General features: G+C 41.1%; 3 protein-coding genes and 1 long non-coding RNA gene across 8 annotated transcripts in view; 1 reads left to right on the top strand and 3 right to left on the bottom strand.

Annotated features, from left to right (window-relative positions):
* The window catches only part of LOC106032402 (p53 apoptosis effector related to PMP-22-like), a 15,010-nt gene extending 6,866 nt beyond the window's left edge, over positions 1 to 8,144 (bottom strand). The window contains exon 1 of the mRNA XM_013175338.3: positions 7,708 to 8,144. Coding sequence (XP_013030792.1) covers positions 7,708 to 7,918 — 211 coding nt within the window. The 5' untranslated portion in view covers positions 7,919 to 8,144. The remainder of the gene's footprint in view (positions 1 to 7,707) is intronic.
* Positions 8,145 to 15,491: 7,347 nt separating this feature from the next.
* On the bottom strand, positions 15,492 to 25,956 carry PERP (p53 apoptosis effector related to PMP22). Its single transcript, XM_013175524.3, has 3 exons — positions 25,620 to 25,956; positions 18,502 to 18,645; positions 15,492 to 17,860 (listed from the first exon to the last, which is right to left on the bottom strand). The coding sequence occupies exons 1-3, from the start codon at positions 25,828 to 25,830 to the stop codon at positions 17,625 to 17,627; spliced, it is 591 nt and encodes a 196-aa protein (XP_013030978.1). The 5' UTR covers positions 25,831 to 25,956; the 3' UTR covers positions 15,492 to 17,624.
* Positions 25,957 to 47,183: 21,227 nt separating this feature from the next.
* ARFGEF3 (ARFGEF family member 3) lies at positions 47,184 to 140,840 on the top strand. Of its 5 annotated transcripts, XM_066994240.1 has the most exons (36): positions 47,184 to 47,970; positions 48,925 to 48,976; positions 65,322 to 65,403; positions 69,384 to 69,515; positions 84,285 to 84,353; positions 86,851 to 86,982; positions 87,913 to 88,035; positions 89,616 to 89,658; positions 90,674 to 90,752; positions 94,158 to 94,262; positions 96,586 to 96,910; positions 98,290 to 98,402; positions 99,109 to 100,019; positions 103,399 to 103,482; positions 104,701 to 104,867; positions 106,170 to 106,335; positions 108,228 to 108,335; positions 108,581 to 108,796; positions 109,057 to 109,167; positions 110,494 to 110,644; positions 111,120 to 111,434; positions 112,977 to 113,110; positions 114,492 to 114,637; positions 116,192 to 116,371; positions 117,099 to 117,243; positions 118,264 to 118,386; positions 118,668 to 118,765; positions 120,319 to 120,463; positions 123,504 to 123,632; positions 124,173 to 124,349; positions 124,931 to 125,045; positions 125,654 to 125,756; positions 126,392 to 126,523; positions 127,972 to 128,102; positions 131,852 to 133,076; positions 133,825 to 140,840. In XM_066994240.1, the coding sequence occupies exons 1-36, from the start codon at positions 47,886 to 47,888 to the stop codon at positions 134,014 to 134,016; spliced, it is 6,744 nt and encodes a 2,247-aa protein (XP_066850341.1). In that variant the 5' UTR covers positions 47,184 to 47,885; the 3' UTR covers positions 134,017 to 140,840. The 5 variants fall into 5 exon arrangements, with proteins under 5 accessions (XP_066850341.1, XP_066850343.1, XP_066850344.1 ...); XM_066994242.1 differs by lacking the exon at positions 87,913 to 88,035; XM_066994243.1 differs by lacking the exon at positions 86,851 to 86,982 and having other exon boundaries at positions 47,185 to 47,970.
* Positions 94,147 to 103,391, bottom strand: LOC106032523 (uncharacterized). The gene is made up of 4 exons (XR_001204904.3): positions 103,253 to 103,391; positions 98,283 to 98,435; positions 95,700 to 95,987; positions 94,147 to 94,272 (listed from the first exon to the last, which is right to left on the bottom strand). It is a non-coding gene; the product is annotated as an uncharacterized lncRNA (long non-coding RNA).
* Positions 140,841 to 144,179: the final 3,339 nt, after the last annotated feature.

Here is a 144,179-nt window from a genome sequence, read left to right as displayed (position 1 = left end):
ACCTCTTCTCTTACTGAGGAAAGCAACCCAACCTGGGAGCTATCCTGACTTGAATTTTGAGGGGAGGAGCAGTTACGTTTTGAGGGAGTGGTTCAAATTCATCTCACCAAAAGCCCAGACATGTATAAGCTTGACTTAGAAGATGGCTTCTGCAAATCCTGTATTAATGAGGGCTTCTCCTTGATGCTTACTTAGCACTAGGGAGTCAGAAGTGGCAGAGCGTGTAGAGCCATCATCAAAGGGATCACCAAGGGAGTAAGTTAGCTATTAAAAATAATGTGTGCACTGTGCCTCAGAATTAAAGGTTTGACCACGAGAGAATTAGGGAATATCCCTAGCTCGCATTATCTTCAGAAGCAGTCGCATATGCTGCAAACATTTTGGGATCAAAATTTAGTTTTGTTGTAATACTACAACATTTTTCCTCCTATTTTTTCCTATTCATTTTATGCTAAAAGAGGATGACTTAAACTTGAATGGGTGTATAGGGGTGGGCAAGGTCAGATGAATAGTACAAGTAAGGTATTGATAAATCAGTATGTATACATAAACTCAGTTAATCACACAGTGGCAAGATGTACCTGCTTCTTAACTAATCCTGAGCTAAAAATGGGTTAAAATATATAATGTGAGTTAAACAGAATAAACTTCCACGACAACACAGGCTATGAACTACGACTTGTAATTGAAACAGCAGAGTGGAACCTTTCCAAAAAGCTCCTTTTAAGTTTGATTTTCCTAGGGCCATCTGAGGCTGAAGAATACTGAATTTACATCTCATTTCCATATGCACCAAGTATTGTTCTCCTTACTCTTGACCTGCATTTTTCATGCTGTGAGCAAACTGTGTTCTGAAACCTTGCTGCAAGTAGCCTTTTGCACTAGGGAGTTTCTCTCCAATAGAGAACAGCTATAAATCTGGATCTAATTTCCTGTTAGAAGCAAAAATTTATCATTTGAAAAAAAAAAATACACATAAACAGATGGTACTTTGTGTTCATAAAATATCTTGCAAGCCTTATTTACTCTTCTTGTGAATGAAAATGACATCTTTGACAATACATCTTAAAATTCTTCAGCATTTCCTGCTTGCTGCTGGTAGGGTTGTTAATGAACAATGGGAACTACACAGAGACATCCTATTTTGGGGTACAGATTTAAGCATATTGTGAATATTCAACATAATTTGTGACATTATATTTGTTCCATTGCAGATTACTACTCCAGCAGAGCTGTTTATGAGTTGAAGTGCTGTTTAGCACCAATAGGAAGACAGAAGCCTTTGGGACCTAGTCAGAAACATCTGACACAGATGTAAACACTTCACAAACTAATTTGAGTTCCCGGGAATTTTTGATTGATGAGAGATCTTGTAATAGTGCTTGACAAAGAAACATAGCATTAAAAATTTGCTGACTCGCCATGTTCAGAGCTGCTCAGAACAATACAACCTGTCAGTGAGAAGTAATATGGAAATGTAAAAATAATAGATAATAGTATTCTGAGAGGTTTGTTTCTTTCCCTGAATAAGTGTTTTCTTGCTTAAGTAATCTGGTTGTTTAACCCTACTGTGGAATTCAAAATCAGCCTTGCGGACCTTATCACCATTTAGACTAGGGAGAGAGTACTATAGTCCTGTTGTATCAGATTACCTCAATAAGATAGAGGAAGATATGAGGTGAAGAGAAATGAGAATATAGCCACAAGTTTCCATAATTTTTCAGCAGAGGTGCCTCCTGTGTGTGTGAGTGAATGGTATGCACTCAAGGACTTCAGATCCTGAGAATTCAAAGCACTGAGGATCTTTGCAACGTCCTTGACACCAGCAGTTCATATCCTCACAGGGAGATGAGAACTCTTCACATGAATGATATTTTTCCATGCGATTTAACTGTAATTGTTGAAAGGGAGGTTGGATGATAAACAGTGGGATGCCATCTGCAATTGCTCTCTGTGGAGTTAATTGCTGAATAACATAACTATTATTTAGAAAAGAGTCTGATTAAATGAATCTGCCACTAAACATAAAAAAGGACAAACCCTAAAATTACAAGGGAAAGCATATTTGCAATTGCAGATGAGGAATGAAAATTGCCATGCTAATTAAATGCTCTGGGCTTGTATCTCTTCTCTTATACCTCTAAGGTAGCAATGGAGTCTCTCCTACAAACTGGGAAAAAAAAAAATCATTCTCTCTTGCATTAGAGTTCCTTAAATATATTGCTGTTGTGATATTTTCATTAATATAGTTTAATACATGCAATTAAGCCTGTATTTTGTAGTATTCTAAATTTCGAAGAACTATTGAATATTCTAAGTTATTAAGTAACTAATCTTGTCATCCTATTTCTCACTGGTTAGTCCTCAGTAACGTTACACTTTTGAGAGACTGATGACTTAGGAGATGATGTGCTACCCTACACACTATCATTAACACTACTGGCAATTACTGTATATAAATGTAATTGTTTCAGGTTTTGATGCAACAGGAACAGCAAAAAGGTTTTGTTTTCAGTTCACCCTGTATCAAAGGAGTCAGTGTTTTGCCTTGTAATTCAGGTAAGGCAAGGAGCATGGATCTGGCTCCATTCTGAGCTCCCACACAGCCTTCCTTGGACTCATCAGAAGCCTCCTCAGCCTTTGTTTCCAATATTTAGGGACACATTTCCAAATCTACCTGAATATCACCATCATCTGGAAAAGTTTAGGTGCAGAACATTGGCTTCAGGGAAAGCCTACAAGAATGGCCCTGTGACTTGAGCCAGGCCCTCCTTCAAAGCACAATTACACGCTTGCTCCATTTCTCTTCCTACGTGCACACACCCTCGTATGCCAAGGAGCAGTCGGGACAGGCTGCTTCTGCTCCCAGGCCCTGCTGAAGGGGACTGTCTCCCAGTCCAGCCCTTTGGAAATATCCCCGTGTTGTTCTGGTCAGGGCGCTTGCCTGAGGCAAGAGAAGGCTTTCCCATGCCAGACTGTCAGAGTGATTGGAACGTGGGGGAAGGCTAAACAATTTCATGTAGGCAGTGTGGCAGTGGGAAAATGAGGTGTCTAGTCTGCCCTGTGCCCTAGGTGTGATGAGTCACTGGTCTGGCTGGAGAAGGCAATTTTCCAGAAGGAGATGTGGAGCCAGGCCATGTACATTTGTTGTATCACTACCTGGGGAGGGAGGAGGCAAGTGGAAAGTGATTCCCATTCATGCATGCTGCCTCCATAATAATAAATGGGGCTCCATCATTGCAAAAGGTTCCCTGGAACCACAGTTCAACACAGAAAAAAAAAAAAAAAGAAAGGGGGGGGAAGAAAATTTACTCACCAATGGGGTTCTTAGGAGACTAAAGTAGAATATTTATTTTCCTGACAGGCTATTGCCTTTTGCAGCATTCCCTTTGTTTACTTATGCTTTGACAAACTCATCTGCTGTCATTCTTGAACTAATGTTTTTTTCCATTATAATCATACTACACTAGCCATCCTATCCTGTAGTATTGAACTAACATTCACCGTCCAAAATAATACTGGAATGGGATAGAACATAGTAACCCACTACATGGGAAGACAAGATGGAGAAATGTGTCCTCTCCAGATGGCAAAATCATTCATCCCTCCACTAATCTCCACAGGCAATGCACTCTCTGGACATCCTAGGAAAAGGCTGGATTTGACTACTATGATGTGAAAATAACTGATGATCTGGATTCCGTCATGTGAAAATGCCTTTTCCTGACTTTTTTTTCCCAAGATTTCTGTTTGCACCATGCAAATGGCCCAACAACTTCAACCTAGATTTAAAGGCTTAAGCTTACAGTTATTTTGATGGCAGCATCTGCACATGGAAGGGCTGCAGGGCCAGGTGGAACATAAGCTGGTACAAGTACCCCTGAGTTATTCATCTTATTGTGTATTGAAACTAATCAAATAAAATCAGGTATTCCTCCCAGCGAAGAATACACATTTAAACATCTTCAGAGCCTGCAATGGAATAAATCACACACTGAAAAATTGTCTCAGGTCTGAGACACACCTTGTTCAGGAGAGGTTATACAGCCAAAAAATCCAGAAAAACAAAGGAGTACCATGCCAGCTTCTTGAAGGGATTTAACCTCTGTGTTTTCATTGCAAGCTCAGCCATGTCCCCGCTAGATACTTTCCATACTGTGCTCATTATCCACCTCTTAAGTATTTGTCTCTGTCTTTGTAATGGTTCAGTCACGCTATGAGCTTGAAACCTGTACTTGTTCCAAATAGCAGAAAATTGTAGAGCTACAGTTTGCATTTCTCAGTCCCTCATCTTAAACTCCATTCATTTCTAATGTGTCTTAAGGCGCTATATATTTTTCCCTATAAAGTTCTATTTGTTTGAGCTAGATGTGCTTGAAAAAATTAAGACTTTTGGTAACGTCTGTATTAGTGTCATATGGTTAAAACTGAAGATCTGAACTCTTGGAGAAGTTAATAGAGTACATAAACTCCTCACATTCTCACTTTCCATGGTCTTCATACACTTCCAAAAGACCAGCAGAGATGCTAGGTGAATTACAAACATTGCAGGTGGAGAACGTGATCTGAATTTGCAGACTATATTGAACAACTTGCAAGATCTTTATAGTTGGATCTATTTATAATAGGATGAAGATGTCTGAAATGGATTAAGACATCTACACTGTCCAAGCCACGTTGAGCATATTCACTGGCAGCCGCTGGGGTAGATGTACATATTACATGTGTCAGTGAAACCAGCCCCAAAGACTGAATTTCAGAACCTACCCAGCCTGGGGAGCTGAGAATAAAGCCCAGAGGAAAGGAAATAGGAACTGTGGAATAGAAGGGGGGAAGAAAGAATTAATCTATGGAAAAATGTAAAATGTTTCTGTCCTTTCTATTTATACCATGTCTTTTGTCTCTGCACCCAGGAAGGCATGTAATTACACTCTGTTCATCAAGCATGGTTTATAGCTTGGCACAAGACACTGAATGCTTGTTTTCTGTGACCTTGCTGGAGCTGTATGGATAAACATAATCCCAAAATTATTAAAAACCTATGTTCCAGCACTGGGGCAGGTAAAATCAGACTGAATGCAAGACTTGGATGCTTGCAATTGAGATGCTGTCACAGGGCTTGCCTTTTGGGTGGAAATCAAGATACCAGCATCAGGCACCTGCACCCTGCATGAGGAAAGACAGGAGCCCCAAAAGAGACATCCCAAGGCCACACCTACTGAGCAAGAATGGAATGACAGAAGTACAGAGGACAGGGCTGGATCTGAACACATCCCATCTCTGGATTCATGGTACCTGAAGGAAATCTGACTAGAAAGCACCTCCATCTCCTCAGGGCTGAGAGCTGAAACCAGTCCTCAGACAGACTGCTCATTTGCTCTTCCAAAAAAAACAGGCTGCAATCCCTCCTTCCTCTTCTGTGTTTCATACAAAATGGTGTTTCCTGCTGCCTCCATTGCTGGCCACCTCTAGGTAACACCTGAACTGTCAGCAGGCTTGCCTGGAAAGGGAGGGACCTGGGTCCAGATCAGGCTGGGGGCTCAGCCTGCATCTTCCTGTAATAGGTCCTGGTTCTGGTCCTGGTCCCCAGGCAGTGGGTAGGAAAATCACAAAACCAGAAGGACAAAGAGCAAGGAGGACCACAGCTCTGCTGCACAGTGCTGCAGACACCTTGCTTGCATTACGGGACAGTGGGTATCTCATCCACAGGGCTGGAAAAGAGCAGGAGAGTGACATGACTTTGCACCCCTGTAATGGCCCAGATTTACACTGCTATGGATTAATCTTGCAAAGGCAAAAGTCTGGCAGCAAAATCCACCGTCACTTGGCTTATGCACATATTTGTTACATTCTGCTTTTACATATTGTCCCATTGACTAAATGACTATTGTCTCAGACATATCCTCCTTTTCCATATGGGAATTTTGTCCAGGAGATTTGCTCAGGCATTCTGTGTATTTAGTAAATTTGCGGAATTTAATTGTTAGATATAAGCCCACTGAGAGAGTACTGTAGTCATGCAGCATGCGAACAGCATTTCTAATGCTTTCAACGGTGTCAGATGACTCTCCAATGCATGTTCTGAAGAATATGTATGTACTAATGCCAACATGCTAGAAATGTGGCACTTACTGAGGATGTAATTGAAGGTAACACCATATGTTGTGGGATAGTCCAAATAGAGGAGGATGACCTCCCTGGTTTGTCTGTAGATCCTTCCCAGTGGGAAAGTGCGCATACAACTGCAGGATTTAAGCATGTAAGAGAGAGGCAGGGTAAGGAAGGAAGTGAAATGCCAATCAAGCACGGAGGACCTGGAAGCATTTGTATCATCAAGAGAAACATGGTGAAACCTCTGAAAATTTTCTATCCAGGTAAAACTGGCATTCATGACACAGACGGTGCCTAACTGGAGATCAGGAGGAGGGCTCACTTTTCATTGAAACTCAGGACTGGGAAGCCCTTTGCTAACTCTAACCAAGGAAGGCCAGGCCTTTCTCACCTCCCCTCTACCCACAGCATGCACACATACTTGCAGCTGAGCATCACGACCTCTCTCCTGCCCTCCAAAGCCACGTGTTAGAGGCAGCAAGTTGGCTTGATCTGTGCCCAGCCAATTATCTGACACCGGAGCTCTGAGAGCAGGACTGGGCGTGTGGCTGAATGGAGCTGGCCTTGTCTCACAGCCCTGCACTCACATGGGCCTGCTACAGTTAACTCTTTACAGATGAATTTTGAGCACAGGAGGTAGAATTTGACCTTAGATGACAAAAGTTTCAGGAATAATTTTGAAAAGCTGTAATAAATGACCTCTGAGACTGCTTCTGCAAGCACGCCTTTTCAACTATTCTGAACATTAGAGAAAACGTTCTGTAAAATTTGAGTGAGCATCAGCATAAATCACAAGAAAGCTTGAACCTTCTGGCTCAGGCTAACAGTCCATCACTCCCAATAACTCTCTTCACACTGTGGCCCATACCAGATATACAGAAAAAATCTAAGAAACAGCACACATTTACAGTGATCCTTCTCTTGGCCTACTCTCCCTGACTCCGTGGTTTAAACCTCTTCAAGCTGCGTCAGCTTGTTCAATAGCATACTTTAAGCAAAATTCAACACAAACATAAATGCTTTCTTCTCTTAAAGTTTTCCTTCATAATCACACGAAGACTCCTTCACACGACTCACCTACTGGAGCAGCATTCTGCAGTCTGACACTCCCTGGGGATATCTTTGTATCTCACATTTTTACCTCCCCACTTCTTAGTGGCACTGAGGGTTGGCTTATCACACTCATTCCAGGCTTACCCCCACAACTTGCTGCTTGGACACTTGATCAACAGCAGCTTTTAAGTTCTGGAAAGCTGTGATTAGTGAGAAAAGGTTACCAGCTTCTTCTAAAAGAGGTAAAAAAGTCTTAAATGCTGTGATATTTTCTGCACTGGTGCATTATCACTTGTGGCTTTTTCTTGGTACTATGCAAGCCATTTCCTAAAGCACCCAGGTTTCTTTTTGCACAGGGTTGAGGACATCTTCATCCTGTTACTCAAAAACTTTGATGTATTTCGGTGTCGGTCCCTATCTCCCATAGCTTCTTATATGAAGGTCAGATATACGGAGACGCAGTGAGGAGAGCTGAGGGAAGAAGAGCTCGGAGAGGTGACCCACTGCTTCAGAGCCCTCCCCATCGCCCTTGCCGATGCTTACCGTAACCCATGAGGGACTCGCACCTCCATTCCCCACCCTCGAAAGCCCTCCTGCAGCTCTCCCATAGCGACGCTTGGTGCACGTAGGGCATGGTCTGCGACTCCAGCCAGCCCCTGCCCGCCAGCGCGATGATGCCGAAGATGACGCCGATGCCCAGGAGCAGGGGTAGGATCCATCTGCACCGCGTGTAGTCGAGGCCGTACTTCACCATTGTGCAGGGCCGCAGGAGGCTGGCGGGGCGAGGAGAGATGTCTCTGCTACCAACCCAGCTGAGCTAAGTGAGCACCCGTACCTGCCAGCCGGTCTGCAGGTGTCTGAGAAAAGCTTTTTAATCGGGACACACACGGGAGGGAGGGAAGGAGGGAGAGAGGAAGCTCCTCCTAAATTCAAATGAGTAAGAGCCTCCGGAGCAATAACCAGTCTGGCTGGGGAGAGGCTGCCAGGCTGGGTTTGTCAGTGGGATCCTCTCTGCTCTGCTGACTCGGTAACAAAGAGGGTGATGTTTACCCTCGGCATTTAACGCTTTCCTTCCTGCCACTCCCCAGCGAAAGGAGCAATTCACAGCCGTGCTTGCCGCTTCGCGTCTCCCCTGGGATTTGCATTGGGGCAGGTAAATGCAGGAGGCAGCGCGGGCAGCTGTTTGCTTCGGAGGGTGGTGGATGCTTCTGAAACTTGCCACCTGCAGGTTGAAAGATGCCTTTCTTGGACTCCGTTTAAAAAGGAAATGATACCCTATCTTTGGCAATCAAAGGAAAAAAAATGATCTAGCTGCTATTAAGCTAACACATAGCTGCAGGAAAAAAAAAAAAAGAGTTTATCATTAAAAAGATAGTATAGTCAGGTTATAGCCTCTGTGAGAGAACAAAAACTAGGCTTTGGTTTGACTGTGCCTTGTGAAGTCTCCCTACATGTGGATCTGGCTGTGCATACACAGCTCAGGGCCTGCCACAGCCTGCTTGCGATGTGCTGCGAGCATGATGCAGAAGAGACAAACCACGGCCTCCTGGCTGCGGGTTGATCTGTCAGCCAGCTCGAAAACAAACCAGCCATGCTCGTAGGGCTCTCCCTTTGAACTAACGTGTGCCTCAACCTGGTATTTCAGTTGTCTGTATGACTGGAATCAGCTGCACCACTTGCAGATTGAAGTTGTTTTCTGTGAAACATTGTGAAGCCCACAGGATGCTAAGCATCCAAAAACCACTATGGTGGATTTTGTCTTCCAGGTCTGCATCCAAGCCTGGACCTGATGTACTCACAGAGACTTGCAACTTTACTACAGTTTTCATGGTGAAATATGACACCTATACTGAATGGCAAACTCTGCAGTATTTTGCCAAATTAATATTCATAAACCCATAATATAACTCATATAAAACAAATTCATGATTTACATTGAATTAATACACTGTACAGGAGTGTGCACCAAGAGGTCTTGAGCTTATGTAGACCCAAACTGGAACATCCACACCAGCGAGCTGCAGCACAGTGAAGAGGCATTAGCTCCATCATGAGAGCAATTTGTACGGGTTAATGTGACACCGTGCCTTACCTCTAAGCGGAGATTACTTGTTAGCCTGGTGGTAGATTAGCAGTGGTGTGGCTGCTTGGCCCCTCACTCTCCAGCTGGTGCAATTCTGGCTAGCTGAAGCCTTCTGGCAGCAACTCTCCTGTAGTATGGTCATGGCCAATTTTCTTGAGGTAGTGAGAGGTTCATCAACAGTACTCAACAGACCTCTGCTAGAGCAGGACACGTCTTTACAGACTCGGCCTTGGAATTTGAGCATCACTTAGAGCAAAGCCAACCAACAACATATCTCAGCTGCTGTTTTGGGGATAGAAATAAGAAGCAACCTCAAGAAAAATGAAAACATATCTTGTAAAGGACACTTTAGGGAGCCCTGGTAGGTCACATTTGTACTAGCCACAGATTCAGTTATCTTTAACCTAAATATAATGCTTAAAAGGCTAATTATCAATTCTAACACACTGTAATATATCTTTCTTTTACACACGGAATTCTTATATTTACATTAAAACAAATATTACTTGAAGCTCACCCTTGTTGCAATATGCTGATACCTGCAACCTTCCCACATCTGTTTACCCACATTCTTTCTGTTGCCACAGCTGAGGTAAAAATGATCACAAAATCTCCAAAAGACTGAGACAAAAGAGGTTTGGATTTGGATATCAGGTAGCTTTTAAACAATGACCTCAAAAACACTGATGCATGTGGCAGTAGACTGTAGCCCTCACTCAGCTGTCTATATCTAGTCTCTTGTCAGTTCTCAGTCCTTCAAGAACAGATACAGTTCTCTAAACACTTGGTCTTTTTGTTCTCAGAGAAAACCAAATCAAAGCAATTTTGTAGATGAAATCCACTATGAAGTCAAGCACTGTCAGGTGTTTGAGAGCCGGTGTTTGCTGAAGAATAAAATTATCTTCCCTTTCTCATGGAATGCTCATCCCTGTTTTAGGTAGCCATATATGACTGAAGAATTTGTCATCAGTTTTTGTCATAACTCACCTTTGAATGAATGCATACTGTCACAAATGTTAGCATTTGCAGGATGACACCACGGAACACATTTATCACACTGAAAGAAAGATGAGTAGTGTTCAGTCACGGCAGGTGTTTCTGTATCTTGCTCATCTTTGTTATCCTGAAGTAACTTCAAATGACAAGCAATCCTGACTCTCAATACAAGGGTAATTTGTGGTATCTGGGGATAGCAGAGAGGAAGATGTATTCAAAGCTGACAAAACGAAGTATCGCGTGTAATTCTGATACTCCCTGTGGCAAACAGGGAAAAATGACTGAAAACTTCTGTTACAAAGTCTGCAACCTGAAGTGATGACATACCCACAACGGGCTTTGTATTTTGCAGTGTATGAGCTGTGTGAAAGCAACTGGTTCTTCTGCTTTTCCCCATGTCTGTAGATAGCCCCTCTCAGAGTAAACACCAGCATCATCTGTTGAAAACGAAGATACACTATCAATGTTAAACCATTTAGACTTTAGTGCACTTACTGCATCTCAAAATATTCCTAATGAATTTTCATTGCTACTTGAAGTAATCAGTAATCAGTAGGATGTTGATAAAACAAACGATTTTAAGACATTAGAGCTAAAAACATCAATCTGCCCCTTTCAGCCAAGACACAAATAGTTTTCTGTTGAAGGAGAAGGTAACAAATGATTGGCAGCACATTTTCATCCACCTTTAGTCTGCTGACCCTCTCATGTGAACTGTATGTATGACTGCAGATTGACATGGATTGACCAACTGCAGTGCACGTTCATGAGTTTTGCAAAAAGAGCATTTTCACTCCATGATGTTCACACTTATGAAAAAGAAGCCTCCAGAGTTGTTGGTTTTTTTTTAAACTTTGCTAAAATTATTTTATGATACATTCTCTTACATCTGAGAAGTCGCTCTGAGCAACTGAGAAACATTTTCTGCATGAACTATTATAAATCTTATGACAATTATTGCCATTATTATTGATCCATTTACAAACATGAGTCTTTTTTTTTTTTCCCTGATAATGCCAGTCAGCTGTTTCCCTTCAGAGACAGGTGCATCTTGCCTTGCAAGTGCAGTTATTGTTATAACCAGAACCTATATAGTGATTTAACTTACGCTTAGTCTAAAGAGAACCTTGTGGTCCTCTTTCTACCCTGCACCTTGTGTGCACCAAGGCAACAGACACAGAGCCTGTTATCAATATGACTGATATTTCATCCATCATAAGCACATGCAGAAAAATACCTTTAGATGTGAAAATGTTCACAAGGTAATTCAAGATGCAATTCCTTCACATTAACCAGAAGAATACTGAAAATGCCTTTTGAACAGCACTTGACTTTATTTCATGGTAAAATAAGAACACCCACATAAAATAAAAAAAAAAAAAAAAAAAGAACCCAGCTGAGATCGTATAGTTTTGAAGGTGCTGCCTGAAGGCTAGCACTTGTTGTTTATGTACACAGGGCTCAACCTGGAAGAAGAAGAAGGTTGGGGAAGTTACTGAGCCTCCAGCAAGGAGAGGTTCACATCCACTCTCTCGACGGCCCTTCCGGGGGAAGAGGCCGCAGGTTGCTCCTCTCCCAGGTTTTTGCCTCACTGAGCCAAGCCCCTGAAGCCTGGGGAGTGGGTTTTTCCTTTCCCACATGCCGGGCATTTCAAAGGATGCTCCTGCGGTGGCTGGACACAGGAGCCATTAGGTGGTGCCTGTGGTGGCCGCGCAGCAGCTGGTGGTGGGTCCTGCTGCCACACGTCTGGGAAAGTCCCTCCTCGCTCCCACAGGCAGCACAGGAAGGCTCTGAAGAGGCTTGAGACCTCCACCGGCTGCTGAGCTTGGAGGAAAACCTCCACAGGGTTTTGTTAAGACTTTCAGCAAGGGTCGCGTAAGACTAGCGTGCTGTCTGACCTCCCAAGCCTGCCCCACACATGGCGCTCACTGACTTGTCAGTAAAACAGGCCTCCCTCAACATGGCAGATGTACAAGCTTAAAAGACTCTTCCTTCCCTTAGTGAGGCTGTATGTGCAAAAACAGAGATTATCATAATAGCAGGTTTTAACTGCAGAGTAGTGAACATGAGGCTGCACCCACGTTTGTTATTTATGTGGGCAGTTCAAGGCTGCCTGAGGAAAACACAAAAGGAAAATCTCCATGTGCCTGACTGTGGATTTTGTTTTCAGCTAATTTTTGTTAAAGGACACGGTTTCTTCAGGGTGAGCTCTTTGCTGGAACAGAGTTTAATCCACAGTTACTTCTTACCGATGCTCTGCAGAAGTTTGATCAATTCAGCCTACCAACCACACAAGCGGCCGAAGCCAAGGGTGTGCTGTAAAAGAGCCACAGTCGGGTCCTGAGGATTTGTGACCATCTGGGGGATCTGCAGCTTCCTAGCGTGGCTGTCAGGAGCACCAGCTCTTTTACAATGATGATTTTATTTAAGCTAAATGCTTTGGGGCCCACAGCTTCCCTGTGGCATAGCGAGGGGCAGTAAATGCTTGTCCCAGCACAGTAGATCTTAACAGCGACTCCTTGTAAAACATGCAGGTCAGCTGCCTCAGGAGAGGGGTAAAAACAGCCTTACGCAGGCAATTCCCAGGTGCTACACCCTTATTACTTACAATTCTCTGTCAAAGAAACCGCTTCATTTACTGTGCCTTATGGGTCAGCTGGGAACAGCACCAGCTACTTCTGTAAGTACTGAGATTTACAGATAAGGCATGCATACCAAGCATACCTGTGAGAGTTTCAGCCATGAATTTTCACTTTGAAATTGTCCAGACAAAAGTAAAATGACATGAAAAAATGACTGTTTCAGTTTTAGGTATTTGATCTGCAATGGATTTGGGAAGTAGGCTGAAAAGAAAGCAGTGCTCTCATACCAACATTTCCAAATTTTCATGCTGTCTTGATACAAAATGCAGTTATGGTTATCCTGAGTTTTGCTTTGCAAGTTGTAGTGACTTTCTATAGGAGATCAGGGCAAAGGAAAAGACATACCTCGCACTGCTGAGGGATTTTGCACTTCAGCTGCTCCAAATGTAGCCAAGCGCAGCCCTTTGGGCTCACAGTTCTTCATGTGAGCACATGCCTTGAACCCCTCTGAGCCCTCTCTGCTGTCCCTGTCTCATGGATCCCTGATTTCCAATGTGCGCCTTCGATGCTCTGCAATTTTCAAGACATTTCCATATTCTTGAAGAGTGCTGTGGAAAGTGGTATGTGTTGGCCACATTGCCTTAAATAAATAAAAAGCAGGAGTCATAGCAATCCTTATGGTAGATATTATCCAATCCTGCAGAGACATACCCATGAGGAATATAATTCACAGAAAAGTTCATATTCATTATTTATATCACATAATGCATATTGCTTATCATACATTATAATTTATTTATACTATTTGCATTTTTATTATTTATATCATAAAACTTTAGACACACCTACATGTTTTGCACTACAGTGTTTATTACAAATTCAGCCTTATTAAATTTAGGTATTCAAAAATCATCATCATAAAAAAATTTATCTTTGGACTATTCTGACAACTCCCAAGTCATTTAAATATAATTGTGTACAGGCAAAATTTGAAGGCATTGGCTTTTTGCCTGGAATTTCTGGATGTCGAGCTCCATAGCTGGAGCAGCTTGGCCCACACCTTTGCGTGCCAGCAAACCCCAGACAAATGCTGCTTGCTGCACTGGTGCAGACCTGAAGAGGGGATGCCTTGGACCTATCTTGGAAATACGCTGCACATGCACAGCAAAATTAATACATCTTTGGTCCATCAGATGTACACAGATCACTGCTGCACCTGTGCCGTCTCACCTCCTGGCACTGCAAATCCCATTTTTTCAGACTGCTGTTCCTTATTGCCAGTACCCTCCACTGCTCTGCATTGTGGCACCAGTACTCAGCTCTTTTGCCTGTTGCGAATATCCTAAAGCACACACACAAAAAGTTATCTCAAATTATCTGGACTACACTCTATTGACTTATTTATGTATTCTGGGTCCAAAAGTCCCTAGATGCAGGAAGTAAAGGCCTTATGAGTATTTCTTAGGAATTCTGCCTCATGAAGGAATTGTCTAAAAAGTGAGTCACTGAAAACGAAATCTCTGTGGGGTGTGGCAACTGTTTCCCATGTCCATGAGGTTTAATCATTCCAGCCACCCCACTCAAGTGAGTTAGCCTTATCTGGCACCCAGTCACATGAGCTGAGTGCTCTTTGCTGCCCTGAGCAGAGAGCCACGTGTGCTCAGCTTCTCTGAGCATCTCACTCTGCACCAGGGCTGGGCTTCAGCCTGTGTACAGCCTGAAGCTCGGTGGGGTTTTTCAGTTTTACAGGATTAGGCTGTAGCTGAATAAAGACTGTTAGGGGAGCAGGAGTACAAATGTTTTTCATGTTAAAAAACGGGCATCACAGCATCACACAAACCCTCCAATGGTTTTCAGAGCATTTGGGAAAATCTAAGTGAACAATATTTTCCCTAATTATGTATTCAAAGAAAACACACAACAAGAAAAAAGCAAACAAGTAGCCAGAATCCAGGGTGGTAAGTGTGTTTTAAAACTGAGACATTTAAGAAAAAGGGCAGCTAAAGAGATTGGGAAAATGGTGAACCTGTCTTTCCAGAAATGAGAACCTCCAGACTGGTTTGATGTAGTGGTGGCCAACACCGGATTTGCTGCCTGGATAAAGTCAGAAAGAGTTGTTCAAAATAAAGAATATCAGTAGCATAGGACTATTTACAGGCCATACATAACATGAGGTTAAAAATGAGAAAGTTTTTAATCACTGGAGAAGTGCAGCCTTCCTCTGAAAATGCCAGGTGAGTGGCAGTGAGATGAAATGCTTCATCTTTGTCTCCCTACTGAAGGTGCTTGATCAGTATAGGGAAGTTATTTGGCAGTTTTGGTTACAAAGAACACGTTTCCCACATCTGAGACCTCCTGTAGACCACAATGTACTTAAAATGTTTGGGGTTCCTCCTGAAGTCGTGATGCGTTTAGGAGGTTTTGGCTTAGCCAAAAGTTTGCTGTGCCTGGTGCTTCTGATCAAAGCAGGCAGATGTGTTTTGCAGTGTATACTCAGTCTTATTTGACTGGAAAACGCAGTTGGTGCCTCCTGGATAGATGAGGTCTTTGACTCCCTTTTATTAACCCAACAGTTCATAGATACTGATACTCACATTAAGAGAGGAAAAGAATGGCTATTTTCTTGAGTTTATGAATCGAATCCATGAAACACAAATGACACCAAGTTTCTACAACTATCAATTAAAACATTTTAATTAAGCCACCACATTTGAAAGGAGTGCCACATACATTAGTATCACTTGAGAGTAATTAATGACTATTTGCAACAGCTTTCTCCCAGACATCTTAATTGTGTAACATGCTGCTTATGCTTCCATCTACCCAGTATATTCAGAACCAAGTTTATTTTACATTTGTGCTTTTTTGACAAGTCATGACAGTGCTTATAAAAAACATACAAAAGACTTAAGTTATGCTAAACCCTATTACCATACCATCCTCCCTTTCATTAGGAAGGGTGTTCATTTTCTTATGTCTTTTCTCCTTCTCAGCTTTAGCTGTGCAAGGATTTTCCAGACTTGAGATTCTCTTCTGTATTTTGAATTCGCTAGAAACTTACTGACATTACTCATAATACAGATACGTCTACACAGTATACCCCCCCCACCAGTACTGTACAGAAAAAAAGTGTGTTCTTAAAGACACATTTGTCACAAGTTGCCTTCTTCAGCAAGAATCACAAGCACAGTTGATTGTATATGCCATGACTGACTGAGCTTGTAACACTGTTCTGAAGTCTGCAGATGTCTGTACTCTGTAAAATTATAAAATACAGGCCTGCAAGGGGTGTTAAGACATCACCCAGCCTTTCCAAAGCAGGAACACATATAAAATGCAGAACTGCCAAATTAGAAAAGGTGTTACAAAACAGAATGGTATACAACATATAATACAAGATATATTGGGCATTGAAAAAGCTTAGATCTACATATCTTTGGTTTTACAGGATACTGATTAATGCATTGTAGCTCTATTTTGTACACGTGCATGAATACATATACCCACGCATTTGCCATCTCCTGAGTACTGGGTTCATGATAAGGGGAAAGCAGTCTTTCTTCCCCAGCTGAAGAAAGCCCTGACAAAGATTATAGACCTTAACTAAATACGCTGTAAGCTGCTCTGGTCCATGACAGACACAGACACAGCTTTGTCTCACTGGAAAGCAGTCGCCAGCTCCAGAAAGACAAGCTGGGAGCCCAGCAGGTTACGCCCTGAGACATGTGTCCGTATGAAGTTGGCATGTATATATTGTTCACAGACTGCTTTCCTATTTATACCTGTTATCTCCAGTGACTCACAAAACTTTCCCAAGCTTACCAATCCCTGGAGTACCTACAGTGTGTTTTAGAAACTTTTGGAGGTTTTCAACACCTTATGCTGAGGTTTCCCTCCAAAGCATGTCTGATAATTAAAATACTGCAGTTTTTAACGGGCAGACATAAAGAACAGTGTGTGTGTTTCTACTGAAAAGCATTTTCTAAATCAGCATCTGTCAAATACCATGTAAAAATGTACACATTTCAACATTTGAATATTTATTGGTTCTGTGACAATTAATATTTAATTCTATGTGTCTCCATCACAAGTACTGCAGTGGCCACAAAAACACCAATAAGTGTTACACTAGCCACCATTACACACACTAGCTCCATGCTTTAGAGGAAATCTCCATCCAACTGCAACAGATGGAGGAAAAAAAATAATTTTATTTTCCCCTTAGTTCATATAGTCAATAGTCAAAATAGTCCAGTAACAGGAATGAGAAGAGATTCTTAGGCAGCATGTGACTGTAATAGATTCAGTAAAGTTCCTTCCTTGGGACTGACTTTGGTGGAAGAAAAACCATTCTTTAGACGGACTGCATTTTTTTTCCTAGTTTTATTTAAGAAAATTTTGTTAGAGATGAAAACATAAAAAAAATAATATTTTGCAGGTCTCCCTTGTGGGTTGTTTAAAATCTCTCTCCCTCCTTTCTGAACTTGAAACCCTATGTCTTTATTCACAAGCAAATGTTTGAATAAAATAAGGGTGACTCAATTAGTTAGGAGGGAAAGGAGCAAGTAAACCACCTAAACAGAATTGACATGAGAATACATAAATAATACTTTAGGTAAAAGCTATTTGCTTAGAGATGCCAATGTTTTTACTATTTTTTTTTTTTTTACCAGTGCTAGTAAGAAATACTCTGAAGAAATAAGGTGGGTTTTTTTTCAGTCTCTTATAATCGCACCAAAATTCACAGCAGAGGTGCTCTTCTGTTGCTTTGACAGTTGATTGTAGTTGGAGTTAACCTTTCAATTTAAGTATGGTGCTCTCTCTGGGGAGGAGTAGTAATAGGTCGGCTTGATGTTTCCCAGGACTTCATCTTCCCAGTTGGGGAGGCAGCAGAAAAAGAAAGCGCAACCTATCACAACAACAGTGCTGGCCCAACCAAAACCGTAGGCCCAGCTGAACATATTATCTCCTATCAGTGGAATTTCTTCTGTGAATTTCACTGGGTAGATGACCAAGCCTATGATCTGGAATGCAGCTAAGGAGAGAAAGAAAAGAAAACCAAGAGTAAATGACAATGAATGTTGTTACTTTCCCCACTAAACAACGGTACCTGGAGATAACCGCATTGCCCTCCCAGGTATGTGAGGATTAGCTTCAGTCCTGCGATCACACCTGCATTCTTGCAGAGGTGCCTGACCTCTGGTCGAGGCAGGTCCCCACCTACCTGGCAGCGGCAGCTACAGCTGACATTGCCACCTTGCTGAGGCACTCACCTGCACGCCCAGACCAGCCCTGTCCTACTGCCAGGCACCCTGGTCCTCGTGGAGCCAGTTACCTCCCATTTGTACCACAGCCTCCCAGCTCCTCCTCTCCCCAGGAAGGTGGGAAGCACCTGGCGTTCTCAGCACTGAAGTCTTCGCGTGTGACATGCAGGGTCAAAGCTGGGTTTTGCTCCCGTGCACTAATTTTGGGAAAGTGTTAATCGAGAAAGGCTGCTGGAGCTTCCCTAACCATTGTCCTCTCAGCATAAGTCGAACTTCCCTTTTTTTTCCCAAGAAAATGAATCATAAACCAGACAAAGGCATCTTATTTCATGAGGACGGCACCATCTAGCATGTTTTCCTGCTGCTGCCCATTTTACACCTAGGACAGCCTTGTCTTTGCACCCAGACTTACCGACAACAAAGAGCAAGCCTCCAATTCCCCGCACAAAGTTGAAACGGAGTATTTCCACTGAGAACGCGATGACTGCGAGGGCGAAGCAGATGACCAGGATCACAAAGCCAACGAGGTACGTGGCAGCTGCTGCTCTCCCCCATCCTAGAAAAGAAAAGAAGAAAGGTGTCACACATAGCAGTGCACTGAACTGTAGGTCACTGCAGGTCTTCTGTTTCCTTTAGTCATTTCTTTGTTGAAGTGCTTTACCGTTAAGAAGCATGCCCTATGCCAAAGCAATCCGGGATTTCTCCAAAGCACACAGCTGCAGAGCAGCAAGGCACTGTCGCTGGACAAGCAGTGCTGAACTCCCTGCCCACTAATTTGTCCTGCTTAAAAGGGGGATCTAGTATAGCATGATAACGGAGATAACATCTCCAAATTCAGTATCTGTAAGAGACCCACAGCCATCTGAGCAGATAGGGCACACAACCTCTGAGAATGTAGTTTATCATTATCAGCCCTGTTTGACATACAAATTTACAAAACCACTTCCACACACGGGGCAGTATGAGAGGGGACAGGAGGGTACAACCACAAGCACAGCCACAACTGCTGGGAAGTAAAAATGCTGACAGCACACACCTTCCTGTCTGCTTGTTTCCGACAGGAATAATGTATGTGAAGTAAAATTAGCACGACCAAAAAGAAATAGATTTGGGATAGCCAAGCTGAGAGAAGACAAAGAGGAAGAGAATACTTTTGAAGATAAGTATCTATTCACAGCCCAAAATATTTAGAAAAAGCTAAAACCTGTGGGTGGAGAAGAAATAGCAGAGTCAAAGGTAAAGTGGAAGACTCATTACTCTGAGTCATTACTTCAAGGTTTGGTGGGACCGGACACCACACGGATGCCCAGGTTCAACAACGGGATCAGGCAGCTGCGGGCTGGGGAGGCTCAGAGGGGGAGCGAGGGGCCTGACCCCAGCCGAGTTCACAGCTCACCTGCAACACACCATCACGGCAAGGGGGAGAAAACTTCCAGCAAACCACCAGTAATTCCCATTTCACAGTGACACAGGCTTCTGAAAAGGCACCCGTTGCAGCCAGACCTCATTCTCTTTAAAAACTAGACAGAAGTTTGGGTGAGTCCAATGCAAACAACAGCAAAAGTGTTTCTGCCTGGAGGCAGGATACCTACCCACATGGCCTAAAGAACCAAGTACCTCCGGTGCTTTGGTTTCAGTGAGCTGTCATCACAGCTCACTTTCTGTGTCTGCATAGCACGGGTTTCGACGTGCACGCTTTCAGATATAGGCAGGGCCAGATCCCGAGCTCCCTCTAACGTAGGTTTAAAGGGAGCAGTGAGATCTGGGCCAGAATATTTTCCAAAAAAAAAAATAAAATCTTTCTTGTCCCAGCACAGCTGGAGTGACAAAAACAAGGAGACACCTTGTTTTTAACATAACCTCTGTCAAACAAGCCCTTGTTTGTGTAAAATCTAAGAAAAAGACAGTGAGACCGCAAACATTTTCCTGAGGAGTCAAAATCCTCTACCTTTACCCGTGTGCTCTACTGTTACATAAAAAGAAAAAGATAAAAGTAATTTGAGACAGAGAATGCAACACCACCACCACCTGAAGGCAGTCAGGTTGGCACAGAGAGGGCAAAGAAAAGGCTATTGTGAGAAACAAGACTCAAGACAGTGAAATGTTTTTAAACCAGCTCTCCTCAGCCTCCACACCTCCTGCAGGCAGCTCTGCGTGATTCATGCCCCTTGCCTAGCAGAGCGCTGCAGGGGCAGGAGGGAAGGAGTACACCCCACTGGCGCTTGGAGATTACAGCTATGTCACCGGTCCGATACCATCTTTTCCTTCAAAATCTTCCCTGACGTACCTAATGCAGGTATTGGGCATTGTCTCCACAGCAGGATTTATTTAGGGATAAAGAATATAAAAGGGCATTTAGCCATTACACACAGCCAGCCCAGGAAAAGTGATTCAGACTGAACAAACTAGGAATGCTATTTATCAATATCTGCCCTATTAAGGGAAAAAAAATAAAAACAAACAAAAACAGTGACAACAGCAAGAAACGCTTTCAGTTATCAAAGTACCTTCCCCTACAGTGCATTACATCCGCTAGCACAGTGCTGGAAGCCAAGCCTGGCATCTGGCCTGATATAGGATAGGTTGCAAACTCAAACACACCAGCAGACTAGACACCTTGAAGTCTGCTGCAACACAAACAAGACCGAAAGAGATACAGGCTGGAAAGTCCTCAGTGCTATCTCTGCTATTTCCAGACCCTACGTGCTTAGTTTACAAGGATAATGAGCTTTTTGATACAGCTCAGCCTTGGCTCCAGTCACGGTGAATTATTAGCTCGTCTCTGGCAATATGAGTGACAGCACATGTAGCGGTAGGAGATATCCAGTCAGGAAGATTGATATCAAACCCAGCTTCTGTACGTCTTCAGAAACGGGGCAGTAGTAGGCACCACCACTATGAAATTCACCACTTTTTTTCTGCTCACATGCAACAAAGCGTAGTGTTGGTGAGCCTGCATCTTCCCTTCTCCTGCTGGATTATCTTCTCCAGCAGCAGTTATCAGCGGCATGATGTTGACAAGAGCTGATAAGACCGAGACATTGGTGCTGGCCGCGGTGATGGATGGGATCTGCTCTCGGCAGGACTAGATAACAGCTATCGAACGGCCAGCCTGCCACATTAGCACTGGTGGGAAAAACAGCAAGAGCAGCCAAGTGTAGCTATGCACAGTGTAAGAGAAATCTCCCTAAATTAACCTCATCATCCCCGCACCTATTAAGACAGGCCCTCCTGGCTCCACAGGCACCCTGCCTCTGCCCACCAGTTCCTCCGCCTGCGGCTCCGGGCTGTCGGGGGGAGAGGTGTGTATTTTGTCTCCCACTGTTTTTGCTGGCCTAAGGGCTGCGGAGGTCTGCTTGCAGTCTGAGAAAGACGGATCAGCCCCAACGTCCAGCTGGTTTGTGCTCAGAAGAGCCTTGTAATCACGAGAGATTTTGCCAGAATTTATGTTTTCCATTGAAATAGAAAGTCCCTTCATTTGGCAGAGAGACGATTTCTTACTCAACCCAGACATAAATATGACATGTGTTTATGAAATCAAACAATAATGCCAAAGTAATTTGGGGCTGCATAAATAGGAGGACAGAAGAATGGGATAACAGGAGAGTGGCACGGTTTGAGGCGTTACCATTCCCCAGGTCAGCTTTGCCTCAAAGAAGAGTTGAGTTCTTCGCATCTAATGGGCAGAAATGTATTATCAATTAGGTGGTGTTTACAGAACATTAAAAAACTGTACAGGAGCTGAAGGGCTATAATTATTGGGAAGGGTTAAGAGTTTTATTATTCAGCTTGATCAATGGTGACTATGCAAAAGAACTAAGCTGCAAATGTTAGCATGTGAATAACTAGGAGGGATCAGAATTATTTGAAGTTAATGGTGAGCATCAGTAATAGGATGAAATAAAGGAAAAAAAATAAAAAATAAAACAAGAGCCTTAGTGTTAGCTGTACTTCCTGATTTTATATGGCTGGGCCTCAGCCTCAACAGGGAAGAGATGGAAGCTCTGCAGGGTAGGACATTTACATCTACATTTCCCTGTAGAAACAAATAAAAGGACTGAGAAAATAGTCTAGCAGGAAGATGAACCAGTACAGATTTGAAGTAACAAGCCCTTCTCATCTTTGTTCACTTATTTACAAAACCAAAAGCTAGTTTGTCAGCTTGTGAATAGCTAGAATATTAGGGTGGAAGCTTTTACTATGACATGCTTAGAAGAGATGCAGTTTTACATTGTAGTTATAACAGTTTTCTGTATATAAATCACAGTGACAATTTTTGTTTGGCGTTGAGAGCTCATAGCATGGAATGCCCAGAAAATATGCTTTAGTTGACAAAACAACACTGGACTGCGAGAATGACAGCACTGAGAGTAATATTTTCTTGCTCACATAATGTGCGAATTTCCATGACGACATGAGCAGTGAAGGAAAGGTATGTGCACACCCATCGTGAGCACAGGGCAGCCCAGAACTGCAGGCTTGCCAGGAGAGCTGGCTGGGAGTTAACACTAGGGATCCCAGCTCTCCCTTGTTTTTAGCAGTCCAGAAAAAGCAATTGTTATGCTACTGAACTTAAATAAAAGCCTGGTTTCAGCCATTTGACTCCAGCTGGAAGTCAGGAGAGGCAAAATCCTGTATGATTCCAGCTTTTAATGCCTCCCTGTTGCTTACAGTAGAGATGAGCCTGTCCTGCTCGCTGGGATCTTTCACCGGGGAGTCTCAGGACGCGTCTTCTGGGTGTAGCCAGGCACGCCGACTGCTATCTCTCTTCTATTAGCATTCTCTGAGTGCCTTCACCCAGCTGATACTCTAAGTTTGTTTGTCTAGAACACATCCTGGCAACATAAATCAGACAGAACCGTGCCTGAAAAGAGGTGAGGGTGCAATGAGTGTACCCATAACGTTCCTTTTTTACCTGGCCCCTCAGCCACGTTTGGCACATGCTTGCTGTTTCACCAATAATCTGCGGTATCAAAGTCCAGTCCTCTGGCAGCAGGGGCACAGTGGCAGGGAAACATGATTCACAGAGGCTGGGCTCCTAAGTCCCACCTTTTTTTTTTTTTTTTCTTTTTTTTTTTTTCCCCTTTCAGCACTTGTTAAGGCTCCAGATGAATGCTTCAATTTTTCTAAGTTGGCTATTGCGTACTTAATGAATACCAACCAGCTGTTAGTAATGTGAAAGAGCTCACCACCTCGGGATCACCTTAACTGCACACATACACACCCATCTTTTATAGCGACAATTCAAGCCAAAGTCACTGGGAACAGGCGTTTAGGACTGGGAGGACGTTTACACCCACAATTACTGTTCCTAACCTTACAGGCTCATCACTGTAAAGACGCAGGCAAACACCCTCTCCAAGTATCCACGCTGCCAACAATCCTCGTCATATCTGATGGCTTACTGATATGTTTCAAACACACAGTCAACAGTTTTATCCTGCCATGGTCCAAACTAAGTCATCTTGAGTCATATTATGTGCAGTGCAGCAGCCACGCATTGCAACATATTGATAAATACACAGATGCTGCCAGGCAGGTACTTCCCAGATGCAAACCAGTATAGAGCTTGAATCAAAATCCCTTCCCCACCTCCCTACCAAATGATACTTCACTCTTCTTTTTCCCTTTCCACTTCTTCCCTCTTATGTGGACTGTAAACATGCATTAAGAAGCAATTCAGTTTAGGAGACATTCCTATTTGCAAAACTTTGTTTGTCTGTTCCTGCCCCCTTTTCCCCATTTAAAACAAGTGACCGAACTGCTTTTTCTCTTTCTCTTCTTAGCATACATGCCACAGCTCAATTAAGAAAATGTCTAATGCAGTTTTCTACTAATGGAGATTCACTCTGAAGTCTTCTTCTCATAAGGAGAGGTGCAGGATAGTTAGAGTACAGTAGTTATCATATGCAAAACACAAGTTATGCATCTCAATTAATTTGCTTTTATTTTCCTGCAGCAGTGCTGTAAACGCCTGCTAGGCATTTTTTCCTTTGTAAATGCCCTCACCTACTTTGAGCCTAATTGCATTAGCATAGAAAAAAGGAAACAAAATAAATCAAACCTGAACTCATATGTTACATCCTGTCTCCAGATGTAAATAGTATTTGAGAAGACAGTGGCATTGATTTCCTCAAAATTACAGAAGAGGCAAAGTCAAATTGGTCTAAATAAGCCAAGGATTTAAATAAGCTTTGGTTTAAGATTAACTAAGCAAAGTCAAGGATACTATTCTCCTGCTAACTAGAGAAAACTGCAGAAAGTCACTTTGCCCCCAAATGCTCGGGACTGAAGCGAAGCACACACCCATCGGCACTCGGGGACGCGAGAGGCAGGGTCACTGCTGGAGAAAGCAAACCTCAGCAGCTCCTCTGCATTAGCAGTTCTTCTCCGTGCAATGCAAATTTCAGCCACATTCCCGCACTAGCTTTTCTGCTCTGGGTAGTGGGGCAGATGGGTATTTTCATCGCACCAGCCAGATTTCTTTCACCTTCAGTTAAACCCACAGCCATCACCTGGCCTTAAAACGAAGCCAGTGCTTTTGCAAAACATTCAGGACTTAGCAGAGGCATGAGTGTCCCAGTGGCAGCCTTCTGTGCACGGGTGGCAGGGGATCTGTGCCGGGAAGCCTCCCTGCCTGCACTCGCGCAGGCTGCAACGCTCCCTTCCAGCTCTCCAGCTGCAGTCCCCAAGGTACCCTAGTCCAGGATCTTAAGGCGGGTCTGCTTATGGTTCCAGAAATATTTTGTTTGAGAGAAAAGCAGACGTAATCAGACCACAGCTAGGAAAAAAAAAAGGAAAGAAAGTCCCCAAGAAACAGAAACTGTATGTGGTAAGAATGTGCGATGTCAGATAGAAAAGCGGCTAAGCAAGTTAAAACGGAGGCACAATTATTCCCTGATTTAGGTCCCAGTGCAATACAGAGGCATATACAGGAAACAGTATTTTTTCTGTCTGCAAAGCCACGCTGGGCCATTATAAGCTGCAGGTCGGGAGGCATCCCTCAGCTAGGCAGGGTTAAGGTCCTCTCTCCGGAGGCCCGGGGAAGGCACCTTTGCTGCTGCCCAGGTGCCCTGCATAAACACTTCTTCCCTTTCCGTTCGATCAGCGAGGCCGAGAGGGAGCTGGTTACTGCAGGGCGAGGCTGCTGGCACTGCAGGCTGCAAATAACTGATAGAAAGTGAACCCGTGGCCAGTTGGCTCCCTTACTTTGATTATGAAAGAACTTTTTTTTTTTTAATTAAAAAAAAAAAGGCTCCTTACTGACAGAAAAGCCTGCTCTGAAGCAGTCTGAGGACCTGTGTTTCTTTGCTCGTTTAAGCCCTGAGACAGTGCTGGTACCGGTTCTGCCCAGAAAACCCCATCCCAGCAAGCAGCTGCACCAGCAAAGAAGCGTCGGGACCGCTGTTTTTCCGACCACCTGCCGAACCAACTCTTTTTGCAGCCAAAGCTCCCCCAGGGTGCAGCCACCGGAGCCCGGCTGCCGGGGTCCCACGCAGGGGAGGGCGGACTCGCGGGCCCCCCGCTTACCATAGTCCATGAGGGATTCACAGCTCCAGTTGATGTCCTGCTCGCCCCGCGTGCAGCTCTCCCACAGCGACGCTTGGTGCACGTAGGGCTCCGACTCCGACTCCAGCCAGCCCCTGCCCGCCAGCGCGATGATGCCCATGATGATGGCCAGGCCCAGCAGCAGGGGCAGGAGCCACCGGCACCTCCAGCAGGCGAGGGTGCACACCACCATCCTGCCTGGCTGTCGGGGGCACCTGGAGAGCCCGAGCTTCGCCGGTAGGGCAGGGTGGGGTGTCGTAGGGACGCTCCTCTGAGAAGAGAGACTGCCGGTCTGTCCGTCTGAGCTGGGTTTTAATGCGCGCCGGGGGAGGAGGGAGTCCCACCCACATTCCTGTGACTAAGCGTGGCGGCGGCAACCTGTGGAGCTGGAGGAATGGAGAGGAGAGGAGAAGAGAGGAGAGCACGGGGCTGGGTCCTGCTCCTCACCCTGCCCCTGCTCCCTCGGTGCAGCCTGGAACAAACCACCGTCCACTTACGCTGCCCGTCCCGTGCTTAACTCCTTGCTAGCTGCTCCCCTCCCGTGTCCAGCCTCACTTTTCGGTCGTGGTCACTGGCACAGTCTTGTGTCCTGCTGGCCTTTCGCCCGGGCATGGGGAAAGCCAAGACTCTCGTGAGACACTTGAGCCACTTGGATGGACACCTCGGATGGCTCTAGAGTCAGGGCACATCAATGTGCTTGATAAGCTGGAGTCCTAAAACGCGTAGTGCTGCATTTTGCTAGGGGCATGTTCAAAACCAGATTCTGCTTTTCAGGTTCCCAGTCTATGTAAGCCTTGTTTTGACTTTTGTTTTGACTACTGTCGGTGTTACATGGTGGATCACTTACCTTATACCTGACCTCTGCGCGATACCCCTACATTACACCCAACAGACCCTCCCAAGAGTTTGTCTGTCTGTCTTTCTCACCACCTCTGCAGGTGTCTTCTTGGTAGCTGTAAATAGCCACAGCAAAAACTTCAGGTTCTTGCTGTATTTCACAAGCCCTGCCCTCTCTCCAGGTAGTTAAATTCATTTTTCTCCTCTCTGCTCACCGGATGAAGACAGATAATCATTACCTAAAGTTAATAATACTAATAGTGTTAGCCACTTCAGGTACTGAACACTTACAATATGTTGCTTAACAATTAAAGTAGTCAATTCCTTGCCCGGTTTTTGGACAATTTGAATGCAAATGAGAAGAAGAAAGGAAGGTGTTATTTGAGAATGGGAACATGACATTATTGACAAGGAAACAGCTCATCGTAGCTAACACTTGTCTGGCATTAAACTTAGCATTAAACAAACACCTGGTTCCTAATGGCCGTCTAACAAGTGCTTGATTGCAATTGTGCTTTGACTTTCAACAAGCACAGCGCACAGACACAGTCCAGGAGTGGTACTCAAGACCCCTGTGCCCTATGCCCTTATATTTCCCCATCCTATATCTGGCAATGCACCCCAGAGGTGACCAAAATGAAGGTTTCCACACCACATGACATAAATGCAGACTCAATATTTTGGTCATGGGAGAAACACTTCTCCACAGTAATATCTACACACATCTCATCATGTTACCCCATTGCCCAGCACCAATGCAAACTCTTGCCATATGAGCAGACGTGTGCCAAACACGGGATTCAGGATGCATGTGTTTTTGGCACATAACTCACATACATTTGGTTGAGTAGTAGAGCAGCTTCAAGGCTTCAGCAAAGAGGTCAGTAGGACAGCAAATATTTGAGGTCTGAAGGGCTGAAAAAGATTACTGGGTAGGGTGGATTATATGGGTTTCAAGGAAGATGCAGAGCTCTAAGGTCGTATTGCAGTGCATCGCATGAAATTTTGTCACAGCCGTGTCAAACATGCTCAAACTGTGACCCATGTCAATTCCTCAGAAAATACTCAGAGGACTTGTCTTGTGGGGAGGGATGGTGAACCTCATATGAGTATTGATTTCTGGCATATGCCAGGGAGTGGACTGTGATGCTGGAAACAAAACAAGATGATATCACCATAGGGAAGCTGCAAAAATCTCAAGCAGGTTACCTCAAACCATAAGAAGTTTCACCAACCCTCTCAGCATTCTCTTCAAAGTTCCTACCAGAAAAATCAAAAAAGAAGCTATGCATACCTAAAAGGTATGTACTTGTATGTACTTGTTAAAACAAAGTGAGAGAAAAATCAGACAGTGAGAAGTATTAATTCTGTCACTGACAATTAAAGTATATAATTTATATTTAAAAGTAGCTTCCAAGATTATTTCCATATTTTTTGCACAGCATGTGACTTTCCAAAGTGTACAAATAAAAGGGTGTAGCTATGAGCTATTGTTTTACTGAGAACTGACTGAAAAAGGGTATTTTTGAGTTGATGGTTTTAAGAATTTCCATTTCTGAATACTGTTGAGGGACCACTTACCCCTTCACTGTCTCAAGGACTTTTACTGTCAAGTTCATATTGTCTGGCAAAAAAATGAAGGGCTAGTTTTAAGATCTAATCTGTCTTTGAGTCATCTATCTGGAAAATGTAATGGCCTGCTTGTACCTGCATACTAACTTGAACTGTGACAAGGTATCAATTTACTGTTTAATACACATACATACACACATAAATAAACAGATGCATATATGCATACATATACACATGAAGGTTGATTAACATGCACATATGTATATATGTATATATAATGTGTGCATTTGTGTACATATATATGCACAAAAACACTTCTGTTCTTTTGTACTTTTGTCACCTTTGTACTTTTTGTTCGTAACTCCTCTTTGACCCTTCAGTTCCTACCACTGTTTCCATACAATACCAATTCAAATCATAACTACCTGTGTATTGTTCTTGAAGCCTTGATTACCACAACTTGGTCCTTCTCAAATCCAGCTGAATCATTGGCAGCACACAGCAACCAAAACAGTCTTCCTCATCCGTTCCTGACATCCACGCTCACTGTTCATTCCAAATAGAGCTGTAAATAAATTTTGCTTAATCTACCAGCATGCATAATTCTTCAACACATAATGTTTGCATAGAGGAGAAAGGCAGAACTAGCTTTTAATTTTTTTTGTAACTATAGCAGAACTTTATTTGTTCAGTGCTGAGAGGTGATTTTCCAGCAGCTCACTATCAGCAGCACTCAGAAGCAGGTACAGAAGTTTGTTTTTTTTTTAGTACAAAAAATAAGAGCTGTTCTCTACAGTTGGAAGAGAAGCAAGGTTAAATTTCATCCATTTTGTGAGAAATAGAGCAGGAATGCACTGCTCAGGAAAATACCCGCGTTGCTACAAGGTCAGAAGTTAGAGAGTTTCCCCAGTTCAGAAACGCACATGGAGCTGGTTGCCAGGTTTATTAGCAGCATTAACTGGTTCCCCAAGACAGCGTATGCCTCTGCAGCGGTGTCCGGAGGCTCATGATGAGACTCCTACTGGGGTGCTGAGGGCAGCCTGGCCCTGCTGTCATGTCACACTGAGCCCACCAAGCCCTCCTCTGACATCAGCAGCCACCATGGCCTGTCCTGCAGCTGCCCGGTGACCCTATAAGAACGGAAATGCAATCAATGTTCCCTTTTGATTGCAAATATCTGGCTTTTTCACTGGAGACCAGAGTATAGTCCTCTTACCCTCTTACCTGTGCTTCATGTCTTCCCTTCTAGTGGCAGTGCCCTACGTATGCCACTAAAGCCTGCAGTTAAGCACAGCACTGAACATTTACAGAGCGGGAATAGCTTAAGGTGAAAATTCCCCTTACACCCCTTTGCATTTTTGGGTACTACTGATGGAAGTGTCGCTCTGTGTGAGGAAGCATAACCACCAGGCTCTACTGATGACATACAAGGAACAGAAAAGCCAACTACCAAATCCATCTGAAGCCGAAAGACAGCATATGAAAGATTTCTTTTTGTGTTTACCAAGGGCCTACAGCACAGTCAGCAAAGTTATCCGCATTCGGTTCCAATGTTACTTCGATTTAGTAGTGAGAAAATCTAGCAAATTAATAAAGCCTTGCCTCCTGCAGCAAAATAAGCAGCTCCAGCAGCATATGTAGTTTTTGTCACCTCCAGCTTGTGTAGCCAGCATAAGCGCAGAGACCAGATGGTTGTAGTCAGTTCGATGGTGCTGCAAAGATACATGCATGAAAAGCACATAGTACTATGATCACGGGGAAAAGATGCCCAATACATATCAAAACAAACTGAAGGTTTGCTTTACTAAATGACTAGAAATAACTGATTCTATCTGGGCACTCTAGATCAAGCTCCTCTGTCAAATATATGTTACCTTCAGCTACAAAGGCAGCTACATGTTATATAGTTATTCTGAAAATCTAAATCCTTGTCTCATTTTTTTATTTTTTATTTTTAGCATGGAAAACAGGATTCATAAGCCTGTTTCACAGCCACTATCCTTACATTTAGTCATTTATTATGCAAGTCATCAGATAATTTCATAATCTTTGGGACTATATAGCAATATTTTTCTCTGCAGCATAACAAGGGATGTGCCCCTCTAGTAGATGGTGCTGTGCACAGAGTAAATCATTTACCACTGCTGGCAATCATTTACCAAGCTATCAAAGAAAACCAGGCAGAGCTGAGCGAAGGTCAGAGATCAGCTCCAGTCCAGGTGGGTTCTCATGGGTATGGCTTTTAAGTGGGGCAGTGGGAATCTGGTTCCCAAGGGTGCATTTGGGGAGGACATGATGGGTGGCACAGCGCTGAGGTCACTGCTCTGCCCCACATTGCAGCTGTGGGGCACAGCAGGGTCCCTTCAGGGCTGAGGTTCCCTTCCTTTTCCCATTTTATCTGAAGACAGTTTTTCTAGCCTGTTTACCTCTCAGCTAAAGCCTTTAGGAAAAAAGTAATGTCCGCAGACTGAATACCTGTTGTAAATACAATTATTTTATAATTCATGGGTGTTGTCCTTCTCCAGCGTCTTATGCTCACTTTCCTCAATGTTCAAGTGCCCTAATTCTACTTAATCTTTCTTCAGGCATCACAGTGGTAAGACCTCTATTTAGACACTAATTAGCATCACCAAAACAAGGTAGTCATTCAACCCATAAAACAGGATAGGGATATGAGGTAGTGTAACCCATACCAACCGCTCCAGCAGTATTTCCAAATCAAATTTCTCCTTCCTTATCTGTGCTGAGACGTTTCCATTACCTGAATTTAAAAGAAAGCAATTTTTCTGAACAGATTTTGTCAGTAGCTCTTGGTTGAATTCAGCTTACATTAGAAACTCATCTGGGGCTGGCGCTACTGAAATAAACTGGCTCTGTGCAATTGATGTGCCACTGAAACTGCTTCAAATGCCTTGTGAAAATACCAGGTTGGATGAGCAGCACAAGAACATCAGCATGGCCCACAGAGGCTGACTAACTCATTCCAGCACGAGACATCTTAGGTGACTCCATCTGCCTGGGAAGACCTAAAATCATATAAATACAAGGACAGCAAAGAGCCCTCCTCTTTCTGCACACGCTGTGCCTCTAGTTGCCATGCAGATGGTCAGTAAGATGCGCGTGAGGTCACTGACTCAGCAACTCAATTTTTCTGTGCTTATGCTCTCCAGAAGAGCATAACCTCTGTGTTAGAGTTGCCCTGGATGAAATTCTGCCTCTATTAAAGGAAATGACAGAATCCCTGGTGGCTGGGATTCTACCCCAGAGCTCTCTAGAGGCCTCAGGTTCACTTGGATCATGTCCACACAATATCCAAGGTCTACGGACTTGTCACTGCAACTTTTCCTCCTTTACCTCATCCTCTCATTTGTATTTGCAAAACATAAAAAAGAGGAAAGCATAAAATAAAGAACTGTATCATCTTTGACCTGCATGCTAATTTAGGTTTTGTCTATAAGTCCTTTTCCAAGGCTGCAAACTGATCATCTTTGTGCATGATGCTAAAGTGTGGCAATGACATCCTAGGAATTGCCCAGCTGACACTGAAACTGTTGCTTCAGAAATGGGAACTTGGTCCAGCATGAGAAAATCATTTTCCAGAGTTTCTAATATTTCTTTTTGAATCCCCCTTCAACGAAAACCCATGGTTCAACGAATTCTTATATGTGAGGGTTTGCAGGTTTTCATTGATTTTAGGTTTGTTTGTTTGTTTGTTTTTAACATTTCCTATTTATTCACGGAGGTCCAGGGAAGGCTTATCATTCTTGGAGAGCAGCATGCTCATATTTGTTCTGAATTATGTATTCACTTCAACTAAGCTGAGAGAAGACTTGTTTTGGAAAATGTCATATCTGTGCAATATCAAACACAAACGTGGAAACGCAAATATTGCAACTCAGCCTGCTCTATAGGGACACCCTCAGGTTTCTGTGTCATTCTGAGAGCTGGCTTCAGATCTGGAACTGTGTCTAAGTGAGACCTGGGCTTCCTCCTGCGGTTCCCGTGCTAATGTTAAGAGGTGCACATCTCCTTGCTACCTGGCGGCTGCACGGCACGAAGCCTGGGGGAATCGGGGTTCGTGCTTCAGGCGCCTGCAGGAGTCGGGGTTCGTGCTTCAGGGATGGCTGTTACCACCAGAGGGCAGGAAACACCTCCAAAACCTGGGGACTGGGGGCCGGGAGGGCCGTCCTGAGGCGTCCCTGACCAAATGCCTAACCCACCCCCCCGGGGCCTCCCAGGCAGCCTTCATCTTTTTTGCTCTTTTTAGCCTCAGCACAGGCAGCTCTTGTAAACTGCTGTCCTGGTTCCCAGCAGCAGCAGCAGCAGCAGCAGGAGCTTTTGGGATAAATTTAATCTCCATGTGCATATCCAGAACCAGACAGGGTACATTTCATTGCACAGCTCCACATTACAGACCCTGTTTAGCTTTTATAAATGACTCATCCAATAGCTCAGTCCACTGAGGCCTGATTTCTAAGAGACAGTCTGGTCTTTAAGTACATGCTCAAATGAGGGATCACAAAACCAAATTAGCAGCACATGTGGACGTGGCACTGGATTCACTCGTCATGCATGAACATCAAGATTTTGAGTCATTATTTGCAGGGGCAAGTCAGGGGTGCTGTCTTTTACGCACTCTCTCCCAAGCTTTGTTGCATCAGGAAATGCCTCTGTTCCTTCCTGGCATTGACCCATTTTGCTATTCTATTATGCAAAACAATGCTTATAAATAATGCTGTTTTTCTCTCCCATAGCACTGGACAGATAGCAGAAATCTCTATTCGTTCAGCTCCAAAACCTTGTTCAATTCAGCTTAATCACACTTACAGGATCTACTTTCCCGTGCAGAAACAGCACTGTACCTCTGATTTGAAAAGCATCTCTTTCTTGAACTTCTTACTGTGATAGAAGTATCTGAGTGCAGGAAGATGAATGAGGGCATTGCAGAAGATAGTATCTGTAAATATCTAAAAGAATGGGAGGAAAAATAATTTTTAAAATACACAGATATGCAGAGTTAGCACAACCATGCATGAGCAAGAGTGAAAGTGTTAAGAGCAGTAGGAGAAGGCTGGGAGGTGGGGAGATGAGGGAGAAAGGGGAAATACCATGCCAAGGGGAAAGTTTCCATCTTGACAAGTGTGCTGCAGGGAAGTGTTTCTTTAGCTCATGAAGTGAGCTCATTTCTCTCAAGTGTTGGTGAGCGTATTCTGTAAACACTTTTACTTTTTGAAGTACTAAACACTGAGCTGGAACTATCAGTTTTGAGTAGAAAAGAGTGGAGATGAGGGATTTAGCTTAAACATTGTCATCAATAATAAGCAAGCACTGACGATGTATGCTTACACAGGAAGAGAGGAATGGTAGACAGGGGAAAAACATCCTCATCTTTCTGCTTCTCTCTTTTTAGTTTATACATCATACAGTAGATAGCAATTAAATTGAAATATAACCTGCAGTACACGGTGATCAGTTGGAAAAGTGAGACCACAAGAGATTTCAAGTGATCACACAGTAACAGATGGGGTAATAAAACCCAGGACAATAAGGGATATTTGCGGAACAAATGAAAGATCAACTTCCCTTCTGCTGCAGGAGCAAGAAAATAGGCAAGTGTTAAAGAACAATCTAAAAGGCAAATTGATGAGGGGAGGAACATATGGCTGAGATGTAAAGTGTTAAATACACACAGAGGAAAATGTTTGTTTTTAAACCGTCATTGCAGAATGCTTGTTTCTAGCTTTTGCATGCTTTTACTTGCCATCATTTGTGAAGAAACAATTCCTTGGATGTCTGTAGTACAAAGCATGAAGGAATTAGGTCCAAAATGTAGGTTCAGCAAAAGCCTAAAGAAAAGCACAATAGGCAGAGGAGAGAGGGAAAGAGGCTTTATTACAGCTGATCTGAATAAAAAATGCAACCGAGATCTTTTCTTCCCACACACTGTTGTAAAGGGGCTAGTGCCATTTATAGAAAGTGAATGCAATTAGAAACCAGAGGGGAATTGTCTTGTCTCAGCACTGGTACTATACTTTTCAGTGGAGTCCAAACAGCGAGGTCCAATGAATTCCATGATTCATACGAGTAGCTTAGCTAGCAAGGTCCACAGAGCTCAGTGGGATTGTCCTGCTTGTAAAAGATAGAGCTGGCAGTTATCTGCCAGCTGCAAGCATTACAGAGGGTGACAGGGCTGTGGCTTGAACATGGGCACTGCCCACCCATGAAACAGCCTAAGCAGCAGATGTATGGGCCTCAGAGCTGGATCTAGTCTTGTGCAATTCTTTGCAAGATCAAAAGTACAGTTGAACAGAATTGAGGTGAAAACTCTGAATTTAAAAGCAACAACTTCTTTTCTATATTCCTATGTCTGTTTTAAACAAGTAGTTATTTCTCTTTATGTTATATTTCCCCATTCTTATGGTAGCATGGAAAAGACATATATATGAAAATTAAATGAAGATATATCGCTACCTACAGCCCCTTTTGAATATATCACAGTGAATCTTGTCATTCATGGTAGTATAAGACTGACAATGTGAAGACAACAACACTGATGCTTATCACCTGGGCTAGGCTGCAAAGTGCTGTGATTCGTGTTCTTGGCAGAGCTTTTTTTCTGGGTTGTGACTCATGCAGAGCCCTACTTTTCCAGTACTCCGCAACCTACTGTGACAAACCAGAGATTTACAGGTAAATAAATAAATAAACACCTCTTATTGTGAACCAGAATTCAACAAAGAAATTAATTTAAGGTACCAGTACATCTCTTCCATGCAGGTACATCTGGATCCTGAATCCAACATCACATCTGTGCCATGACCTGAAGCCTTGACCCCTCCTGCTCTGGTCTCAGTCAAAGTTCTCCTTTTTCAGGCCTCCTTCTCATTTATGGTTGTCTACCTCTAGTGATAGGCCAGTGAAGAATGGAGGTCTCTGGGGACTCTGCAGCCAGGGAAGAGTAGGCAGAAAGGTTAGGAGGAAGAGATGAAAAGGCCAGATGATGCATGCAGTAGGGTAATGCAGAGGCAAGTCTGGGCAGTGGGTGAGAGCTTGCTGACAGCCGCTCTATCACTGCACCCTGTTTAAGATCTTTCCAATGATATGGGAAGGGTTTAGGGTTTGTTTATAAGGGTTTCACTTTTCTCTTTTTAAAGGGTGGGCACGTGTGTGCCTCAGCACAGTTAAAAATAACCAAATGGAAATTACAAGAGTGGGTGGAAAAGTATCTGAGATCAGGTGAGACTACTCTTCACCTTACCTGCAGCAGCAAAGCTGAGCCTGCAGAGCCTTCAGCAGCTGAAAACTTACCATCTGGTTAACTTTGACAAAGTGAATTGATATAGGAGGCATCCACACCTCCGGACAGGAGTGTGAGCCATGCACGTGTACCTGTTTTGTCTGCACTGCACACTGTTTTTTTTGTCAGCTTAATGAAGGAGCAAAATCTTGACATAATTCTAAACTCTTGACAATGAAAGTAGGGACTGCCTTTATCAGGTGCACAGAAAAAGGACCTCAGTGCCTGTTTCAGATAGCTAGGCTCAGACAGAAGTTAAACACTAATAATAACAGGGGTGTTCCTGTATGACACTTAAGGATGCAACCAGTTTGACAACCAAGCGACTTAATCTTTTATGAAGATGCTTTTATTTGGGAGCCCATTAAACAGCTGCCATAAATTCATCCTTTTGTTTGAACTGATGCATTAACACCTCAAAACATAACAACAACATTCCATTTTCTTGAGTTTTAGAGTGTTAGGCTTTTGTGTTCATCTTTCTGAAACTCTCAGTGGTTTCCTCTCCTCTATTAATGTTTTGGTGATTTTTTTTTTTTTTTTGGAGGGGGAAGGTGGAGGGGGGCGTTTTTTGTGTGCTACTACTGCAACAGTGAAGCTCTTCCCTCAGGCTGGTTTTATTTTGCGGACATATGAAACGTTTGGGATCAGATTACATACTGGCAAGTAGGACAATGGCATTGCCATAATGAGCGGGAGGCTAATTTATAGGCTTTGCAGATGTGAATGCATTAGCATGCAAATCATGAGCAGCCCCTGCCTATAAATAAAAGAACTTACCTTTACCAAGAGATGGCTGTCCCAAAAATATAATGAGTACTATAAATTACAGACAGGTCAGATTTCAGCTTCCTTTGTGTTCTCGTACGTGTTTCTCCAAGGGAGCTTTTAAAGACAAAATGTGTAGCACAGTGCACGGCACAGGCAGTTATAATCTTTGCTGTCCAGTGCTATTATTACCTTTTGCCAATGGCCACTCCTCCATTTGTAAGAAAGAGAGCTATTCAGACTTGTCAGCAACTTTGAATAATATGTTATTACATGGTAGTGCTCTGAAAAGGAAGGATGAACTGTGGGTGATGCACTGAACTGTGGCTCAGGAGGTTTTCTGCCTGCAGCTCTGCTTCAGACACAGCTCTTCGTCAGACTTTCTGTGTGGCTTCAGGCAAGTCATTTCAGCAGTTTATGCCATCGTTTCTTTAGGGAAGAAAAAAGCAAAATTAAAATGTGGTTAACCTGTGTTTTCTGTTTAGATCGTGTTTTGGGGCAAAGCCTGTCTTTACTGTCTATCTGTAAAGGGTTGTTTATGCTGGCACATTCTGGGCATTTCTGGTAGCAGAAATAACAAATCTCCATCATCTCTAGGTCTTAGTTACAATTTCATAAGATAATTAGGAATTACCTCAGATCCTATGGGAGTAAAAATCTGTTTTTTTTTCTTGGTTATTTGTTTGTTTGTCTGGTGTGCTGGTTTGTTTTGGAACTTGATGAGAAGGACTTAATGAGATTACAGTTCCTTATGTCATTGGCTCTGTCAAGTCTCGAACACATGCACTTCTGATGTCTCTGTGATAGCTTCCTGCCACTCCATACTTTCAAAAACATTTTTAACAACAAAAGAGCAAAAGAAGAAAAACAGGAATTTCTACAAGTTTTGTCAGAATGCAATGCCCTGTGGAGGAGAGAATCCCAAATTAACACCTTCCTCCCTTAAATGAGAAACTCTACAGGGAACTCAAAGAGAACTGCAGAATCATTAAGTTCTATTCATTTCTTCCTAAAGTCACAATTTTTGAAGTTCATTCCAGTCAAACAAAAATCCTCCTGAAAGTGAAATAAACTCCTGATGGAGAGAAGGCTCACTGACAGCTTTGCTTATTTTATGGGTATATTACAGCAAGCTGAGCCTTTGCCATCTGCTCTGCCCCAATCGTAAATGCAAAAAGAAAAAAAAGGGGAAAAAAAAACACACAAAAACAAATCACAAGAGCATCAAAGAGATAAATGTGATTTAACTGCCTGTATATGCTCCTCTAACAATGCAGCTTGCACTGAAGATGTTCTTCCTCATGATTTGGAAACAAATCATGAGGAAAACAGTTCACACATGACACTGTAAATTTCTTGCTGAGCTGAAGTTTTCTTGAAGCAAACCTGACTCCACAAGAGGGTTCAACTGTGCTTATATGAAATTATGTGAGCTTTATGTAAAGACTGTCCTTAAATATCTTTTATATTGGTTGCAGCTCAGGCAGTAAGACACAATGGAGTGTGAATTATTTAAGGGATAATGCCCATGTTGGAGGAATGCATGAGGCAATAAATGGCTTTTGTAGGTAACTGAACACCACAGCAAGGCTGCGAGTTATCTGAGAAGCACAGAAGGCATTTGTTGAAAATATGTCCCAGTGCCATGTTCAACAAGGAAAAAGTTAAACAAATACAATTGTGGCTTTCTGGCCTTATGAGGATTTGGGAAATTTATTCAGCTGGCTTGTTAGTGAACAACCATCAGAAAGCACTGAGCACTGAGGTGAACAGATTAATGGAGCAAATAATTAGGAGTGGAAAAAAATAACTGATGAGTTTCAGCACATGCAGATGTCAATGAAGATGTATCATCCATGGGAATCTTACATTTTGCACTCTGAGATAAATCCATATAATGACATGCAGCTTTGTCACATGGTTGTTACGGAATTAGATTTTACACAACTTTAGTGTAGCAGCAATTTAGGATTTATTTTTTACTTTTATTGTAAATAACAAGGCTAGATTGTATGATTTTTAACAGCACTTAAACAGCATTTAATCATCAGCCAATTTAACACAACAATTTTAACGGGATTTGCTACAATAGAAACAGTGATTTAGTTAAAGGTTTGAGAATGGCAAGGTTCACACGAGACTTACTGCAGGGTCTGGGGGGGGGGGGGGGGGGGGCACTCTAAATCCAGTTGCATTCTTCCAAAATACCCCCTAAGGTGAAGAGGTGAACTACTCACCCGCCTTCCTTGTCAGCATTTGTCCACAGATAAGTTTGTTCCCCAAGGGCTCACCCCCGGGGGTGCACCTGAGGGGGTGCCGTGAGCGGCATCCCAGCTCACGGGGAGATATAAGTGACTGACTTGTAGTCAAACTCAGATTCCTTACCACATAGTTCTTGGACTCTGGTGTGATCCATCATTTTCCCATGAGGGATTTCAATGTGTACCTGCTTTAAGGCAGTGCATCTCTTTGTTCATGGCCATGGCTTTACCAGTCCAAGGAACAGTCACATCGAGGCATACTATGGCTCATGAGCCTAAGTAAGACTTGTGTCAAGAGCTGGAGTAGAGCGCACCTGCCACTTTGCTATTCTTGCTGCTTTGTCAAGCACAAATAAAAAGATATGAATCATCCATACAGCATAATCTGAATCACTGTAATGCCCACTTAAGGGTTTTCCGTCAAGAAATGAAATTATGATCTAATGTGTTGCACTCATCTGTGGAATGCAGATTCCTGCAGAACTAGATGTATATTGCTTGTAATGGGGAAAGATCATTAATAAAAAGATTAACAAGCAATATATCTATGCATTGAATTTCTCTTTGAGTTAATTTTGTTAATAAAACAGAAAGCATCAAGGCATTTGTTTTTCTCTTTGGATTATGAAACTAGGGGCTTTAAAATGTGGTATGCATATGCTGCAGCTTAAAAAAAATGCAAGCCTACCTCTTCTGCTTGTGTAACTCTACTGGACCATCTTCTGTGACTTTGAAGGCCCTGTGTCAGCCACAGCATCCGAGGGATTGATTGCCTATGATACAGTTCTGGGATATGCATTGAATTTCTGTCTCACAGCTACATTTTGATCAATGATGAGGCACATGCAGAATACATACGGACGGTCTTGCAAATAACATACGGTGGTTAACCTCTATTTAAAGCAACAGTCTTTGAGAATGAAGGCCGAGAATATAGTAATTACTGTTGTCCTCCTCAGAAGATAGAGTGTATGTACATACACTGCAGCATCCAGCAACTGCATGAAATATGTGAGGTATGTTAACTCAGGTTATTGGGGAGGATTGTAATAACTACAGGATTCACTCCCACTACTGATGAGAGCTGCTGTAATGGTGGTTGGCCTTTGCTGCAGGAAGAGATCTTGATTCACTGGCCAACAACAGCAAATTAGTTAATAACATTTTGTACAAGGCTAAACTGAAACAAATGGAACCTGGGAAATCAATTAAAAATAAATAAGAGAGAGAGAATTATTTATATTTCATATGTATTGCCTTTATATATGCCTAAGCAACATGCCTAAATCCTCTTATTCCTCTTATTATCTGCATTGCTATTTGTTAGTGAGTCAATAATGCTCTGCTCTTCTGCACCATAAAAAGTAACTCACCCTTGACATGGGCAACTATTGGACTAATCTGTTCCTGAAAGAAGAAATCATTCAACACTTGGTATTCAAGAAGATAATGTTTCCATCTTCTACACAGATCGGAAAAGCCACAGTATATGAAATGAACGATATTGCTATTCCTAACGACATGTTGTGGCTGTATGAAATAAAGATTGTATCTGTAATATATACGCATGTATGAAGTTGGCTGGCATTGTAGGTGGGACTATCTGAAGGTTACCTGGCAACTGCCAGAATACAATCTCATTCTCACTTGCTTTGCCAAACACTAACCGGGGCTGAAATCTCCCATCTGGATGGGAGCAGGAGTGACTGCTTTATACTTCGAACAGATTAGTTTCACTGTTTCCAGATGAAAGAAAGAAGATAACGTTTTGCCAGTGTTAATACAATCTGATAACGTTTCTATGAGAAAATGTGCTGTCGCTGTTTGCTGGCATGAAGAATTAAAATAAAATGTACAAGTGGCTTGTGTATCAGTTATGCTTTTTGCTGCATTTTGGAAAACTTGTCCAAATCTTGCCAAATTTCAGAAAATCAGTCCACACGTTTTATTGGCTGAAATCTCTGAAGAGTCTTTTCATAGTTATGTGCTAATACTCTACACTGTAAGGGACTAAACACCTATTTTCTTGTATTTGTAAATCTGCACACCTGCAGGCTATGTGTGACACAGGAGAGCAAGTAAACTTGCTTATCTTGTACCATAATAGTGTCCAAGTAATGGAGCAATGCACAAGGTAGACATAAATTGGTTGCCTTGTCCTAATAGGAGAGTACTGAAGTTATTCTAACTGAATTCAGAATAGAACTGTTCTGCACACGTGAATATGTCACCTAAATTTAAAGATCTATGAAGGTAGGTCTTTGTAGCAAAAGATAGATGAAAAAGAAAGGAGGACAGAGTCATCGTCACCTATTCTTTAACTGTCAGCAAACCATGGTGTTATTAATTCAGAACATCATTAATTCAAGCCAAATCTCAAGTATTGTTCACGTCCAAACATTCATTGGTGTTTAAATTTTACACAGGAGAACTTCTGGGTTAAGATTGCAAAAATAAAGGGCTATGACAGGAAAACAAACAAACAAACAAACAAACAAGAAAATCTTTTTTCATATCAAGACTTTAAATCAGACAGTTCTGCTGGCTACAATTGTAGCAATATAATATCAGGGAGAAGAGGTCCTATCGTACCGCTGAAATCAGTGAAGCTTACATCAGTGATGATTACAACAGTTCTGGAAGCAAGGCTTCTTCTAGGTGTGTTTAAGACCAAGCCAACTAAATACATTCAGACTATATCCCTATAAACAGTCATCAGGCTTTAGAGGACCATCATTCTAATAATCTCCCAAACATTTTTGTCTGTTTTTCTTTCTGCTTACCCTCACGTGTACCATAGATAGCAAGAAACCCAGTTTGACTACTAGAAACTGGATGAATCTGTAGCCTTATTTGATCCCTATTTCCCCAATGTTTTTTTCATTACAGACTGAGTATATTTGAGATAGAAGCTTCTGAAATCCAAACACAGAAACACAGAACTCTGCAATGCCATTCTTGGAAATGTTTTTTTTTTTTTTTTTTTTCAAATAGATATTGGAAAACGCTGTATCTTTCTGCTAGATTTTCCATTTAACCTATTAGGAATTTCCAAAAGCATTTAAAAATACACACTTGGATACTAGTGCTCTCCCTCAGTCCTAAAAGGCTGTGTGCTTGTGTGCCTATTGGTGTAATAAGAGCTTTTGTCTGTCAATAGCCACTTTGCATTGGATTTTCAGATCATGACTTCAAGGCAATTACTGTTTACTCTTAGCAAGCTGAAAGCTGAATGCTATATTGCCTCAACTACAATTCCAGAAAGGATATGCCAATAGCAATCTGAGCATTGACTTCGTATTGGTTAACAGTAGTAGTGAAATACAAAAGGGCATCACTCAATGTGCAAGTTCATTGGCCAGTTTATAGTGGATGCTTTATTGCTGCTCTTATTGAATGTTCAAGACAAACTTCCAAGCATATGGCTATACCACAGGTCTACTTACAGGTCACCTTTACTGCTAATATGCAGATTTAAGTGTCAAATTCAGGAATTCAGTTCTGTGCCCAGTCACATGGCAGAAATAGATGTTTAAGCAATTGATAGTCTGACGCATGTTGGAAATATTGAACACGCTCTGCTTTGAGATAACAAGTAGTGTCTGCAGGGGTAAGAGCATATGGGGAATAACAGATCCTCTGGAAGAACTTTTGGAGTCCAAGGCTTACCTTCCTTGAAATAAGTTTCTACATGTTATTGTGAAGAAAAAAAAAATATACTAAACTGGAGCTAAAGTATGTTCAGGAGCTAACTTGCTCATTTTCGCTTTTAAATATTCTAAGTTGGTCTGCAAAGTTGGCCAAATAAGCACCATCGACTCCCAGAGTCAAACTACACCGGTGAGCACTCTGATGGTAGCACAGAGAAGAAAACGGAAAATTTTCTCAAATTTAATCTTCGTATGTGAATAATATATGAATGCATAAAACAAAGACTCTGATTTGAATTTTATCACTGTCGCACTGTGAAACTGGCAACATTCCCCTGAAACCAGAAAATTCATTTTAAACTGATCTGTCTGTGACAGAACAGAATCTGCAAACCAACACTATTAAATAAACTTCTATTTAACCTGTCTCTTTGTAATTCTGTTTACTTTTCACTATACTTAACAAATTTAGAGATCTGTCTCAGAGGAGCCATGCATTAAAATTTGAAATACTGATATGAAAATCTACTTATCTATTAAAAAAAACAACAACATTAAGTTGAATGCTAAAACAATCTGAGCCTTTCTGGGTATATTTCTAGCACTTCAACACATTTATTTATATGCTTAACACCTAGCAGAGTATGTAAATCACAATCCATTTCCTGGCCAGTGGAGAGATGCACTTAGGTCTCGCTGACCTTTCTCAACTTTGCTTCACAAGCATCTGACAGATGTAGATGCCATGATGTCCTTGTTTTCTCATAACAAGAGTCATGCTTTCATCAAAGGCCACAACAGTATATGGCGCCAAATATGTTTAATGCATTTGTAACTTTGAATGACCTACGTTTCATATGGCAATATGACAAATTATCAGTTCAGTCTCTTTCTAGACACAGCTTAAGACAGTTGTTTTTGAACATTTTGGATGTTCTAAATATATGATGGCCAGATGGTACAATCCCTGCTTTTGCATTCAGCCCATGAATGTACAGCACTTACACTTTTTTAGCTCTCTTTCCATAGATTAAGACTATGGGAATCCTCTGGATTAAAGTGAGAAAAATGGGAGTCCTATGAAGTTTAGCTTTTGGCCAACTTGGAACTCCTGTGATATTAACTCCATAGTTATTTCTAATTTTCTTTCCCCTTGAAGCTTTTTCAGTAGAGTCTGACCAAAGAAAGAGAGTTTTATAGTTCGAATCTTCATGCTGTTTCCTACATATTCACTCTTTCTTCCAAACTCTCTCATTTCAGGGTAGAACAGAACTGGAAATGGTACAGAGAAGAGCAATTAGTACGACCAAAGACCATACAGGAAAAAAGATTAAATAAAATAGTGCACTGTGGGTTGGAATAAAAACAGCTGAACAGCTGAGGAAATACATGCTCAGTGAATAAGGAATTGTAAGTGGTGTGGAGAAAGTGAATAGGGAATGCTTATAAAAAAAAAATGTACAAAAACAATTTCTTTTGTTTATGTGCAACTCAGCTATGCAACTTGCTGCCACGGGATGTCTGTAAAGGTCAAAAGCATGAAAAAGGTTCAAAAGGATTAGACACGTTCACAGAAGAAAAATCTGTCAGGTATTACCAAATAGATAAAGAGAAAAGCCCTGTCTCAGGAAGTGCCCAGTCTGCAAATTAATAGAAACTGAGAGAATTTATCAGAGGATACCAGAGGAAAGGGCAGCTCCTTCTACCCTCTCTAAGAATCCCTAACTAACTTCTGTCAGCAATGAGCTCCTGGGTAAAAAGGACCTTGATCTGACCCAGAATGGCTGTTTTGCGTTCTTGATACCCTCGTTGATTGCCTTTGCAATTCTATGGGGAGATGAGAAGATTATGGTAGATTGAAGGTAGTTAAGGGGATTTTTGCTTTTAATTTGTCTTTGCAGAAAGTATGTCTCAGCAGAGCCAGAGAGTCTAGTCTCATATTTCTCTCCTGACATGGATCTCAAGACTTTACTTTTGCTTCAAGTGTTCTTTACAGAATAAACAATGTAAGGTTACGTTGAACAGACATTGCTGAATATATTCTAGCTTTATTCACAGCTCCCAGCCTGGAGGGGTTTTCTCCTTAACTCTGTAATCCCCGCTCTCAGCAGCTCCCTTTGCCACTGCACTTTGCAGTGTTTTGCCTTTGTTTAGCAAGGTCATGCTGCGGAGGGTGCAGAAAGCAGCACCTGACAAGGAACAACCTCACTGAGCATTCAGCTAGCCTCTGGTAACTCACTGTGTAATCAAGCAAAAAATGACAGATGCCACCCTATCATCAATGACGTGGTTAAAGTCTATATAACCAAGACTAAAAGCAAACCCCAACAAAGGTCTTGTTTGCCAAAGTCTTACTGCCTTTCAGGAGAGGGAAGGAAGGGTACCTTCCACTGTTATCAGGTGTCACAAAGGTGCGGGTGAGCCCATGTTCCAGCTACGCCCATTTTACTACAAGTTTTTGAGCAATTTGTCCAGTGTAAGTGGAGCCACATGTACAGAGCTTCCTGAGGAAAACTGAGCCAGAGATCTTTTGCAAGTCTGGTCGCTCCGGTCAATGGAGGGGAGGGAGAGGCAGCACCTCTGGGAGAGGAGTAATTCTGAGAAATCTGGCTCTGTACCCTTTTTGAGCCATAGAGCTGGGTGTTGTTTTGTTTTGTTTGTTTGTTTTTGTTTTGTTTTGTTTGTTTGTTTTTTTTTGTTTGTTTTTGTGTCATTGGAGAGTATTTATTTGCATTTTCTACCTAGACTGGATTTTTTAGGAACACAGCCCACCTCTTTCATCCACACTGCCCAATGCCTGTAATGTACAATGAGATCCTGACCAAGCACATTGTTAAAATGGCTAAAGCACAGGTATTATGTGATTATCTCAGTCTAACATGCTTTTTTTCTCTGGCTTTTCAACTGTACATTTGGTCCTTTTTTAGGATCTCAAAGACTACAGTGACAGGGCAGGTTGGTGCATGGATGTTACAGCCATATGCTGTAGGGATTGAAACCAGCATCACATAGCCTTCCTTGGCTACTGGAAGCAGCAGAGCTGTAGTAGCACGGAGACAAGCATATGCTGCTCCTTAGCTCTGATTACAAGCCTATATGGAGAATTGCGCTAATACAACTCTAACACTTCAGGTATGTTGAGTAGCATCGTGTTGCTTACACACTTCCAAGCTGTATTCAGTCACAGATATATCCTGGGATATAATCTGCATTCACGTAATGCAAAAGATCGGTAGCACTGCCAAGTGAGAGTCCCGGAAACGGCCTGAATGCCTGCCTCTGCGAGTCAGTGGTATACAAGCACTGCATCCTGCAGATATGAGATCTGCATAGATCCTTCTGACTTCCAGTTGGACAAGGCTTGAGCTGTGCAAGGGGCTAGAGGTGAGTACTACGTAGCTTCTTCCACTGTAGAAGGTTGCTGGCTTTTGACAGCCAAGCCATGGCAAGGAGAACTTATGAGCTACAAGTGTGACCATGCTTCATTCTCCCTGCCCTGTACCTGGACTTCCAGATTTTGTGACATTCTAGGCCACTTGCCTTGGAGGGGAGCCCTAAACATATAATATGTGACCTCTCTGTGTAAAGTGAGTTCAGTGACTGGCTTCTAGCAGGACATGTTACTGTGTATTTATGTGCTTACTGTAGACAACGGAGACTGATGATCTGTTCGTGGAGATGGAAGGCCTTATATGATAAGTGTCAGCAAACAGACTCATGGTATTCTGAAATGCATTTCCTTGGGAAGATTCATCATGGCTAACTTGTTTTTCCATCTGCATTATCTTATAGGCATATCTTAAGAGGCTCTAGAGAGCCTGAACATGACCTTTGGTTCTCTCACTCTGCTGACAACATCTGGGAAAAAAGTGTTTAGCAGCACGATGGATTTTTTATTTATTTATTTATTTTTTAGCAGCATGGAATTCATTTTACATGATTGGACAGTGAGTGATGAAATAAATGCAAGCTTTGATTCAGTGACATCAGCATCTATGAAAACACTGTAGCTCTGGTAAGGATTTCTGCTGCAAAGGGTTTCCTGTAGAGACCACAATGAAATTAACTAGTGAGTTTGTTGTATGCATCTGGAAAATGATCTAAAATTCCAGACAAATTCAGTTTCATCAGTGGCTTCCTGAAAATAAGCAATTAGCTATTTATAATGAATAGACACATATTTATCTATCAGTATTCTATGGGTCTAAATGATCTGTGGTATGTCATTTCTACATTAAAAATATCTCAAACACCATCACAGTCCTTTTTGGCTTTTTTGCCCCTGAGGAAAAATATCAAAGATCTACAAAGACTCCCATGACTCCCATGCTCGCTCCACTAAGCACGTCACAGGATAAAGAGGACACATAGGTGGGGAAGAATTCACCACCACTTCATCAGATCCGTGACCTAGCGCATCATGGTATGCCGACGACCCTGGCCACCGGCTATTTTCAGTAGCTATTGCCAGTTGCTCATTCCAATGAAGGTGGTGAAGCATGGTCAGATATAAGAAACTCTGCGAAGCTACTTCCAGTTGCTTAGAGGCTGATTTTACCCTGGAATCTGAAGCATAAAGGTCTTTCTGTCAGAGCATGTTTATTTTTTTTTTTAATCCTTAGTATTGTAACTCTAGACATTCCCTATCCATCCACAGACCTCTCTGGCATCATTTTAAATCCTTTTCTTCAGACACAACTTTTACACTTTGGCTTTAAAATGCAGCTATGGATTATGTGTTCATTATACTTCCAAACACAAGCAGGATCAACCCTTGTAAGACTTTGGATAAGGGACAGCCTCTGAAAGCCCGATATCCTATGGGAAATGCCACGGCTGATTCACCGGGAGCCAATATTCTGTCTGGTAATTCACAATTGGTACTCTTCCAATTAGCAGTAGGAGACATAACCGCTAATACAGCCAGCTGCTACCTGCACTGCCTTTCTTATCTGCTGTCTTTTGCTCTTCCTATCCTGTACCTTTTGAGAGATAACACATACCCTGCAACAAGACAACGGCACCAAAGCAGTAACTGAACGTTAAGTGATGTAGTCACACAAAGAGCAGGCTGTGTTTCCTAGGGATAAGGCAGGGAAACAAGAAACTGGAAAGGGAAGGAGTTCTGCCGGGTAGGAAGCATCCAGGGCCATGAGGAGGAGGAGGAAGGCTGGAGCTAGCTCGCTGGGGGCACACACTCCTCAGGGCACAGGTGAAGGCGAGCGGGTTGTGTTGACCCTGAACACACTGCAGCTGGGAAGCAAAGCACAGACCGTGCCGTTTACTCGAGCCCAGAGGCAGGAGAGCCCCATCGCGGCCGGCGCCTGGGGGAAACGGGCTCCGGGCCCTGCAAGCCCAGGCCGTGCTCGGGCGGAGCGGCGATGGAGGGGCCGCCCGGCCCTCAGCCCTGCGAGCCCGGCTTGGGGCACCGAGCCCTGCGGGCAGGGGCTGGCTGTCGCCATGGCAGCCGGCCAGGCCGCAGCCTCCCCGCCACGCTCCATCCCCCCCGGGCGGCGGCACCGTGCCCGGCTTCGCCCCCCGGCCGCTGCCGGCCTCTGCCTCCCGGAGCCGGCCCCAGGCTCGGCCCCAGCCCGGCTGCGCCACAGGGTGGAGGAGGAGGAGGAGGAGGAGGAGGAGGGACTCCGTCGCGGCACCGACTGACGTGTCCCCGTTATGGAGCCCGCCGTGATTCATCAGCGGCGGCGGGGCGGCAGCGGGGAGCCGCGCACCGGCCCCGCGTAGGCACGGCTGCGGTGGGGGCAGCCCCAGCGCCGCACCGCCTTCATCTTCCTCCTCCTCCTCCTCCTCCTCACCGCCCGCTCCCGTGCCCCCGCGGCTAGGCGAGGAGCCCCGGGGAGGCAAGATGGAAGAAATCCTGCGAAAGCTGCAGAAGGAGGCGTCGGGGAGCAAGCACCGGGCCATCAAGGAGAGCTGCACCTGGGCCATCGGTACGGGGCGGGTGTCGTGGGGCAGGGCAGGTGTCGTGGGGCCGGGGCAGGTGCTTGCTGCGGGGCCGGGGGCAGGAGAGCTCCCCGCACAGGGTGCGGAGCCCCGGGCGGCTCCGGGCTGGGCTTTGCCGGGGGTCTGCGAGGCCGGCGGGGGCGTCGCCTGCCCAAAGCTCTCTCCTCCCCCAGCCCCCTTTCCGAAATCACCGCAGGTAAAACCCTAGGACCGACTTTTTTTTTTTTTTTTAACTGCCGGCTTGTGTTCCGGCAGCTTTTTGAAAAGCTGATTTTTTTTTTTTTTTTATTTTGACTGGATTCAATGAGCTCTTCTATTCTTGCTGTGTAACGGGATTAATAATCACCGATACGAGTTCTTCCAGGGGAATACAGGCTTAGGTAAATTTCAGTGTCGGTTGCTTGTGACTTGAGGTGCTTTTGGCCCTAACTGCTTGGAGCTTTAGTCAGCAAGACCCTTAACTTACATCAGCATGACCATGATACATAACACTGCTTTAGTTTTCAAGAGATGGCAATTTTTATTTTTTATCTGTACGTGGTTATAGCAGAGTTTGTGAAAGCTCATACCTGTTGCTGTCTCATTGCTGGCCCTTCAGTTGGATGTTCTGCAGATTGCTCCACGGATTTGCGTGTTATCCTTGCACAGCAGCCATGCTAACATCCTCTGTGCTGTTCTAGTTTTAGCAGATGTGCTGCTGCTGGAGTGCTGATACGTGAAAGGGAATTCACTGAGGAAAAGATGGTACTTGGTGCCTTCTCATTGGGTGCCTGGTGTCCTCATAGTCACGTAAATCTTGCAGGCGGCTGTGACTATTGTTCTGTTGGTTGCAGTAGGTATGAACCTGAGGATTATTGGTTCAGAAATCGTAGCTGGATGTACGACTGTGGTTGAACTCAAAGTCTCTTTTGAAGGTCTTATTGTTTTCTTTGATTACACAGAAACCTTGGATTCTCCTGATGCTGCTGTCAAGATACCTCCATATCAGCTAAGGTAAGAACATGTAATGTTGAGAACGGTGGAGCAGTGAGTATTTGTAAAATTGAAGTCAAAATTTGAATCACAAACTAAGCAATTAGAAAAGGTCTGAATCTGCGTGTTTTCCTTAGTTTATATATACACATTTCTAGGTTAGTTGTAATGAATAATTTGTAGATGTGTCCTTGGCTTCCATTCATGAATAAACTGTAAGGAAAAGTATTAAAATGGGTAGCAGTATCTATAATGCTGATACTTGGTTAGAAAGGAGGGCTGTTCTATGGTCCGATACTGTTTGCCTTCTAAATTACAGTCTTTAGTGGGACGATGCGTCTCAATCTTTTCAGCATATATATTTTCTTTTAATTCTAGATCAATTCTTGTTTACTGAAAATAAGTATTCTAGAAAGAGAAAGGTAATATATAGCTAGGACAATGGGTAGGAACTTCAATACATTTCCTACGACTGCTTCTTCCTCTAGCCTGCTAGGTTATCTTGAGTAAGTCTTGTCCCTTCCTCGTCTTCATTTGGCCACCTATAAAGTGGTGGAGGAGGCACTGCCCCCATTTGTAAAGCTACTTAAGATCTCATCTTAGCAATTGATTGCTGTGGAGAAAGTACATAGACAAAATCATTCACTGTCCCTCCCAGCAGACTCAATAGGAAGCATCAACAGAAACTAGCAAGTTCAATGCTCAAAACAGGAGGATGCTACTTCACACAGTTTATAGTTAAGATGTGAAATGCTTAATCTTCTCTCGTTAGAGAATGTCGTGGATGCTAAAGGTTGCATTAGTTTGAAAAACACCTCAGCAAATCTGTGGAGGAAGTTGATTGAGGTCTGTTATATGCAAAAGTACCCCTTCCTATTCAGAAGTATCTTGGCAAGAGATAATTGAGCTTGTAAGAGAATATGTAGGAGTGTTGCTATGAATTTGCGCTGTCCTGTAGTCTTTCTGGATAATCACTACTAGCTGCTGACAAAAGTGATGCTTTTAACCACAATATTACTCTCCTGGGAGTATTTTTACCACCTCATTTCTCTCCATTGCTCTTGGTGTAGCTTTGTGCAAGGAAAATTACAGAATTGGAGAGGTAGTTATTTCCAGACCAGTCACCAAATAGGGAAGGAATAAGAGCAATTCTCTTGCAGCTCTGCATGACTGCCAGCTACAGTGTCCACAAGGGGCCTGGTGTCAATAGGGAATGGATGAAGCTCAGGTCTGACATGACCAGTCCCAGATCCGTGCATTTCTGACACAGGTTGAACAGCTGAGAGCAGTTGGATCAGTAATTCCCAGTAGCTCCATTAGAATTAGATTGTTTGCTTTGCGCTGTGATTGGAGAAAACTTAGCTCTTTATCTTTTCATTTATCAGCCTTTATACTTAATACAGGGTATGGCCTTTTTGTATATAAGTACTATTCTCATTCCGTAAGGCTTTTAACTAGCTGTTACCACATTTCTTCCTTTTTCACTACCTCTTTACAGATGCATCTTCCTTTTCTTCTTCTTCTTCCAATGTTTTTAATGTTGTATTTGTTTAGTTGGCTTTTTTTCCACTGTAAATCCTATTTATTTTTTACATAAAGCTAATACTTCGGCAAGTGTAGCTGTGAAGTAAGTGTGTGTGTGGTGGGGGGTGGGTTTTGTTCCTTACAAAATAAAGGGTATGTTAGAAAATTTGAGTAAAAGCTTTGGTAATGGGATCTTTATGATGTAGGCACTGCCACACAACCTCAGACAGTGCCTGAGGAAATACTAACTTCCCCTGTACTCTGAGTTTATTCTTCATTGTCTAACAAACTGCTGTTAAGGTCCAAATGAGCACTCTGGGCTGCCTCTTGGGTTGGAATTTGCCTACATGATGTACCAGTGAAAATATGGTGAAAGCTCATCTTTGCTTGGTATTTGTTAAAGAACAGCGCCGTGACAGCTTGGTCTGTAACACTGCAAAAGGATAGCCTTGAAAATAGGACAAAGACAAAGACCAGAAATACAGCCAAGATAGGTGTAGCATGGAGAGATCTCGACCATGCACCTTGCCGTATTTCATCTTGATCGGTGGCAGATTGCATCATCTGTTTAAACACACATCAGCCTTTGGCTGCTTACCCGCTTTGAATCTGCCATTCACACCTTTTCTGCTGTAACTGGGAGTAGTAGCAGAGCCTGGGATGTAGCCTGGAGTATTCTGTGGTACCAGGGTTAGAGTGAAGGTATGTATCATTTTTCCATCAAGTGACCCTAGCTTACAACTTGGGTCTGAAGTCTGTAGTTGCAACATACTGAAAGTATTGAAGTATTAAAGTTCAGGAGAAGAATAAGTATTTGTGAGGTCTCTTCCAAGAATAGCAGCTAAATGAATGTTTTGAGTACTGTATGTGAAGAGAGACTATTCCGACTTGTTTAGTAGGAAATTTTGGTGTGTCCTTAGAATATACCAAATACAAAGAAAATATGTCAGTATTTTCCTACATTATATTTTGCCAATAATCACAATCTGGGGCACATCTTTACTGCATAAGAATGTGGGACAGAGATTCATTAGCTGTCATGTCCAGTTGAGGTGGATGCTGGCTCGCTTCCAGAAATAGCAAATCTGGTAAGTACCTCAGTCAGTTTCTCTTTCTTCACAAGGCAGCATCTGGCTTCTGCTAGCAAGTTGTGCTGGTGTTTGTGCATTTTAACGGAATCACCATGTTGTTACTTAAATCCTTTTCCTTCTAGAACTGAATAATGATGTCTGCTCACAAAAAAGAGAAGGTGCAAACTATTTTCTCTGCCTAACGCCCCCCCCCCCCTTTCCTCCTTAAAATATAAAAGGACATTTGTGGCTTTTGAAACCACAGTTTTAGACGAGTAGTGGTCTTTCATTGTGTTTTAAGACAGTGGTTCCAGTGTGAGAATGGGAGTACAAAGTGTTTCTGCATTTCCTCAGACTGACTAAGTGAGTTCAGGTATTTCACATGTATTAAATAAGCTACATGCTTATCTTCACTACAGTGTTGGGGTAGACTTTCTTTGTCCCGGCTTGCTCTCATCCGTAGATTCCTCTCTTGTTTTCAGCCCCTATTACTGAGCATAGGGCAGGCTATGCTCAGTTTTTTCCTGAAGTCCATGCAATTAGTTAGCAGGCTTAGCTGTAGCATTTGTATGGGAACTGTTTCCAGCATTTGTCTGGTAGTGGTTTAGACAGCACATACCTGCTATGGTTTGGAAGCGCCTGGGATACTTTTTCCCCAGGGGAATGTGGTTATTGGACGTTCAGCCTGGAATGTCATTTTTTAATTAGTTTAATGGTGATCTATTGGGCATATCTTCGGAGAGCTAAATGAGAATATTTTGCTGTTCAGCTTCCTTTGATGTTAATTGGACTTGTGAATCCAAATCCCAGTTAATGACCTTGAATATTAATTCTAGTGAGAGGCATTATTTAAATGACTCACTTCCTAAAGAGTTACAAATCTCCAACAAATACAGACTTCCCCACAGAGTCCCATCAGCTCTGCCTTGAGGTACAAATGTGTGTGTGCTTCTTTAGTACTTTAACCTGTATTGAGCAAGGGTGTGAAATAGTAAAGACAATTAGAGTGGACTGGGATGAAAATGACCTTAAGTTAGTTCAAGATTTTCCCATAGATGCCCTCTGAATTTTTGAGAAGGAAGAGTCGTAACCCACCTGGGCTGTTGTTGCCTGAGCAGAATGATCTTTATGTTTCTGATGAACAGGTGTTGTGAAAATTAAATATGTACTAAGTGCTTGAGGAGACTGGATGGATAATATAAATAATGAATTAGTTAAAAGGAATTGACGTGCTGATGTTTTAATTGGTGAATTGATCAAATGGATGATAGCTTAAGAAAGAGCTTAATGTCATCTGTCAACCAGCAATTATTTGCTACTAAGTTGGGCCACGTTCATTTCAGTATTTTTCAAATGCCAAGTTCTGTCCTAAGGCAAGCCACCTACGCTGCGGTGGTCTCTCTTCTTGGCTAATTCCTGGCGAGTTTCTCCATTGTGATTTTAGAGGCTAAAATATGTTCCATAAAAGATAACTGAACAGACACAAGAAATGAGCGTTGAAAAAGAATCTTTGATCAAAGCAGATTATCATTCATGAGGAAATAATACGTATACACACACCAGAATAAAATAAGAGTCTAGACGTTGCTTAACAGTCACATACCACTTTGGAAAAAAAAAATTAGTTAAGCAAGGGTTTTTTAGAATGCTTTATATAATTGTCTGTATAAAACTTAGTGGCTTTCAGTCAGCGTGGACTTGATGCTGCAAAGAGGAGGTTGGTTGGGACTTGTGAGGGAGCCTGTGGTTTGATGGCTAGTTTAGCTGTTGTGTGTTGGTGTTACTATCCCCACTGGAACCTGGAATCTTGTATACAGAATTTGTTGCCACATCCCTGCTGTAGTTTGTTTGGAAAAACTTTTAGACTATCAAAAGACTGCCTCATAATTCTAGGACATTTTTGCGTTTTCCAGGTCTTCCTGTTATTCTGTTGTTACTGTGGTGGTTTTTTTTTTTTTTTTTTTTGGTTCTGACCAAACTAGTGGCAAAACACACATTTTGGCCTTTAGTCAGTAGAGCAGAAACATTGCAGACTTGAGTTTGGTCTGTTGTCTTTTTCCTCCTGGAGAAATGTGACTGAACGCAGAAGATGCATAGGCAAGATTCTCAATAGTATATGTTGCTGTCGATGCCAGCTTAAAGTTTCCCCTATGGACTTCAAAGTAATGGCTGAGACATGTTGAGTAAAGTGTTTTGGCACAGTAACTAATGTTGTTTGCATTCCTTCTTCACAGAACCGGAAAGGCCTTCCAAATGCTTATTTATCTCTTCAGCATATCTGTACACTGAACATTTCTGTACCTAAAAGTTTCAGGAAGTAATTGAAATTAAATGGAGAAACAGGCTCAAGCCTTCAAGACCCCAGTTCTGCGTGCCTAATCAGAGAGATACAGAACCTGGACAGATCCTGGCTTTTGGAGGTGCTGAGCGTTTGTGAGTCTGTTTCTCAGAAGCAGTTCCTAATATTCACTGCTGCAAAAGCTTGCACCCCTCTGGTATTTCACATTGGCGTCTCAAAACTAGCCAGTGTTTCTGGGGATTAGAGCAGGAGAAAATCAGAATTTTGTGGTGAGCAAGGTTCTCTATCATAACCAGCTGATGTCCAGTTCTGTGTCTTGTGTTTATGTCCAAGTGCTGTTCATCTTGGTGCTAGTTTTTGAGGGCTGTTTGTGAGCTTTGGGAAACCAATGCAATGGAGAGCAGTCAGGAACAGAAGTAAACCTTAAATTTAGCTGACCTCTGAAATAGTTACACTCCTTACCTTTTTTCTGTAGTCATGAGAATTTGGGGGGGTGCAATTGGAAGTTCTACTCTGCCATTTATTTTTGTGTCTCTAGCTTTGTATCTGATAGCTTGCAAAGTAGCCTGGCTTACAAATTCTTAAATAAAACAACATATACATTTTAGTTTTCATGTGCTTAACAAATAATAAAAACTGTAAATGTGGTATAATCATGACTGAACATCGTATACCTGGGAAACTTCCATCCACTTAGCTCTGCAGATAGTGTGTCCATTTAAAGATTTTTGAGACTTGGGATGCATTTTTTGGCTTCTCCATTGTGAAGAAATATTTGTGATTTCATTTCGTTCTTTTCTCATCCAATTTATTTTGTTCATAGTTTCTTTTAGTTTCTTTCTACTGTGAGAGAGTGGTAGGGGAGCTGATTAGTCTTTATAATTATTTTTGAGTTTGATCTAAAAATTATTTTTAATACATTATAAAAGGCTATATCATCCAGCACTCCTAACTTTGTTTTCCTAACTATAGGATAAATTTTAACTAATGTGTGTGCTGTTTGAAACTTCTTACTGTAGAGTTATTAAGCAAACCTAAAATGGGTGGAGAATAGCGAACAGAGAAATTTACTACTCCTCTTGCACTTATCCATTGAGAACAATGTTGCTAAAAGATAAAAAGTTTGCATGTGTTTATTATGGGAATAGAAAAATAGAGGGGGGAAATCTATAAATATACACAGACATGTCACCTCTGACTTGGTAAGTATATCATCTGTAGTCTCATGCAGTTGGTAGGGAAGTGTAATTGTCTGCTGATTCTTCTGTTCTATTATCCATTCAGTGCTGGCCGTCTAGTAGGGTCCACTGTCTTTCTGATAATGGTTTTGTGAATCAAGAAGCAGATTATATGTGTTTTATTTGTATATAAGCCAAAAGCTGAAATTTGTGATGTCCTGTTAACATTTGTAGTTTAATGTCAAGAATGTGTCCACAACATCACTTGAGACTGTAACTGATTAACTGTGTGCCATGTGCTAACAACACAGACGTGCATCTTTCTGTGCATATTTAAAAAAACAATAGAATCTTCATTTTTTTCGAGTACTATGCTAGCACACTAGTTGATAAAACATCAAAATTCTGACTTCATTGCGTGCTTGTCTTAAATCTTGCTTGTACAAAGACAGGCTGCAGGAGTTAGGGTTGTTCAGCCTGGAGAAGAGAAGGTTTTGGGGAGACCTTACAGCGGCCTTCCAGTGCCTAAAGGGAGCCTGCAGGAAAGCTGGGGAGGAACTCTGTCAGGGGTTGCGGTGACAGGACAAGGGGAGATGGCTTTAAACTGAAAAGAGGTAGATTAGATTAGATAAAAGGAAGAAATTCTTTACTCAGAGGGTGGTGAGGCCCTGGCACAGGCTGCCCAGAGAAGCTGTGGATGCCCCATCCCTGGAGGTGTTCAAGCCCAGGCTGGATGGGGCTTTGGGCAACCTGCTCTGGTGGGAGGTGTCCCTGCCCATGGCAGGGGGTTGGAACTGGATGGGCTTTAAGGTCCCTTCCAACCCGAACCACTCTGTGATTCTGTGATAATGACGATGGGGAGGAAAAAGTAACAGATGTTAAATGAACAACTGAACTAGTATTTGTTTACATATTTTTCTTGAAAGTGCATAACTTTTTTCATTTTTCCGTCTGGTATTGCTGTGGAATCTCTTAAAATCTATAGACAGCAGTAGACTAAATCTCCTATTGCTTGGTTTGGGGGTGTTTTATGAGCGTAGCAGGTGACCTGATGAGAAGAATGGAGTGGGGAGGGAGTAATGACTTTCTGAGTTGTATTTTTTTTCGGGGGGGACGTTTTGGACAAACCTCTCTGTGCTACCCTTTCTCTTTATTAAAACACTGCTTCCTGCTCTTGGTGCCACAGCCACCTGGCATTAATTGTTCCCGGGCTTTCCTCCTGAACCTGACTGCTGGATGTGTGACTCATGCTGCTCAGCCATTGCAGAGCCACCGGCTGGCATTCAGCAAGCGCATGATGAGCTGCCTGGGAGGCATCTGGCCAAGAGGAGGTTTTAGAGGCAGTATGGTTTGCTGAGCTGTATCTCCTCTGTTGTCAGTCTACGTGCTGGATCTAGACCTCTGGGGGCATTTAAAATTTGGTGTATTTGAATGGTGTATGCGCTCTGAGCTCGATTTTAAAAGTTGTATTCGTAGTTCTAGTGTGTGTGGAGGGCGTGACTAAGTGTTGAGAAAGGCAGTGCAGTGCTGTCTGATACTGTATTTGGATCAATCTGCATGTTTATTCTGAGATAAGTAACTGGCCCAATTTCTTGTCTGATGGGCAGGTATCTTTGTCTCAACAGAACTTTGCATCTGTTCTGGGATCACAAAAGAAAACAGTGCTGGAGAAGAAGGGGGTGTACGGGGTCAGTTTCTGTTACGCTTGTCTGATTTCTTGCTGTCAAGACGAGGTTTTGGAAATGCTAGAAGGCCTCTTCATCTAGGAATCCCTAAAAACCTGTCAGCCAGGCTTATGGCTCTTGAAGGTGTCAAAGGAAGTTTAGTATTGTCATGGGGATAAAAGTGCATGGTTTTTGAAACATTGTTTCTGTTACTCTTATTTGGGGCCGGGGGGAGGTTTTAGAGGATGGTGGCTATTGTTTCATAGGATAACTTCCTGCGCTTCCTGACAGCCTTTGTTACAGTGAACCTTAATATTTACCACCGCGTCAGCTCTTTGTGCCTTTTACAGATTTTTCTGAAAGTCCGTTCTAGATTTGTGACAAAAGCATGCAGTTACTGTGTGATTTACGTAACTTGTTCAGTATAGGAATAGCACCAATAAAGGACTAGAGCAGTCAGGTTTGAACACTTGTCCGATTTCTAACAACTGGAATATTGCCCTCAGGGTCTAAGGATGATAATGGGATAGCAGTGTGTTTTAAACTTCTGATCGCTTTTAATACTTGAAAAGGCAAAGAAAGTGAGAAAATCGGGAAGCTGTTGATAATTGCCTTAGAGAATGAAGCATGGCTGGGGGTGAGGATCCAGGGGATGGAAGAAAAGTGGCTCTGAAACTGTGTGAACTGTTTTCCTTAAAAATGAGGCTCAACTCTGCTGTGGTCTTTGTTGTGCTGTGCAAGTCATGACTCTTATTTGTTTAGAAAATGAAGGGGTGAGTGGGAATAATAAAGGTCTGTTCTCACAGTTTTTATTTACCTTCCATAAAAGGCAACAAAGCAGCAGGAAACACGCTACCTTTGGTTTCTTTGAATGCTTGTTTGTTTAAGGAATTGAGCGTGCTAAGGTGCGGTGAGTATAAAATACACAATGTGTTGCAAATGTGATGGCATTTTTAACAACTATCCCTTAGGTCTGTCAAGATTTGAGATTGCACTGCTGTGAAAGTTGAATGAGATTACAGGTTGCAGCATTAACCTTCAAAACATACCTAGTAACAAACAGAAATATACTTCCTCCTATTTTTCATCAAACTTTTGAAACTAAGTCGTCCAGCCGTAGTGGAGAAAATAAGGTCATTAACAGGATGTCTAAGCTGCTCTATCTCTGTTTCTTTTCTCTGTCACTCCTATCATACCCGTCCCAGCATTGTAAATTTCTGTTGGACGTTTAACTCTTATGAAATGCTTTATTTGTTGTTTTCAGGTACTGAAATTTTGAAACAAACATTTTCAGTGGAAAACCCTCAGCTTCCCTTCCAGGCTCACCAAATGTGAGGAAGAGAGATTTCGTGGAATAGCTTGATAAGCTTTCAGAATTGCAGGCTCAGCTAGTCCAGTGTGTGCTCTGCTTAAGGCTGAGAGGTATATGCTAAGGATGGACACTGTGATCCTCACCTCATCTTTATGCTGTGCTTCACATGATAATAAATAAAATCAATGAAAGGATAAGGATTGTTCTATCATGAAGACCTTGTGGGGTTTACATGTGTCATCAAATTTCTCAAGAGCAGAATTATTAAGTGGCTGTCATACCTCATGCACAAAGGGCAAAAATCTACTGGGATGGATATTTTAGGGAGAGTGATGATAATGTATCACAGCTACAGCTTTGGAGACTGGAAGCATCCTGATTAGCATTTTAGCCTTGTCCACTTTAATATTGTGTATAATCATTTGTTGTCTCCCTTCTCTCAGGCAAAGGTACACAGCATGCTTATGTTTTCTTATGTTTTTTTTTTTTCTCTTGACAACAGTATCGGGCTACTATCTGGGAACTTTGTGTTGAAATGAAGATGTTATTAGTGAGTGTGGCAAGGAAGCAAACGACCTGAAAAGCACTCCAGTTGAGTGACGGTTCTGAGCTATTTAATTGTTATAGTTGGTTTGAATTCTGTTGTGTCAGCTGCCTTAGGCTAGATTGAAGATTAAATTGGTTACATTTGCCTTTCCCATGAAGTATATAGACCTATACTTCTGCTATTAAGGCGAATGCATTTCTCTTGGAAAGTAAGTAGATAATAAAAATTAACCTTTTTAATACCAAGAGACATTAAATTACAATCTCATTCAATATTTCAATATTTATTTGAATAATTGTTAAAGTTCTAGCTATCAAACCATATGAAGTTAAATTTAGGTGTCATTCCCCTCTTCCTTTCTTGTGTGTCATAAGGTTTCCTCTGATGCACAACTCATGCTTCCCTCCGGAGACAAGTTCAGTTTTATTGTAGGGTGAAGATAATACTCTGTGCCTTGGTTTGTAAAGTAAAAACACTGAAGGGAAGAGGGAATACATGAAGTAAAAAGGAAGGAAATACTGAGCTGGAGGAAAGACCCGGCGGGAACTTTGAGAAAGCTGATGTCAGCAGTTGAGGTGAGGGAGAATCAGGGACGGATAGAAGAGGAGAGCTAAACCTCATGCCATGTGACAAGAACCCTTTTCATAAGAAGTGTGCAGAAGAGTTTTGTACTGTGTAGGCAGAGAAAGAATGGCATAAAAAAAAGAAGCTGCAAGCGGTGAGGAAGAAAAACGAGAATGCTTTCAGCAAGAAATTACAAACTCATTAGTAAAAGTGGAATCTCACCGGGTTATGTAGGGGAGTCCTCTTTGTAGGGAAAGCATGCTCACAGGTGACTCTGCTTGTCTGAGTAAGTGGAGTAAAATCCTGGCCCTGTCAAAGCAAGTCAGAATTTATATCAACTAGTGCAACAGCAGTGTCTCAACATTTTTTTTTTAGGACCTGTACATTTCAACACCACTTGTTCTTATGCATTGCTGTAATGCTGATGTCTCGCAGTGCATGTTTGTCATGAAGGTTTTTTTTTTTTGTTCTGCTTTCTTCCCCTTTTCCTCCCTGAAAAGGAGGGTTCTCACCAGAAGGCTTTGGTTTTAGAGCAATAGAATAAAAGACAGAGTTCTGTAAATGCTATCAAAAATCTTGTATTTGCAATGACATGTCAGTTGTAGTCATCTGGTCTGATTTGCTGCACTGAGGTTTGAGAACTTCCCTTGTGCTTGTACACTGCAAGCTCCAAACTTCTGTCTTAAGCTTGACTGTAATAGTCTTCGTAAGTGGGACGTTCATATGTCTTCTGTAGATAAAATTAACCACTTATCTTGAACATGAGCAATGACTGAAAATCTGCTTTCTTCATGAAGAGTCGTTGCTTGAAAAAAGTAGTATTTATTTTCCACTTCTCTAGAGTTTAAGTGCTTCCATTTTGATCTATAAAGTTGTTTGTGAAATCTTTTGTTTTCCTGTGATGGCTTGAAGAAAGTTGACAAGAATTACGGGTGTTTCTATTTCTATATGCATACGTGTTCATATTGACCCTGCTGGAATCTGTTTCACACAAATTAAATCCATACCTTTCATGTGGGGACAATATTTGCCTGCGTTTAGTGTACTTAATGGTAACAGCTGGGAGTATGTCCAGAATTTTGAGAATTTATTTTTACCGTTTATTTTCTCGTGGTGGGCCAAATTTTCTGCTTGAGTAAGTGAGGTTAATGGAGTTGCATGCTGTGATAGTTTGTTCCTTTTAAGCAGCCAGGATTGAGGAGCCCTTCTCCACTGTCAGTGCTGCTCTGACTGAAAAATGTCAGGCTCTGGCTACAACTGTGTTGCTGCCTAACAAACAGCTTATCAGAAAAATGGCAACAACAGTGAATCAAGTCATTACCTGTTCTTTGGCTGGGCTGTGAATTATACCATGGAAAGCAAATTGCATGCTGATAACTAAGGTAATCAGCCCCGAGGTTCAGAATTTTTCTTCTCCGATACAATCTTCAGGGCAAAGATAATGCAGAGAGATGTCTTATTTTAATCTCCTTTTAATCCATTTCCCAACAACTAACGCGGTTTAAATGAAAGGAGATAACTTCTGTGGTGGTGACAAGTACTTGGTTTGTAGTGCCCCTGAGTCAGTGTGGTGGAGGTGACGGTGGGCCCTCAGGCTGCACGTCAGGCGCTAACAAGAAAGAGTTAAGTGTGTCGTTTCCTGTCATTGTTACGATTTTCATCATGAGATTGAATAAACGAGCCATTATTCTCTTCTCATTTTCCACTACAATGAGGATAGAAAGATTTTTATGATCTCTTATTTAAAACAGTTTTCTGTCTTGCTCTGCCCTTTGTGGCAGTGTGTTTTGACTGGCCTGTTGGATCATCCCTTGTGACAGACCTGCAGGGAAAGAGGCAGGCTGATGAGCCGTGGCAAACTCAGACTATTAGAAAGGTTGTTTTTACTCAGAGTGCTGAACATAAATGCTTTTTACGTTCTCATGACTCATTCTGCAGTTTATGAAGCTGACAGTGGCAGGGTGGGGTGGCTCAGGAGGGACAACCTGTGCTCCTGAAGATACTGCTCCTGGGTACGTGCTTGGTTCTGTCACTGACATTTTTGCTTGACCCTGGGCAGGCCACTTGGGATTCAGTCCACACACCATGGAGGTCTAGTGGCAAGGCTCCAGCTGGCCTCATTAGGAGCTGAGTTTTTATACGTAGTGCTCTCTACTGACTCTGTTTTGCATGAAACAAGGTCCACACTTACCATGCTTATTTCCACACATGATGTTTTTTTAAAGTGAGCTCTTCTGAGAGCACTGCTGCATGGACATTCGCAAACAATGTTTTCCAGTATGTGGTGTAGATTTCAGCATAATATACTACTTACATCTGAGCGCACCTTTTCTTCACTGTCAGTCTTTCTTTACACAATCTAAACTTCCCTGCAGCTTCCATTTTCATTGCTTTGTTTCATGTATCTATGACTAGGGTACCATATCCTGAAGATTTTGGTGGCTTCCTCTTCTCCAAGTCAAAGGTGTCCCTTTCTGTTCATGCCCCTTCAGTGCTGTACCTGACTTGTCTCATTCAGGTTTAAGCTGGTATTTGTGCCAATATCTATAAGGGAACGTGTGAACACCTGCATGTATCAATAGGTGTTCCAGTGTGAAACTGGTTTCTCTACAGTAACTTAAACAGAAAACATACATGTTTTAAAGTATGTCAGTGTGCACTAGCTTATTCTGAGAACTTCACATAAAATGTCGTATATGTGTAGCACCATGCAAGCTGAATGAGTTGTCACTTGATAGTATAGAACTGCATATGTGGGAGTAAGCAATGTGATCCCATGGTAGGGGACCATGGGACCATTCAGAACTGGCTGCAGTCATAAAATGGCTGCAAGACATAAGGGAAACCTCAGTCCCTTTCTTAATTGCATTTTGAGACCAAATTATGGTTGACGTTGTCACTTGTGCAACTTTATTGAACCCAGTATTTAATGGTAGACCGTAGTAAGGACCATCTATGTTAGTTTACATCATCTACTGTTCTAACTGAGGATTGTCTGCCTTGACCCTCTGTGTTCTCATACCAGCAGATGATGAGTTTAAATGGCAGGTCAAACCAAAGTGTGGAAGATGCTCAAGCTAATCAAAGGTTGTGAGGTATCTCTGCAGGTGTTTTATAGCTGTAGCATGGAAATGCTAAAGATTTAATAGGCTGAATGTATAACAAGAACAGGAAGTGACACGATGGCAATTCATTTTCTCTGAAAATACAATGTGAACAAAGGCTGCAGCAACCTTAATTAGATTTTCAGTTAAAACATTTTTAGCAAGGATGAGAAGTTCAGCTAATTGAATCTGTTCTAATTTCCATCCTCCTGTTTGTCATTTTTTGCTCTTCATTTTGGGAGGTATCTCAAGAAACAGCTCTCATTGTTCTCTGCTGATTACAGTATGTGACGACAGATGGCAGGCACCATGCTGATGTGCAGGGTAGCTACACATAAGCCATAGGAGCTCCCACCTGTCTTCATTATAATGAAACTAAACTAGATCCAGTCCAGTGATTTACGACTACCTTCCCTTTCTCCTCTACTCTGTCCGCTTTAATATGAGAATGTTGTTTATTAGTAATGCCTCAAATCTTTATATGTTGCTGCAATGAACTGTAGAAAGTCTAAAAGAACCGTGTTCTTCCCTCAAGAGGTGCAGGTCTAAATAACTATCAGTTTTTAGCATCCCTACAGTTAGTTCTATACATTATTGTGACTTTTTTTTCTTTTCTTTTTTTTTCCACGTGTTTCTGGCTGTCTGAATGCCAGTTAATGCACAGGGACATTGTTTTGGCACCTGTTGATCTACTAATTTCAAATATGAGTTCACCCACACAGAATGATATTGACAACAGGTTTTAAAAGAGATCATAAGTCAAAGTGACAATGTAAAGGTAAGCACTTAAATGTGCTTTGTGTGTTAGAGATGTACTGCTGTGGCACCTCTCTAAACCAGTAAGTCTTCTCACAGTTTACCTGCACATTACACGTGTTCCCAGGTTTTGGCAAAGCTGGCAGTAGTTGTAGCTGTGCTCAATTCTGTCCTGGCTAAAGAATTGCTGTCTGAACCATGGAGTAGATGTTTTGGCAGTTTCTGTAGATCTAGATGTTTGAACACTCTGAGGACGTATATCCCAGATATTGAATAATTTTAGGTGTTTTGGATGTGAAACTCGCAGGTTTTAAGAGTCCTTCTAGCTAAATCGATTCCAGAAGCATTCAGGAAAGGATCTTCTGAGAAAATTGGGCTTTGTGCCTGCCTATTTCTCAGAATATCCTGAGTGAAGCAAATGACGAGTTTTTTGTGGGAAGCCTATTTTGAGATATACATGTGGTCTACTGGAAGGTCTTTAGAAATCTGTGTTAATTTAAAGTTATTTAAAAAGCTGCTTTTGGTGTTAAGCCAAATGACCTTTTACAAATTCCTGTAACCTGTGAAGAAGGTACAAACGCAAAAGACCTTCAGATTCTCCAGAGATCTTTTGATCCAGAGATCAAATACAGAACCTTACTAGATTGCTTAACTGAGCCATGCCTGTGACAGTAGTCCTTAATTTATCATTAAGACCTGTGACACTAGTCTTTAATTTATCATTAACGAAGAGGAGCTGCATTTCAAAGAATAATCAGCAGTTTTGTGCCCCTTAATGAGAGCTTGTGATTTGAGTGCCTTTTTGGGACAGATGGAGGGAGAGAAAGGAACATCAACTGAACCCATAGAAAAAAAGAGTTGATTTTCGTAGTGGACATTAAGTCCCTGCTGCAAAAGGTATCTAATGAATGAGTTGCAAGGTAGGTTCCCTGAAGCTGAAAGGGCCAGTGTTTGGTAGTCCCAGCTTTAATTTTTAAAAAAAGGCAAATTCATGTTGTAGACCTTCAGTTTTGGAGGGAGGCTGGTATGTTATGGACAGATTGTTGCAAAGCGTGATTTTAGGCAGTTTTGACAATTGCCTGAAACTGCAGCAATTACTACTGCTCTAACCTAGGGCTTCTCCTTAGCTAGTTATGAAGGGAGGATTTGCAAAAGGAACAAAAAATTATGCACCCTGGTGTAATGAATGTGTTTTCATTTGTATCAGAACCTGATCCGTAAGAATACCAAGAGAATTTTATTTTTATATACTTTTTGGCAAATAATCATCATTCGGTCAACTGAAACTAAGTGAAATCAGGTCCAAGGTGGCTCACAGTAAATAATAGAAAAAGAGGGAAAACTCTTCAGTTTGGTATTTTAGAGATTAAACATCTTTGACTCTGCTTTGAGAAGACCAATGGCTTTAGGTTTGAATGCAGTGAGACTTTAACACGAGAGAATGCTCCAAATGGAACAAATCGGAGCTTTTTAGTTTCCAGTTAAATAAAAAAAGTAACTATTTGTTGTCTTTTCCTTCTTGCCTTCCACCCACTTGTCTCCATGGGTGGGACATTCATGCAGGTGATCCCAAAGAAGGTTGGAGAGCTGAGGCTCTCAAGGGCTGACACAGAATGCTTTGCCATAAGCAGGCATGTCTATACAAATGCAAAACTGGACTCTAGGTACAGATAAGTGCCTCTTATGATACGTGACCTAATAAAGTGTTGCAAACCTTCAGGGAGACTGGTCAGACATGGGCTAAGCATCTCTGATTAGGAATGAATTTCCTGCCAACTAGCAAGATTTTCTTAAAAATGCTTGTGGCTGCTAAGGGTTCTCCAGGTGCTGCAGACCCTTTCTGATTCATAACAAGGAGTAAAGAGAGAAGTCACAGCCCCAGGCACTGTTGGTTTGGTCACCAAATAAAAAAAGTTGTGTGTGAGAGCACTGGGCCAAAAGCAGAAAGTGGAATATAAAACTATTTTTCTGTCAGTCTGAATATTAAACAGAAGTCAAGGGACTGAAGCATAATGCTTACAACTCTGAGCTGAAGAACCACCAGTGATCTGTGAATTTCCTCTTTACGCTCTACACATTTGTGTATGCACACAGAGGGCTAACAGTTGGGAAGCATTTTGTGAAATTTCAGTTTAAAAGGCCATTTTTAACAGAACGTGAAGACATATGTCAGCTTTCCTGAGAGGGGAAAAGTGCCTCACAGAGTTGTTGTGAAACTGTCCTTGTTTACTGCATCCAAGTGTTATCTTATTGAAAGTGATACAGCCTTTCTGGAACCATAGTTCTTTTGAATACCAATTTTTAGTTCCATTGTTACCTCTCACATCTATTTATTTATTTTACTTCAGGGAGAAGTGTCTCCTTCCTCTCCAACTGGCTCTGGAATCGAAGAGTGTGAAGCTGGCCCAGCAGGCTCTAGCAGGGATGCAGGTACGGATTTGGGGGGAGAAGGGGATAGTAGGAAAGGTAGCAGGTGCCAAGGAAATCTAGGCTTTTCTTTTGAAAAATACTACTGAAAATATGTCTGTCTCCTGGTGGATGTAACAATGATGTTCATGTTTCTGTAACGGAGTTCAGAGTTTAGGGTGCAAGTAAAGGCTGTAGATTATGTGGAAGTTAAAATGTTCTGGAGATAAGTGGGAGTTCCTGGCTTTCAACATTGAGGTAGAGGTGTAGTCTTCCTTGTGTGGCCCTGTGCTACTCTCAGTAAGCCTTACCACTGCTTAATTTCTTAAAAACTAAACTGAGTCAAGTGATGAAGAGGTCCAGGTGCTGCATTTCTTCGGAATGTTCAGTCAAGATAAAATTTATTATACTTTTACTCTGTCTTGCTGCATGCACGTATGCTTGGGTTTTGAACTAGAATTGCAAGGTTTTGGATTTACAGCATGTTGTCTTTAGTATGTGTTAATGCCTATCTAGAAGTGTAAGAGTAATCCAGACAACAAGACAGTTCTTCATCTGCATCATGATATGTGAAGACTTATGAAGAGTTGAAAAACAACAACAAAGATAAACTTGATGCTGTGGGGTTATTAAAAGTAGGATAAAAGACAAATGAGATGAAGTACAACTTGCATTCAGCAAAAGTAGGTCACGGGATCACAGAACAGTTGAAGTTGCAAGGGCCTTCTGGAGGTCACTTGGTCCTATCCTGCTGTTCATGCAAGACCACCTGGAGACAGATGCCTGGCACCATGTCCAGGTGACTTTTGAAGATCTCCAAGGAGGGAGGCTCCAGAACCTCTCTGGGCAACTTGTGCCAATACTCCATCACCCACGCAGTGAGAAAGTGTTTCATGATGTTTAGATGGAAACTTCTGTTGGTGCCCACTGCCTCTTGTCCTGCCACTGAGCACCACTGAAAAGAGCCCATCTCTGTTCTTTTTGCACCTTTTTTTCTTTTTATTCAGGTATTTGTATACTCTGATAAGATCCCTCTGAGCCTTCTCTAGGCTGAAGAGGCCCTGCTTTCTCAGCCTTTCCTTGTAGGAAAGATGCTTCTGTCCCTTAATCATCTTTGTGGCCCTTCACTGTTTTCTCTCCAGTAGCTCCATATTTCTCATACCAAATTAAATGTCTTCTCCTTTGTATAGAAAAACATAATATTTTCCTTGTACACTGACTTATATCTTGTTAGGCTGGATGCTGATAAAACAGTTCATATACTACTGTGTGGAAACTCTTTTAAAGTGTTGTGGGTTAACCCCAGTAAGCAGCTAAGCCCCTCACAGCTGCTCACTTGCTGCCCCACAGCAGGATGGGATAGAGCACTGAAAGAGCAAAAGTAAGAATATCTGTGGTTGAGATAGAGACAGTTTAATAGGTAAAGCAAAGCTGCACACACGAGCAAAGCAAAATAATTCATTTACTACTTGTCATTAGCAGGCAGATGTTCAGCCATTTTTTAGTAAAGCAGGGCTCCATCACATCTAAACGTTACTTAGGAAGATAAACACCATCTCTCCCCCCCGTCCCATTACTCCTATTTTTTCCTTCCAGCTTTTATTGCTGAGCACAGTGCCATAATGGTAGGGAATATTCCTTTCTTCAGCTGGGGCCAGCTGTCCTGGCTGTGTCCCCTCCCAGCTTCTTGTGCATCCCCAGCCTATTCACTGGCAAGGCAGCATGAGAAACAGAAAAGACCTTGATGCTGTGCAGGCTGTGTTCAGCAATAGCTAAAACGTCAGTGTGTTATCAGTACTGTTTTGGTCACAAATCCAAAACACAGCACCATGTGGGCTACAGTGAATAAAATTAACTTTATCACAGCCACAACCAGTATAAGTGCAGAAAACATAAAATAGGAATGAACCAGTGAAATGTGCTAGAGACTTGAAGCTGGGAAGGAGCCTCAGGACAAAAGTGGTGCAAAATGTACAGGGTAAAGTGGACTGCTCTATGTCTGGTCTGGGACAGAGCAAGGTTTTGTTCTGGGAACTAAGTCGAGGTAGTTTTGTGCTGCAATAGAAGCTTCTAAGAAGGCTGGTTCTGGAAAAAGACTTGAGTGGGTACGTCTATTGCAGGATGCCTGCCACCAATGGGAGGTACCTGTGAGGGTGGTTCTGGGCTATATGGAAGATGTGTTTCCAGTAGAACTCTGAGGAAATAGTGCCACTGGCCATGTCCTCGTGATGTTTTACCAAATCACACAATGGCTGAGGTTGGAAGGGACCTCTGAAGATCACCTAGTCCAACCCCCTGCCGAGCAGGATCACCTAGAGCACATTGTGCAGGATGGCATGCGGGCTGGTTTTGAATATCTCCAGAGAAGAAGACTCCACAGCCTCTCTGGGCAACCTGTCCCAGTGCTCTGTCACCCTCACAGTAAAGAATTTGCCCCCTTGTCTTGAGTCGGAACCCCCTGTGCTTCAGTTACATGGTTCTGATTTAATTCTCCCTTCTTATGAAGGTTGCACTGAAAATAGTTTGGAGAAAAACTGTTAAAATATTTGAGAGAGCGCCAGTGTTGCTTGAGAATTCTAACAGAGCCTGGTTTGTCCAGGTTCAGTGAACAAAAGCAGAGGTTTTAAAACAAAAAGCAAAGCACAACAAACAAAAAACAAGAACAAACAAAAACAACAAAGGAAAAATACACAAAACAATAAAAAGAAGCAAAAACACAAAAAAGAAAAAACAATAAAAACAAAAACATAAAAAGCAAAACAAAAAACAACATCCAGTAAAAACAAAAAAGAAACAAAAATTAAAGTAGGAAAAAAATAAAAAGTATACAAAAACAAAAAAAAACACAATAAAAACACAAAAAAACAAGAACAATATCAAAAATACTTGGAAAAAAAAACAAACCAAGCACAAAAGAAAAAACAAAAAGTAAAACAAAAAATGAACTTTAGGGAAAGCATCAAGAGAAAATAGTGTTCTATTCTGGCAGCTGATAACTGGGGAAAGCTTATGGTCATGAACTGGCTGTGAATAAATTGAGGCTGCAATATTAGAGGAAGTCGTTTGGTGTTTTTTTAGAAACGTGTTGGTCCTTATGAGAGAAGTGTGAAATAACTGAAATCTTCTTGAAATTGGATGTGGTTAGCTCCGGGATGTGAGAACAGAACATGAAGAGCTGTTAAGCTTTAAGTCCTGCTTTCAAGCATGAAAATAGGCTTCCACAGGAACCTAGTGACAGTCTCTTAGATTGCACAAATATTTTCACGCTGATTCCTCTTGTTAACCCTCAGCCTCACATATACCCAGGTGCTGGGAGACACTGGCTCTGGTACTGGCCTTTTTGAGGCAAAGGCTATCTGATCGGTCTGAAGTTCACTCAATCTGTATTGAATCCACTCCTGGGTACCCTCCCACATATTCGTGGTCCTTGTGCTGTTTACTTGCTAGCAGTGTTCTTCCTTTTGAGGACTTGATGGCATCCACGGTTAGTCAGATTTTGAGTAACACAAAACACATCTTTTCAGTGATCAGAAACGCCACCTCCACCATGCTTTTGTTCTGTGCCTAGCAGGATTTTAGACACCTGAATCTTTGTCTCCTGCCAGGCAGGGTATCTGCTAGCGCTAGTCTGAGGCCAGGAGACGAGCCTGAGTGTTTTGTTTTGTTTTTCTTAAATTAATTTAGAGGGGATGGGAGGCATTACTTGGAGAGGTTTGTGATCTCTTGCATCAGTTACTGATACCATTTTTCTTCTGGACACACAAGAGGTGGAGTGGGGAAAGGAAATGCTGGAATGGCAGCTGATTCGAAAGATGTTTACTCAGGGCATGGATTTCTTAGGTTTTGCTGTGCTTTCTTATTTGATGATACTGGATAACTGTTAAATTTGTACATAAAACCTAGGCACTGTAGTACCAAACGTTAATAGTTTTAGGTGTAGTAGTTTGCAGCAGAATTAAAGGCATTCTGTCTTCAATCTCTGCATTGCCATTTTCTCTCTGCAGAAGCTGCTGTCTGATGAGAGGTTTGTATCTGTGGAAACGGACTCAGATGAGAAACAGTTGCTTAATCAGATGCTGAATGCCGTCAAAGTGACTCCTTCACTCAACGAAGACCTACAGGTTGAAGTGATGAAGGTTAGTGTTTCACACACGTCAGTGCTTGCAGCAGATAAGCTGTATGACTGAATGCTGGGCTTAGCAAACAAATTAGCTGTTGCCTTGGAAATCTTCACCTTAGGACAGTATTTGATTCCTTTCTTCCTGTTGGCAGATGTCAGTTGTTTTCATTTCTACTTGGTTTATGATTCCCTGTGTAAAACAGGAGATAGATTGTGTTAAGAGTCAGTAGCGGTCCCAGTTTTAGCAAACTGAAACAGGACAAGCAATTCACACTATGGTATTTCACATGTAGATGACTTGCAGATATGGAAGTTGGTGTTTGGCATTGGTGCTCATGAGTTGGGCTGTACAGCCTTGTAATTTTGGATCATGTAGATAGGTGCTTCCTAGCTTGTGAGCTATGTGTTCCCTTTGTAAGATGCTAAGGAGGGTGCATGATTTGGCTAGGCACCAAAATGTTCCTGGACTAATGCATAAGACAGCTTATTGTTTTGAATGCTCAGTGAAAACTTTCATTTCTAGAAATGCTTTAGCATTCTCCTGGCTCGTGTTAGGAAGCCCACGTGCCAGGAGGTATTCTTTTGGAAAGGCGATGCTGTGAATTTTCCTTGCCATGTCATTGGGTTGGGATATGACTTGATAATATTGCCACAAAAATTTGTACTGCAGGGTTTGTTGTGCTGTAGCTGATCACTGGTGGAAACCCCTCCAGAGCAAACCTAATGGTCTTTTTTTGGATGTTTGCTATACCTGCTATTGATTGATATGCTTGGGCCTACTTATTTGTCTGTCCTTTACTTCTGAGTGCGTAGATTAGGTGTCTTATTTCTTTTCTACATATGTCATCCTTGTCCTAATGAATTCATGTTATTCACTGTTGAATGGCTCTGTACTAGCTGTATGCTGCCAATGAGGCCAACTGCCTGATTTCTGCATGTGCATTGTGCCAGAACATGCCGAAGGTTGAGCCTAGCAATAGAGAAAAGGGATGAGCATTTTTCTGAACTGTTCCCTGTTCTATGGAAGCTGGATTTTGCCCATATACAGGCTTAACTTGAGGCACTCACGTCTGCAGCCCTGACCCAGCATGCCTTTTTCTGCCTCGTCTTTGCAGTGGGAAAGGTGAAGGGTTAAGAAGTAGCACTTGTGAACTGCCAGGCTCTCTTGGTACAGAGTATTTTTTGCAAGTCAATTTTTTTTAAGCTTTAAGCATTGCAGATTCAGAATCTTCAGGTCCACTGTTTTTTTGAAAACTGATACGTATTTGTGATGCCTTGACCCCACACTGAGAACAATATGAATGCTATGTTTTTCCACAGTTACCAGTGAATATCTTGTAAAGTTGTCCTAATACATAATAAAAAAAAAAAAAGTGCATTTAAAAATAACAACAAAAATCAACATGGTTAGTTCAGGTTTACTGCAGAAGAGAAAGGGGGACATGGTCTTCATTCCACCGAGTGGAAATATCGATGTATAAATCCTTTCCTAAAGTCCTGTCTAAAAGAATGGCAAAAATAGGTGTATGGTAAAAATCAGGCCACATCTTTACAGCCTGAGAACAGCGTAAGACTTGTATTTTGATTTAGTTACTTAAAGAGTACCAGAGGGACAAAACCTGTAAGCAGGGCAGTTAAAATTCTAGAGGCATTGCATCTGAGACTTGCCTAAAAGCCAAATTAAGCTAGAGATCTTTCTACATTGTAACCCGAAGGTTACAGATGCAGTTGCAACACTTGAAAATGTTGTAGATAACCTAGGTCTGGCTGAGTGGTGGTAAAGCCTTCAGGGGGCTTCAAGCAGCTGGTCTCAGCAATGCATTTTTATCCCTAAATCTGTGCTAAATTGTGTCCTGAAGGCAGCATATGATTGCACATTAGACTGGGTTATTCCATCCAGAGGAGCTTTAAATACATTTTTATGCATTGCAGATATTAGACACTCCTGAATGTGAGGTGTGTGTGAAAGTGGGTCAGCAGTGATACTGGCCTGGTTCTTTGTGGCTTGCTGCACAGTTGCACAGGTATTGAGAATGTAAGCATCAAGGATTTCACAAAAACATTTGGTTACACAAAACAGATGCAAAAATGGAGGTGCAAGAGCGCAGCACTGTAAGTTGCTGGCACTTAAGCTCCTAAATCACTTAAATGCTTTTTTTGAAAATCCTATCCAAAAAATTCCTGTTGTTCCCAGCAAGTATCCACTAAAAATTTGCGCTTCACAGATTATCCAAAGCAAATGCTTTGAATATTTATTTTAATGTTTCTTTGAAATCCATCTGCTTTGCAGATGTGCACGTGAAGGGATCTGATTAGCTCGGGAAGCATTCTGTAAAGCTTTTTACATTCAGGTGACTGCATATTTGGATTGGTAGTAAAAGGAGGAACACAAGAGAGAGGCACAAGTGCAGTTAGCTGCCTTGATAGATATGCTTTTGGAAACTGGCAAAAGTTGCAGAGGGGCAGCATTAGACACACATGCAATAGAACAACTGTAACAGTTGCTGTAAATGAATGGAAAGGAGTGCTAGCTGGACATCTCCTGGCACTGAGGAAACCGAGCAGTTGGGGCCACTGTTGTAAAGGTGGAACAGCACTCACTGATTTATGGCTAGGTACCAAATCCTCCTAATTTTTAAGAGTGATTGACATAGCGTGATCCACAGTTTCCCAGACTGGAGGATCACAAAACCAGCACTCTGACAGTGTTCAGGCTTGAGGGCAGGGGTTGGGGACTGTGCTGGAATACATCCTGGACAGCCAGAGATTTATACTGCCCAAATGCAGCTGTCAAGATAAACTCAAAGCCTTCATCTCTTACAATGCCTCTCTATGATAGGTGATGTACCTTCATCCTTTCAATAAAGTGTTTAAAAGTGGAATTTTACTTACTGTAATAAGCAAATATTAAATTAAACTCCAGGTTAGAGATTGTTGGCAGTATCATCAATTCTTCTAAATACCAGTTGTGAACTGCACCTTTCCCTTACATGTTTCATTCAGACTGATTATGTGGGGAAAATTTCCAGAGTAGAAGTGATACTCTGAAGTCCTTGCTTATTTTTCTGCAGGACACTCTTAATATTACTAAGCACTGGGTAATCCTTACGTGAACAATAGTTTTGTGCCCAAAAGAAGGCAGTGGTCTTTTTTATGAGGAAGGGGAAATGGCTACAATTTCTCCTTGGCATGAGTGTTTGCACCTACAACAAACACAGATATACAAACTGCATTGGATTTCCCACATGCTAACAAAAGCCATCTGTGGCGTATGAGACTTGACTGCTATTTAACTGCTGAGCCTAGTATGTCTTTAGAGTATCTCAATGATTATGCTGTCTGTGTATTCTCAGTATCTCTAATACATTTTGACAGAGATTTATAAGTATTTTCACACTGTGAAGTAAACAGGGGTTATTTAAGTGCTTTAAATCACATTAAAAGGGTGCTGAGAAATCAAGGATTCCAGAAAGTGTGACCAGAGGGAGCAATGGATCTGACACAAGGCCGCCTTAGCATTCACCTTGCTGTTGCCATAATACTTCACTATCGCACTGAAAAGTCGTCTCATATACGTAGTGCCAGTTTGTGCTTCTAATATGCTCAGCTGGCTGGGTGAAGGGAATGGAAAATAACACAATCCTACAGTACCTTGTTGTTGATTTTCCTGAAATCCATCAATAGCTTGATTGCAGTTTAAAATGGAATAATCTGAATATTTTTACTTGCATATTTACATTGCATTATTCATGTTAGTTGGGAAGGGAGAGATATATTGATCACTAATCAAATTCTGTGTTTTATCAGTGATGCACCAAAGTGACTCACTGCTCTATTTATATATGCTTATAGGTTTACAGAAAAAAAATAAGGGCTGGGGGGAGTAACTCAGTTTTACTTTAGACCAACAATATGGCCCAGAAAAGTTGACCAAACTCAGTCAAGATCCTGCATCTGCGTTACAGGAGAGAAGTTGAAGAATTAAGAGTTAGGAAGAATTTTGTTGTGTGACACGGGACTGCATTATAACTGCAAGAAATGCCAGGATGTATTACGTGTTGTGGATTAGGGACATTTTGTTGACCTTGGCTCTAAACAAACAAGCAAACAGATAGTCTGCAGCAGAAAGGGGTACTGGGCAAGTTCTTGACCGAAGGTAAATATCATGGGTTTAGGTTTGGTTGTGGGATGTGGATCCTGATTTCTTTCTCGTTTAGATTTTTTTTTTTTTTTTAATTCTGGCTTCAGAATTTAGAATGGCTGAAGTAATTCTCCTTCATGTAATTAGACCTTTGTTTGCAAGAACATATACAGTGTTGACAAAAGTACTATCAGATGTGGCCAGATCAGCAGTGGAAAAAGAAATTAAAGCATACTTGAGCCTTTATATTTTCCCTTTGACTTCTGGTAATTTTTCAGCTGGAAGAACTGGAGTTCAGGTTTGTACATAACTCTGGTGCCAAAGCAAGCGAACCCAGTGTGAAGGAAGAGGCTAGGGTGGAAAGAATCCAAAGCCACAATGGCTTTTTTCCTCTTTTCACTAAAGTTATAGTGACTTTCATTTATAATTTGACAACCTTCTTAACAAGACAGCACCTCCTTCTATCTATTTATCCGTCTGTGATAGCTTTTTTCTGAAGTAAAAAAAAGAGGGGAAAAAACATTTAATGAATAATTGCTAATTAGTAGACGAGTCATCACCCAGAAATAAGCTCTCCAGATAAGCTGGATACACTGTAATGTGGTGGGCATTGACAGCAAACAAGCACTTTTAAAAAAAGAAAGGCGTGATTGAGCTTTTACAATTCTGAGAAGATTAATTTATTTCTGGCTACTGTGCTTGTGATGTTTTTTGAAACAGACTTGTGGATTTTTGGAACCAAAATCTGTTCTTCCAAAGTGGCTTGAGAGAAGACTCTTCTAATCCCTATATTTACCTGTTACGGTGAACAGCAATTTCATTTAGAAAAGGTTAGTTTATTCCCAGTGACTCCAACTTTCATTTGTTAGTGGATTAGGTGTACTGTACGCTGATGAGCGTAACTTCTCTGGTTTGATTTTGTAGGCTTTCAGTGAACAGTCAGTCAAAACTCTTTTTAAGCTTTGAATGAGGTTTAATAATCCTTGCTAAATCTGCTGTGTTACGGCAATCTTTTTGCTTCTTCTTCACTGATTCATTAATACAGCATTTGGGAACTCTCCAGTCATAACACTAGACAGCTCTTTTTGTGATTTTCAGTTCTTGGTTTTGGCTATATTCAGAAATGAAATTTAAATTAGAGTTCTGTGATAAAAATTAGCTTCTATAAGGACAGGCAGAATGGAACAAATAACTCTGCCTCTGAAATGCTTTTTTTAGGTTAAGTATTTGTAGTTGTTCTTTCCAAGATTACTACCATAATGTTCTAAAAGATGATGGGTGATTATCCAAGTAAAAAGAGCTAACTCCTCATCTTTTCTTTATTTTTTTTTATCCACTAATAACTTATCTTTATTGGATGGGCTGCAATTACAGTCAAATTATTTAGGACTTAAGAAGACCCCTATTTAAGACACACTGAGAATAGCCAAAAGTTTGGGGAAGATTTTTGTTTGCACTTACTTTTTTTTAACAATCATAGCTGACCTGTTTTACATTCTTCACAACCACGTCATTATAAGTTCAGGGAGACCGTCCTGATCTAATGCAAATATTGGACTAAGCTGGGTTGTGTTGAAGCAACCAAGAAAAACTTACTGTTAACTTTTTCAGAAAAGTTGGCAGGAACTTTTTTGCTGTTGAACCAAGAAGCCTCAATTTTCTTTTTTCTTTTTATTTTTTTCTGAGACTTGGAGGGTTTGCTAGAAGGTGGGGGGGCTGTTTGATTATTGTTTTTATTTTCTTGTTGTGGCCCTCTGATAGAGAACAAATTATAGTATGTATTTGAAAAGTATGTCTAAACTGATCTGAAATGTTGAAAGAACACAACTGTAAAATCCCAGCCTCTCTGATTATATTTTACACCTTTTTCTTGGATACTGGTAAATGAGCTGATCAACATAATGAACTTTCACAAATATGCACATCTTCCCATTGTTTTAAGGTTAATGTTTATGAAATATCTTTCCACATGCAACTTGAATAAGCTTAATAGAATATTATTTGCAACTGTTTTGCTTGACCTGTAAAATCAAATGGAAAATGAAATTGGACTGAAAAAACTTGGATTTAAAAATGCATATATATATAAACTATATTCTCTGTACTGCCTCTTTGGGACATGGCATATATAATGGTTGTATGTAGGAGTAAAAAGTGTGATTCCACTGCCCATTATTTACTGGTGCAACAGTAAAGCTGTGACTTCTAAATGGAGGTGGAAGAGAGGAGCTTGGAGAGTGTCATTATCTGAATAGGAATCAGCAGCCCAATTACTTATACTTGGTGTTAATCAACATGTTTTAACATAGAATTTTGTAGTAACTGATCACTTTTTCTTCTCAGTATCTATGCACTGCATTATTGCAAACATTTTTTCAACATCAGTTGCAACAAAAATTGCATTGTAGTCTTTATGAGCAGAGAAGGACCTGTTTCAAATAAAGAAAAAAAAGAAAAAGCAACATTTAATTTTATTTGCATGCTTTAATGCAGAACTGGCTTTATGCATTTTATTAATGCATACTAATAAGAAAAAATAGTAAAGAATGTGCTGAAAATTTGTAGATGAAAGTTTCACTTGAATGTGTTCATCAGTTCTTGTAGCAATGCTGCCTGATATGAGCAATAGGCAGTAACTGATTTTTGTCCAGTCCCTAATTCAGAGGTATACTAGCAATCTGCACTGTCAAAGAGGGAAGTCTGTAAAAACTTGGATAATGTCACACAAATAAGATTCTCATTTAAGATCAGTCCTACCTAGCAAAGCTAGGATTTTTAGTGTCTCCCCTGTTCAGCCTTTTCATTGTGTTAATTGTAATGTAGACCAGTTACAAATCCAGACTCTCTTGGGTTTGCCTTTTTTTTTTTCCTGGTTCCTTTCTTAATTCACTTTATTCTTTTGCTTAATTTTACATAACCAGGTTAATTCCAGTAGATTGAGTGACCTACCTTGTGTGTTTCAAGATAAGCTCGTCCTTTCCTGAATTAATTAGGGCTGTGGTAAATGCCTTGTACTTATAATTAAGATTGTGATATGCCTATAAAATCATAAAGAACTCCCCTGGTTTTTAGGTTCCTGGTCATCATAGCAGAATCCAAAGTCTTGAATTAAATACCTGAGTTTTCTCCATAACAGGTACAAAAGAAGGAAAGTGTAACAGGGCAGGATTTCTGTCTTTGGCCTTCTATGGTGATTCCTCCTTCAGTCTCTAGCATGGGTAAGACAGAAGGGTTCTTTACTGCAGATCAGCTCAGCAATATGTTTTTTCCCAAGTTACCTAACAAATGACTGGTCTGTGAGGGACAAAAAAATTAAAATAAAAAAATAAAAAAAAATCCTGTTATACACGGATCAAATGCTATATTACAGTATACATGCTCAGAAGCAGAGTTAATACTGCATAGATTTTGCTGTTCATACGAGTTTTTTTGTTATTCTGGAGTGCTTCTGACTGGCATTCTTTGTTGCAGAAGTGCTGATTTTGAAGAAAAACTGTCTCAAAAAAAGAGAAATAAAGGAACTTCAGCAGTTTTATCACAGAGCTGTTCCGTGCAGTGAAGCATATGCAAGCAATGAATCACTGAGTCATACCTGCAGATTTTCCTGTGCCACATGGAAAATAGGCAGGTCTCTAGTTCTGCAAAGTGTCATTTAACACCTGTCCAGTGTGGAGGGGAAGTACAAGTTCTTACAGACTTTTAGTCTTTGTTTACGTCTGTATAGCAAGAACTTACCTGTTACGGAGGTAAACCACACAGGCATTGTCTGATGACAAAGCCCAATATAGAAATCCTTTAACTTTCATATACTGACATTTAATCTTTGCCCCGCAGCCAGGCTTTACTGCTTACTGAAGGTTACAGTACAAGCTGGCCACGTAACAGGGCCATGGAAGGGTCTCTTGCTGTAGCTTTGACTTGCAGTTGTCCACATACTGTAAATGCGCCACAGACCACGTGCACCCAGCTCAGGCTCCCTCTGCTCATGAGCCTACCATGAAATAGAGGCTCCTGGATGAGGGCTGCTGCCACCACAGCATGCCTGGTGCTGGGGGCAGCTGCAGAAGGAACTCGTGTCCCTGTAAGCTGTTGTGACACTGCCAGCCAGCTCTGGGTCATCTTCCCTATGGCTCTTCGCTCGTACAGGGACTTCGGGTGGTAGTGGCTGGTGTTGCAACCACAAAAACAGCTTACCTGGGTTTTTATTATCTTTCCTGGATGCAGGTCAGGAGATGGTCTTGGACAGGGTGAAGTGCTCTGGCAGGCTGGACAACCTGTGGAACACCACTTCTTAGGTTGTCTGCAGGCCATCTTGTCAAAAAATCTAGCGACTTGAAAACAGTAAGCTTATATGGGCTGCCCTAAAGTATGTTGCCATACGGAAGGTTCCCTTGATGTACATGTAGCTGAGAGTAAAGAAGTTCTCATCCCACTTCCCTGTCCAAAAAGATTTACTCAGTGGTAAAATCTTCTAGTCAAGGAATACACTAATTCTTGTTTCCTTCACAGCTTGGGGTTTACTTAGACCAGTATGTTGACTTCATTTCTAGTCATTTTGGTAGTGGATGCATGTAACTTCATTTTTACTTGGGATCTAAGTTCAAAGGGAAGGGATTGCAGCTGAGAGGCAGGGGCTTTAATATATTTCTTTTTGTTTTCTTTTTTTTTTTCCCGGAAACATTTAGGGCAATCAGTGTAATTTGCCAAGTGGTTGAATGAACTAACTTGATACAGAAAGAAAAGGTTCACCATGTGTGAAGAAAAAAATAGCAAAATTACTGCCATGAATGTATGCAGTATGTGTTAGTTGGTGGTCACTTATTTCCTTCTTTTCTCAGCCTTTTCCCTCTCTTACAATTTCTGTTCAATTATACAGTTGTCTTTTTTATACCAACATAATTTACCAGCATAGCACAGAAACAATTTTTAAAAACGTGCACCTTACATACAGTAATTTTACATACAGTAATCTTACACTTATCTGTATGTAAAATGATTGCCTTAAAAATGTTTATTTTTATATAGTCATTGAGTAGATCAGTGCTTTGAGGGTTAGTGTGTGGTTTTGTGTTTTTTTTTTTTTTTTTGGTTTAAGATGCCCCCCCTTAATATTTCCTTTCTATAATTTTATTTCTTTTGGGTTTTGCTACTTTCCTACTTAATTGCTTTTTTCATGGTGATAGTCTTTCTCTCCCTTCCACACTTTCCCCTCTCCCCTTTTCTGTTTTTTTCTCTCTTACGTAATACTACCCATTCCTATCTAAAGGAGGTTCCTAACACCATGAGCAGACCAAAAAGCACTTATTTCATGATTGATCTACTTGAATCTCCCTTTAAAATCTCATTCTTAATGAGCGAATAAGCATTAGAATTTCCATGATTTTTAAACTTTTAAAGCTTTGTCATTTTTAATTTTTCAGTTGTATTTCTTCTTTTTCAGTTTTGTTTTGCTCAGTTTAACTATCTTCTAGTTTATAAAGTAATGCGATATACCTAAATAAGTTGTAATCTGCAATTTGTAGCAGTGCTAGTCAGCCTTTTTTTTAATCTTCTTTGCTCTTAAGTGTTATAAATCTAAAGATAAAAGTCACAGAGCTGTTAAGAAAACCTGTTAACTATCTATTAAGCAATTGCTTTAAATCACTTCTTTCCCTCTTACAACTGTACTACATAAGCAGAAGTTTCACTTGGTTTCATACCACCATAAATAGTGCTCAGCAGTAGTTCTGTTTTAGTCTAGTGAACTAATGGGCATGGTCTTCTGGGAGCATTCAGAATGTCATCATTGATAATTTGTGAGGTTCTTCTGTACCAGATACAATCCTTTTGTTTGAAGCCCTGGTGCATTCATAATGCTGAGCACCATTTGCTGGTGATAGCAAGACCTTTTATGGGTTGACTGATTCATGGGAGATGCTGTCTCCTTTCTCTGCATAATTAAAATATTGCTGTGTTGTGTGTGGGGATACATGATGACACAATGTACATAAGTTCGTTAATGCTTTTACGTTCTTTGGCCTTTTAGGAAAATAAGGGCAAAAGAAATGGACATGACCAGATTACTAATTATTCTGCCAAATACGAGGACACCTCTTGCTTAAACTATTCTGCAGAAATACGGAATGACTGCCTTAAGTGTTGAATTATTAAATGAGAAGAAGACTACTCCTGCCTTGTCTTCTGTGTTTTCCCTCTTTCGAGGGCAGCTGGGAGAAGGTTTTGAGAATCACTCAAGTGTACATTGCATGCAAGCTTACTAGACTGCAAGTAAAACAAGTCAGGAAATGGTTCTTTTATGAATTCTATAAAGGGATTAGAGGTGGCTGCAAAATGCAGCATTCTCAGGACTAAAGTGGCTGCATTCCTCCCAGCTAGGAGGAAAACAGATGTTTAGAGGATTTTGCTAATTGAACTTTGAATGCTGGAACAGAAGAAGGATGACAGTGGTGTATTGATGCTGGACTTGGGCACTTAAATGCAGTGAATCACTGAAGCATCCTTAGGTGATGGTAGATTATAGTTGCTTTCAAGTTTTATACCTTTTCTCTTGTTCTCCATGTTGGGGGACACTGCTTGCTTTCTTTCAGACCTTGTTGATTTCATGTGACTCCACAGTAAGCTCTTCAATATGAGAATTGCCTTTTACTACAAATAGGTACTAAGCACCTAGGGAACATGGCTGGCACCACTTAGCCCTCTTATAACCTAAAAATGTTCCCTCTTTAAAAAAAAGTCCTCTTAAAGTATGGGATAGACATTGTGATGTAAGTTTAATTCCACTGCAGTTCAAATACTGTACAGTTGTTTTTATGTCCAATGACTTTAGTATATGATCAGAAACAAGAAACACTTTTTTATTTCCTTTCTTACCTATTGTGAAAACTGCAGGGAGGCAGGGAGTTGGAACTGTATTTCTTGTTCCATGACAGGCAAAGCTTCAACAGTAATTAAAATGAATGCTTTCATTATGGATAAGCCTTTTATAGAAATCTGATCTCATCTGGGCACTTGCAAGATAATACAAGCCAATTAAAACATCCTGGAGGTTGTGTGACTTTGAAATTATCTCTACAGTTATCCGAGTTCCTTCCAAAAAAAAAAAAAAAGTATGGACTCTAAAATGCAACACACAGCACTGATTTTCAATTTTGTTTTGTACTGAAGGTGCTAAGGGAAAAAAACTACAAATCAGTTCCTTTCTACTACTAGTGACTGTGAAAACAAAATGCCATTGCACAAGAAAGTTTCTCTGTTTTTTCTATTTTTTTTTTTTAAATGCAGACTGCTTGAGGTAGTATTCTGAGTAGTTAAGCAGCCTATGGGATTGCATTGGGTTTATGTGGTTTTGGTAGTGGGGTGATGCAGGGTGGCCTCTGCGTGAAGAGACCAGAAGCTGCCCCCATGTTGGATAGGGCCAGTTCCAGCTGTGAGAGAGAGGAGTGAGAAAATGTGAGAGAACCAGCCCTGCAGCCCCCCAGGTCAGTGGAGCAGGAGGGCAGGAGGTGCTCCAGGCAGGCAGCAGCAGTTCCCCTGCAGCCTGTGGAGAGGCCCCTGGTGGAGCAGGCTGTCCCCCTGCAGCCCATGGGTCCCACACGGAGCAGATCTCCACGCTGCAGCCCGTGGAGGAGCCCCCGGTGGAGCAGGTGGATGTGGCCTGGAGGAGGCTGCGGCCCATGGAGAGGCCCCGCAGGAGCAGGCCCCGGGCCGGAGCTGCAGCCTGTGGAAGGACTGCAGGATCCGTTCAGGAAGGACGGCATCCTGTAGGAGATACCCCACGTGGAGCAGGGGCAGAGTGGAGCGGTGGAGATAAAGCATCAGGGTCTGACCGCAGCCCCCATTCCCCCTTCCCCTGCCGCCCTTGATGAGGGGGGGAAATAGAAGAGTTGAGAGTGAAGTTGAGCCTGGGAAGAAGATGAGGGTGGAAGGGAAGGTGTTTAGAGTTTTGTTTCTATTTCTCACTATCCTACTTTGTTATTAATTGGCAATAAATGAAATTAATCTTTACCAAGTTGACTCTGTTCTGTCAGTGCCAATAACCAGTGAGCAATCTCCCTGTCCTTATCCTGACCCATGAGTTTTTCATCATGTTTTCCCTCCATCTGGAGGGGGAGAGCCATGTGGGGGGCACCTGGCGGCTAGCCAACATTAACCCACCGCAGGGATTTACTGTCTGGAGAATTAGTGTCCTTAGTGGAACTGAATGACTTGGGGTTGTTTGTTTGTTTAATCCCATCTTTCATCCAGTGATCTTGAAGAGAAGACTGCTTGTCTTCCTGTTCTGTTCCACAGAAATGGGAAGACGCATGAGTTAAGTGTCTGGAACGTTGCCAAGACTATAAATGAGCCCTGCGGCAGTCCTGATGAAAATCATAGCCGAGAGCAGTCTTACGCATGGTGAAAGACCATCCTCCAGATCTTAGAAATGATTTGTAAGGGAAGATGGTAACAAGTGGAGTAAGCCCAGAGTATGCAAAAAGTCTGACTGCTAACTTCGTAAGTTTCTGTGGTTCAAGAACTGTGAAAAAACTTGGCTCAGAAACTTTGTTTTGCTCTAAAGCTAAACGCTAAATATCTAAAAATGAGATTATATCCCCAGGACTATTGTACTTCAGAAGAATAACATGTCTTTTTGCGTTCTCATTACCTCTAGTGTTTGTCCAAATTAATAGCTTCTGTCTGTGAAGGACTGGGTGAGAATCAGGGCAAGATGGCATATATAGACAATATAGAATTGCCATTACATATGGTTTTCTTGGAACCCTTCTTATACTAGTTCCATCTTCCATAAGAATAGGATCAAACTCCTGATAGGTATTTTCTTGATTAAAACGAAGCAAACAACAAAAAAATCATGACAGTGTGACAACCTGAAGTGAAATACAGCTCTGCTGAAAAAATAAAAATAAAAAAAATTAGAGATGCAGTGCATTTCAGTGCATAGAAACTTTTCATAGTGACTGTCAAAATCCAAAGGAGGTTATTTATGTCCTTCTGCAGAAAAATGACGTACTCATCCATGGACAGGTTCTTTTGTCCCTACCTGTAAGAGCAAAACTTCTCGTGTACAGAGTTCAAATTCCCCTGAAGTTATTAAATACATGTTTACTAGTAGTGGATTTTCTCCCCTGTGGTACAAAATAACTGCACAGAGGAGAATTCTCCCAAACAGATGAAGTGGGAATGATGGGGGTTCAAGGGCTGCGGCTTGCTTAAGCAGTGCTACAGTAAGGATTTGTCTGCTTTTTCTGTTGTTCTTTATGAAGGCTGTGAGACGACTGTAGAGATCCTTACTTCCTAGAGAGATGTTATAGCTTGGAAATGAGAGGTGAATCTAGTCTGCTATTTCAAGTTGTTACTTTACAGTTTTCTACTGTTCCATCATAATGTGGAAACTGTGCAATACGATGAAAGGTCAGAAAAATGATGCTCAAGGGCAATAATCTTCCCAAATTTGTCCCTTTGGTTCCTTTTTTTGTTTGTGTAATTTGTAAGATTTGATCAGATGTGCTGTGGCAAAGTTATTTGTTTTGCATGCTATGCTAAGGAGATTACCCCAGGATGTCACGTATAGCTGTCAAGGAATCGAACCATAAAATAAAAACCTAGTTCCACTGAGAAGCGTGTAATAAATGAGAGAAATGATTAAGAGTCAGCAATGCTAACTTATCTGATGCCCTGAGTTTCCTTTGAAGCAGAGAACAGTAGTACTTAGGGACTAAGGAAGTTCTAGGGACCAATATATTACTGTTAGTGTGATTGATATTTTCCTGGTACACTTATCCTAAGAAATTCTGTCTGGTTCAGCTTTTTCAAGCAAAGCATAAATTCCGACACTGAGAGAATTTTAGATGTTGAAGGAGAGAGGACGGTAGATCAGACTGTCAGGACATCACCAGACTCTGAAGGCATCACACCACAGTACCTGTCACCACATTGCCCCACTCACCCACCACACTGCTCCCTGGTAGATCACACCACATTTCCACTCCTCTTCAAGGGAAGGTGCAGGGCTTTTAGTTCTTACTCCTGCTGAGTTCAAGACAGGACAAGCTTTCCCTCATAAATCGGGGCTTATGAGTTGTGTTTTAGCTGCTCATTATCAAGTGACTACGATCCATTTACTGGAAATATCCTAGGCTTGGAAATCCTTTCCATGTCAAGCAGTAATTAATGGCCATTTTCACAGAATACATGTGTATCTGTGTCACCTGGGTGATAATTTGTATTTTATGCATTTTTCCTCTCTCATTTGTCATACTAATAGAAATAAATGGAAGGGCTGGTTATAAATCATGCAAAGCTTGTGGATAAAATATAAACAGATTCTGGCAATCAACTCTGGCGTTCAAGGCCAGAGATGATCACAGAACTGTCTTACCTTCATTGGTCAGATGTAGGAAACAGTGAAAAATAATCCATTGGGTTACACCTCTGGGGCCAACAGTTGCAGCTTTTCAGAAAGAAAAAACTAAGCACCTTGGTTGTGCCAACTCATTTATCCCAGTAACATGTGATGCTAAAAGTTTCTGATATCTGCTGTGAGAATGGAAGGAATTGTGGCTAAAAGCACATAGGTGAGGAAAGGAGGCAATTGCAAATGAAATTTAAATTTTTGTTTCCCTCCTCTCTCTCTTTTGATTCAAGGTCCTGCTCTGTATAACATATACCTCCACATTTGAGCTGAATGGGAGCTCAGTGTTGAAGATTGCTGAGGTAAGTGCCTCTGTCATACCAGTGTTGGTGTCACTTAGTGTTTCCCCACTAGCTATTGTGTGTCTTCCATGTGTATCCTGAAACTGAAGTAGTCCAAATCATAATTGCCATCTTAAGGACTGATATTACCTTATGTCTGGTATGAAGAAATAGCTGCAAAATGGACATAGCTGATGGGCTTGCATGAGAAGGCACACTTTTGGAAACTGACCGACAGTTGTATACTACAGCACTGCATGTTCAGTATTCCTTATGTTTATTTTGATTTGCATTTTGCAATAGAAAAAATTTTCTTGAGTTCTCTATAACAGCACTGTGCTGGTGCAACTCTAAAACTACTGAATCTTCATCAAGAGAGGTGCATAGGCTATAAAGTGCTTTGTCAGCACAAATGCTTCAATATGCCTTGTTAGCCTTGTGTTTGTCTTTTTCCTAATGCTTCCAGGTAAAGAATTCATTACCACTCTAGATATATGGTGGTGTCCTGGTGGTACTAGTCATTCTTCTCCTTTTTTTTTTTTTCCCATTAGTTTTTAGTCTGAATTAAGTTATAAGGTAGCTTTGGTTGTAGAAAAATAAACGTGCAGATCTATTAAGTGAGCATTTCTGCATAATATATTTTTAGTACAGTGTGTAGCAAGCCACTGGACTGTTTATTCAGGTTAGAGAAAATGCACAGGAACACTTAATCCTCCTGCACAGCACACATATATGCAGAATGTGTTCTAAAATTATATTGTTAATGTGGTGTAGGGCAGAGCTAATGCCCGTGGAGCAATGTAAGGGTTATATACGTGTCCTTGTGGTCTTCATGTACCATTTCCTTACTCCCAACATATGTGTTAACTGTTCTTTTTTAAAAAAAAGCTCATCAGTCCCTAGCATTGCCATATTTCATCCTTGACTATGGCTAGGGACCCCTTATTCTTTAAAATACTTCTTTGGAAACTCCAGGTGGAATTAATGTATGTAAACACTTAGAGATGTGTTCCTCCTCTTTTTTTTGGGGGGGGGGGGGGGGGGGGGGGGGAGATTTTTTACTTTAAAAAGGAAAATAAAATTCTAATGTGCAACTGGATGAACTGAGCTGAACTGGTATGTAGAACCAGCTACAACTTCTTAAGTTTTACTAAACCCTCTTTTCATTAATGCACCACACCAAAAAAATACAGATAGTTTCCCCTCCTGCAGTTTTTCTCAGCAAACTTTCTAACATGCAGAGCAAAAACTGATGAATTCAGCTTAACACATCTCTGTCGTAGGTAAAGAGCTCTAGGTTAGACAAAATACATGCTGGGAAAAACATTTAATGGCTCTAAACCCTTCAGATTTCAGCCTTTAAGAGTAGTGACTGAGTTTACGGAAAAATGATCCATTAGTCATGCTCCATGTGCTATAAGCTATATCAAAAAACATATTTTCTGTTCTCTCTGTAAATTTGAATAACAATAGGCTTGCTATTCGTTTAAAGTATCCTGAAAATATTTTTCCATAGATTGGAATTAAACCCTGCTGTTGTTGGTAGTTGCACTTCACTTCCCAGAAGGCTAGTCAGGCTCTTAAAAACCCTTGCTAGTATAGTGGTATAAGTTAGCACAATGGTAGTTTCTTTTTTCTTTTAAAATGAGCAGGATCCCTGATGGGGGCTGATGAGATCAGCCACTGAAACAAACAGAACTTTTATTTCCTTCAGGGAATTATAATAAACTGTAGTGCAGTCACATACGTTTTCATTCAGTGTGTTTGGAGGTACAGCTGTTTTCCCCACACTCCTTGAGAAAATACTGTCTCAGTGAATGCCTAGCTCTTTCTAATTAGCAAATCCCACCAAGCACATATATGCTTCCTTGGGTTCCTCCCAGTCAGGTTTTAGGTAAGATAAAGGCTTTAACTGTTGGACTCAATACTGCTTTCTATCTGAATTCTGCAAGGTGTAAGCAGTAGGAAACAGAAAATGATTTCAGAGTTCAGCATTTGCTTAACCTCAGTATTTATTGTTCTGGCTCGCTCTAATGGAAAGGTGGCAGAAAGGAGCTCAATGCTCCAGTGCCCCTGCTGTTTGGCATTTCTTTCCAAGTCCCTTACTTCTCCTCGCCTGCCCTCTGTAGCAAAGTGGGAGCCACTGCAGAATTGGAAAGGTGCTGCCTGCACATGGAACTGAACTCTCTCTGGGGACTCCCTGTGAAAAGCAAGTCTCAATTCATATATATAAAATATCGGCACCTCAAATCTTACTGAATACTATCAGTCTCAAATTAATGAAGCAACAAGAAGAGTACTGTGTTATGTGGCTGAAGTATTAATAGTACTGAAAACGGACTAGATCTTTCTGTGTGCAACTTCTCATGCTTGCCTGGACCCCTGCAAGAAAGTTTAGTCGTGTTCTGACTGTTGTTTGGTTTTATGTGTGTATTTGTTGCTCCCATCTACCATTTGTAAGTTTGCTTTGTTTGACTCTGTTGTTTCATTGGCTAACCCCTCTGTGTTTTGCTCGTAGTTGTGCTTTGCATGCCATAGAGCTGGAAGTCCCCGAATGCATGAAATGATCAAAATGTCCATTGCATACCTCCTTGGGGCCCTGAGCTCTCGAATTTTTACTGGTGCTTCTTCATCAATGGCTTTTCAAAAGGTACCTTGCCCAGCCGTTTTAGAACAGAGGCCTTCTGTAAGATCAGAGCTCAGCTGAACAGTACTGTTGCTCATCAGCAGGCATGGGAAGGGGAGGGAAGAAGAAGATATCAACCACGCTCTTTCCAGAAAGTCAGCCTATCGTTGAGAATGGTATTTCATCAATTAACTCAAGAACTCTTGAAAAAGAGTTAGAGCTCCAGAGAATAGTCGTGCCACTGTTGCCAGCAGCTCAGCAGCACTGCGTGGTTTGGCCTCTGCAAAGGATTCTATGGGTTTAACGGGCTTTAGGACTTTTTGACCACTGGAGTTCAGGAGATAACTGAAAACATTTGGTCCAGGTAGTAGGAAAGCCCTTCAAAGGCTTTCAGATGCAAATACACACGCTTTAGTAAATAATACTGCACACATATATGTGCGTACATATATGCTGCAGTGTTTACTAATTAATTATAGAAAAATGTGGCAAGTAGGTATATGACAATAGCCACAACTTTTAAGAATTGGAGGGTATTTATGTTATAGATACAGGCTTGCAGAGTGGTAGTTACAAATAAGTATCTAGAAACGAACAATCAAACTAGCATTTAAATAATTATTTAAAGAATTATTTACAGTACAGTGCAAGTGCCAAACTCACTTGGGTTTGACAGAAGGAGATTTTGCCAATTCTGCCCTACCATTCCTGCAGCTGTGAGACTCCCTAACTGATGAACTGCATGCTGCTTCTCAATGCTTTTTACTCAGTTATCCATATGGCTGAAAAGTTTTTGTGTGCTAATAAAGAGTAATATGGAATAATATGGAATAATAAGGAATAATAGGGAAGGCTGACTATCTGCATGCAAGAGACCTTGGTATCTTCTTAAAAAGTGTGTTACTGGTAAGTTACAGTTCATATCTATGTATTGCTGTCTTGTTTCCTCATCAGGTTTGCATTGAGACATATGTATCTAGCTGTCACCAGCGGAGCATAAACACCGCTGTGCGGGCAACCCTCAGCCAAATGTTGAGTGACTTGACTTTACAATTGCGACAAAAGCAAGAAAATATGGTGAGCCTTCTGGCATGAACAAATGGTTCCATCTCCATGACTGCGTACATTTTTGTTTCTCGGAGTGCAGTGTATTGTACTGGCTTATTGTGCCTTATGGATTTTATTTGAAACTTCCACAACTAAGCCCATTTGAAAGCTTTTCTGGGCTCTGACTCGGCACCTGCATCAGAGCAGTCTATCAGAAACGCAACTCTCGCATTGTCAGCCCTGCTTGGCTGATCTTTGTTCTCCTTCCATTAAACAAAAGAGGCTTTGTTCTGATGTCAGACTACCTTGACCTTTTTCCGTCCCATTTTTTAATTTTGTTTGCTTGTTTTCTTGAGGTTTGTTGAAATCCTTTTTGCCAGAATATTTTGTATGACAAATATTTACATAGTTCAAACCAATTCTCAACTGTTGAAAGGGTAATGGAGTTTTTTATTGTTATTCTTTTTTATTGAAGATAATTCAAAGGAATACTTTGTCTGCACGGTTGTTACCAAAAAGTTCTATTTATTGGATTATTAAAATCCATGAGAGCTGTTTGAATGAAATCCCTGCACATCATCAGTAAAACTGTAAATGTTCTGAGCACGTGAAATGGCATCGGCTTCTTACATTTGTTCATGTGTCTTTGTGTATAATCAAAAAGGTTCTGTTTGTAAAGGCCAATTTCTGTTTCACAGAATCATAGAATATCCCGAGTTGGAAGGGACCCATAAGGATCATTGAGTCCAACTCTTGGCACCACACAGGGTTTTATTGTTTATGCTTATTAGGAAGCTTTAAGGACTGTATTTGTACAGATTATTTTCCTTACACCTGTTTTGGCTAAAGGTGACCACTTCTATTTTACATTGCTAGACTAGACTATTTTTATCCTGATGAGCACCTGCAGAATGGAATTCATAGATTTACTTAAACTTATCCTTTCTCTATGCTAAGTAGGTTCATTTTACTAGACAAAACTTTTAGAAAAAAAAGAAAACGGTAGTTTTGAAATTTCAGTTTGGGTTTGAAAATTGAATTTTGTTAGTTTTGTTCTTAACTTCAGAGTAAATGAAAGTATGTGATAGCTGCATTTAGTCCCTTGCAGTGTGTTGTTGATGTTTGAGAGACGAATTTGGCTTGAACCTTTTGTGCATTGATAAGATGAGTCCTGTACCACAGCTGAACCAAATGATGTAAGAGGTTGTTTCTATTTCCGGATTGCCATTAATCGTGTTGGCACTGTAATGTCAGTGATGAAGGTGTGATAAACGCTCCAATACTTAAATTACTTTGATTTCTAAGCACTGTGTGAAATCTAGACCATACTTTCCTCTCAGTTGTTTTCAATGGTACCTAAATGTCTACTTATTGCTGTGTACTCCTAATAAATCCCTTAAGGACTTAGAGATCCTAGTTTAGCTAAATGAGATGTGAGTTTCTTAAATCTAAATGTTTAAACAGATCTTTAGGTACTTTTGAAAACACTATGCAAAAGCTTCACTTAAAAAAAACAGGTAGAGGGCATGGGTTTGTTAAGAAAGCACTGTTTTTACAGTGCTTTTTCTATTACGTGCACTGATTATATGACATTTGTCTTTCCTCAACAGACAATTGAAAACAATGATGCCCTGCAGAAATTCAAGAGTCAAGGTATCTACCACTTTTTTAGTGATTCCTTCCAATTCAGCTTTTTTAATCCTCTCTTTACTTTCATCAGAACACTGCTGTTGATATCACAGAATTTCTTCTTAAGGATTTCTTACCTTCTCCATAGCTTCACGTTGTCTGTGTTACCTGGGATAAGAACTGAGACAGCCGTGTTACCTCCTGATACTTCAGTTGTGTCTTCACTTCAACCGTGTTAACATCATTGTACTCAATATAGTAATAAATGATTGCTTCAAGGCACTAACTTCCATAATTAAGGTGTTTCAGTGCTCTGGAGAAAGATTTATTAAGTGGATTCCTAAATTGAAGCAGATTCTTAGAGTAGGGTGTAGAATCTGGAAATGACTGTGTTACTGTATTTCAGGCCCTAGATAGGGTTTTTGTAATGGCAGCTTCTGAAAGCGCATCACTAGCAAAGGTGTGTTCGCACTTGCCAAACAATTATTTTATAACAGAATTTTTTCTTTTACTCCCATTCTGGCTTAACATCCACCATTTTCCTTGATTGTTTAAAATATTCCCTGCTTTTCATCTTCTCTGAGGGATTTCTGCGGGAGAACTTGTGTGGATGGAGGCTAAAATCTTGGAAGTGCACAACTATCCTCTGTGTAGCAGAGACAAACTGCGTGGAGAGATGCAGATATTTTTAGCTGCCACACAGAAGTACTGGAGCAAGTCCTTTATTATTATTTATATATTATTTTTATTTTTTTTTATTATTTATTATTGCTTATTTTATTATCTTAATTGGATTTCAGCTAACCTTCTGTAAATGCATGTAAGCAATCAATGCTCTCTCTGGATGTAAGACTACTGGTTTCTCATTGTACAGAGATCATTTTCCAGTCTAGGACTTTTCCTGCTGTATCTCATCTAAATTTTGACAGCCCTGCTCATTATTTAGAAGCTCCAACCAACTTTGAAAGTCCATGCAGTGAATTGAGGTTGCAGTCCAGCTACACATATGTAATGCCTCTGATCTTTGTCCTTTTTGGAGGTACTTCAGCTGAGTCTCTTTGTGATGATGTTGTATCTGTCCTCACTGTGCTCTGTGAGAAGCTCCAGGCTGTCATAAAGTGAGTTCTTTCAGTTTATAATTTGAATTTGTTACTTGGAGAGTTTCACTGATACATGTGATTATCCTGTTGTAGTTCTGGGATTACGGAGCAAAACCGTGATTAAATGAAGTGTTTGTTAGAAGAAGTATTGTTCATCATGCATTAATTTAATCCTCACTTGAGATGAGATACTAATTTGCTTTCTTTGTGCTTTAAAGAGCCTCCAGTAAATCTACTCTCTAAGTAACTTCTATACAGTAGTGAAATGCTTGTCAAAGGAGAAGTCTTCTTTTCCGGCTAGCTGGGTGTCATGAAAACAATCATTGTAGAGAGAACAATTAAAAGAGACTTGGAAAAACATAATAGCAGTTATTAATATGCAGAATGAATTAATATGTCCTTCTTGGAAAGGCAGCATTTATCAGATTGAAATAATTTGCATTACCAAAAGCATTCCTTACATTTAGAAATCTCATACACTCTACCTAAAAATGCATGAGCCTAACTTTTAAAATGTGATTATTATGTGCAGGAATAGGATGTTACATTGCATTAAAATACTAGAGTCTCTTGTTGGTAAATACTTACTGATGCATTAAGAATTACTTCCTGTGGCATTCTAGCATTGCTTGACTAAATGTCTGTTAAGAAATGAGCCAGAAAAAGAAAGCATTAAGTGATATAGGAGAGAGAAAAACAACCAAAAGCAGTGCAACCATACGAAAACTATTTAAAGAATGTAAATATAGCAAACTAGATTTTTTTTTTTTTTTGCAAATTTAAGGGGAAAAACAAGTTCATACTTGACAGCATTGTTTCTATGTCAGTAAAATAAAACTAACTTGCTGCTGCTGCCAGTTGCAAAGAATATTATCTGAATGCTAGTGAAAAAAGTGATCTGAAACTATTTTACATTTAGCACCACGCTGTCTCCTTGGTTGGACCACCAGGCTCTGTATGTCTCTGAAAGCAGCCTGTGAGGAACTCAGGGAAAGGAGAAAAATAAAGAATAAGCATATGCTGATGCATCCTTTTATTTCTTATTTTATTTTTTACCTTTTTCAGGAGAATTTTGGCTTAGGAACTACTTGAGCTGAAGTCTGTACAAACATGTTTGTGTGCTATTCTTCTCTAGACTTTTCTCCCATAAGCATTTTTTTGCTTAATTACACCATAATTACAGCATGATTTGAAAGGGACAAGTGCCTCACTTAGCACTGTTTAATTGGTATCAGCATTTAGCACTATTTAATTGGTATCAGCATTTGGGAAAGCGAAAGCATGTTTCTGAATCTTCCAAAGGAACTTTCTTTTAAGTTGTGTGCATGGTTACAGGGCAATAAAATGAAACCTTCAAAAGTGTGTAGCTAAAAATAATGGCAAAAACAGCTGAAAGATTCATCCTTTGTATCAAACTGTAATTTTGCCCATAAGTTAAGCTGTAAACATCTATAATCTGGTAAGTATTGTCCACCAAATGATAATAACTTTGAATTACTGTATGTGCAATAACAAAACTAAACTGACTGACAGGATATGTCAAAATCACCAGAAGTCTTTTAAAAAGTTACCTGCAATCCCCCCTCCTCGTAAAACTGTACTAAATTAGAACTGATTTAGACATGTTGTTGGTAAAGCACAATAAGAAATTTATAGGACTTACAAAAACTCACTCATCCATGATTTATTTCATGCTTGTACCTAGACTGTTAGCATCTCTATGAGTAGAGTACAGTGAAGGATTCTGACCAAATCTGAGGGAAATAAATTTAATGAGGCTTGTTAAAGAACTAACTTCATGAATGAAAAGTCTTTATTTCTTTCAAGGCCAATTTTGGTACCTCCTTCAAAAGACCTTGCTGGCAGCAGCTAATACTCCTTTCTAACCTCCAGGTCAGTGAAGTGAGGTTTTGGTACACCATCCAGCCTGTTCTAGTTTCTTAGTCTGAAGATTATTTTAATTCTCTCTTCTAAATTTCAAGCTTATTAAAAATTTATTTTGTGGGAGGCACAGTATGAGTGATGAGAAATTGTTCAGGGAGCTGAAATTTGTCGCAGGACCACTGGTGATCCCGGTGACTCTGGAATTTGTGGCAGCAGTGATGTAAACCTATTAGCTACACTGAGTTGTGCAGGAGTGCAATATTAATTTCTTACCACAACATTTTGGTAGTAAGAGGGATCAAAGCAATCAGGAACGTAGGATGCCCTGTGCATGCTCATGCAAGTATAAATTGAAAGATGTTGATAATATGCATTAAGACATACTGTAAAAAAAGCTGTCAGGAAAGAAGGCAGTTGTAACTGAAAGACATGCATCTGTGCTGATAGGTATGGACTGTTATGAAGAAAAGGCTATCACCTCAAGAAAAGATACCAGCCAGCAGTTTTAAGCCCTCCATAGCACAGAGTTAGAAATCTAGCTTCAACTTCAGGATTCATTATTTGTGATATGGAATGTGAAATGTACGCTGTTCTGCTTGGATGAAAAATCATCGAGGTAAACAGAAGGTGTTGAGGCAGACAGTGACAGAAAGCAGACATTTCTCATTCCTTAATTTCATTTAAGATAAATCCATTCTTTACAGCTTTCTTAACCTACTGTCGTGCATCATAAAATACATTTCTCCAGCTCTCATCTTGGACCAAAAAAGCATGGAGAGAAGCATTTCTTTTTAGAAATGGAAATCAGAATGTGAGTGCAATTGGCATGGGGAGCTACCTTCATATGGCAGACCTCAGCTTTGTTTGTCTCCTGAATCCTGCAGCTAATTCTGAGAATAGGTACAAGTACATTGCACATTGCAAGCACGTTGATTCCAAGTGACCACAGAATCTTTCACACTCTTCCTATTGAGGCTCACTTTGTGTTTAATTTATACAGAGTAACTGACAAGGCCCTGAAAGGTGGCCATGTGATCATATAACTTTCTGTCTATGGATATTGACTTGTGACCATTATTGGTTGTCATCAAGAAAACAGAAAAAATAACCAGAAGAGAGCAGCCTAAACACCTTTCAAATTACCTGAAGAAGCTGTCTAATATTCCAACATCTTCTGGTTGTCTCCTTTTCCTCTGTTTAAGGGTTCCTTCTACCTCAAGTTTTCAGATTGAATTTGAAAAATTATTGTGATTTTTCTCATCTTCTGTCACATAGATTTCTTGTTATTCACTCTGAAATTTGATGATTTAAATCTATTTTCTTTACATTATGTACAAAAAGTAATAGATTGCTGCACATGATCAGTACAAAATAAACAGGGTGATAAAGGTGATCACACCATTCTAAGTCCATAGGAAAAAGCAAAATAAATCACTGCTATAAATTGTGGTGTAATTTTCAAGTGAACTAATGTAGTTACTTTAAATTAAATAATCTTTGTTTCAATGTGACATGAATGTCATATTTTCTCTTTGCCAGTGACAATCGACAACTTCAGCTTCTTTATTTGGAGTGCATCCTCTCCATGTTAAATAGCTCTTCTCCAAGCATGCACCAGCACAAAGGATTCACTGATCTCATATGGTGAGTAGATCTGAAGAGTAATACAAATACTCAGTTTATAAGTATAAAAGGGCCTTTTCCCAACACCATCCATGCAAACAAACCTGTAATAAATCACCAAATGTGAGCAGAGCTCTCTGTTGACCTACTATCAGTTCATTCTGTGCCTCATACAAGATTTCGTAGGACCTCAAGGTCAGCTAGCACATTAAATCCAGTAGTGAACCGTCACTGTCATGAAATCTAACATATTCACACAGAACAGAAAATCTCATACACTTTCTGCAATAGTTTGGGAGTCATGTGGCATTAAATGCACAATTATTCTGCTTAGTAGGATGAGGTGCTATAGAGATCCTGGTCCTGTGTGATAATAAAGGAAGGTAAGCAGAATCACTGTCAGATGGTGTGCTGGAGAACAAAAATACTAGTGACCTGTATTGTATAAGGGCTCAGGTAAAATGGTCTTTATGGTACTTCCACTTTATCAAGAAATCCTCTTTAGTATGCTTCACCAGAAAGACTTGATGTCTTTAATGTTTACTTCTACCTGTAGATTGTTTGGTGCCATCACCTCAGAGTGCCTGAAATTATCCTTGTCTTTTTGTTTGCAACAGTGCTTTTTTATAGCTTGTAGATAATTAAGTCATAACAATAAAGCCAGAATGTAAAGCCCATATCAAGTCCATGTCCATCCTCTGATCTTGCAGGTGACTGTTAGAAAAAGGTGTATGGGACTGCTAATGGCAAATGTGTTTCTTGTACTTCTACCCTGTTATTTTGAAACTGAATTGGGCTCTGGCCCAATTTTAAAGATGTAATGTATAGGAGCACTTACAGCTGTCGCAGAAAAAAATCAGATAACCTGATTCTTAGTGGCTGCAGGTCTGGGAGGTCTTCCAGGCTGATAACACTTGGCAACGTTGCATGGGGACCCTGTCCTGAAGCCTCTGGGAGCTCCAATGTAATAGCAGCATTCTCTCTTCCATGGCAAGCCCATTTCAGAAGATTCTCCTCATGAATTTCACCCAACATTTGTTTATGCTTATGTGACTGTTTGTGGGGCCATCCCAAAAACACTTCCTGTTTTGTTTTAAATTTGTTATTTTACACTACGGTTTACACTACAAATCTACAGGTATTTGTATTCGTATATGCTTATCATGAGGACAAGCCATGAGGGTCAGGACTTTTTAAGCAATCTGTTCTTATGCCTGCTCTGAGACAGGCACCTTTCTTAAGGAGTGTATTAATATATTTTGGAATGTACCTAATTGGGTACATTTTAAAGAAATGGATTAAGCAGATATTCCATAAGACATGGGATATCAGATGCCTGATTGAATACTGGTTTTCTTACTGTGACTTCAGGAGGCTAAGCTGTTTTAGCAAGCACTTTAAGAGAAGCAATGAAAGTTCTGGGCAGCATGAAAATCTTGGGAAATAAGATGTGCGTACCTATGAAGATGTGTCTCTCTTTATGGTGAAGCATTACTTGTCATCGAGTGCCTGCTGTAGGTGCCAGCTGAACAACCTCTGAGGCATGTGGGGGAAAATTGGGTTTGGGATTGCATTCTCATACAGCACTTGGATTTTTAAATTAGGGCATTAAAGTAAAATGGCGAGTGCATGAGGGCAAAGCTGAAATAACAGCTAGTTGAGCAAAGTGCTGAGTAGATTTTGGCTCTGGTTCCACCGTGTTGGTGAGGAGAAATGATCTGCTGGTGTGGAATCACTTGAGTGCTCCTGCAGAAAGACAATTTAAGGAAGGGTGATGTGGTTAGTGGCATGTGAGGAGTTACAGTGCACGCTTTGAGTTTCTGTAGAGGGCTTTCATTATGTTCCCAAAGGCCATCAAAACAGAGGCTCACAACTAAGGGTGCTTACTAAAATACTTGCCATGTTCAGGTCAGTTATGGAACGTAAAGCCTTCTAGTTAACAGAGGTTGTGTTTCATTTGGTCAGTTTTGTTTTTTTTTAAGTTCCCAATTGGACAGAAGAAAATACACTTGGCAGCAGCAATCAAGCGTTCCTACCTTGAAGTAGGTTGCAGCCAATTAAAGAGGCAGGTATGCTATCCTGTGAAGGACAGCATGGTGCAGTTATGACCTTGCAAAATCGGTATCGTGTTTATAAAGCACCCAAAAGTATTTCCATACATACTAGTATGCTGATGCTTGGGAGATTAAAAGAGCCTGGCACAGTTTGTTATTCAGTCTAACCACTGCTGTTGACTGATCATTAAAACAAGAGTGTGTATCTCATTTAACTGTGGGTTATTTTCAGTCTGTTCCTGTGAGGTTTTTTTACAGTTACCATCTGCTGCTTTTTCTCTTTTTCTCAGGAAGCAGCTGTGTCCAGCCTTAGTAGTAATCCTGGGAAACCCGATCCACGACAAAACCATCACCTCTGCCCACAGCAGCATCTGTCTTGAGGCAGATTCGCCTTCCTCAGGGGTCTCTGATCACGGCCGGGGTTCGGGCTGTTCATCCACAGCCCCTGCCCTTAGCGGGCCTGTTGCACGGACCATCTACTACATTGCAGCCGAACTGGTTCGGCTGGTGGGGTCGGTGGAATCCATGAAGCCCGTGCTGCAGTCTCTGTATCACCGCATACTGCTTTACCCGCCGCCTCAGCACCGAGTAGAAGCCATCAAAATCATGAAAGAGGTAGGATAATCGCAGGTGCAAATCCAGGCAAATAGAGCAAAATTTTTAAATGGTAAACGTTGCTGAGATGTGCATACCTGTCCATTCCATACTTTACACTAGGGATGTTGAAATTGCCCTTTCCGAGCACAGCTCTTACGTCAAAGCCACTCTGACAAATATTTTTAGTTTTACAAGTCATAATAGCTATATTTGTCTCCATAATGCAAGCTGCTATGGCAACTCTGTCAGTGTTCATGCTGTGGTACTGCATGGAGGAGGTCTTTATCACTGAGTCATGACTGCTCTTTTGGATGAGATACAGTGTAGTGATCCTCTTCTCAACTTCTTTGGCATCTTTCCCCACTCTCTGTTCCCTCTAGAAGGAGACACTCATCCTCACAGTATAGTATTCTGGACATTAAGTTGAACACATGCTTTGATTATGTGTCAGGTTTTTGAAATGCTGTTTCTTTGAGCTGTATTACAATAGCTGGAATGTCTCAAGTGGCCATGCCAAGACCAGTCCTTCCTGGCCTGTCACCCAATATCTGTGACAGCATGTGTGAGACCTCTTTGAGCAGCAGCTGAAATCCTGGGCTTTTCCATTTCACATGAGCAGCATTTTTCTCGTGCTGTGGAATGCAAAGCAGCTTACATAATTTGATGAACAGCAGTCTTTTTTAGATTTTTGCTGTAGCTGTGCATAGATAAGCTGTTATGCATCTGAAGATCTCTCCTAACACCACACAGCCACCCACTGGGTTGCTGTCTGAACTCACAGTCATTCTGGCAGTTGCTTTCCTCTAATTTTAAACAATAGCAACATGACAATCTGCATTACATTTTCAGGAAGTTTTAGGAAAATATTAGCTAATGTTTTTCTCTGCAGGATATGTTGTCTCTTTCTGCTCGTTAATGTGCTCCTTCCCTGTATGTCCTGGTTGGCATTAACAGGACTTGCCACCCAGCAGGGTTGGGTCAGAAGGAATCAATTCATGTATTTTTGCATGACTACCATTTTGTAACTGGGTGACTGAAGAGCAAGGCTCTCTTCAGTATATAATATAAAATAATGCAAGATACTTGCTCTGTATTTAGGCATAGAGAATGTCTTGTGTGCAGTTCAGTTGAAACATATTCAGTCAAAAATGTAAAGCGCTGGAGAACATTTTGTGTGTGATTCATGTTGCATATGCTGTTTATCTCTATCTGTATTTCTCCTTTTAAAAAGAGGAAGGATACCATTAATACATAGAACATTAGTGTGCTGTTTTCTTTTGCTGAGAGAATTTACTGTACTGCTACTTCAGGTTCCAGGACTTGACAGAATTATGACTCATTATATTTAAAAAATGCTTAAATCACCTTCTAGTAACTTCTGCTTTATTACCTTTCAGATACTTGGCAGTCCTCGGAGGCTTTGTGATTTGGCAGGGCCCTGCTCTTCTGAGTCAGAATCCAGGAAGAGGTCTATTTCTAAAAGGAAGTCCCATCTGGATCTTCTCAAGCTGTATGCTTTGTTTCCTCTTTTAGCCTCTTCTCTCTTAAACGTGTGCACACATGACAGTTAAACAGTTGTACCTTCTGAAGCATATCCAAAAATTAGCCAGGGTTAAATAAGCTGTGAAAATACGAGATGAGTAAAAGCTTTCACTGGTTTGAAGTGAGTCTGGGCCTGTTTGTAAAGCCATAGGCAACCACCTTGGGGAGTTTACCAGAATACCCTGTAATAAATTGCTTAACAGCTGGAAACTCTTGGTTTTGGGAACTAACCTTTCAATGCTTATTTGGAAGTACTGAGGTCAAAAAAGTTGATCCAAATTTAAATGTCAGATTGGGCAAAAAGCATTCTCAGTCCTTTTAAAAAATATATCTTGTCAATAAGATCATTTTCAAGACACAGGTGGCTTTATATTTAGCTTCAATTGGGTGGTTTTTTTTTCCAGTGTAAGGTCTTGTCTGTAAGGGAAAATACGCTGTGCATGCTGGTACAAATGTACAGTAACTATTTGTTTGGTTGTCAGTCCCTTTACAGAATGGCCATGTCCACCTGGGAGATGTAATTATTTGTGTAGTACTAGTTATCTTCCTCAAAAGTAGACTTACAGGATAATTTAAATTCTTTTTTTTTTTTGAGGGATGATGTTGGATGACTGCAATGAGCTCGCTATATATGCTGCATCTCTTAGAAAATCTGGTCTCTGTTTTAATTGTAGTATCATGGATGGGATGACAGAAGCATGCATCAAGGGTGGTATTGAAGCATGTTATGCTTCAGTGTCGTGTGTATTTGCCTTGCTCGGAGCATTGGATGAGCTAAGCCAAGGCAGGGGCCTTAGTGAGGAGCAGGTCCATCTGCTCCTACGGCGCCAAGAAGAACTGAAGGATGGGACTGAGACGAGCAGGGACTCCATGGAGATCAATGATGCTGACTTTCGGTGGCAAAGGCGCATCCTGTCCTCAGAAAATCCTGCCTGGGAATCAGGAAATGAGAAGAGTCCTGATATTAGCATTAGTGTTACCACAGACACTGGTCAGACCACTTTGGAAGGGGATATGGGACAGACAACTCCAGAGGATAATCCAGAAAGTCAAAAAAACTCGCTGTCATCTCCAGCTGGACATGAAAGCAAAGAGATTCATTATAGAGAACCAGAGTCAGAAACCATTGACCAGCCAGATGTTGTTCAGAGAAGCCACACCATAGTCTACCCAGATATAACTAACTTCTTATCAGTGGACTGCAAGACCCGGTCCTATGGATCCAGATACAGTGAAAGTAACTTCAGTGTTGATGACCAAGATCTTTCTAGGACTGAGTTTGATTCATGTGATCAGTATTCCATGGCAGCAGAGAAGGACTCTGGCCGGTCGGATGTTTCAGACATAGGCTCTGACAATTGCTCCCTGGCCGATGAGGAGCAGACACCACGGGACTGTCCAGGTCACAAGTCCTTACGCAGTGCTGCTCTCTCTCTGAAATTGCTGAAAAACCAGGAAGCAGACCAGCACAGTGCACGGCTGTTCATCCAGTCACTTGAAGCTCTTCTTCCTCGGCTTATAGCTCTCCCCAGCATAGAGGAGGTAGACGGAGCACTGCAGAGCTTCTCTTCAACTTTCTGCTCAGGTTTGCAAGCAAATATTTACTGTCTAACCAATATGCACACTGTAACATCACTGTACACAGATTCTCTTGTAGGAGTTCATCTTCAGAGAACATATTCAGAATAACGTGGTTTGTGCTCTACAAAGCACATTGCTCTACAACAGCATATTTCATTTAGGGCGAAGCAAATTGAATATGCAGATGATGATTCAAAGGGAGGTCAATCCACTCTTAGAAGACTCTGGATTATGTCCTCGGTTGAAAAATCAAATTTTCTGTAGTGAGATACCTCTTCACAGATCGTGAAGATCTTTTGACAAAATTTGCATGTGCTGTCATTAGGGAGAGGCTGGGGTTGCCCCTTGGCGTGAAAACTGGGGGTACGGGGAGGACCATCACCCATTTTGAAAGGGGTTCAAGTAGCTTAATATATTACTTTATTATTGTTAGTAAGCCCAAGCCGTGCAAAGAAGATGATAAGAATCCCACAACAGTAAGCTATTGAAAGAGTAAGAGAAGAGGAACAACTCCTCTTTTTCTCTCTTATTTTATGCTGCTATCTATGACAGAAAATCTGAAGCTCAAAGCCCAGTCCCAGTGAAAAATAGTTAAAGATCTTACCTTTCAAGAGATGAAATAATTGCTCTTCTTTCAGGGTTAGATTCTTTGGGATCTTAACTTGGTCAATCAAACAAAAAAGGGCTATGCAAAGGCAAGTTTGTTGTGTTGATAGTATATTTGAGATGTGTACAAATATACATATTTTCAGAAAGGTTTCTTTTTCCCGACAGTGGCCAAGGTGGAAATGTTCATTAAAATGTATTTCTCTGTTTCTTAATTCACCACAACTGCCTTTTCCATCACTCCTCTCCTAATCATTGCTTCATTCATTTGTGCTCTCACACACATTACTGATAGAGTCAGAAGGGATGCCTTCCATCATCATACAGCATAATTTAGATACGAAGCTGGGTGAATGTGTTGATAACACCACACAAATAAGCTGATATTCCTGATTTTCTGTTTAAGTGCTGACCAAATAAGCCCTAAGTCAGGAAGGCAGTAAATGGCATTTGTAAGAAACACAGTAGCCTTTTTATATCACAGAAAGGAGGTGTCTTAAAAGGGACTTTAATATTAATTACATTCTTAATTGAGGTGTTCAGAAGCATCCTTCCTGTCACAAAGAATTTATTTTTCCTGTAAAATAGTGAGGTTGTAGCAAAAGATGAGGACTAGAACTCTTGCTTTAACTTTTGTTTGCCTGATAGCTCCTGTATAAATGAGTATACAACTTATTTTCTCTTAACCTTTTGTCTGTCAAATCCCTTTAGAAGATTTTAAGGTGTTGGAAGAGGTAGACCTAGCAGATTTCCAGATCTTAAGGCTAAATGCAACTTCTGTTACCATTCAGTATGACTAATACAGTAAGAAAGATAGAAGTATATTACTCAATTTCTGCATTAAGTCCATAATTTCTGGTTTCTCTCTTAAAACGATACCTAGTCATGGACTTAGGCTGTTGAGTTGAGGAAAGCCCTCAGCATTCCTAAGAAAACCAGCAATGTGGCTAATCCTGTATTTAAAAATGTGCACCCCGTTTCTAGTCTGACTTGGTGAAGTAATGGACAAGGAATCACAGACAAATACAATAACAAGTTACTGCTGGTTTTACAGATATGTGATGTATCTCAGTATTTTCCCTCTGTAAGAGGGATACTTTTGAACTCTTACAAGATCTGTGCAGTTTGTGTTTCAGCCAGAAACCTGGCATAAGACCCAGTCTAGCTGAAACGGTCCTTTTAAGCAAAAGTTCATCAGTATTCCTTCAGGGAGTACTTACCTCAGGGCTTCCTCATTAGCACCAAAATTGAATATAAATGATGAATATAAAGAAACTGTTCCTACTCCTTTTATGGACAATGTCTATTCATGTATAATTCCCGAAGAACGCATTAGGAAATACGAGTAGCAGTTAAGATCCAAGTTGAGAAAAAGAGACAGGTGCAGTTCTGGGACCATATAGGACAGGAAAAAGTATTTTTATGTTTCTGAGTCCTTACTTAGCTGCTTTGATTCATTCATCAGTTTTTCTTACGCTGGAGGGGGAAATACATTAGTACACAATCTAGTAGTCTTTTCTACAAGCTAGGTGCTTAAACAGTATTGTAACGTTGTATTTTCATAGGTCGGAAACACAGTGAAAGGAGGTAGGAATTTGAGGCATTGGCACAGGAACATAAGCATGGAAGAAGTGAAGTAAGCTAAAGAGAGTTAAAAGGGAGATTTGCAAGTCAGTTGGTTAAAAGCCTTTTTCAGCTGGTTATGATCTTTCGTTAGAAAGCTCCCCCCTTACTTGTTACTAGATAAAAACCAATGCTAAAAAAAAAAAATAATCCCTTAGTTACACTGGAGTGTGATGTCTATCTAAAAACACTGAAATATCTAAAAATTCTCAATACTGTGTTGACTTGCACAAAATATTGTTTGTATTTTATGTGGACTCCCTTTGACCTTGCCAATGTAAATGAGCTGTCTCCTTTAAGACAGTGTGCTAACCTCACTGTTTGCTATGGCTGGCAGATTTTTATAATTAAACTTGATGATCAATATTACCTTAATTCAGACATAACTATTCCCATGAATTGCCGTATCAAGGAATTACTTCTAATAATTGTGTGCCATTTTGTTAATAATCATAGCAAACATTTAGCATCTTGTTTCAGTTTTGATTCCCCAGCTTTTAGTGGCAAGGTTTTTATGTTAAGCATCGATGCAAGTTTGCCCATCAGCTGATCCTCTCCCTTTGAGAGCTGAGCTTCTGTAAAATGTAACTGGTTGTTCTCCAATATTTCAGAGGGAGTTAGGGGTCTTACCTTTTACAAACGCTTCTGGGTGCTCAAAGGTATACCTAAGTGGTACTAGCCACTTTTATGTGCAACTGTACACAGGTGGGCTTTTTTAAGCGATTGGCCCACATTTTCTTATATATACCTCTCTACCTTGATTTTTTTTTTTTTTTACTGTAGCTGATTCTAGTCCTTGAGGTACTTGTTTAAGAGATATCAGACATCAAAACAGCATAGTCTACCTACATCTGTATCATGATCCTCCACCCAGCAATGTGTTAAAAAGCATCTTTAACTTGAGTGGTGGGGTCAGTGGAGCTACTCATAGGCCTCCTTTGAAGCACCAGGTCATGATTTTGGGACTAGGCAAAGATTCTCCGTTAACATTCACCACAAGAAACTTACCGCAAACGCACGGAGGTCCGTGTGGATATAGTGTGTGGCCAGCCCTCTCACCCCTCTTCCACAAAGGTTGCTCCCTTGAAAGAGTTGTTCATTTTTTGGACCCACCCTGGAACAGTTACTCTCTCTCTAAATCCGCCCTCAAACAGTTATTCACCTTATCCACGCCCCCAAAGTGACGTCAGTGGAAAGTCCGAGAAGGCAGCAGCACAGAGCTTTCAAACCCTCACGAGGCAAGAAAAACATTTGCTTCTTTTCTGTGTGTGGATTATTTTTTATTTTTTTTTCTTAATGTTAATGGTTTGTTGTATTTTGTCTAAGAACAGGCATGAGCTTTGTGGTGGGAGGAGTATGTTCACAGTAAACCACTTCAGCAGCTACCAAATGACACAGCTTTGCTTCATCATGTAACTAACCTTGGAAGCTGGTTTTTTTTGTTTGTTTTTCATTTCAAATTTTCCTCTAGGATAAAGCTTACTCCTTAATTTTCCCTAATTGATGTCATATGAATGGATTTCACAGTTGTTGTGAAAACCATGAAATACTGTGGTTCATGGAGGGAGGGAGTCAAATATTTCTGGATTTTTCATGTCTCAAACGACAGATCACAGGGATTTGATTAAGTATCTCTCATACTCCATTTATTTTTTTCTACCAGTAGGTCAGCTAACTCCGAGGAAAATGTATGTGCTGCCTGTTCCACCTGGGAAGGAGGCATTGAACCACTGGGCCTGGTTGTAGGGGTGTAGTTTCATACAAATAGTGTTTTCAGGAGTACTGAGCACTTTCAGATGGCTTTTGGGTCTGACAAAGCTGCAAGTGCTCAGCTGTCTAGAAAGCAGGTCTTGTATGAGCTAAGCAGGGCTTGGAGTTGTAACAAGTCCCAGCCAGCTTGACCCCAAATATTTGTCCACGTACCTCTAGGCCATGAAAAGGATGATGATTACAGCCTGATCCTGCAAGGTACTGAGCACTCCAGTCCCCATCCAACAACTCATTTATCTGGTACCGATTTACTGGGAAGTTAAAGGAGCTTTGTCCCTCATTAGCACCATTTGGTGCAATGGATGCTCAGTTTCCTATAAGTATACAGGCTTTGCCTCTTTCCCTTCCCAGCTCACCTTTCTGGTTAGCTTTGTAGATATATCCTGCCCTTTGCTTTGTACCTGGCAGTCATCCTGATGACTGCTCGTGTCTTTCAAATTAAGCTTGTTGCTGCTTTGCTGGACTGTGACTGGAGTGTTCAGTTTCCCTTGCAGCACTGCATTCTAGATGGACTATTTAGTTTTCTACTCCCTACTCTAGTTCGTTTAATAGAGTCACTTCTACTGATGATTCATTAACTATTCTAGCAATCTGTTGCTGCTGAAATGCTAGGGTTAGTTTCTGATTTATTTTTTTCCAGGCAAAATCTCTGTTAAATGTGAGAGCTCACATGGTGTTTTTGTTAGGTATGATGCACTCACCAGGATTTGAGGGAAACACAAATTTCAGCTTCCAGACTCTGATGAATGCAGACAGCCTCTACATGGTCTCACATTACACTCTGCTGCTTAACCTAAAATTGGCCAACTCGGATTACTACAGGAAGAAGCCTACCCAAGCCCCCGTGTTGCTGGTGAGTTATGGAATACAGGAAAACTGTTTTGAAAAAACTGTTTTGTTTCCTTTCACATAAAGCAGCCCACATATAAATGTTCTTCATGCTGCTTGCTAAGTGGAGAAATAATAATTGCAAATGAAGCATTCTCCAAGCTACTTATGAATCTTGCATGATAAATGTCATGCCTCTGAATTACACAGCTTCTCTGAAATTCAGGGGGAATGAATGCTGCTTACTGATGATCATTACAGTAACAGTCATTTTGATGGATAGTGCATCTGCAGAACAAATCTTCATTACCATCGTGTAATGAAGCAAGTATTGTTAGTGAACACTGTCAAGGGACATACCTTAATCTTGCAACTCCTTTTGAGCATAATGACAAATTTCTTGCTTAATACTAGCTTTGTATTTACATAGATGAAGACATGAGAAGTTTGAGTGAGATAATTAGTTTAGGTTTTAGTCATATAACTGATGATTTTTGTGACACCTGGGATTCCTCAGGTTTTGTTGTTGTTGTTTTGTTTTAAATTGTTTTGAAGGCTACAGGCATTCTAAAACTTGAATCTATGCTTCTCAACTCAGCTGTCGAAGGTGAGTAATTCCAGAGTTTTCCTAGAAATAAAAAAAAATAATGGAAATCCAAAACCAAGGAACAAGCATATATGGAACAAGCCAAAACATTCTGTCAAAAAGTACCGTTCCTGCTGAATTTCCCACGTAAGATAATTTATTTTCTAGGAAATACTAAAAACAACTGGTTTTGACCATCATCATCAGTTCTGGTATGCTTTTCAGCAGCTGCAAGAGCAAATCAGTAACTCAAAACTTCCTTTAGGGCCAGTCCTGTGCAAAACACACCTAAGTATTGTTGAAAATAGTTCAGATGTATCTAATTGGGCCCGAGTTTATCTGTGGTGAATGTTCAATGCAAAAGAGCCTGATTGCTGGACAGGCAACATTAGGTGCCACAATTTCATTTTTATTGGAGTTGAGATTCTATCCCCACCTTGTGGAAAAAGTGAAAGACCAGCACGTGCCATTGTCATGGTGCAAGAGCTGTCACTACGATTTGTATCTTGCATGAAGTGCAATAGGAGAAATCTCCTCGTGTATGTTGTTGTACAATGAGAATCATGTTCATGTCATTCTTGCCATAGAGACACATTGTGATCCTTGGTTTATTCTTATTTTTTGTATAATTTCATTTCTACTCCTGCATTATGTTATGCACAGGAATGGATCTAGAACCAGAAGTGCTCATGCTATAGGACTTACCATTGTCTTACATCTGGCTTTTATGGTTGTCTACAGAAAGAGTTCATGAAGCAGGTCCAGTCCAGTGGAGTGTTGATGGTGTTTTCCCAGGCCTGGGTTGAAGAGCTGTACCACCAGGTACTAGAAAGGAACATGCTGGGGGAAGCTGGATACTGGGGAAGCCCCGAAGAGCACAGCCTTCCACTTATCACCATGCTGACTGGTCAGTATTTTGTTTTGATATCAGGGAATAACTTCCAAACGTGTGTCTAAAGCTACAATAACACACTGCTTCACTCCATTGCATACAGAACAGTGTGTAATCATTCAACGTGTGGTGTTTCACTAAAGTACAAGTAAAGAAAGAATCAGACTCAGCTGTGGCAGATACTAAGTGCATGTTATGTATCAGGCAGAAAGCTTTTGGAGCCTGGGTTTAAAAACAAACAAAACCCCTGAAACTTAGTAGTAGTCTTGATTCTCTGTGGCCAGTGTCATCAAAAGCTGAATAGACTGGAATGTCCTGTTGTCTTGGCTTGTATGATACCATCTGTGTGACGGCAGTGTCCCGAAGTCAGTTATTATCAGGATCCAAATGAGCTCTTTATTGCCTGCGGAGGAATGTTTGCTAATTGAGATGAATAATCAAGATATAGCCAAAAAAATGGTTCTGTTATTTTCTCAGAAAGGTGGCTGCCTGATACTTCAAGAGGTACAGATAGACTTCAGGCATTTTTTCAGGAAGAAATATGCTTCTTTACATACTTTTGGATCCAGTAACCTACTGATACTGCTAAAAACCTATCTGTAAAATAATACACTTTGCTAGCATACTGTTGTTTTTTTGTTTTTTTTTTTTATTTTTTTTTTTTAAATAACTTGTTTGTTTGTTTGTTTGTTTAAATAACTAAAAGTATAATGGAGACAGGAAGGGTAGATTTGTTCACTGAACCAAAGTTCTTTTAATTCTTTCAGCTTTAGCTATGGTAGACTTGGTACCTGTTAATGACAAACAATAAAGATGCTGTTTTCTTGATGTCGTAGCAAAGCCATTTCAGTATGCCTGTGGTGCAATACAAATACAAGTAGTGGAGTCTGATCCTGGAAGCCTTCCAAAGATTGGGCTCCCCTTGGTTCTGATTTGTGCTATGCCAGGGGTATGCCAAATGGCAGTAGTAAGAAGCTGAAGACCCACAGCACCTCTAACAAGTGCTGAAAAACAATCCTTAGCTTCATTTGAGGAGAAAAATTAAATAGTATCTGCTGAAACACAGCAAGATGTCTGTGATACTGTACTGATATAAAATGCACTGTTTCAATGTATGTACTGTATGATTATGATGAGGTAATTAAAACATTGTATGCAGGGAGAACACTGGCTTCATTAACAAAGAGCAACGCCATCAAAGAACAATGCTCTGAAAGGTTTTTGCTTATCATTTTGAGCTCAGAGTTGCCTTTAAATATTGAGTTGAGTGATAAATAGTCAGTTGGGAAGCTGAAGAAAACACTTCAGAAAAATAATATCTGTGAATTGTGTGGAGAAGAGAGAGAGAGGGATTTCTAGAAAGCAAATCAATGTGATGCCCCTAATATTAAATTCTATGTTACAAAGATAATCTTGTTGTGTTGGAGAAAGGGTTGTGTTTCTTTTGAGATTGAGCCCACATAAGTCTACTAAAAATCCCATTTAGGATATAGGATCCCAGTGTGTCTAGGAACACACAGTAAAAGGATTTAGCAAGACTTGAAATGAAATACTCTGAAATACAGAGATCTAAGGGCGAAGGAGGTTCTAAACTGTAAGAAATACCATGTAATCTTTACTAAGAGTTATGTTGACTGTGTAACTCTGGGGGGCTTTTGTTGAGTGGGTTATTTCCCTTCTCCAAGAAAAGGTGGGTTATTCTGGGCAAAGCATAATGTGCCACTGCTTATGTTTATAGCAAGGCTTCATAAGGCTGCCAGAAAAGAGGAACTAAAAGACATACCTGAGAAATCTGGAGCACTAGAACCTACTTGAACAAGGAATCAGTAAGAGATGCTTTATCTATGTCATCTGTGTGTTGCATGTTGCATAGTAATCTTTTTTTTTTTTTTTAAATGTTCTGGCAGACATCGATGGCTTGGGAAGCAGTGCAATTGGTGGCCAATTGATGGCATCTGCTTCAGCTCAATCTCCTCTTTCCCAAAACCGGAAGACAGATGATTCTGTTGTTGCAGGTATTGAACCTGTACTGTAAGTACAAGTGTATCTGCCGACGGTGCATTGTTTTATACCATAAATTTATAAAAATTGGGTTTTAAAGGAGCAATTTAAGGGCTGAGGGAAGTTTGTCAGTACATCCTACACAAGAATCAGATAGACAGTCCAGTATGCAGAGAACAACTATGACTTTTTTTTAACCACTGATGCTGTTAAGTCATTTTCCAGTAGTAGTAATGCAGTAATGCATTTCTCACTCCAGGAGTTGCTTTTGCCCGATACCTCTTAATCGGCTGTTGGAAGAACATGATTGACACCTTGTCCACACCGCTAACTGGTCGCATGGCAGGCAGCTCCAAGGGGCTGGCATTCATCTTGGGAGCAGAAGGAGCCAAGGAGCAGAACCAAAAGGAGAAGGACTCCATCTGTGTGAGCCTGGATGGACTGAGGAGGGCAGCCCGGCTGAGCTGTGCTCTAGGTACTCCTGCATGTGGGTTGTCATGGCAGGCTTATCAATTGGGATGATAACTTTCCTTGAATGAATTTGGGAGAGAGAAAAGCAGCATCCTGTTCTTGTCGAGGATGATCGAGGAACCTGGACTGCAGAACTCCCCTTGGAGCCCCTCTGACCTACAGCATAGACATGTCCATCCATCTTTCCCTTGACACAAACTGTTGCTTGGATTGCATGGGGATGGGGAGAAAATGCTGGTTCAACATTGTGTTGTTGCTTTACAGGTGTTGCTGCTAACTGTGCATCTGCTCTTGCTCAAATGGCTGCTGCCTCCTGTGTCCAAGAAGAGAAAGAGGAGAAAGAAATCCAAGAGCCCAGTGATGCCATAGCTCAAGGTAACAATGTGATTAAGTGATTCACCTTATCTCATATTGCCTGCAGATGAGGTACTTTGCTATACACAGAAGCACAACGGAAAGAGATGTCAGTATTGTGCATTACTCACTTGCAAGCATGCAGGATGTAAGTCTAGAGGCTTCAATACATGTCCTGCTGTCCTGAGTTCTTAACGTTATGTCATGCTGATTGGTATATATAGAGAACTGAAATTAGTAAAACAACAGATAAGGCTAAGTGCATTTTGAAACCTGCACTTTCTAAAAATTGTGATACTGGTACAACCAGAGGGCATCAGAGAAACAGTAGTGTGATAATAGAAGCTGAGCTTGCGTCCTGCTCCCTGACTTGTCTGTACATCCTGCTTGCTTTTGTCATCATCAAATATTTAAAATTTTTCAAATCATGTTAAATGAAGCTGGAATGGAAAAAAAAAAAGTAAGATAAAACAACTAAAAAGTTCTGCATCCCTATAACAGTGGAAGTCAGTAAAGTCAATTGTTGTCTCTGATGCCTGGTGGAAAACGAGATAACATCTGATTTCTAATGGAAAAAAAAACATAACAAAACATAGTGTTGCATAAATGTCCCTTCTTGGTACTTTAATTTGGTGACTCAGTAGAGAAACCAAAACTGAATAGGCCTGAGCACAATCTGTGTTTGGATCACTCTGCTTGATATAACTGAAGCGAGTTGGCCAGGCCGCATTGAGGCAAAGAGGAGGCAGCAGTGGTGGCCAGAGGCCAACAGATCTGTTTTATGAAAGCTTAAAAAGCTTCACAATTTGTTTCAATTCCAATGCAACATGAAAATTTCAGAGATTCTCATGAAAAAGAATGAGGTCCAAATGCTTGGTAGTTCAGATAAGGATTAATTTTGCTTTGACAGAATATCTATTACCAAAAGCTCTTTGATGAGAATTTCATATGGAAATAGATGTAAAATCTGTAAACCTTTTTTTCTGTGGCAAAGAAGATTTTGGTAATAATAAATAAAAATCCAGCCAGCTCCAAACAGAAACATGTAATGTTGCTGGCAATGCTGCATCTGTTCTGTGGGCAACAAGATGTGAATTTGGGGGTGGAGGAGTGTTAATCTCAGACTGATTTTTCATGCTCATAAAATCAATCCAAATGGAATTTTCATTTTAAAACTGCCCTATGTTTATGAAGAAGAAATGGGGTGCTGTGGTTTGTTTTTTTTTTCTGAAATCCCCATTCTTTTGTAACTTTCAGACTGCATACATTTACCTCCACTGTATGTGCAAACAAATGTTTGTTGAAAAGCTGGATAAGGTAATGTTCTTTTTATTTTTCATGCTGCAGTGAAACAGAAAGTGGAGCAGAAACTGGAGCAGATGGGGAAAGTGCAGGGAGTCTGCCTACACACTGCTCATGTTTTGTGTATGGATGCAGTCCTTAACGTGGGCCTGGAGATGGGAAGCCATAATCAGGACTGCTGGCCTCATGTGTTCAGGTACTCAGCAGCTTTCCCAAAAGAAACAGAATTTATACCATGTTGCCTGAAAGTACCAGACTGAGACAAAAGACTTTACGTACTCTGGGAGTCTTCTGTATAACCAGTATCAGAGTGAATTAACTGCTGGTATCTGTAAGAGAAAAGACTTCTTTTCACTGCTGTTTAGAGATGAAATCAGTGCTTAGAAACTTCAAATCAATGTTTAGAAATTCCAGCATTACCAGAAAATTGTTGCAGACCCAGGAACCTAAAAGGCCTTTCAGGCTCCTCAGCTAAGCTGTTTGCTGTCAAGGCACATGGGAGGCCAAAGGATGTAAGAAGACAAGTTATCTATGATGTGGCTGAGAGTTTTACTTACACTGTCCTTCTGGAGTACAGATCCAGGCATTTCTTCAGCCCTCTGATTCTAGGGAGATGAGAGTTGCTGTTCTAGGGTGTTTATCCATATTTTCCTTCTCCTGTTTGTTCTCAGGGTGTGTGAGTACATCAGCACGCTGGAGCACACCCACTTCAGCGATGGTGCTTCGCAGCCCTCCCTTACCATCACCCAGTCACAGCAAGCACCTGGAGGCCTGCAACCAGACTCGGAGCTGGGGGAGTCTCCCCAGGAACTGACGCCTGAGCAAGAGACCACCCTCAGCAGCAATCCTGTTATTCAGCCGGTTTCCATCCAGGAGCTTATCAAGGAGAGCAGTAAGGGCAGAGCTTTCGACTTCCGTGGAGGCAGCCTGCTATGTGGGACCAGTGCTGCCAAGGCTGTTCTCACACTCTCCACGCAAGCTGATAGGTAAAAGCACGACTAGAGTCTCTGTTCACAGAACAGGACCAAAATGGACCTTTCTGTGGTGCAGTGGGACCTGATTTTTATGGCTGCTGCAGCTACTTGCTTCAGTTGAGTTTCACAAGAGAGCTACGTGTGTGTCACTACCAGCAGTTCCTAAAATACCTGCCTTTCTGCACCTCTGCTGTACCTGCCCTGCTTTGTGGAAGCACTGGGCTGAGTATGTCTGTGCACACACAACAGTGAATATGCCAAGTAAATCACATGCATCCTGGGAGTGGAAGATTTATTGCTTGCATGCAAATTCATCTATTGTCTTTGCTCCTTAAAGCAGACAAAAATGTAGTTGTCAAGACCAGTGTCAGTCAGAAAAGAGCTGCTGCTGTCAGGACAATGTGGACAGCTTGTCAGCCTGCCCCAAGGTGCTGGAGGAGGGAAAGCCACCATGCATGCTCACAGACTGGCTAGGTTAAATGTCCCTACAGCACAGTCTGCAGACTGATGTGTCACAGACTTTTATTTTGCTCTTTCTGCCATTCATTTAGCAGCCAAGGATACAGTTGCAAACTTCCTGGTTTTGCATGTTTCTAATACCCTTTTTTTTTCAGCTGTCTAGCTGACACTTTGTACTATTGATCTCTCCCCACAGGAGGGATTTATTTGTAAATTCAGAGTAAAAATTGATGCATACGGATATACTTGTGGGAGTTCGATTCTGTGCATGGACAGTACCTTTTATTCACTAAGCTCACGATTCCAGCCTTGTTCCAAGGATTAGATAACAGCAGTACTGTAATTTTAAGGACACAGGTTTGTTCCTTTAGTGCAGACGTCGTTAGGACTTAATCCTCAGTTTCCCGGGACAATAGAAAGTTCTTCTGAAAAGCAGTAGCAGGAATTCGTAGTTGAGTCAACTTCTGGCTGTACCATGTGAATTTGTTTGTGATCTCTGTGGAAACCTACCTCCTATCTAAGCAAAATTTTACAGCTTTAAGGGTACATATTTTAAATCTTAAATCGTAAGAGCTCATTGCAGCTGAAAATAACAACTGTTTATATTCCTAAATAGCAATTCAGATACAGCCACTTTAGGTGTAATACTTAAATTAATTTGTTTTCATGTAAGGGGCTTTTCAGATGGAACAAACTGCTGCAACTCTAAAGTCACTGAAGCCATGATGTTAACTGTGAGGACTGAGCATATTCTCAATTTTTTGAATCACTGTTCGCGAACTGCTTATGGCATTAAGATAAAGTAATGGGGAACTGGTGATTCTTTGAAAAAGTGGCTTTTTGTTTTAGTGCTGCAGTTGAATATTGGAAAGGTTCTGGTTGGTCCTACAGCACTCTGCTTCCCACGCTCCAATTAATATTTCTGTATCAAAGTCTTTCTGTAGCACTATATAAATGAAGAAACCCTTTATAAACCAATGTTTTGCCAGAGGCAACACACTGAAGCTATTGACACATAAGGGTTTTCCTCTTATATGCACATTTAAGTCTCTGTATCATGAATTTTTCAATTGGTTTCTGTTCTTTTTGTCACAGGCTCTTTGAAGATGCTGTTGACAAGTTAAACTTGATGGCACTGGCAGGCTTTCTTTACCAGCTCAAGAAGGCTTCTCAGGCCCAGCTTTTCCATTCAGTCACAGATACAGTTGATTACTCCCTAGCAATGCCAGGTAAATTGCCTAAAGATCCCTTTCAGCATTCTGTGTTTCATGTACAACTGTACTGCTTGCAGGATTTGCTTTGTATTCTTACAGTTTTGATTTTTCCAAGTGAAATTTCAAAGTATAAATAAAACAGTATTTAATAAGATTTCTCTGTAGGAATCTTTAGGTTGAGAATTAAGAGGTTGAGAATTTTTTCTGGACAGGGACTACATCCGTACTTGCTGTGAAAGACTTCAGAGGACGTTCATTTGGTGATTGGACTTTGGGGTGTTAATTATCTACCAATATTTAATCACAGCTCCAGATCCAACCTGATCTGGTAAGGAAGGTTCTGAAGGTGAATGTAGAGCTAAGACAGTGGCTTTAGCGTAGGCATTTGACACTTGGGATAACCTCAGATGTGTTCATAAAGTAAGTGATAGCAAACAAAGCACACAACTGAAAAAAGTGATGAATTGTCTTGCTTGCTCTTCCCCAGAAAAGTGCAGCATATACCATACAGTACAAAGCCTGTAAAATGTTGTCTGTTCTGTGGCAGACATGGATTTTATCTTGTGTATGTCTCCAATTTAATTGTTTTCCCCTCTCCCTGAGGTACTATTTGTCATTATCTCAATATGAAACATAATTGTTCATTTTTTGTTCTGTCTTGTCTCCAGGCCTCAACGATGATCAGTTTCTTTAATAAACAGTGACTGTGTTATCTTATACGTAGCAGTAAATCAACAGTAGTTATTAATAATGCTATTAAAATAAGATAGAGCAATTAATTGTACATATATCTTTGTATTAAAAGTGTTGTGCCCATATTTTAATGAGACAATGAATTATGTTTCCAAATGTTGTAAGAGGAAAGGAAAATGAATCCTTTTCAATACAAAATAAAGAGTATTAGTGGCTCATGAGCAGATGATCATTTTCTCAAATTCTCTGCTTCACATCCTTTGCTTGGTGAGAAATACAAAAGACAAGCTAAAGCTAAATAATTTGCAGTTTATGTTGTTTCCTGTAGATGTCACCAAAGGTTTTTGCAACTACTGTTTTGGTTCTCCGTATCAGTTGTTTAACTCCTTGCTAAATATGTCTGCACTTAGCTGTATTGGTTATCATGACTGAATTATAATGCAATATTAGCTTCCCATGTATTTGCGTCTTAAAAGTGCTTCCCAAAAAATCGATCACTTAAATAAAAATGAAGTGGTTTTAGTATGTTGTTCTTAAAGCTTGCATCAATTTCTTGTTCTTTTACCTACACAGGCATAGCTAGGATTTCTTCCTAGCTGAGTACTATTAATTTCTAAACAGATTTAAAATCCTCTTTAGACATCCAGAGATAGAGGAGCAGCTGTTTGTTAGCTTCCATTTATTTGCTTTTACTTCCTTGTAGGTGAAGTAAAATCTACCCAGGACAGGAGAAGCGCACTTCACTTGTTCCGTCTTGGTGACGCCATGCTCAGAATCGTAAGGAGCAAATCCCGCCCGTTGCTCCACCTCATGCGTTGCTGGAGCCTGGTGGCACCTCACCTGGTGGAGGTAGGAGTGGGGGAGAAAACGGGAATGGGTGCAGTGGGTGCAAAGCTGAAATAGCTGGAGAAAGCTCAATAGCTCTTAACATGTAAATTAACCCTCAACATTATGCCAAGTTTGGTCTCAGTCCTGTTGCAGTGTTGTATATACTGTGTCATCTCTTGTGATACTGCTGCTGAGGATTGTACTTCTAAATAAATAACTGAAATGGACAGGTCCAGGGACAATGCATTGGATTTTCGTGATGTGATACTTCTTGTTTGTCTGTGGTGAATAAAATGAAACCACTCTAAGAGGTTACAAGCAAGTTCTCCATCTATTTTCTAAGTCAAGGCCTGCATCCTAACAAGTCTGTCTATAAAAGGATGCACAAAAAGCCCACATAAAGCCAGCACAACTGAGAAGATGGCTAAATTTTTCCCTTTCCTCTTCTTCCTTGTAAACTCTGGTCAGTGGCGTGCCAGTAGCAGCCACATAATGCATTTCAGTTACAAGAAATGACCTTTCTTCAACCAAACTTTCTGTCTTATTTGGTGAAATGCTGATGTATTGACTTCTCAGAGCATTTTGCTTTGTATCATTGATATTAATAAATGTGCAGTACTTGCTTGGTATTAGTGACGTACATGGTGTTATGTGCCTAGGTGTGTTAAGAGTTTAAGATGAGCAATTCAGTAAATTGCCATGGCACTTAATTTACTCAATAAAATGTGTGGAGTATCTTACAACAGAGTTCAGACTTTGGGGAGTCTCAGTGCAATACCTCTAAGTGAAGCAGAAATTGCAGAGAATAATTTCATTGTATGCTTTAACAGCCCTTTATCTTGAAAACTTAACACTTGTCTTTGGATGCCAGCTTGAGACCACTTTAAATGCTCTCCATGCTTTCAGCACTTTTAAGCCTTTCAAGATCCCAAGCCAGTTTAGACTCCTCAAATCATTTCCGTGTTTTTAGATAGCAGGGATGGTCAATCTTTGTGGCTGACTTCAGTGAAGATGAGGGCATTACTGGGAAGGAGCAACATCAGGGAAAGGACAGAATTCAGTATAACCTGCATGGTGGGTCAAAATAGAGCAACTTTATGTCCAGATTCACTGGTGCTTAGTTTTTTAATAGCCCTTCCAAAGTGAGCAGGTTCTCATCACTTTTAATTTTCATAAATAACCAAATAAAAAGTGGCATTTGATCATGCATATTTCAAGTATGGTGTGTATATGCAGAAGCTACTTTTTTGAAGGGAAAAAATGGTCACGTAGTAGAAACAAAAGACAGCACTTAACATGAGTTCTGTTCTGTGGGTTTTATTGTTTATTTTTAGCCTCTGTGCTTTTTGAATTTTCATCAAACCTTCAGGCACCTGTAGGACTCCAAGCAGCTCAGATTCTCAGTCATCTGTTTCCGTAGCAGTCCTTTTTCATTGCAGTGCGGGCACCAGTTACATCAGTGGTGAAGCCATCTTCAGGGCTCAGCAACATGAAATGCTTGCCTCCCTTAAAGTTGTCTCACTAAAAGCAAATTTTTTGTTAGAGCGAAGTCTTATACTCATGTTCTCCCTGCAGGCTGCCTGTCATAAGGAGAGACACGTGTCTCGGAAGGCTGTCTCCTTCATCCATGACATCCTCACTGAAGTGCTGACAGACTGGAGTGAACCTTCTCATTTTCACTTTAACGAGTCGCTTTTCCGCCCCTTTGAGCGTATCATGCAGCTAGAGCTGTGTGATGAGGATGTTCAGGACCAGGCAAGTCAGCCCTGATTAGGGTGTCTGCATCTAACCTACTGTGCCCATAAGAAGAATGGTCTCCATAGCACACTTGGTCCATGGGATTTTTTCCCAAATTCCTTTTAAATGGTGTCCCCTAATTATCTTAAAGGAATCAGAAGGTCTCTGCTGACCTGTGCTAGCACTACGGTAGAGTACAGATATCTTTCTGTACTGGAAAAGAGCCCTGACACGTTGCTCTGGTTCTGCGTAACCTACTGTTTGTTGTTGTTGTGTTTTTTTTTGCCTTGTTTTGTTTTGTTTTCTGTAAAGCAGTTGCTGAATGGTGTATATGAGGCTCTGTTCTTCATTTTGGTCTTCCCTCAGAAACAGACCCAAAGGTGATACTCGAACCTACCAAAGTATTTCTTTTCCTGAGATTCTAGCATAACAGGTATTAGAGCAGTACCTTCAATGACTGGTTAAATACAGTTGCAGAAGCACTGTGTTTTCAGAACTCTACACCTGGTCACTTGCCTGTTTTTTTCTTAGACCAGTTCTTCAGTAGAAGTACACCTGCCTTTAAAGCAACTAAATAAGTTTTTCTATTATATACCTAAGAAAATAGCCTAGATTTTGAAATCTAGATAAAACAGAGTGAATTAGAGATGGGTTTAAAGCCATCCTTATTCCTTCTGCAGGTCCAGCTATGTATCAGTTCTGTTTTTTGGTTTTATTCTTTCAACCTTTCCCCCACTGTCTGCAGGTGGTCACCTCTATAGGCGAGTTGGTGGAAATGTGTTCTACCCAGATCCAGTCAGGATGGAGACCCCTGTTCAGTGCCCTGGAAACAGTTCACAGCGGCAATAAGTCAGAGGTTAAAGAGTACCTTGTAGGAGAATACTCTATGGGTAAGGACTTGTATGTGCTTTTATTTCACTGTTTTGTTCCTTGGGGACATAGTAAATAACTCGGTATGTATTAAATGCCCTACCAGAACAGATGTTCTAAAACAGTACAGCTCACGATGTAGCAGTGGTGCTGTAATACTCTAGGACAGTAGTGAAGTATCTGGTTTGTTAGTTGGGCTGGGAGGGAAGGCAGAGGTAATGTTGTTTTTATCTCTTAGATTCTGGCAGATGAGTAGAATGAGGAAGACATGCTTCAAACCTATTAGAATATTTTTGAGCAAAACAGTAGTGCAGGAGTACTAAGCATGGCTAGGCCCTAATTGCTCCCCTGCTTGGGCATATAGCCACCATTTCTCATGTGGGCTGTTTTTCTTACTATGACATGATGCTCTTACACATCAAGGTCAGTTAGTGTGATAGTCCAGGCAGGTGCTTGTCCAAGGATTGGACAAGGTTCTTGTCCACAGGGATTCAAATTACTTGTGTAGAAGTGTACAGCAAACTCTAGTACTATTGTGTGGTACGATTTGTCTCCTAAATTTTGTCTTTCAGATCGGTTATGATCAATGGCAAAATGCAAGTGTATATAGCTTCTGAAGATTGATAAACTACTTAGGAAAAACAAGGCTATTTTGTATCAAAATAGTCAGAATAGTTTTCCCTGTGAGTGCTGTCATCTTGACAGTTATTGAGGACTGAATCACAAACCTCCACCAAACAGAAGTGTTAGCTACTCACCTGAGTTTGAGAGCTTAAACCTTTCCTTACTATTTGTGCAGTGGTAAGCTGATGCTTTTCATGGATAAGACAAAGAAGGGAGTTTGTATTACTTTCTACATAGGGTTACACAATTGGCCTCAGGAGCAAGGGAAGAAAGCATATTAGGTTTTACTTCTAGAGCATTTCTGTCTCTGCCCAGAATAGAAGAGATTCTACAGATTCAATTAAATTGTTGAGAAACTGTTGGAACATCACTTTTATGGGGGATGGGGATAAGGTCTCATCTTGTTATTTCCACAGGGAAACGCCAGGCCCCAGTGTTTGATGTCTTTGAAGCATTTCTAAACACAGACAGCATCCAGGTCTTTGCTAATGCCGCCACCAGTTATATTATGTGCCTTATGAAGTTTGTGAAAGGACTGGGTAAATATTCTTATTTTCCTTTTATTCTATTAAGCCATAGTACATCAGATTCTGCAGAAGATGAGAATCCTATTACATAATACAGAGTACGGTAGGGAAGGGAGAGGCAGTGAAGAAATTGAGTCCAGAAAGCTGCCTTGATCATTAGAATTTGACACTTTTCACTGAACTGTGGCATTGATTTTTTTCCTTATGTGAAATGCAAAACTTCTAATGAGCAGTAAACTGGAACTTTGTTTCTCTTCTTCTGTCCCTCCCAATGCTGCCTTTGCCATCCTCAGGGGAAGTAGATTGTAAGGAGATGGGTGACTGTGTGCCAGGATCAGCATCTACAGACTTGTGCCTTCCCGCGCTTGATTACCTCAGGAGATGTTCTCAGGTATGTTGAATAATGTTATACAGGAAACAGTCCTTACCTCCAGGCTTTGCATCGGTGATTAGATAATTTGCATGAACACTACAGAATTTGTTATAAATCCAGCAGTAATAGGGTGCGCTGCCAGATAGAGTGGCAATCTGAACAAGTCTCATGCATTCTAGGCCAGCTAAAAAGTGGGAAAATGGAGGAGATAACAGCACTCAGAACCAAGGAGCATGTAGGAAAATGTGAACATCCAAAAGCCAGTAGTAACACATCCAAAGCTACATTAATGCTTATTTGAACTGTTACTGTAAACAGAATTTGAAATAAAGGAGAAAAAAAAATCAATGAAAATTCTCAGATCTTAAGAACAGCGACAAGTTACACCCTCCTAACAGTAGCAGCTTATCTGTACCATGAAAATACATCTGAAGCTCTGGGCAAATTTTTAACAATTAGAATATTGGCATCTTCCCTGTAATCTCCATGCAGAGAGCACAGATTATTATCCAGGGTTATTAGGATGTTTTTGTCTGATTTTTATAATGTTGTTTGTATTTCTGTAGTACTTGCAGGTCTTTGTGTTGGACCCAGGGCATCTTTTTTCTAGGTAGAGTAAAAACACATAACAGAGGACATTGCAATAGGCGAAAGGACTTACTATCTAAATTCAGTGATAACTGGTGTATTCAGTACACTGACTGGTGGAAAAAGAAAGAACAAGGCAGCTCAGCCTAATAAATACCTCAAAAAATTAGTGAATATAGTGTGTATATCTAATGTATGTTCTACATATACATTATGTGTATCACATCACATCCTTACAAACCCCAGTCCGCTGTGAGGCAGAAACATTTCCTCCTTTTTAAAAGAAAGCATTTACAGCATTTTTATCTTGCTATACATTTTAACTATCCAGTAGAAGAAAAAATGGGTTGATTAAAAAGAAAGCCTGTTTGTATATTGCAGAAAAATGTTTTACTTTACAAAGTCCCAAGAAATAAAACACTGGTAAGCATCCCAGCTTACCAGACATGTAAGTATTAACTTCATCTATACCATAGATGCAAAACAGCAAATATTATAAAATAGCAAATTTTATATTTGCTGTGTAATGGAAGCTCTGCAGTAGACCAGTACAGGTGCTTTTACCAGTATTTATGTAGCCCTTCAGAGCTCAAAGTACTCTGTGTGCAGTTAATGGAGCTTCCCAGGACATAGGTGCAATCAGTAAGTAGAAACATTTGTCTTCCGCAAATGAGGGAGGAGCGCGCTCCCTTCCCCAAACAAATGTTCTTTAAATTACTTTTCTCCTTCTCTTCCCCCCCCCCGACCCCTTTCTTGTCAATAGTCAGAAGACCTCTGAGTTCACACTGTGTTTTTAATGTACACTGTTGCTGGATGAACAGAGCAGATGTTGGTACTATGCCGCTTTCATAAATTTTATTTAATTTCATTTCATTTTATTTAATTTTATTTTATTACCTGTGCAGTATATGACAGCCTTTGCACACCTTCCTGTATATATTTTTCTCTCTTATGTATTTTTTCTCTTTTTTTTTTTTTTCCAGTTGTTAGCCAAAATCTATAAAATGCCCCTGAAACCTATCTTCCTCAGTGGCCGGCTTGTTAATTTGCCCCGCCGAGTGCAGGAACAATCAGCCAGCAGTGAGGATGGTATTGAGTGCATCCTTTCTGACTTTGATGACGACACTGGTAAGTGCACTGAAAGCAGTAAATGAGGAATGAATCAATTGCTTCTTCCACACGTCGCTGTAAATTTTGCCAGCTGCCAAAAGCAAAAAGGGAAGGGAAAAGCTTTTCATAGTTTGACTCTGTTGCCTACACACACACACAAACCCCCACACACAGAGCTTGGAACCTAAGGTCATGTCAACTCCCTTATGTTAAAAGATACAGCTCATAAATGAGAAAAATACAGCCTGTCTCTTGGGACAAGGTAATAACATTGTAATTAATTTAATAATATTTTAATTATCCTGACCTTCATTATACAAACAATATATATTCCCAAGAGCTAACATAAGAATACTTTCTGGACCACAGTTTCATTAAAGGAGTGAAACCTTTTAAGGTTGGAATCGACAGTCCTGCCTTTAAAGAAAAATTATCAATATTGAGTTAAAGTTTGGAAAGATAAAAAATACTTGCTTAAATATATTTCCAAACTTATGTCCTGTGGTCTGTTGAACCAAATGAAGGATTTCTACAATCTATAAAAAGCCCTATGACCTCCAGAAAAAACAAGCAGCATTCATCTCCTGATTATCAGTGTTGCTCATATGAGTTGTGGATTAACCAGGTATTCAATGAACCTCAGAACTAGATGTGTATAGAGCCAAGCAGTAGAGGAATGCAGGCTTTGTGCTTCTGGACCTGTGATGGCCCTTTGAAGCAGTACAGACAGTTTTGAACCTCTGTATTACTGAGCTGTTCAGATCCAAATACCTCTGTGAAGAGCCAGCTCCAACCGTTCAGAAAACCAGGCTGACTCTGATGCCTTTAATTTAAGGTGCCTCAGCAGCCATTCTTGGTACCTCCTTTTATTTAGGCTCTTTCATCACATGGATTATGCTGTTCTACTGCTGCCCTTGACAAAGGAGAGAAAAGCTGCTCTCTGAAAAAGCAAACCACAAGTCCTCATTAAAAAAACCAAACAAACAAACAAAAAAACGTGGACTTTCTTTTTTCTATGTTTTTTGAGTTTTTCTGTCTCTGGAAATTTTAGGATGTTTACTTGAGATGCGGGAGACCCAAAGCACTGAAGTCTCTGCTTTGAGTCAGGCTTGGGACTTAATCTAGGGTCTCCCCACCTCAGGTGAGCTCTACTCACCTACTGTTATGAAGTGGCTCTGCCTGTCAGTGTGTTGCTTGCTGTGATTAGAAATGCCACCCTGCAGCAAGGAAGCCTTCTGATCTGGTTATTATCAAAACAAACCACTGAAACTTTCACCCAATTTTTATTTAGCTGGTAATGGTATTAGAAGAACACTAGGTAAACTGACTTTACAAAGACAGAAGACAGTGCTTCACCTGGCACTCAAGTCCCAAAAGTCAGTACCAAGATGGGGCAAAATGTTTTAGCCTACTTTGCTGCATGGTAGTGCAGTGTATTTTCATAGTGTCTTTGATTCCATGACAAACTTCTCAAGAGGTTGTTTCTAAACATGGATATTTCTCAGTTCTCCCAGATCTGAAGACAGCCAGGCTTAGTGCTGAGTGAGTTGTGCTGTTTCCTTGTTTAGAAAGATCATTAAATAAATCTGTATGGTTCCAGACAATGTCACCAAACGTACTGAATGTACCCTGAGGAAGTGGTGTGAATAAATAACCGATCAATGCAGTAACAGAGGAAGGATCCCACTCTGTTTTCCTTGGTTCTCAGGAAGACTTTAGCAGTCAGCACATTCAGTGCATCTTAAACAAAGATACTTCACAGACTTCTTTATTGCTTGTGTAACATAATTAACCAGCAAGCATCATGCAGACACAAACTAACTGCATCAGCATGGCTACGGGTGGCAGAGAAGATGGGCTTGTTAGTGAAGCAAAGTAAAATCAATTGTAACCTAATAAATCCATAGCTTTTAAGGAGACTTACATCAAGAATAACACAATACATTACAGGAGCAGTGAGTAACTGTTCAAGGTCCTTCTAATCACTGATATAATATAGGAAATGAGCAAGTACTTAAGTGATTGGTAAAAAATTAAAGGGCAGCAGTTCCTAACCATTGTCAAATTTGTATTGAAAACTAGTTGCATCCTATAACGTTTCAAGAGTTTGCTAATGTACATTCAAAGTCTCAGTACTACTTGCATCCTGATTGCTTTTCTAGCAGTTTTCTGCTGTATTCACATTTAATACTCTTCTGTCTGTGACCTCTTACACACCTAAAGATGACACTTGAGGCAGCCTGATGATACTTCATGAGGCATTATTACTCTTTAGTTCTGGGTACCAAATAAAGCCAGTTAAATTACAGGTGGTCACATTAGAACCTTTATCTAAAAGCGTGACCAAAACAGGTACAAACCATTCTGGGCAGCATTTACTCTTTATGAGATCCTTTACTGAGTTCTGCGCTTCATGTATAATTATACATGTACTGGTTGCAGGCTTTGCTTTGTATTCTTACAGTTTTGATTTTTCCCAAGTGAAATTTCAAGGTGTAAATAAAAGACAGTATTTAGTCTAATAAGATCTTTCTGTAGGGGTGATTCAAAGTCTTTGGAAAAGGTTGAGATTTTTTTTTGGACAGCAACAACATCCACACCTGCTGTGAAATGCTTCAGAGGACATTCATTTGGTTATTCGACTTTGCATTTTGTATGCTCTTTAAGGAAAAATTAAAAGATACAAATTTCACCGACTGACTTGGCTGATGCCAATACTAAGCAAGACTTTAAAATAGGTTATGGAGCGAATAAAAAAAAAAAAATTGGACCGCTGGGAGTAGCAGATTAATAAAAAAGACCACAACAAGGTGTGTGTGGAGCAGGAAGGAAGGGACAACACATGAAACTTAATAAAAAAGGGAAGAAAAGGGGACCATCATTTCAAAAAGTGATATTGCCCACCACCATTATACAGCAGCAGTGATTGAGTAAGAACCCATGACCTTTAAGTTAATTAATTTCTTAGTCTCCATCACTTTCTGAGGGCAAATTCCACCTGTGGTCTGTGCACTCTCTCACTCATACTGATCTTTAATTTTTGCTTCCTTACTTGTAGGTCTTATCAATGTCTGGATTATTCTACTGGAAGAATTAACAACTGCCATATCCAACTGTCCCCGCCAGCACCAACCTCCGACTCTGGATCTGCTCTTCGAATTGCTGAGGGACATTGCCAAGACACCTGGTAATTAAAGGTCTTGATAAACTGTGAGCTACTAGAGCCCTGACCTGATGCTCTTAGAATCCTAAACCACCTCTGAAAACTGCATTACTTGTGCTAGAGCTGCACAGAGATGTTGTCAAATACAAAGGGATTTTCTCAATACATGATTTGTGGTTCCAGTTAGCCTGTTGGTTTATGTTGACAAAAGGCATCATGTAGGAACTGAAGTCCCATGTTGAAATTCCACATGCACAGTTAAAGGGGTGCAGTACTTTGTCAGTGTTCTAGCCATGGAGGAAGTTTTCTTGGTGTCCAGGAAACTGATAAAGTTATACAATCCTGTAGACCTGCTGGGCAGCACTGAAGATACACAGTTGGGTAAATGTTCATATACTACCTCGCTATTAAATCCAAAACTGCTTCCCCTCTCATCCTATAAAAAAAAAAAAAGTTCCAGAACCGCCTTTCTTTGGCATCACCCCTGGCCTCAACCTTGGAACAACTTTGCAAATGTAGGCTGTGTAAGCAAAAATATACAATCATCATTGTGTTTATTTTAAGGCCCAGGATTTGGCATTTATGCAGTTGTACATCTTCTTCTTCCCACGATGTCCCTTTGGCTCCATCGCAGCCATGGTGACCATTCTTACTGGGATGTGGCATCTGCTAATTTCAAGCATGCCATTGGCCTTTCCTGTGAACTCGTAGTGGAGCACATTCAAAATTTCATACACTCAGGTATGTCATTACATTATCAAATCTACTGAAATCATTGGTGACATGTTAATGAACAGCTACTTGGGAAGGTGATTTCATTGCTTTTTGGTCGCTCCAGCATAAACTAAGAGGAAGAGGGTTGAGAATTTGGTTGCTTTCCTTTTTAATAGTGTTTAAAAGGGGTTGTAATTATGGAAAAATGTAACTTGTAAGGGAACTATGGAGGTTATTTGTATTACTTAGTCCATCCTCCTTCTCACAGCAGGGCTATCTTCAAAATTAAATCATCACAGTCTACATTACGCTTTCCAAAAGAGGATGGTAAGACTTTGATCTTAAAGAACTAATATTCCAGAAACAGCAGCTAACATAATTTCTCTAGTACCACTTAAGTCCAGATATTTTGTATTGTTAACATCAAAAGGACTGTTCTTATTTCAGTTTGATGCGATGCATGTTTCAAATTGAACTTTACAGATATCTGTATAAAAATAAATGTTTCTGCAATGTCTCTGAATGGCAGTAAGTATAGAAAGCCTGTCTTTAATTATAATGAAAAGCAATGATGTTAAATAAAACCAGTCCATATCTTTTCCTTACAGATATCGGTTATGAAAATATGATCAATACTATGCTAAAAGATCTTTTCAAGTTGCTGGTAGCCTGTGTAGCAGAGCCAACAGAAATCATTTCCAGAGTTGGCTGCTCATGTATCAGGTACCAATCTATTAACTCCGTTAAAATATTCAAAAAACATGTCTTTATTATCTCTGAAGAACTTGTGGACTGAGTAAGTTGGCTAGCATCCCAAAAGAAGTCTACAATATATCTATCTCCTGTTATTTGAACAATGAATTGTAGACTTACAAGCCTTTTTTGCTGTTTTCTCTCTTCAAAACGTGTAATTTTGGGCATTGCTATGTGTATCATTCCCATGAAAAGCACTTGTACAGTATTTATCTATAGTTGGTCAATAATTGATCCTTAGAAATAATAATCCAGGAGCTTTCTTTTGGAATTCACAGGTCTTTGAATGTAGTTAATCCCTGTCACAGTCTCCAGGTTACTGCAATCATAGTCAAGATAAGCATTCCATTATGGTTCTTGTCCTGGAGAGATGTCTGCTTAAAGAGGAAAATCAAAGGAAAAAGTAGTTCAGAAGTACAGTATAATTACAAAAATAGGTCAGGATAACAACTGGTAATTCTTAATCATTATCTAGCTACTGAGTGGGCCTTTTCTTTAGTTTTCAACCTGCTTCCATTGCAAAAGAGAATTGTCTAGTTCTTTCTTACAGTAACGTTTTCCTGTGTCCCTACTCGTAGGTATGTATTAGTGACAGCAGGACCTGTTTTTACTGAGGAGATGTGGAGACTTGCATGTTGTGCCTTGCAGGATGCATTCTCTGCCACTCTGGAGCCAGTAAAGGTAAACTGCCTTTTTGCTGTCAGTCAAAACTAATTATAGACACTAACTTTTGACAGGTTGCTTTTTTTTTTTTTTTGCCTTTTTTTTTCCCTCAGAAAAGTTTTTTGGATACTGAGCCAGGAAAAGAGGCTTAAAGATTCTGTTGTAGCTTTTGTTATATTTTGATTCACTCAGATGAAAGGTGTTGGATCAACAATGGAGACTGAAATCAGTTTTTCTAAACATGGTACATACAACAATAGTCACTAACAGTGCAGACTTATTTTAAATTGCCCTGGCAATATGAAATCAGAAGAGTTACTTAATTTTTGATCCAGTTCTTCTTCTGGATTGGCCGAAACTAGACAGAAGACAAAGTTGCTTACTTGATCCTGTTGCTGCATGCTCCATATAGATTATTTCTCAATTCACTGTCTTGTAACAAAAAATCCTGTTAAGTCATCACAGGCCAGACTACATAAGAAGTTGTAATGCGTTTGCATCAAATACACTGAATGCTAAGTAGCAGGTGATCTGCTGATGGTATTGGGAGAGATCACTGCAAATCTTGTATTACCATGAACAGACTGGACAACTCTACAGTCACTGACTTAATTTAACGCACAGTGAAAGTCTGATGTTGTGTCTCTCTATAGAACCTATTGGGCTATTTCCACAGTGGTTCTGAAAGCTTTAGTGGAGATGCCTGTGAAGTGAAGGTGGCAGCCCCTTCCCTCTCACCGAGTGCTGAAGCTGAATACTGGAGAATCAGAGCCATGGCACAACAGGTAGAGACTGACATTTCAGGGAAAGTCACAGAATCTTTTAAACTTGGGGCTTTTCCTTGGAGCACATTTTTACCACAACCTTCCCCACAAACCCTATGGGCAAATTTAAAAAGCCTTCCTTGTTACTAGACTAACACTTATTTATCTAACAGTAGTAGTGAGAAAAAGAAATAAGAGCTAGGAAAATAAATAAATAAAGCTGTTACCCTGTAAGGAGAAATGAGGAATGCTTGGGTGGGGGAAAATGCTTAGATACCTGATCAGGACTATGAGCCTATTATACAACATAGCTTTAGAATAGGCAATCTTAGCATACATCTTTGGAAGTGTTTCTGATAGAGAAAGAGAAATAGTAGTGTCACTATGAATTCTCATCTATAATGTCATACACATTTACGGTTATTCTGTAAGGGCGATAGGTTCAAAGAGCAAAAAAATAAATTAGAACAGAGACTGTGATGTGATACTAGAAAAACTAGGTTTGTTCAACCTATCAAAGCAGAGTTTGAAGAGGCATATAGTTGTTTTTTATATCTATAAATACATGGGTAAAGTATAAATACATAGGTTGTTCATTTTGAGAATGTGGTTATAGCAGATAAGTTCCTTGAAGTACAGCAGACTGAACTTAATGACCTACAGGGTGCCTTAAAACTGTCAATACTATATGACAGTTTCAGTGTGGGAAAGCAGATGGATTAGAGAGCCAACAGATGTTTGATGTCGATTTCTGACTTGATTAATCATACCCTGATGTTGCTTGAAAATCTGAGATGTCTCAGATTTGTGATCACAAACAATGTGACAGTGGCAGGCTTTGAATAGAAAAAGTGTTTTTAAAATAAAAGTTTTAAAGAGGCAAAACTCATAAAATAGGGAATGTAGCGTTTGGACTTCTGTAGTAGACTCCCTTCAGTGGCACTGCCTGAGTCCTTCCAAGTGAGAATTTGACACAGCTACTAAGCTGTGAAACAAAGCCACAGCAACTGAGAGCAGTTTCCACACTTCCCTCCCAAACAAGCTAGGTGTCTGTTGTCTCATCGTGGGTGAAAGTGATCCTTCCATCAACCAACCTTTCTAGGTAGAACAGGTCAACTATGTAAACAGGTCCTTGTCTCTACTATACGTTACGCTTACAGGTAGTAGCACACAGCATAAAGCTTGTTTTGGCTTTTAGTGTCATACCTTATACAAGTTCAGCAAAAAAGATGTGTGTCATTTTCCATGTGCTCTGCTGGGTGTCTGGAGGCAGCCCATGGCTTTGAGGCTGTTCATCAAAGCAGCATGTTCCACGGAAGGTCTGCCTGTGGATACCTTGCATTTCTTTAATCTCTGTAAATAAGTTGTCATACCGGATCTGTCACAATCCAGGAAATCCTACTGTCAGGCTCTTGAAGGACCCAGTGCACGTGCTAAACTGATTGTTTCTGTCATTTGTTGTTTTCCAGGTCTTCATGTTGGAGACTCAGTGCTCCCCGAAGACCCCCAGCAACAAGGAAGGGTTTGAACATGCCCAGTCGTGTGTGCTCATCATTGATCTGCCACCAGATAAAAAACCAAATGGGCATACCCAGAGAAGGTAAAATATCTTCTTAGGAAAAGACTGTCATTAAAAGCTAGATAAAAATATTGTCAGGCAGGCAGAGATGTGGACAGGGCCTTAGCAAGCTATGCCTCTCTCCAGGTCTCAACAAAAACAAGAAATACACTGATGAAATATATATATACTTACTTATTTTTTGACACAGGAGACAACTGTTTACTGTTATATGTTCTTTAAATGTTCGCATCATCATTCACTAGGGCAGGCATTTGCAAGAGCTGTTACAGTTGTAGACAGGCCTGTGGCAGTTTCTGTAACGTGACTTTTAGAAAACTAGATGAGGAAAATGCTTCTAATAGGTAGTAAGAGCAGGTAGGTTGCAAATACCTGAAGGATACATAAAGTCACACAAACCCTTCAAGTAACGGAAATGTAGATGAAATTAGGAAAAGAATTCTTATAGGAAATATTGGAAAAACCTTTTTTATATTGAGATTCTTTTTTACAAAAAGTAGAGTAAAAGTACCAGTTTGAAGAAAACTTTGGAAGTGCTGTTATGTTTGCAATAATACCTAGCAAATGAAATAATGTCTGCTATACTAATAGTCTCTTAAATTCAATATTGTCAGATTAAGGAGGTGGAAAAAAACTAATGGGTAATCTGGAGCAGTATAAATCAGAGAGGCCACACCCAAAGCTGCAAAACTGTCAACATATTGATCTAGGGAATTTTCTTTTTGCTTGGCACTTTTTTCATTTTTAAGGAAATCCTTCTGTGTGTTACCACCCCAGAGACCCATGTGTTTGCATGATGCTTAGTCTTATCCCGCCAAGGAATATTTCTTTTTGCTTGCACTTGGTTGTTTGAACAACCACTATAACATCAATAGGGCTCGGAATTAGTGTTCTGCATTCAGGGTTTGTGTTTGTATTGCAAGGTATGTAATACATGGCATATAATTGTCTTATACTAGATACACTAGTATAAGCGGTATGTACCTTACACTAGCTACCACTTAAGGCATCCTCATTCTGAACTAAACTATTGAATGTAAAAAGGGGACAGAATGTGGTGGACAGGATGAAAGACCATGCGAAACATTTCCATTCTTACACAGGTGTACAGAGGTTTCCCCCAACAGCAGGTGCTCTGTTGCCTTAATGTCACAGGACACGGCCCTGCACAGAGATGAAGAAAGGTTGAAATTACAGTCTAACCCCTTCCTTCTTGGTGGGAAAACATCTTTTTTATCCTAAATGTTTGCAGATCCTCCTTCTTGTTACAAAGAATGCAAAGCAAAAGACTGGAATACTTCCCTTCATGGCACATAATGCTATGCAGTCTAACGGTGCATTTGTAAAAGCGGCATGTTTGTTTTTCAACAAAGAAATGAAGCTTGCAATTAATACAAACTCTGAATGCTTTCACACTGCTCTTTGTCTAAACAACTGCAAAAAGTGTATTCCCTGGTAGGGAAATGTTACCCCAGCAGTGTTGATTTTTCACCAAAACAGGGCTAAAAAGTTGACTGCGCCACTATTTTTCATATTACTTGCTATGGCAGTGCAGTAATATGCCAGTCTTGCATGCTAGTAACTGTGGCCTTTCAAAAGTTTTACTTTAACCTTAGTGGAATTTCTCTTCTCCCTTTTTGCTTTTGTTTCCTTAATGCTGCATCGTTTCACAGGAAGCTGGGGTAAGGGAGCTTTTCTTCTTCCTAAAAGTAATAATATATTTCCGTTCCAAACTTTGGGCAGAATAAGAAAATACTATCCTTATCCAGCTTTGGCATTGCGTGTTTTCACCACCAGTTCTGTACCAGTTTCTTTTGGAATTAAGCAGTACTTTAAGTTGGCCATGTAAATTGGCCTTTATGGCTATTGCAAGGAAAGCAGATCTCCTTCATTCTGATCCGGCATTTGGAACAAGATTAGCCTCCTGAAATCAAGCACTCATTTACCTTTATATGTGCTCTTAAGAGCTTTTCTGAGTAAGGCTTCCAAGAGTTTTTACAGCATAAAACTACTTCCCTTTAAAGAGCTCCAATGTATGTATCAATCATCAGGAGTTTTCCACTGTCAGATAATAAGACTATTAGTTTTTACTGATGTATCAGCACTGACAGCTATAGTCATGGTAAGTGCGCTGACATAGGTCAGAAATAACAGTGCTTCTAGAGTTAGCTAATCTATAACTTCTACATGGTCAAGTATATGCAAATCCCTTAAAAGTCTCAGGATTGTCTTTTTTTCTTTTAAAATCAGGACCATTTGTTTGATTTTATAAATCAATTCACAAATCAATTAACATAAGGCAAAATTTTGAGATTTAAAGCATCTGTTCTTCTATTTGGTTGTTTTTTTAAGCCAACATTGCATTCTCAAAATTGACTTTTTGATACAACCCCCCCCTCCCCCCCAAAAAAAAATAATGCCGAAAAGAATTCAAACATTTTGTTCTGGTACTTTGAAAACACTTTTGAAAGTTGTTTAATGAAAGTACATTAATTTTTGCACCAAAATTTTGTAGGCCTACAACTGAACATCTCATGTTGCATGAAGGTTTACTTTGACTTAGACCTAAAACTTCAGTATTGCAAGCAAACTGAAAAACTTTTACCTTACCTGGTAGCAGTGCTACTTAAAATGTGATCCATTATAGTTCCCTAAATCAAAATAAGTATTACTATGTTTATGAGAGCATCATCTCTATTTAAAACAGATATAATCTGATAAAAAGACTTCTCTTAAAATTATTTAAGAGAAGTTTCACAATTTATAATTTTTAATCTGTGAGATACCAATGTCATGCTTTAACAACAGTCCTATCCACCTCTTCTTCCTAACCTCCCTTGCCTGTAAGCCTCTCAGTATTATTTACTAATGAATTACCTAAAATCTTTGTCTGGCAGAGTTTGCTGTTCATAGATTCCCTGTGCAAATCAAAAATCAGTGAGATAAAGAACTCAAACATCTCTCTAACAGGAGGGAATCACCCAGTATTACATGTGAGAAACAGGGCTAAGAATAGCCATGTCCATGCTAGTATCTCTGTATTCAAGTTGAAGTCTTAAAGAGCAAACATTCAGCAGAACTTAGGCTTCTTTGCATGTCCCATTGCACTGCTGATGGTTTTACACATTTTTTTTTATTGGTTGGTTGCCTCTTTGTGTTTTATTTTTAAGAGGTACCCCTGGCATTACTGGAAATGGAAGCCAAGTGGTAAACCAGCTTAGGCCTCATTTTGTCAAAGCAAAGTTAAAATTTGCCGAAATGCCAATGGAGAAGTATTAGGAATGTTTTGACTTAACTGACATTCAGCAACAACAAAAATAGAAGATATAGTCAAGGTACAATGGCAGAAATGCTGCATAATCTGTGTGTTAACAGATTCCTCAATTATAGGAGTTTGAAATGCTCCTGCACCTGCCATGAAATCAAAATGCAGGGTATTTAATCTGTCTCAAGAAAAGGAAAAAATATGTAATAGAGCTTTGTTTCAATACTGCCTCTGCATTAAGTTCCAGTAGAGTGCTTGCTGTGAACGGTTATTTTTCTTAACACATACAAGTGCCTTCCCTTCTAGGAAAGTATCTGAAAGAATAGCTGAAAGACCATTCTAGACCACTTCACCTTCCTCCACTTCTTTGTAACAAGGTTTTGAATATTTGACCCTTCGTTTGCATCCTTCATGTTAGATTCTAACTATTAAGTACTCCTGTATTATTAGTAAAAGCATGAGATGCAATTATATATTTTTTCCTTCCCATGCTTGGTTTACCAAGTATTCCTTTCAGGACGATAGTGGTGAGCTTGCTGTCCCACCAAGTACTGCTCCAGAATTTATATGACATCTTACTGGAAGAATTTGTCAAAGGTCCTTCTAACTTGGAGGAGAAAATGACAATACAAGTACCAGAAAACAAGTTGGCTGGTTTTCTCAGGTACATCTCCATGCAAAACTTGGCTGTCATCTTTGACTTATTGCTGGACTCCTACAGAACAGCCAGAGAGTTTGACACCAGACCTGGGTTGAAGTGCTTGCTGAAAAAAGTGTCTGGCATTAGCGGAGCTGCCAACTTGTATCGCCAGTCAGCCATGAGCTTCAACATCTACTTCCATGCTTTAATTTGTGCTATCCTGACAAACCAGGAGAACATCACCGCAGAGCAAGTGAAAAAGATCCTCTTTGAAGATGACGAGAGAAGCACAGACTCATCGCAGCAGTGCTCTTCAGAAGATGAAGACATTTTTGAAGAAACTGCCCAGGTCAGCCCCCCCCGGGGGAAGGAGAAGAGGCAGTGGAGGGCTCGGATACCGTCTCTGAGCGTCCAGCCCGTCAGCAACGCAGACTGGGGGTGGCTGATCAAGCGGCTTCATAAGCTCTGCATGGAGCTGTGCAACAACTACATCCAGATGCATCTAGACCTGGAAAACAATGTAGAGGAGCCTCCAGTGTTCAAAGGCGACCCTTTCTTTATTTTACCATCCTTTCACTCAGAAACCTCCACCCCATCAACCGGAGGGCAGTCTGGGAAGGACACGCCATCAGAAGATGACCGAAGTCAAATAAGGGACCAGCTGGGAGACAGCCTGACACCCCGAAGTGGAGAAATGCTGCTGCTGCCCCCACCCCTGAGTCCTAAACCAGAGAAAAAAGAGCAAGCAAGGAAAAAAGAGTGGTGGGAGAGTGCGGGCAACAAGATATGCACCATAGCAGCTGACAAAACCATCTCCAAGTTCATGACAGAATACAAGAAAAGAAAGCAGCAACAGGCCATGACATCCTTCACCAAAGAGGTCAAAGTGGAAAAGAAAGGGGAGCTCCTGGGCTCCAGAGGGCAGGACTCACCCATACTCCAGCGGCCACAACATCTTATAGACCAAGGTCAAATGAGGCATTCATTCAGTGCTGGCCCAGAGGTCCTGAGACAAGAGAAGAGACCACGCTCAGGATCCACAGTCAGCTCCCTGAATATATCTGTTAGGGATGCCGAGGCCCAGATTCAGGTAGGACATCTGTAGAATGCTCATACTAATAACAATAATTTAAAAGATACCTATAAATATTTTTCTGTTGCTTTTATTACAGTAATTATAATCTCTTCATTAAACGTCTTCCTCACCTAAAGAAGTCATCATGATGAGGACTGAATGTTTCAGCAGCTGGCATAGACAAAAAGCTAATTTTGTCCTATCAAAAGATCAGGGTTCAGGGCAGGTGTTATCAGGCGTATACTAGCACAGCTTTCAAGAATGCTTTTGTAACTGGAGCTAAAGCTGTTCTTCTCCTAAGAGCTATCAACCTGTGTTGTCCTCATTGCTTACTGCCATGGGCTCCATGCCACCTAAGGACTTTTGAAAATGTGAGGGTACTCGCTGCAATGCTTTTCTATTTAAGAAGATTGTTGTTAATTCCAGAGCAGAAATACTGGGCTCTGTTGCTAAAAAGGAACTTGCTACTTGCAAGTCCAAGTAAGCAAATCAGGGGAAGTGTCAAATTTGGAAATCTTTGTTCACCATGGGATGAAACAATAGGTGATGAAGGGTAAGCATGATACCTGCAATACAAAGTCAAACAGTAACTTAACATTACTGAATTATGCACACACAGTGAACATTAAATTAATATGCTGGCATTACTCAATCCTCTTAGCAAGTCTGCAGCCACAAGGTAACTTACTTTCCGCCTCAGCAGATGGACTCCTCTATATAGAAAGGTCTTCTAAAGAGTCTTTTGTATCCACTTTGCTTGTAGGCATGGACCAACATGGTGCTGACCGTTCTCAACCAGATTCAGGCCCTGCCAGACCAAACGTTCACGGCCCTCCAGCCAGCAGTGTTCCCCTGCATCAGCCAGCTGACTTGCCATGTGACGGACATCCGCGTCCGCCAGGCAGTACGGGAATGGCTGGGACGAGTGGGCCGCATCTACGACATCATCGTTTAAACCTGCTTGGCTCTGTTGCGAAGGGGAGAAGACATCCAAGGTATACAGCAAAGAAGTATTAGGGGTTCATTAATTGCCTATTTGTTGGTGATAAATTAAGAAACAATGAGCTTGTTGATGTATATCCTCTATCCACTTGAGACTGCGTGTCCCTCACTCACTAGCAAAGGAGGCAAAGCATGAATGTGTCCAGGGGGCTTGGGAATGGCCCCAGAGCCCAGAAGCTGCCAGTAAATCAGGCTGGTTCCTAAAGGCATAACACATTTCAGTAGCCTTTGTTTTCATTCAAATTTGCAACAGTGGGAGCCACATCAAACTCAGGTGAACTTCCACACTTGCAATTAGCTGTGAATGGAACTGTCATCTGGGTGTCAAACCAGGCAAGTAAGCCTACATAACTAAAACTAAATAAATAAAAGGCAGGAAAAAGGTGAGGGAAACAGGATAAGTAAAACGGTGGCACTTGTTTGGAGTAACCTTCTGAAATCAGCAAGAGAGAAGAAAGCCAAATAAAGATTATTGTAATAACTATATGCCTTGATCACTAGAGAAAGTTGAAGCTAATTTTGCTCTGAGAAGAGCCTTTGCAGTCTGGTCACATTCAGGGTAGCTAGTGAGTGACAATTAACGTATCCCAGGTTTAAAAACGGTGAACCAAGCACAGGCTATTCATCCTTTCACTAGCCTTGTGGAGTATTGCTCAAAAAAATTGCACAGTCGGGCTGCCCTCTAACACCACCACCCTGGCTACTGCAGCTGATCATTTTTTGACATGCAAGTAGTTCCCCCCAGGGGCAACAGGGAAGTTTGCTTTGCTGTTTCCTGTGATGCTACAGGGGAAGACACCACGAGCAAAGCTACAGCCAGGCTCTGTGACAGTCCCCAGCACTCAACAGAATAAAGCATTCCGGTTCAAGCAACACTGCAGCTAAGCTGGCTTATGCTTCTGCTGGAGCTCTGTAGAGCTCTTTGTAGAGCTGCTGTAGCCAGGAGGACCCTTACCGCCTCCATTAAACTTAGCCTATCACTCCACATTGAGCTTAATCAAGATGGAAAATAGTCTGAAAAGAAGGTATCTAACTTCCCTGTTTTTCTCCCTTTTCTCATCTGTTGCTGTAAACAGAAGGGGACAGAGCCTCATGTAGGTACTTCCCCACCACCACCCCATGCAGCACTTCTGTGAGGACTACTACGGTTTGCCAACATGGTTATCAGGGGGAGAAGGGGAAGGATTGACTTGTACTGTCAGATACGTACATGATGCCCTTCACACTAGACACAGTGAAGGGTTACTTTGCCGCCCAAATTATGTCACAGCCCCTGGGACATTCCATCTCGTACTCCTATACGAGTTTAATGTGATTAAACGTTTAAATAATTTTTTGAAACTAAGTTGAATTTAATCTTGGGTGACCCCCTTAATGTTGTTATCCCAAGGCTTTTTAAAACGTGCACACCAACTAAATATACAGCTTCAGTCCTTGCTACAAAGCCTCCTCAAAAATGTCATCTCTATCAGGCCTGGACTTTGCACATCTGTTTTTAGCATCTTGAACCAGAAAAAGAAAAAAAAAAAAGAGGGTCGGTCCAAGAGGATCGACTGAACAGCCATCACCCAAGCTGACATGTTACTAAGAGTCTGCCACCACCATCCTGCCTTTGCCCTCCATCACCCACTCCCCGTCCTCACCTGCTAGACTCCTGCAGGGAATACTTTGTCCTATAGCGTTCTGCAGTGTCAGTCACGCTGTTTCCCCTTCTTTCAAAATTTCCTTTTGTTAAATTGTTTCAAGAACATAAAAAAAAAATCCTTAAAAACAACTCTCTCACCACCTACGTTGTCAATTGATAAAGGTATTAAATTACTTATTTATAAAGTCAGTTTTCCCAACAGATCGAGTCCTTCGCTGGGGACAGGTGAGATTAGCCCTTGGTATATAGGAGTGGTGGCAATGTTTGGTTTCTGTTGCCATGTCTTTCTTACACATCTTTTGGTAAAGTAAAAGGATGATTATATTTTTGTTAATCTTTTTAATTGGGCATCTATACAGAACTGCTTTTAAAGCAGTACATTAATTAGGCAGCAACCAAAATCAGAATAAACTTTATGCAAGACACCTAACTGCTATTTTTCATTATATGTGCATTTAAGGGATTCAGCTCTTCACTGTGCTTATCTAAAACAAGCAAATCCCTGAACCACATTAGAGAAGTAAAATTGGTGGCAGTACCAACAGAATCACTCAGGATTCCAGAAGCAGTCCCAGTGCCTGGGAAGCACTGTGGTTACGTTATCTGTAAATCAGAAAGAAAAGCTCTAGGAATGAAAATACCTGCCCCCACCCAGGCCTACAAACACAGCATAGCCTGGTGTTACACGATTAGCCGGCTGCTTGACCCGAAATACTGCTGTTGCCCTATTTCAAACTTCTCCTTCCACGTTACGCACTAAGTGCCCATTGTCACCCTCAGTGCCTCTGTTCATTCACACCCCTCCCTTAGGCAGCCCTAAGAGGACTTAACTGAGTGATTCCAGAAATGGGATGAGGATGAAGGAACCTTTGTAATAGCAGGCTTTAAACGAGCAAAGTTTAGCAGGTGCCACTCCTTTTCTTTCTTTGTGAAATGGTAAGCAGAGGAGCACAACGGCTCGTTGCCACTTTAGGAACCATTAATCTTATGCATAGACAAAAAGAGCATGGCATTGGTTTATGAGATTTTTTTTTTTTTTTGCTAGTTTAGCCACAGAAATCAGCAAGCCCCAAAGAAATAAAATGCTGTGTGTGTGTGTGAAGTCACCATTTCACAGGCCTGCGCACTCTAGTTCATGCATACTTTGGGCTGCTTGTGAGCTTTTAGCCCAAAGAAGGCGCCCGTGCAGCACGGGCCCAGGAGAAGGGTACTGGCAGCAAACCCTCGTGAGCTTCAGAAGGGGACTCCCTAACTCTGACCACACCAGGCCCGGCCAGCTGCACCACCTTACAGCCACTTCTCTGCTTTCCACTGCTGACTGGAGAAGCACCTCAGGCAGTTGCATAAAGTAGCTCTTGTCTCCACACCTAAGTCTTTCTTTCTCACGTAACTCATTCAAATTCTTACCAAATTTCTTTATCTCAAATTCATAGCACCTAATGCACAGGGTAAGAGCAGCATATTACCAGCTTCAGAGTTGAATCGGAACATTTACTTGAGCCTCGGGGAAAACAAAAACAACAAATCAACCCGCAGTCTGCACATTCTCTGTTCTGGTTAATGACCACATTTTTCTCTCACACCTTCTTTTTTGACACAGACTTCTGTAGGAGCTGTTTTTTGATTTTCATCTAACTAACTGGCAAGTTAGCTATTTTTAAAACTCTTTAGCCAGTTATTTTTGTTTAGGTGACCTGCTTTCAAAAGTTACATGGCGGTTTGCAACCCTGCTCGGGTACCAGAGCCACACGCTGGCTCCGCTGCCTTGGTTCAATTCACATCACCCCCAAGAAGGGAGAGGCAGCTCCGTCTTCTGAAAGATGTTTCAGGCAGCCACCGACAGAGAAAGTTGCTATTAGCCAGAAACAAACACACCTGCTCACAAGGAATAACTTCACCGTGCGAATATTTAAAGCTGGAAGAAGTGGCACACCCACCAGGCGTTATTGTACGGTACAGGATCAGGGTCTGACCCCGGCTGCAGACCATGCGCATACGGTCACGTTACTCTGCAGTGCCATTACATGCAGATACACAACAGGAGAGGTGTTTATGCCTGTAGCTCCAGGCACTGTGAGCACTCTGCATGTTAGCAGAGGGATAGCTACATTACCAGGATGTTTATCGTGCACTCTGTTCATGTTTGCATCAGGCCAGCCGTGACATCTGACATCAGCAGTTAACGCAGTCCTTCTGGTAACGTCCCTACTCTTTCCTGAGCACTCAGCAGCCACAGAATTGGCAACACCATCTCCTGGTTAACGTGTTTTCATGTCTTAGGATGTTAAGATACAGATTTAATCCTCCGCTAGGAATGGACACTTTAGAATAATTTACTTAATTCAACATCTAAAAATAATTACTAGGGAAAGATTTACGTAGACCTGGGGAAAAATTTCCTTGTAAAACTCCAAACGCTGGCAACACAGCTCTTGTCTCATCACAGCTAAACAATACACATCCTCTGGAGTATAGCTGGCTCCTGGCAAGGCCAAGCAGAGTTTACACCCGTAACTTGATCTGGTAAGGTACTTTGCCTTTAATTTGAGCTTCAAGTTCTCTTTAATTTTACAGTAAAATTCACTGACAAGTCTTCATCTGCCACAGAGGTAACTGCCACCTATTAATAAGCTTGTGTTACCCTACATAATCTCCATTTGCTCTTGCTATAGTAGTGTCTCAGCGCTGTGGCGCTCAGAGCAGGACCAGTATGAAACTTGAGTGGCCAACAAGCTAACAAGTAGAGAGGTCCAGCTCTGCATGCTGCCCGCACTTGCTATCTCTTGCTACAACTTAGGCCCATACTCAAAACACCTCAGCTGTTGAAATCAGTGGAAATATTTAATACTCTGGACTCAGTCCTTGAATCCTTCAATCCCTGCATACAAGTTCACAAGTCCTCAGGAAAGGGGAAGTCTTATATGGTTTTGATGTCACTTTCTCTGCTGTGGTCCTCTACACCCTTCCGCTTGGAAATCCACAAGAGCCAGCACATCGTACCCCTCTGCATCCCAGTGCCCCCAGATACAACTTTCACATTTGCACAGATCCAGTTTTAATGTGTAAGAAGCTGACCATAGCGAGCCAAAGCAATTTATTTCTGCCTAGCTCTTGTGTACAAGCTTATTTGGAAACTCAGCATGCAGCGTAGGTGTTTTCACCTTTAGCAAACCATTCTAGAAATGCTATTACTCAGTGATAAGCTGTTTCTAATTTAAAAAGAAAAAAGAAGAACCTCCTTTCTTCCCTTCTCTTGATTTTTGTGGGGGTATGATAAGATTATGCTTATGCAAACTGTTTAATCATTCTTGTTATAATAATTTCTGCGAAGATCTGTGTATAGTGCTAATCATGGCACATGAAATGAGATAGATAGTAGTTTTTTCTTCCAATTTTTGATCATTCCACAATTCTTTGAAAAAAAAATTAGCTTATACCATCAATTATATACACCTTATCTTCTTTTTTAATATAAAAGGACCAAGTTACCATAGCTCAGAAGCACAAATACTGGATTTTATGCAATGTAGATAACATCTGGCAGCTATTGACCCCTCTTCTCTGAACCTCCCTATTTTGAGTAGAGCTTGTCTAGGGATACAACCTGGTGGTCCATCAGCAGCCCTCACTAGCAACACACCTGGCTCTCCAGGAAGTTGTACGGCTGCAAGGAAGAAGCGTTACCTCCTCTGTGTTGTTTCCACTAATTCCCCTCAACATACACTTTATATGCGATATTAACTGTATGGTTTCATTTCATACTAAACAAACCGCTTTGGACAAACACAGCAGGCTGGCTATTTAAAAGGACAATTAAAAAAAGCACCTGGCATGAGCACGCATCATTCTTTTCAGTTAACACTCAGAGGTCCAAGAACTAAAAGCAGAGGGAAGAGGAAATGCCCTAATTCTGACTGTGGATATCAGTGGAGCTACACTGTATGATCCTGGATTAATGCAATAATGAGCTTGCCTGTGGGACCAGATCTCTCAAATCCTCTTTATTTTTGGCAAATTTCACAAGCTGAGGTTTGCAGGGTCTCCCCTGCCACACTGTTTCAGGGAACTGGGTTTATGGAGGGCGTTTTTTGTTAAGAAACATGGCAAGAGGATCTATTTCAATTCCTTTACCCCAACATTGCACTTTAAAAAGTAGTTACGTATTTCCACAAATTTCATCCCAATACCATGGAGCACTAGGGCCCTATTTCCTATTCATACATTGGTTTGTCTGGGTTGCAGTGAAATGCTGGGCTTGCCCACGAAGCAAGTTGAAATGAGAGAGAGCAGTGCTAGCAGAGAAGCCCAGGTACACAGGTTCAGCAAGGGACAAATATCGCCTCCGTAACTGGGCTGTGGCTCCTGAGACCCCAGCTCTGCGGAGGAAAGCACCAAAGGGAGATACCAAAGGGGAAAGGCAGAACCCTGTGGTACCTGAGCCCCGGACCGCACAGTTTGCTGGAGCAGGTGGGAGCTAGAGATTTGAAAAGTATGCAATGACAGCAGCGAGCACCTTCTTTCAGTTCCCCCCTCTCCACCTCCTTTTTTGTCACTAGTGATGATACTGCAGATGCACTTCCATGGGCCCTTTGACCAGAACTGAAAACTGAACAAAAGCCAAAGGGAGTGGACACTCCATTTTGCCAAAGATCTAATCCTTCCTATTCCAAAATGAAAAATTTTATTTCCATGATGATGGCTGCCATATGAAGCAGTTTACTACAAAATACTATTCCCAGGACTTCATCTCTATAGCTGTATATTCAGGAGGAGCCACTAATATTTTTTGAGAAAGACCATAAATCGCCTTGTCAAGAGTTCTTACATTGGGTTTGCCTTCTACAGAGCTCATACCTAGCTGCAGTCCCCCCGTTTCATTCATGTTTCCTCCCTCTGCCTTTCTGCTCTGACTCAGAGAAACCTCCCCGTACCTGCTGCGTCCCTTCGTGCTGCTAGCTTTGTTTGGTTCCTTGGCGTCCATTGTTCAGGCAGTCGCTGTAAGCTGGCTTGCAACTTGTATTTTGTGTATATTTTGTTCAGACTGAATCCTGAACTGGAAATATTTTAAAAGAAAAATTATGAACTATTTATGTTGCTTGTGTTGTAGAATAAAGAAGCAAATGCAAAAAGCATCTGGCTCTTGTTTTGTCTAAAGATAGTTATTTCATGGTTACTGGCTAAGCACAAGGTAACAGAACTGGGGAGGCTGCTGTTGTTTTTCTTTCCCCAGTGGGAGCTGAGACCTAAGAACTGCAAGGAGCGAGCCCTACACCACTTCCAGCCGGAGTTTGGGCTGGGAAGAGGCAGGGAGGGGTGGGAAGAAGGATCAAGCTGCTGAGACAGCTGAAGGAGCAAGCAGACACGATGCAGAATTTCACAGAACAAGCAAAGGATTTCTCCCCCTCGTTAAATCCAGCCAAATATTTTTTGACTTTAATTTCTCAAAAATGCCAGCTCCAGTGAAAACGATGGCAGCAAAGACATCTGTTTCAGTCATACCAGTGTCCTAATTGCACCAGTCATACCAGTGTCCCTAAAAAGCTGTATGGACTGAACTCTAGAAAAGCAGTTCCAAACCAAAGCACACCGCCTCACTGCCACCGAAATCCAGGCACTGCCTCTGCCCCGCTGTGCCCCCAGCATCAGGGCCATGCTCTGCAAACACCACAAGCAGCGAGCACGGAGATCCTTAGCGTGCGAGTTCACAGCAAAACTGCATTGGGTTTCCAAGCCGGGCACTCCCCAGCTGCATTTCCCTGCCACTCTGAGTTTAACTGGCTCTCAAAGTGTTCCCATTCCAGAAGTGCATGCCAACAGCAAGGATGGTGCAAGGTTTTGCCCCTTCTCAAGGCTTTGTAAGGGCCACCCACCACCACCTGAATCCCTCATTTTGATCAAAGTTGGATCAATAATTCCTTTTGCAGTTCAAAACCCTTTAATTTAATGGGATCACCACATGAAAATGGGAAACGCTTCCTGCACAAGCACCTCACACACTTCGAATGCGAACAAAATTTAGATGCAGAAAAAGAAAGGGTCAACCAGTACTCTAGTAGAGAGCCAGTACTCCCTACGAGCCCATGCCTAGGGTCCCTGGCATTGCCAGGCATGGTCTTGAGGAGCCAGAGTTAGGACCTGCACGGCCAGGTTTCTGCTGTTATTCCTTCTGGCTAAGTAAATTAAAGCTAGTAGGAGCATCTCTGCCCAAGCAAACATCTCACCTCTGTTCTTCTGAACAGGTATTTCCTTCAACTATCCCCACCATAATATTACTCCCTGCAGTGCTTTAAGCACCGAAGCACCACAAGGTCTGGCCATCAATGTCTGTTACACAACAGCCTCATCAGCAGGAAGGTTAAAAGAAATGTATTAGAGCAGATTACAAAGCAACTAAATGAGGTTGCGACACTTTAATAATCTTATGGCATTTCTGGCAAAACGGGAGTTTGTTAAATCCCAACAGTCTGATCTAATTCAATTCCAGGAAGCCACCTTCTGCTGCGCTACGTCTCATTTAGATCCCATTAGAAAGACTTTCTTTTCCTCCTAAACAGCACTCATTAATGTAAAACAGCTACCGGGTTAAATACAGAAAATACTACTCCACTATTTCACTAATTCTTTACGTGTACAAGGTCTGTCTGTCTTCTCACTCGACAGTGGGGGCAGATTAGCCTGGCTTCTGCTGCCACTGCGGGGAGAGGAAGATGTGCACACATGGTGGAAGTCTCTTTGTAGTTACATATAGGACACTTGTGCTTCTCCCATTCGTTGGCTTTAATTAAACACACTTGCTAAAGAAAACAGCTGTTACCAAATACATATAAAATGTACACACACACACACACACACAAAAGAAAGGCAGTGGCCATTTAACGAGTCACTTCATAGGCAAAGACAAAAGATTGCTTTTGGTGTAGCTAATTGACCAGCGGTGAAACATTCCCATTGAATTTTTTACCAAACATATTTATCAGCAGAAAGCCATCTTGTTTCAATCTTATAAGGCTAGCTTTTAGGCCCAGGAAGGTTGGCTCGCTCAATTCCCTCTCCAGTCTAGCAAGAGAGGGTCAGGTTCAGGGGGAAAACAGCCACCAAACCTCACAAACCCCCACATTCCCTCAGGGGCTCAGGTAGAGCTCCTCCTTTCTCCGCCATTACAAGAAGTGCAGAAGATTGGTGCATGGAGATCCAATTACCCTAATCGCCCTCTATGATATATATTTATTTACGGCAAGTAGGATTTCAAAACTGATAATTTTTCACAATGTAGGTTTGCCCCTGGCTACACTGTATTAATCTGTAGTCAACTACCAGCGAAGAGCTCCCCTGATACAAGCCGGACATCTTTCCCGGTTATTTTTTGCCAGGGTGCCAAGAGAGTGCCCAGTGTCACCACTACCATCTTACAGAGGGGATGAAAAGTGAGCAAGTCAAAAATTTGTCTGCGACTTCAAAAGGCCACAAAGCATCTATGTTGTCTCCTCTGGCCTCCTGTTTATCCCACAGCTGTAGACCTGTGGGATAATATCTGGCCAGAGGGGGGATAAAAACAAAAACACACACACACAAAAAAAAATCCACTGTACAGACAGCTTATGGGAAGGATAAACAGCAAGGCAAACTAAACACTAAACCTCCTGTTGTTGACCTACCTGGAGGGAAATTCAAAGATTCCCAATTTGTTTAAAACTCTGATACTTTAAACCACAGTATTTTTCAGAGACCATTATCTTACACTGATGGGGGGACAAAGGGGAAGTTGAATTTCAACCTAAGAAAAAAAAAATGAAGACACTTTGAGCAGCTACAGCACAGCCAATGGAACAGCAGGCACAGGACAGAAGAGAAGGGAAACACTTGGCTAATGCACTATAGGGTTGTATAGGACACTGCTGGCACAACTCATAAACTCAGAAGTATGGCAATAATGGGAAAATATTTTCAGTAATCTTGCTGGAAGCATGTTCTCTCCAAGATAGATATTCACATTTTACAGATGAAGAAACCTTTCTTTTGGTCCACTGAGTACGCCTATGACAGAAGTAGAAATAAAAGGTAGAACCAGGTTCTGTCTGCTGAGCCACATGAAGCAGAGGGTGATCTCCAGTTTCTGAGCTTCTGGCAAAGAAGCTAGCATCAGGATAAACCTCTTAACATCTAATGTCACTGTAAACAAACACAAGTTGAACTCTTTATCCAAATGCCTGACACAACATCCTAGAACAGCACGCTCAGCACCCAGGGTTCAAAATCCAACAGAATCCCAAACAAATCAAAGCCAGGCTGCATGTGCAATCTTCTGACCCCTGACAGAAACCCAAGGTTTTTATTGTTTTGGCTTGGGTCATTTAAAACAAAACAAAACAAAACAAAAAAAAACTGTGAGATCTGTACCCATGAAGCAGAGACAATACTTCTGGTTTGGCAGCCCTAGGGAAACACGCTGAAGCTCTTTATTTGCTGTGGTT

The sequence above is a fragment of the Anser cygnoides genome, chromosome 3 (genome assembly GCF_040182565.1).
Source record: "Anser cygnoides isolate HZ-2024a breed goose chromosome 3, Taihu_goose_T2T_genome, whole genome shotgun sequence".
Classification (NCBI taxonomy): Eukaryota; Metazoa; Chordata; class Aves; order Anseriformes; family Anatidae; genus Anser; species Anser cygnoides.
This window is presented reverse-complemented; position numbering and strand designations above follow the sequence as displayed.

Excerpts from the sequence above, each read along its gene's own strand:
- ARFGEF3 (XM_066994240.1), top strand. The coding sequence starts at position 47,886 with ATGGAAGAAATCCTGCGAAAGCTGCAGAAGGAGGCGTCGGGGAGCAAG. Across the intron at positions 100,020-103,398 it reads CTCTTCAACTTTCTGCTCAG|TTATTCACCTTATCCACGCC; the intron begins GTTTGCAAGCAA and ends GCCCTCAAACAG. Across the intron at positions 111,435-112,976 it reads CTCTCCACGCAAGCTGATAG|GCTCTTTGAAGATGCTGTTG; the intron begins GTAAAAGCACGA and ends TTTTTGTCACAG.
- PERP (XM_013175524.3), bottom strand. The coding sequence starts at position 25,830 with ATGGTGGTGTGCACCCTCGCCTGCTGGAGGTGCCGGTGGCTCCTGCCC. Across the intron at positions 18,646-25,619 it reads TGAATCCCTCATGGACTATG|GATGGGGGAGAGCAGCAGCT; the intron begins GTAAGCGGGGGG and ends TTTCTTTTCTAG. Across the intron at positions 17,861-18,501 it reads AGGCTTGCTCTTTGTTGTCG|CTGCATTCCAGATCATAGGC; the intron begins GTAAGTCTGGGT and ends TTCTCTCCTTAG.